Genomic DNA, 144,179 nt, shown 5'->3' on the forward strand with positions numbered 1-144,179 from the left:
GTACTTCCTACTTTGTGGACAAGCTTGTCAAAGACTAGTCCCCAGGTCACAATGTCAAAGGGTGGAATGTAGGTAAATGTTGTACGTGTGCCACTGTGATCTGCGAGGTTTACTACAAAGACATTATTTTATTAAGAATAGTCACATAAACTACCTGACAGGGTGAACCAGACCGGGAAATGAGATGAGTCAAGCGTTATACCATGCTCATGTGCTGATGTGCCCTATTTGGTAATGATCAATATTATGGCCTGGGTCGCCAAGGTCACTGTCAGCTATTTCAAGGTTTCCCAAACTGATACTGCCAAGCAAACAACCTGAACTCAGGCAGGCCATTAAAGGACAGTAGGTGGGCTTGTGTGCTATTCACGCTAGACCAGAAAAAGATTGTTTCCATGTTTGATTGTGGCATGTTCATCTTTTGGGACCTTCGATCTGTAGGGAAAGCATAAAATATCTTGGACAACTGCGCAGAACTCCAGACCTCACCTACGGATGGAAGACATCTTTCCTACCTGTGCCTATGACAAAATGTTTTCCCGCACTCTCTTTTTCGAAGTTAGACAAGCACTGCTTTCAGGAAAAACCAGACTGTACAGGGTCCTTCAAGTATTATATTATTGTGAGTGTTAAGCCAATTTAAAAACAAAAGCTAAGCATAATCTTCCTTTAGCGTTATTGATTCTTTTTACCTTTTAGGTCACTGTCTACCACTACAGAGTGATATCATACTTTATCTCATATATATCGTTATGTATATTTTTGGTATAGTAAAGGCTGCAATCTGTAATTAACCTCGTCCCGGGGATCATGTACCCCCTGCCAGATACATGGTGTCTGCTCGTTTAATTGTGACCTTGGAGTTTATGGCCACATGGAGTTCATGGAGGTCATTTGGGGCTCATGGCAGACGGACCCAGGACTTTTAGAGTCTGTTCCTGATGCTGAAATGATTCCTGGGGAAGGGTTTGAAAGGTCACTTTCTGCTGGTGGACTTTTGAATCATTTCTTGTCAGCCAAATGTAGTGACGGTCCACCATAGTTTGAGACAGAGAAAGATGGAAATGATTTTTAATACTGCAGCAGTGGGTAAGCTATTAAGCCACTGCAACTTGTATGCAGATTCAGTAGTAGTGAAAATTAGCTCCTGACACATCAGTTTTTACTTTTTCTTTCTATTTTTTTGTACTTTTGTGACTTCCTTTGTTTGTACCTTTTATTTAGAAAATCAAGCAGTCAAACTTTAAACACAATTCATGTGTTTAAGAATGATATGCAGCATTTCATCCTTTACATGTAATCAAGTAACAATTAAAAAAAAGGGGATGGAAAGATGCAAAGTATTTCAAATAATCGTCACTTTGCGGAACATCGATTTTCTCTGAGTGCATCTTATAGTATATAATATTTGAAACTGAATGTGTTCTTTCCTTGAGTTATATATAACCTATCAATCAATCCAGTGGTTCTCAACCTGTGGGGTTGGCCCGAAGTAACAAAAAAGGGGGGCCCGAAGATGTGAAAAAAAGAAAACAAGAATCAAAAATATGAAAAGAAATCTGTTGAAAACAAAACAAATTAACTTAAACTACATTCTGATACTAGAACAATAAATATAGAGTTAGATAAATGTCGATAAAAGTTAAGTAGGTATAATAAAATATGCATTGTGAACTGGGACCCGGACACAGGCAGACGGACAACATAGTTCCACCACACACCGTTTATTAAACAATAATATTAACAAATTTGTGCTCACGTGCACCCCCAGTGCCTCCAGCACCGTTCCCCCAAATGTCCAGGCCACACAAGTCTAATGCCTCTCTCCTGGCCGCCTCCCATCCTCTCTCCAGCTCTGTCCTCTTCCACCCGACATCCACTACTGACTGGAGGGAGACGGCCCCTTATATGGGAACCTGGATGGGCTCCAGCTGCTTCCCGGCAATCAGTCCTAGCCACACCTCAGTGTGGCGGAAGTGCCGGCTGCGCACCCGGAAGCCAGGTGTCCCCTGTCGTCTTCCCCCCAGCACTTCCTGGTGTGACGGAAGTGCTGGGCTCCAGGGATATGCAGGCATTGGGGCGGTGGCCACGGGTCCATCAGGGCTTGGCTTCCAAGCCCTTTACCTGAGGCCCCCTACATAACCAGGACGGACGCCCCCTTACGGTCTGGAGGAGGCACAAGCCCTCCTCCGGTCCTCCTGGGCGTCCCGGCCGGGTCCCACACGGGATATTCCGGCACCGGGGCGCTGCCTGGTGGTGGCCACGGGTCCCTACAGGGCTGGGCTTCCAAGCCCTGTACCCGAGGCCCCCAACATAACCAGGACGGACGCCCCCTCGCGGGACCACAGCATCTACATTTCAAAAAAATGTTAGGGGGGATTAAAACTGTTATGAAAACTCGGGTCGCAAATACTTAAAGGTTAAGAAACGCTGAATCAGTCCTTTAAGTCTGAGGAGCTTGTTCTGATCCCTGTTAGGCAAGGGCATAAAACTTGACCTGCCATGCAAATCACAGCAGTCCATTGTAGGGCACATTCAAATATGACACCGTGTCAAATTAGAGTCATCAACTGTGTGTTGTGGTAGGATTTCAGATAATTAAAAGATACCAATAGCACACACACACATCTGTCTCCATACTGCACCATCACCTCAAGACTGCTGCATAGTTAGAATGTAAAGGCCATACTAGATAGCTGTAATTGTTACACTGGAAAGAAAATATTGTCATATTTTTTGCTACCTAAAAATTTTTTGCTGATTATGATAGCTTCAAACTGAACACAAATTAATTACACATTGACTTTATTATGTAGGAATTTGGAGAAATAGTAAATTCACTTTTTTTGAATTTAGCATGTTTTATTGGTTAGTGATGCTGACACATTGAATTAGCTCACTTGAGCTAAAAATGTTTTGCTTTTGGCTATTGTTTGTACTCAGCACCTGATACTTCTTATGTCGGTGTCTAACAACAGTCATCCAGCACTGCTAGAGTCCACTTGTCCTGATACCACCTTTTCATTGTTGAAACCTTTCACCAGGTTCATCTCTGACTTCACCAAGATTAGCATGGAAGAAGTTCAAATTTGAATGCAGAAAATGAAAATTTAGCAAAATGTTACAATCGATGGTTTTTTATGCTTGAAGAAAATTTTCAAAAAGTTGGATGTAATCTGTTGCCCAGTAGTTGCCAAGAAAATTCTCAACATTATCCTTGAATGCCTTCCATGTGATTTTCTCCGGCACCACTAGCAGATATTCAAATCACTTGTCATTGATGGCATGTCTGATTTGTGGCCCAGCAAACATGCCTTCCTTAATCTTGGCATCAGTTATTTGTGGACACATCCATCTCAAATGTCAAAATCCTTCACTTTCCTTGTTCATCGAATTCACAAACTTTTCCATCAGTTCAAATTGTATATTATTACAATCTATCTGAAGAAGGGGCCTCCGTTCCCTGGAAAGCTTGCATATGGCAGTCTGTTCAGTTAGCTAATAAAAAGTGTAATTTTGCTTGACTTCTTACTATGAACAGGAGACAAAAATATCTTTGTTGGGTTTCTGCCCTGGGACCAAAACCTTATGGAGCATCCAGGTCTTTTTAAAGTAATGAGACTCTTTAACACAACTGTCCCATTCACAACTGAAACAACAGTATTTGGAATATCTAAGAATGTGGTACTAGGGTGTTGTACCGTGTTAGCCATTATGAATGTAGTGAAAAGTCAAACAAAATGACACCTTTTATTGGTTAACTAAAAAGATTACAATATGCAAACTTTCGAGGCAATTCAGGCCCCTTCTTCAGGCAAGATGTAATACAGAAACTGGAGTTCCCTGTGTTTATATACAAGAAACAACATTGATAAATCTTTAAGTGAGAAATCTTAAATGTTATAAAATTAATAGACTTCTTCAGACTAGGGTTCATTTAACAAGAGAGAAGAACAAAGTATGGTCAAGAATATCTAAGCAGCATTCCTAGTCACAGCGCCACAACTTTTACATCACCAGTTGTAGTTGTTTTATTGTATACTAGCAAAATACCCGCGCTTCGCAGCGGAGAAGTAGTGTGTTAAGGAAGTTATGAAAAAGAAAAGGAAAGATTTTAAAAATAACGTAACATGATTGTCAATTGTCAGGGATGCCAGGGGCCATGACCCGGCCGGGACGCCAGGAGGGACCGGAAGAGGGTCAGAGCCCGGCCTGGATCACGTGGGGTTCGCCTTCCGGGTTGCTTTGGGGGCCACGGGTCAAGGGCATGGAAGCCTTTCCCTGTAGGGGCCCGTGGTCACCGCCAGGAGGCGCCCCAATGCCTTGGGGACCTGTTAACCCAGCACTTCCGCCACACCAGGAAGTGCTGGGGGGAAGATTTATGATGGCGCCCGGAGAGCAGCCGGGAGGACAGCCGACACTTCCGCCACGCTGGGGCGTGGTCAGAGAAGGAATGCCGGGAACACCAGGTGCTCATCCGGGTCATCTATAAAAGGGGCCGTCTCCATTCATTCGAGGCTGGAGTCGGGTGGAAGGAGGACGAAGCAGTGGAGAGTGGAGGCGGCCCGAAGAAAGGCATTGTGGCCAGGACTTTGAGTGTTTATTGGGGTATTGTGCACTAAACTGGGTCTGAGTGACCAAATAGACTGGGGTCTTTGTGACCATAATTTGTAAATATTGTAAATAAACGTGTGGTGGTTTGTGCAAAACAAGATGTCTGCCTGTCTGTGCCCGGGTGCCATTTACAGTGGCGTAGTCGGCAGGATACTCCGCCTGGTTCAAGGCAGGGACCTGCAGTAAAACAACAAATTTCTGTGAACGGCCCGGCGCAGCAGCGGACCCCACACACTGGCCCGGAGCGCCCGCACTAACCAGCGGAGCGTTCGCCAGAAACCGCCACCGGACAGCGGAATGGCTTTCCCCGGGTGCGGAGGAGGACCCGACATCGCCGGAGCACAGCGGGCTCTGAAAGTCGCGCTGTCGGGACGGACAGCCGGGCCGGCGTCGCTACGCAAAAGGCCACACCGAGGCAGGGGCCTCGGCATGACGGGATCCGGGAGGTGAGTGCCCTGCCCTGCGATAATCGGCCCTCCGGGGTCGGTTGTGCTTTATTTTCCACAGGCAGGGACGCACTCGGAGCAGGGGAGGCAAGATGGCCGCGGGCCGGAGGTCCCGCCCGCTGACAGGCACGGGATTGGCCAGTGTGTCTTGTGTGCCCGCCGATGATTGGATAGAGGCGGGCCCAAGGAATGCCAGTCTCGTGTCAGAGAAGAACCCGATTGGGCCAGAGGGAGTGGCCCAGAGGAGGCAGGCGTCGCGTGGAGCCGATCAGCAGGTAAGCTCACCGACGTCTGTCTCTCTCTATCCACCAGCGGCTCGGCGCGTCTCGGAGGAGTCCCTTCGGCCCATCGAGTCGTCATTTGAGGAGTTGCTGCGTTTTCTAGTCGCTCAGTGTGAGCAGCTGATGGAGAAGGCGGTCGCGTCGGGAGTGACACCGCGTGAGACGGAGGAACGGCGCGGCGCTGGAACCGGAGGCAGGCAGAACACGGCGGGAGTGGTGAGTGTTGCCGTTCCGTAAAGCAAGTGGGGGTTAAGCGAACATGGCGTGACTGTTTACAGGATGACCGGCTCCGAGTAGGCAACTTCCCAACAGCGGATGCGGCGGTGCAGACAGCTAGCGAGGCTGGGAGATCGAACACGCAAGGGCTGGTAGGATCGGGGCTGCTGAGTGCCCTGGGTCCTAGCGCCCTGCGCTTCAAGCCCGCAGCTGTCTCAGACGCAGACGGGGCTGGATTTGAGCTTTTGCTGTGCTCAGACCCAGACCGTCAGCGCGTCCAAGAGAAGAAGGAGGAATCGAAGGGTGAATGCCGATTCCTCCGATAGGAGAGGACGCGGCGCTGGGTGCGCGCGTCCGGAGAAGGGCCGTCCTCTGGATGGACAGAGGAGATTCCCTGGGCGGCTGGACGAGCTGCCTGCAAGAGCGGTGCTGCGGCCGAAGAGCGGATGGGCATGGAACCGGCGGCGAAGGCCTTCAGCAGGCAAGTTGGGGACTGTCGGAGGGGGGCAGGAGCACGGTCGGTACGGAGACCGACGGGGCGCTCGGGGTGAGTGTCCTGGCTGTGCTTCTGGCCCTCTGTTTCCTTTTCCTACAGGCCCGAAGCCCCGACGAGCGCTGAGGCCGACGTCGACAGGGACCTGCCCTCCTGGAACGGGCCGCTCTGCGGGAGAGCTCCACGCCGGGAGGCCTATGGTGACCCAGCTGGGGGGGACAGCGGGGCGAGGCGGTGCAGACCACTGGGGCGCGTTTGCGGGGGTGCCGAAGACAAATGTCCCAGGGTGCCGTGTTGGACCCTGGGGACATAGTAGGACCCTCGCTGGGGGCGTGCTGCCCTTTCGGGTTGTGCCGTTCGGACCCACGTGTCCTCGCTAGCGGTGGGGCACTGTGGTCCCCGGCCGGGACGCCCAGGAGGAGGAGAGGAGGGCTCGTGCCTCCTCCAGACCGCGAGGGGGCGTCCGTCTTGGTTGTGTAGGGGACCACGGGTACAGGGCTTGGAAGCCCAGCCCTGTAGGGACCCGTGGACACCGCCGGGCGGCGCCCCGATGCCGGTTTACCCTGTGTGGTCTTTGGCCGGGGATGGAGCCCGGCCGGGACGCCTTGGAAGACCGGAGGAGGGCGTGTGCCTCCTCCAGACTGAGTGGGGCGTCCGTCCTGGTTAGGCAGGGGGCCTCGGGTACAGGGCTTGGAAGCCCAGCCCTGTAGGGACCCGTGGCCACCGCCAGGCGGCGCCCCGGTGCCTAATTATCCCGGGAGCCCGGCACTTCCGCCACACCAGGAAGTGCCGGGGGGAAGACTTTGTGTGGCGCCCGGAGAGCCGCCAGGAAAGCAGCCGACACTTCCGCCACGCTGGGGCGTGGCTAAGGAGAAGAGGCCAGAAACACCTGGGGCTCATCCGGGGCATTATTTAAGGGGCCGCCTCCCTCCAGTCATTTGGTGGAAGTCGGGAGGAAGCAGACGGAGCTGGAGAGAGGACAGGAGGCGGCCAGAGGAAAGGCACAGTGACTCTGGGCCCTGGACTTTTGGGGGATTCAGTGCCAGCAGCACTGGGGTTGTGTGAGTGCACGTGACTTCTGTACATAATATTAATTGTAAATAAACAGTGTGTTGGGCAAAATATGTCGTCCGTCTGTCTGTGCTGGGGCCAGCGTTCACACAATGTAATTGTTTTGTCACTGTTATGAGTGTTGCTGTCATCAAGGATTCGATTATCATTATTTTTTTCAATCAGGTTCATATTTGGACGACGTGTTGTGTTCAAGTTACATTCCGTGTTTGTCAACCGTTGTAAAGATAACAGGTTTCATTCATCGAAGTGTTCACTACCCATATCGGTACTTGTGAATCTAAGATGTTTAACATGCATTCCCGGTATTAAGTTGTGGATTTGCCTGCGCATATTTAGCGGCAGCGTGACTATGAACTTGTGGAATTGCCTGCGAGTATTTAGCGGCAGCGTCTCTATTAACTTGTGGATTTGCTTGCGAGTATTTAGCGACAGCGTCTCTATGAACTTGTGGATCTGCCTGAGAATATTTAGCGACAGCGTCTCTATAAACTTGTGGATTTGCCTGCGAGTATTTAGCGGCAGCGTCTCTATGAACTTGTGGATTTGCCTGCGAGTATTTAGCGGCAGCGTCTCTATGAACTTGTGGATTTGCCTGCGAGTATTTAGCGGCAGCGTCTCTATGAACTTGTGGATTTAAGAGTTTAGGAGACCTGTTTACCTCAGTCACAGGTCCTGACTGAGCTCCCACTTCTGGTGGCTTATTGGTCTTTATAGTACTAACATGGAAACAGCTGGACTTGGTTGGTGGAATTGGAAACATGGACACTTGTCATCTGGCCAGAGAGCCTTTGAACTGAGCAGTGAAAAGGATGTTAACAACAGTGGTGCTGTTGGCTCGTGGTGATATTTTGTGCCTATCTGGATCCCTGATGGTGTTTCCTAAGCATATCTAACATTTTATTTTGCAGCCTATTACTAGTGCAAAACATATGCACACACCTTAAAACAGGTGGCATGGGAGAAAACACTCAAACATCAGAGAAAACTAGCATTTCATTTTTAATACTAATTTTAAAAATTCAGATTAAGATACAGGAAGGCATATTATGAGGCTTTGGTCCATCAGTAATATGGGTACGTTTTTAGTATATAACTGTGGCCTATTGTCCACTGTGGTGCTTTGTTTTGTATAATAGGTTTAAACTCCTTCCTTGATAGCACAATGAATTCCAGAAACTCAAATATTAAACCATTGGGGTACATAGCCAGTAATCACGCACCAGGTTATAGCTGCTCTTTTATCTTCTTATTCAAATACTTTTTACAAAATAGTCCAATAAACAATACTATTCTATATATACTTCTCCTGTCTGTTTTTTTCAGCAAACAGAATATTTTAGCTAATTCTTGAGTATATAAAAGATACACTCTACCTTCAGCCCTACTTTATAGTTTTTAAAAGTTGTCTCACAATATACAGTATTTAGTTGAAAGGGTCCTATTTTAGCCAGTAGTGCTCACCTGTCCAGCCACTGGTCCAATGGGTACCCTAGAGAGTGTATATTGCGGTGTGCAGCAACCATAACTATCAGCAGAAGCAGAAGTAGATCCACCAAATGTACCCGTAAAGGAAAGTAGGGGATCCTAAGAGCAGTGATGAGGCGAAAATGGAAAAGAGCCTGAGAGCAGAAGGGAGGGTTTTTGAGCCCTCCCTCTTTCTATTAATTTATGTGCTTTGTTTGCGTGCATTTAGGATATTTTACTTTTTTTTGCTTTTAATTTATATTTTTATTCTTTTATTATGCTGTACAGCACTTTGGTTATTTAAAGGTGCTATAAAAACAAATTGACATTGACATTATTAGAAACAACACAGGGTAAGTAACATAAAAATAATTATCATTTAAGTAACATAAAAAGAATTATCATTTTGTGTGGAGTATTCTTTTCATTTATTATTTATCATTGGTTCATTTTAATATTGTATTAAAGATTTCACCTTGACTCCATTTTGTATTGTTTTTGGATGTTCACCGCCATTCTGTGACCATTTTGCAAAGCCTGGGCCATATTTTTTGCGGCTGCTATGCCCATTGCCAGTCAACTGACAAAGTTTTCATGTAGTAGTACTGGTTGGTTGTAGTACAGTCACACATGCACTAAGTACACTGAAATTATTCCATGCAACTCATCATTCCTGAGGTTGTGTCTAGGAGCGTTAATTCAGTCAATGAGTGTAACAATCAGTTATTTGTACTTAAATGTCCTAGCACAACTGGCCAGCTGATAAACATTTTAGGAATAGTTGATGAAATTATTGTAAATGCACCTTATATACAAACTTAAGATTTTTGATAAAATATAAAATGCTATTTATTTGTCTGCACGATAGAATAACTTGAAAGCAACAGAGTGAATGTGTGTGTGTGCGTGTGCTCAATCTTAAGTGAACTGGGGCCTCATGTATAACAGTGTGTATAGAATTGACACTAAAACATGTCATACTGTGGCGGACGGCTGGGACACCCCTGAAATGGAAGGATGGGGGAAGGCAGCTTTTCCAGGACACTGCCTCCTCCAAAACGCTAGATTGTAGCTGCCCTGGAGTGTAATGGTGCCCTGGATTCCCGGGACGTGGAGTGCAGTTTCTCAGCCCTGTTGGGTTCCGTGGATGCTGCCAGGAGGAGCTGCGAGAGGACTGGAGGAGCCATGCCTTATCCATAGCCTGGAAGTACTCCAAAGTCACGAGGACGGGAGCCTCGAAGTACTTCTGGGCTGAAGAAAAGCCAATTCTCCATCTGACTTGGAAGTGCTAGCAAGTAACGTGAGTGGAAGAACAGTAGCACTTCCGGGTCAAGGACTATTTAAGGGACTGTTGGACTGTGTGGCAGGGTTAGATTTAGAGAAATTGTATTGATTAATGTGTATTATTTGCCTGTTCATTGTGGCTGTGGTGCTTTGGGCACTGTTGTGGAGAAGAAAAGTATTAAAAATATGTCTCATTGTTTTTACCCTGTGTCCTGAGTGTCTGTCTGTTGGGTTTAAGGGGCAACATCAACCCCTAGCACCTTACAGTATGAACAAAACTAGAAATGTGCACATGCATAAAACATTTCAGATGCATAAAACTGTGTAAGCAAAGTTCTACACTCTTGTCGTATATAAATCATAACATGACAATGGCAAAAGCTGATTGAAAAAAAAAGAATTTCAGCGAATGCAAAATAGAGGATCCTGCTGAGTGAAGTGGAGGCAAGCAAAAACCTGCTATTTGGTGTCTTAAGCAGTGGTAGAAGCAACGAATGTAAAGCGATAGAGTGGTACAGCATGGTGGAGGCACTCAAAAGTTCAAGTTTAGAAAGTTGCACAGTGCCTGAAATAATAAAGAAGTGGTCATATATCAAAGTCACCATGAAAAGGGGAGTTGCAGCCCACCGTTTGAAAAAAAAAGGACTATGTCAAGATTAAAGTCGAAATGTATCTTGATATTTCCACTCTAATCTCATAGTTTATTTTGTCATTAAAGTAGAGCATTGTAAACTTCATCTTAAAATCAATGTTTAATTTACTAGAGTTAGTCAAACCCCGTTGTAACTAAAGCAGCACATGAAATACTTTGAATTCTAAGTTTTTCCCGACCCAGTTGTTAAGTACTTCTTAAACAGGCTTTCTCTTACGCCAGCAGGACAGTGCAGGCAGTGATCATTACATTCATGATATTACAGCTCACTGAACATTTTAAATACTAATATATGCATTTCATCATAGAAAAGATATCAAGTATACATCCTAGTATTCTAACAGCACACAGCTCCAAGAGGATAGTTTTTGGAAATCTAAATCGACTTAGAAGCCAGTCATTATAAGTGGACAGGAAATCAGTATGATCTGTAAATATGCACTCTCTTCTAATCCGTCCATTTGCGATGTCTTCTAACAACACTAAGGTAGCCACGGTAGTTGGAATAGTTTGGCCATTCCATGAATCATTATATTGTTACAGAATAATTACAATCAAGTGCCTTAAGTTTGTAGACACTATGCAATTAATTTCAGTGTATTTAAAAAAAGTCCACATTATGAATGCAAATCTAAAAAAGAAAGGGAGACCACACAGAAATAGTACCATTGCTCTGACTCTGGGTGCCACCCATTTACAAAACCAAGCAGAAATGTGCGTACACATGGTGTTAGGCTGCCATGAAAATGTGTGTAGTGTGGGGGATAGCTGGGACCCTTGCCCACCCGGGACGCTTCTTCCTTGTATGGTCCAGGGGAACAAGCATGGACAGAGCATTACCTCCTCCGGAAATTTAGATGGCAGCCACCCTGAGTGTCAGCCGTGCCTCGGACTCCTGCAGGCCTTCATCGGAAATGGAGTTCCACACAACCCTGTTGGGATCCAGGAGTGCTGCCAGGGGGCACTAGAGCTGTTCCTGAGCCTGTGTGGGTGGTTCTTCCACCACACCTGGAAATGCTCCCAGAAGTGGGGCAACGAGCACCTGAAGCACTTCCCTTGCCTTACATAAGGGGCCAGCGGACAGTACTCAGGGAGCCAGAGCTGGGAGGATGGAGACAAAGCTTGCCTTGGATGAGTGGAGGAGAAATAAGAGAGATTATAGACGAAGAGTATTGTGTTGAGCGTGAGCTTTGGGATTGTGTTGTGTACTTGTGTGAACAGGGAAGACGTTCTCCACGAGGGAAGAAAAGAAAATAAAATGCTTGTGCTTTTATAAGTGTGCCTCCTGCATCTGTCTGTGTCGGATTAAGCACTGGTATAGTGCCATTTGCTGTCACAGTAGATTTACACCAAGTTTAGTTTTTATACATCTCGATGTGAGCTTGAAAACGGGCAAATGCAACATTTTTGTGCGTACACACTGTTGATACATGAGGCCTCTGGTGAGGGTTGTTTCCTGCCCTGTGCCCTAGAGCTAGGATAGGCATCAGCTTCCAGCAAACCTGACCTGGAACAAATGTAGCATAGTAGTTAAGGCTTTTGACTTTAAACCCCAAGGTTGTGGGTTTAAATTCTGCTGTTAACACTGTTTGTGTGACCATGAACAAGTCACTTCACCTTACCTGTGCTTCAATGGAAAAGCAAAAAAAGAAGTGGAACAAATTGTACTGTTTATCAAATATTGAAAGCTGCCTTGGATAAAGGTGTCAGTAAAATAAGAAAATAATAGTACGCATTATCATTCAATTGTCCCAAGCATCCCTAATCTATTTATTGGAACTAATATTTTGGAACAAAAAAGTAGTAATACATTTATCAGGATTCACTTCTCTTTATTGAATCAGATTAATCCAAGAGGTATAGTAAATGAAGGGCAATTATTAAACATAAAATTAATCAGCAGAAAGCTCAATTATTTTTAATACATATCCTCTGTTGCCAAAGGTTTGTGAAATCCAATATAAGATTATTCATAACATGTATCCAATTAATTCCCTTACAAGTAAAATGTTTTTTCATATCATTTACACATTCTGTAATTCACAATTCGAAGAAGTTCAAAACCAACCGAATTAAAAGCTACTATGTCCTTTTATAAGAACAAATCTATTAATTACACCACGTCATTGGGGTGCAACAAGGGAAACTCTTATCTATCTATCTATCTATCTATCTATCTATCTATCTATCTATCTATCTATCTATTATATAGTGCCTTTCATATCTATCTATCTATCTATCTATCTATCTATCTATCTATCTATCTATCTATCTATCTATCTATAGGCTTAATTAGATCAATATTTGATTATGGAGGTATAGTGTATGGATCAGCAACTCATTCCAATTTAAAAAAACTGGATGTTATTCAGAATCAGGCTTTGAGAGTTTGTTGCGATGAAGTTAAATCTAACTGTGCAATATAAGTAGAGGACAAATGGCATTAAATTTTCACAGATTACAGTTACTTTTAATGTATTGGGTTAATATAAAAGGGCATAAGACTGATCACTCTGTAAGTAATGTATTAAGAGATTGTTGGGAGCGCCATAATTAAATATTGTTAGTTTTGGATGGGTGGATCCAGCAGCACAAGCTGAAAACATGGGATTGATGAATTTTCAGATCAGTCCCAACATTTTCAGTCCTGGTAACCCTCGTTTCCAATGACATTAGTGGACTTTAATGTACATGATCTATTAAAATAAAATGGTCAAGGTGTGTCTGAAAAGGGATTGTGAACACATATGTTAATCAAAATTATTATGGAATATTAAGAATGTTTACTGATGGATCCAAAGATAGTATGACGGGAAGTACAGCATCAATGTTTACTGTTCCAGAATTGCAGGTGTATATTGTCATGCTTGAGTCACAGATTTGCACAGAAACAGAGGAGGTTGTAGAGACAGGAACTTTATTTAAACACTGCAAACAAACATATGTCTCTTTCAAAAGTTTTAACGTGCTCCTTGACAGGACAGAGATGACAGTTCTGTCTCACAATTAAAAGAATGCAAACATATCTTTCCCTTCAAAGGAGTGCGCATCAGGAGCAGGGAGTGTCTGAGAGAGAGAAAGAGAAAGAGAGAGAGAGATAGATAGAGATAGAGATGGGCAGCAAAGGTGACGGCGAACAGGTCAAAAGCGTCAGCTCGGAGGTGACTCGGCGAGAGAGAGAGAGAAGCAATCAATCAGAAACCGACAGGTGCTGTTCAGGCTTTTAAGTATTCCCGAGTACCGCGCAGAAAGCATATAGCGCGACAGAGCAGCCACAAGTAAGCCCAGTAAGTAAGGGAGCAATGTGAAGGTAGTCTGTCAGCGTTTTTAGGAGGGGTTATCTGAGGAGCATCTGTATCCTCCAGGGGTGTGATCAGCCCCCCAGCTCACAATATACAGAAAAGCTTATCAGATTATTTATCAGTATTTACAAATGAATTGATGGCTATTATTTTTTGAACTACGATGGATTGAAGAACTGTGCCCAAACAGGGTAATTATTTGTTCAGATTCCTTTGCTGCCCTACAGAGTTATTAAAACTAGTAATTCTGCATCAAGGCCAGACTTGCTAATGGAAGTAATGCAGATATTATGTCTATTACAGAATATGGGTTTATATGTTAGTTTTCTATGGATCCCGGCACATAAGGAGGTTAAAGCAAATGAAATAGTTGTTGATTTGGCAAAAAAAGCCACTAAACATATTTTATTGACTTAGAAATGACATTCAGTAAATCAGAAATTAAAAGTCTGATATGATTGAAAATCGATAAGAAGTGGCAAAACATGCGGGACACTGATAGTAAGAAAAGACATATGTATAAAATACAAAGTAAAGTTGGTTCCATGGGAAAACGGCGCAAAACAAGAAGAGAAGAAATTATATTAACACACCTCAGGATTGGGCACACTAGGCTAAATTATACACAATTCATTTAGATCATGTAATCAACTAGAAACAGTAGAGTATGTATTGTTAGGGTGTGTGGCGTATAAATTACAACGAGGTCAACATTTTTAAATCCCTGGGAATAGGTAAATTGGCATTAGATCAATTATTAAAGTATGGTGATGGGTGTAAACTGATTCACTGATCCATATTCAGTTGTTTAAAAACTATAAGGTTATTTGAGAGCATTTAATTGAAATACAGGTATACTGTAGGAATTTCGGGTCAGTTTTTTTACCTCCCCTTTCTGCATCACAATCCTGTCCAGTAGGTGGCGGTAAAGCACCTTTAGTTGGTAGCGACACAGCCTATAGACATAAATATGTCTATGTATGGTACAGCCGGCGTATACGTCATCACATATTGCCGGAAGTAAAGCACTCTGGGTATTTTGTCGTCGCATGTGTGCTGCAGTCTTGTTAACGTGAGAGTCACTAATGAAGTGTGGCTGGGACACGCTTTATAATTACGTGGTACTCTTTTTAAAATAATTATTTAGATGATTCTCTTCAAAATCTTAAATTAAACAGGATCAGCTGGTTACATTACATTCATTTCGATTAACGGTCAACACAAACTAATCGCCAGAAAGGCTCCGATGTCTATGCATGTTTTTAAAGTATGGATACGTCGGACAAGAATAAAAGACTCCAGTTCTTGAAAAAAGCTGCTCTTCATGTCCAAGATATTTGTCAAGAGGAAGCTCGTTTTCTAATGTAAGTTTTTGTGTCGCACAAGAAGCGTCACATTTTCGTGAAACGGATTTTTGTTTGTCGTTGTTTAATCATTTGAGACGCTTGGTGGCGACATTTGGCTGTCGCTGATTATGCAGAAAGTCTCTGACTAAACGGTTTGTGCATTTAGATTGCATTGGATTTTTATGTTCAAACCAAGTAGAAGTCTTTGTGTTTACTTACAGAAGTGCTTGTAAATTAAAATGCTTCCTTTAAGGGAAATATTTTTGTCATTTGCTCAGTTGCAGTGTGGTGGAGGTAGAACTGGCATCGCTGTGATTTGCAAACCCGTGAAAACCAGCAACCCCAATAATCCTAAAGGGCTAAATTTGGGAACTGCCACTACTTTAAAGCAAGCCGATTGTCCATGTTGGTGTTTGCAACGCAGAATCTGAAACAGCGTGCATTTCGTTTAAGCAAGGAACTGCACTGATTTAGAAGGAAATGAGAGCAAATCTTTTAGATGTGGGTTAAGACCAAAAGTCAAACAATGAGATACGAAAGTAAACGACAAAAGTGAAAATGGTTTTGTATTTGCAAACTAATTACGTCTAAAGTAGATAAAGAAAATAAGTGGGTCCGCTTTTTGAACTAGACCCGCAATTACAATCAATTTGTCTGGCCTTCTCCACTTTGTGGCCATCTGGAAGTACACCATACACGGCTATTAATGGGTTAGAAGTAAAGGTAGTGTTCAGGCCAGGGTTTGAATCTGGAACTTTGGAATTGTGCGGCAGCCGTGCTAACCACTGTACCAGCTTACCTACTTTTCTATTCCCTTCCATTGTTCATTCACCTGTAATCCTACAGACTGTAAATAATCCATTTTACTTCAAAGCCTAATTTTTGGGATCTGGATGGGATTTTGAGGATCCACACCAATGAATGCATATTTCCTCTTTGAAAAAATGAAAGTACACTTTGTGTGTTTATAGTTGCAAAAATCAGCACATCAATAAATATTTTAGTCAAAAGCAGCACCTGGCTTCATATTAAAAAATAAAGAGGGGAATATGTTATTGACTTTGAGCATTTCTTATGGTAGAATGTGGAACTCCATGGTTTAGTACTTAGTGAATGTTGAAAATATTTTGGTATATTTAATTTGAAAACTACATAAATACCATAAAAATGTCTCACTGACAGACTAATGTCTGTTCAGGGTTGATTCCTCACATGTACTTGGTGCTGCCAGATCAGACACCATCACCCATTGAATTTGATTAAGAGGATTTAAGCATGTAATGGTAGATTCTGTTGTATCAGTTTGTAAAATGACATATTTTATAATGGAAAAAATACACTAAATATAGATTTGTTTTGTTTTATACACACACACACATATAATATATATGAAAATCAAAAATGTCTGTCAAAGACATAACAGGCTTGTTTTAGAATAGTAGAGTATTATTGATTTCTTGCTAAATTCTGAAACATCCTTAAACTGTTCATGAGATTTTTTGTGAGTTTAAGATAATGAAAGACCTCTTTTTTCCATTAAATTATGGAAGTTGGGTTAGTATTCTTCTGGATCAGGGGTTCTCAAACTCAGTCCTGGGGACTCACAGTGGTTGCAGGTTTTTGTTCCAATGAGATTTATAATCATTGACAACACCTGAAAGCACTGACCTCATTTAATTAGCTGGTGTGTGTGTGTGTGTGTGTGTGTTATATATATATATATATATATATATATATATATATATATATATATATATATATATATATATATATATATAATTTAACCAAACTTAGTTTTCTCATTTCTATATTGTTCCCAAAATACAGAGCTTGGGAAATAACAGCTCACTTAATTATCCCAGGAGTCCAATTAAAAACAGAAGCTGGTTGAAACAAAAACCTGCAGCTGCAGGGGGTTCCCAGGACTGAGTTTGAGAACCCCTGTTCTAGATGATCGACATGAGTTATTGTGCGATCAGTGAGATACCTCAGTATATTTTTCATTGCATAATGCTATCCTGTGTGGTTTTTACTTTGAATATTGATTGATTTAAGGTCCAGGACTACATTATTTTAAAGAGATGCACATTTTTAAACCAAAATGGTCTGAATGATAATTGAAGCATAGAGCATCCACTACATATAACTTGGGAAGGCAACAAGGACTCGATGACATCATTCACAACTTGGATCTTGTGCTGAATATGTTTTAAGATGGTTTTAAATGTGGTATATGTGTGTGTTGAGCAATTTCCGTTTGAGTTCTGCCATGCTTTCCATAGACTGAACAATGTATTTTATTGACAGTTGAATTACATTCCTTATCTGAAAATATCACATCACTTTCCCATCATCTCCTAGTAGTTTATATCATCTGTGGGTAAATTCCCTGAAAGTTGTTGGCAGAATCTATAAATACTTCCCATATTTTTTATGTGCTTTTGATGAAATTGGTGGTTTGTATACAGAAAAAGGTGTTTTACTGGAAGATAACATTTATGACATTGTAGCTCAACTGACCTACAAATTATCTGCATAGAGCTCTCTAAGTCCCCAGCTATGTTCTGACTTTGATAAACTGAATACTGTGTATGTCAAAGAAGCCTGGGATACGTAAACCCCACGCATAGGGGCATATCTGCCTTAAAGGATGTACTGCAGTGGTAACTTATCTTAAGTGAGCAGTGAGCCATCGGCTTTCCGGTGAGTTGGATAATTATGTTCGCTCAAGCACACAGCAAAGCATACAGTGGATTTTGAGGAAAGGTTCCTTTCCCATGATTAATTAAAAAGGTGTACTGAACTTTTATTAATTTTTGCCCCCTAGTCCTATCATAATAATTTTCTGTAATTATTTGTTTTCGGTGAGTTACTTGTGATCTTATATTATAATTATTCATGCTACAGAAAATTTTTCTAGTTGCTCAATTATGAAAAGCGTTACACTTTGGAAAATGGAAAACTGTCATATAAAGCATGGTCTTATTCTACATGTAGTGTTGTTGATTGACAAGAAAATATTCCAGGAAGTGATATTTTTTTCTTTTGCCTTTATGCTGACTAAATGAACAAGCACAGGCTGAGATTGTTTGTTTATTATGGAAAACAAAAGATTAATTTGAGATCTGATTTTTATCCTATCACATAACATAAACAGTGCCAAACTGAAAATGTCATTGGTTATTGCATTTTTACCATTTGCTATTTATAGGATAAAAGTATCCCTGATCTATCAGATTACATCTGCTGAAAAAAATAACTTGCAAATTCTACAAATAATGTAAAGTGCATCTTTGTATATACTCCAAGATCTTTTCTTTGAATCTCTATTTCTGCTTGCTTGTTTCAATGACGTGTATCTTTGCTGAAGTGACAGGTGCACTGGCTAATTTGAGAAGATTCTCTTAAGGAATTTTCAGACGTTTGTATTTTTGTGTGTGTATATAAAAAGTAGAGTGCACCCTTTTAAATATAGTATATTATTTCCCAAATTGGCAGATGACTGGTGTTTGAAAAATATTTTTCACTTCTCATAATGCTTGCATGCTGACTAGTTCTTAAAAACAAAGTTGTTTCATATCTTTGGAATGGCATGTCAGCATTTCAACAATGGCTGAAGAATAATGAGAGAAGACAAGTTGCCATGTTGTTTACCTCCGCATTCTTCTTTTACTAAATCCACTGGTACTTGATTGTTAACCATTTTAACCATCTATCACATTGCTACCCTAATTAATTTTCATTGCTGAAGAACAGTACCTTGAGGTATTATGATTTTCTGGGAGACAGTATATCATAAAAATAGGTGGAATATCGTAGACTTGTTCTAGAAATTAAAGAAAGCTTTTAGTTAAATAACAGATCTTAAGAAAAAATGTCGGATGCTGTATATTCAGCATTAGGGATTTTATCAGTGTATATTCCTGTCTGTAATAGCATGTACTTGGCATGTACTTTTGTATTACAAACATTTGTATTTGTTATAACAATTTTTCTTTTAATTATTTTTCAGGTGTATGTACCAGAAATCACCAGGTAACAGCATTTAATTAGTTTCTGAAATTTCTATTATTAAATAAAATGCAATTACACTTAAAGTTCCTTGTGCAGGGCTGTTCCATGAAAACTAAGACAACTGAGATAGGGTTTGGTGACAAGTTTGTTACTCCACTTGTTTGTACACTGCCTGGCCAAAAAAAGTCGCCACCAAAAAAAAAGGTCACACACTCTAATATTTCGTTGGACCGCCTTTAGCTTTGATTACGGCACACATTCACTGTGGCATTGTTTCGATAAGCTTCTGCAATGTCACAAGATTTAGTTCCATCCGGTATTGCATTAATTTTTCACCAAGATCTTGCATTGATGATGGTAGAATCTGACCGCTGCGCAAAGCCTTCTCCAGCACATCCCAAAGAGTCTCAATAGGGTTAAGGTCTGGACTCTGTGGTGGCCAATCCATGTGTGAAAATGATGTTTCTTGCTCCCTGAACCACTCTTTCACAATTTGAGCCCGATGAATCCTGGCATTGTCATCTTGGAATATGCCCGTGCCATCAGGGAAGAAAAAATCGATTGATGGAATAACCTGGTCATTCAGTATAGTCAGCTGACCTCATTCTTGTTGCACATACTGTTGCTGAACCGAGACCTGATCAACTGCAGCAACCCCAGATCATAGCACTGCCCCCACAGGCTTATACAGTAGGCACTAGGCATGATGGGTGCATTACTTCATCTGCCTCTCTTCTTACCCTGATGCGCCCATCACTCTGGAACAGGGTAATTCTGGACTCATCAAACCACATAACCTTCTTCCATTGCTCCAGAGTCCAATCTTTATGCTCCCTAGCAAATTGAAGCCTTTTTTTTCCGGTTTGCCTCACTGATTAGTGGTTTTCTTACGGTTACACAGCTGTTCAGTCCCAATCCCTTGAGTTCCCTTCGCATTGTGCGTGTGGTAATGCTCTTACTTTCACCATTAAACATAGACCTGAGTTCTACTGTTGTTTTTCTTCGATTTGATTTCACCAAACTTTTAAGTGATTGCCGATCACGATCAATCAGGATTTTTTTCCGTCCACATTTCATCCTCGAAGACAATGGGTCCGCACTGTCCTTCCAGTTTTTAATAATGCATTGGACAGTTCTTAACCCAATTTTAGTAGTTTCTGCAATCTCCTTAGATGTTTTCTCTGCTTGATGCATACCAATGATTTGACCCTTCTCAAACAGACTAACATCTTTTCCACGACCACGAGATGTGTCTTTCGACATGGTTGTTTAAGAAATGAGAAGTGACTCATTGCACCAGTTGGGGTTAAATAACGTGTTCCCAGCTGAAAGATAATCGCCCATGCAGTAATTATCCAATAGGAGGCTCATATCTACTGTATTTGCTTAGTTAAATCCAGGTGGTGACTTTTTTTTTGGCCAGGCAGTGTATTTAGTACTGTATTGATTGTTGTTAAATATTACACATTAACCCATTATACAGTTAAAAGCACAAATGCCATTCTTATGTCTTTTTATTTTCCATTTAAAATGGAAATTACTAGGCAGCTTGCAGTTTTAGTTTTTTGTCCTGGGGATAGGTGGAGCTCAAGGCAAGGCAAACTAGCAAGTTTATCAATGAACTTTGAGTTACAAGCTTAAAGCAGGCATAACTCATATTTTAGAATTCAATTTAAAGATATCTCTGGACATATCTGCAACTCTTTGGCCTTCAGGGGAAAAATGAGGATACCCATAAAACTCAACAAACATTTCCTGGGTCCAAGCCTTTGTGTTGGAGGTACAACCTGTCAATTTCGCCTTACAGTGAAAATAATTTTATAATGGTTTTGTGTAACTGAGTTGGTTTTGGCTAGTAAGTATGTACAGAAATAAGAAATAATTTATAGTGGAACTTATTTTGCAGTAATAAGGTATTGCTGATCAAATTAAATTTTTTAGTTGCGGAATAGCTTTGGAAAAATAAATGGCATTTCCATCATTGCAGTAGCTAAAGGATTACCACAAAGAGGAGGACCCTGGATATAATATGCCCTGTATGTTTTGAGGCCTTGATACAATCATAAATGCATTTATTTTGGGCTATCGCAATACGGTAATGATTAACTCTGCTGCTGCTTTACTTATCCTGGGAGGGTATGTAAAGCAGCAGAGTTCTACCCTTTTATGCTGTATTAAGTTGAATTAAGCTGTTCTTTGTTCATGTTAGTGTTCATCTTATTCTTTCTCTCCTAACCAAAAGAGTTGCATGGTAATTAACAAGGAACCCTTAAATTTGCCTTGTAATAACATGAAACCTGTTTGTACTGGCACATACTTGTCTCTTGACAGGAGCTGTGCCAGTTGATTAAATTACTATGGAGGACTTTTGCATCTGTTTGTGTTTTTTAGAATTTTTAATGCAACTGTACATTGCATTGCATAGCGGAAGCAGTTGCTGTATACCTTCGGAATGCTGGCATATTCTCTTGCTAAGGATGTATTACATAAAATGATAAGCAGTGATTGCATTGACTACAAGACATAGTGTGAAATGTATGTGTTTATCTAGGTATTATATTTCTTATGTTAATTTAGTAACATATGCAAACATTTCATACATTACAGTTTAGTAAACAACCTGCAGTAATAAGTAGTGTTGCAAAACCATGCAAAAACATCCAGTTTTCCCTTGTAAATTTACACTAAAAACAGCCTGCTAATTGTTCATCTTTTATTAAAGATATTGAAATCTTTGTACCTTTCAAGTTATTGTTCTGCGCTCTTTCCTGAAATTATTTCTCAAGTATTATTTCTGATGCTTCATTTGGAGATTGCTTTGATCAAATCAAGGACCTTGTTACTCCATTTTGTAGACCTACACTGCCTTAAGGCATGTCAGTAACTGCTTTATATATTTTTTAAAAATAAATATAGTCTGTTTGTATTCCTTCTTATGTAGGTAAAGATGAAGAAGAAAACAATATTTGTCCACACTGTTTTCAATTTCGGCTTCCTGGATCCTTCAGAATGCGTCTCAAACCAAAAAACAAGCTTAATCCAAGAGTGCAGTCTGTATTGAAAAGAGAAGCGGCTCACAAATCACTGAGTCTAAAGCATGTTAAAATCCTGCAGAAGTACAGAAATTCTACTGGTCAGATGGTAAGAACAATGATAATCTTCATAACAAGAGAGTCATTTATATACATATAATCTCTCTGGTTACAATACCTGTCTATGCAGGAAAGGTGCTAAGAAACGGCATTTAAAATTTGCCATTCCAAATTGTCAAATTTTAAAGTAATCCAAAAATCATTACTGTAGGTGTGGTGTGTCAGGTAGAGCAGTCCTTTCTAATCAGTGGAAATGCTGGGTATTTTTAACCGTTTGTGCTTAATCTTGTATCATAAATCTCAGTAAGCTAAATTTCATTGTCTTCACTTGTTCAGTTTTTGCCTTAGCAATGATCTCTAGTCCTATACAAAGCAACCCCTGCTTGTACCGTTTGACTGTAAAAAATCTCCTGCAGATAGTCATGATGTTCTGTTATGTAAAAAGGAATACCCAACTTTTTATATGTTGCTTTCCCTGTGTACTTCATAATGGTAGCCAAGAAAAGTGTAATCTAATTTTTTTTTATGCAGAGTGGAAAGAAAGACGTTTTTCACATAACAGAAGTCAATGGTACCAGTGCTGTACAATGGCAAACAATGTAAAAATGTCTATTGGAAAAAATCTCTCATTAATCAAATAATCCATATGCCTATTATCTAGTCACTTGCTCAAAACATACCATACCATTGATTTTCTTGTTAATATTGTTAAATGAATGCTTTCAGAATTATCGACCCATATATAAACAGGAAACTAAAAGACTCATGAGAGTGACATTTTAAGTTGAAGATCTGCCTCTCTATGTGATTGATTGTTCAAGAGCCTTGTCTTCAATTCTAAAAGTTCTGAAAGTAGTTGTGATTTGATTTTAAAATGTTTTCTGATGCCATTAATATTGTTACCTAACATTGGTGCTTTGAGAGTGTAAGAAAAACCTTGAATGACCATACTAATGTAATAAAAAAATTGAGGCAAAGAAAAAGAACAGCTACCTCAAAATTTAACTTTATTAATTCAGGAGTTAATCATATCGGTGCATAATTCTTCATTTGTGTTGGATTTAAAAAAAGGGTCCATGTTGGTAGTCTTGATTTTTCAAATTGATTATAGGTTTGTTATGTCTATTACATTAAATGTTTATATCTTGTTCTTATTTTGTATACTGCCCTGTCACTGTTTGTGTACTAGCAACTGCCTAACAGTTGTGTGTTAGGAGTAACCTGAGCATATGTGACAAGTTCTGAACCAATATTAAGAGAGGAAATGCCACGGAAAATAAAAATTACGATGATTCAGTCCTGTTTTCCCTATTTGACATTATTATAGGTTATTTCCAGGCAATGACAAGTATTTCTCTTAGAGTTTGCTAGACACATCATTTGAGAGAGTAGACTAATAAATAGTACACACATACCTGTGTATTGCAGCTGCACTTCAGAGAATAGGATATAACTAATATTTTCTATGGCCTCTTAAACTTGAAAACAGAAATATTTAATTTTACTTTACTTTATTATTTTAATTTCTCTGACAAACTAATTTGGTTTATTTTAAAACTGTACTATTAACTTGTTTTGAAGAATTACATTTTAAAAATAAGTTCTTTGTTTTCTGGAATTAGATAATTTACAGAAGAGACATGTTGTTTTAACTATAATGAGTATATAATTGCACAGATGCATAAATACCAAGAAAAACAGAGACACGTGAAGAGACAAACATATTATTTACAGTTGCTTGTTATTGGTGACTTACTCGAACCATTATACTATTGTGCCAATAAAATTGGAAGGCTTTTGTGATTTGAAATTGAATGTACTGTAATACAAACTACACAAATTCAAGGGAAATGTGTAAATTTTACATCTTAACCTATTTAATAGCTTTCCTATCTATTGAATTTTATAAAGCACATAATTAAACCATCTGCCTTATAAAATGTTGGTCCCCCTTATGTTCATGGCACCAACATATTAGCGTCAGATCCTATAAGTCCTCTAAATTGTATGATAGGTTCTCCATGGATCAGACTTATTTTTCCAGCACGTCTCATAGATGCTCAAGCGGATTGAGATCTGGAGAATTCAACCCCTTGAACTCTTTGTCATGTTCCTTAAACCATTCCAGAAAAGATTTTTGCAGTGTGGTAGGACTTGTTATCCTGCTGAAAGAGGCCACTGCCAATATGATCCTCTTCTGGCAGCACTTCCAAGTCTGGCGGAAGTGCTGCAGCCCAGGGCTTCGGAACGTCCAGGTATTTGTGCACATTGAGTAATGAGAATGTTATCTAACCAAAACCTAACTTTTTTAGAGTTTATTTCAAGGAGGTCACGCTTGTATATCTTCTATTATTTTAATTTTACTGGCATTTTGAATTATCTGTACCTTCAGTTGTTAGCCTTCTGCAAATTTCAAAGATTTACTATTTGCTAGTATTTAAACCGGTGTTGAAATACGTTAGAATTAGTTGCAGTCCTAAAATGCATCTGTGAGGAACTACATCAATGATTTTCCTGTAATAGGATTGTTCTCCCCATTTTTATAAGTGGCAATGGCCTTGTTGTTCATCAAATAATTATACTATATGTATATTAATATTATAGATATCTGACAGGTTTAATATTGAAAATTGTCAAATAGACATATTAATTAGAGGAAAACTGTTTTTCTTGTGATATTTTATGGTATTATTTGCCTAGACTTTTCCAGATTTACTTTGGGATTTCTTGACCTGTAAAATGATATATTTTCTTAGTTTAATTATTTTTTAATAATTAAGGTATTTGGCTGAGCACTACATTAAATTAAATTAATCTTGAGGAAATGTCTTTATAGATAACTGCTTGGTCTGTCTTTGTTACACATTTTGTTACTAATTTTGTGCTGTCACGTAAATTAACAGTTTTTAAGTTGGGTGTTATTTTCCAGGTTTCAAGATTTTTCTGTTATCAAACTTACATTATTTAATGTAAAAATTGTTGTCTGACTGGTATGATTAATGCTACCATGAAGATTGTGTGTTTGTGTTTTTAGATGAATAAGCGGTTGTAGTATATTTATATATTAATGCATGAAATTAATGTATTCCTTGTGCCTTGTTACTGTTCATTGACAACATACTCTTTGATGCTGTGTGCTGTGCTGCTCTGCCCTCAATTTCCTTTGATAACTGTGCACATTCAAGGACAGGCGAGACTGGAGGCAGGGAAAATGTACAATGTCATTTGGGTCATATACAACAGTCCCCTCTGGCACATTGTACTGTCTCTAGTGTTATTTTTGATAAGTAGTTTAAAAATAGCTTTACTGTAGCATGGCAGCAGGATCATTTGTAGGAAACTCTGGGTGGCTCTACAAGGGCTATGTAAAGCACAAACTGATTCTTATCTAAAATTTACTGACTGTTTTGATAATGTTCAGACAAATTCTGGTCTCAAACACTTTTCTGCCTTTGTTTATCTTGCATTTTCAACATCTATCATGACATCCATCACATTTTGCTGTTTTGTAGTATCTGTTTCTGAGCATGTATGCTGCTGTTCTTATCAAGGATTTTGAATTGTACATATGTGTGTAGCAGATATTCAAAAGTGAAATACATATGAAGCCTGTGTTGTTTGGACTAGCAGGGATGGAGTATTTTGACACACAAAATATACAAATCCAGGCTTGCTCAATCAAATACAATTGATGCTCGTTATAAAAGGCAATTACATGCCCATGTTAGTTACTGTCATGCATCTATTACAGATTATGGCTTGTTTCTCTCACTCAACTCCAAAAGGCCATTTAAAGCCCAGTTTTTGAAAATTCTTTGTGATAAAGTATGGTAATGTGTTTAAATGACATGGTTTTAGAATGTACTTGGAGCCTATTATGTGATGTATTAGCTGTTGTGCTTTTTGAAGGTCTGAGATGATCTGTGACTTATTGTGCTGGTAGAATATTGCACTGGTTTCAGAGCTTTTAAGCTTTGTATTTTTCCATAGATCTGACCTTTATATACAGTAGAATAAATGAAAATTGATGTTCTAATATTGTTTTATTCTTGGTCTAATTTATCTGCATTTACTACTGGAAAAAGAAGGTTGTCTTTAAATCTTGTGTTTTACATCTGACTTGCACTATTTATCTGTTAATAAAATCGAGCAGTTAGATTGTCCTGTGAAAAAGTAAATACAGTAACACTAACTGCAAGCCTAATATGAATGTTGCCATGATTGGTGTCCTATTCATTATTAATCCATCCATTTTTTGAAGTTGGACTGTATTCAAGCTTAATCCTTCTTATCCTTTTGGCAATTAAACCAGTTTTTAATTTGCATCAAAATCTATGCCAAAATTAGCTTTGCTTTTTTTTTTTTTTTTTTTTTTTTTACAAAGTCAGTAGTCAGCTTTTGATGTTTACCATTCAGCTGACAAAACAGAAAACCACAGTTTGCCTGTGTTTCATATACAATTGTCTGCTCATTCAATTCATAGTATCAAATGTGCAGACAATGTTATTTTACAAACATGGTGAGCATCAGTATAAGGTTTGAATGTGAAGATTAGTTCGACCTTTTTCTCTTCTAGTGGTTGTTAAGCTGCAGTGTGGCAAGGACAATGAAGATATTCAAGATCTGATTAAACAACAACTTGTTTTATGAGTCGTAGTTTCTATTGATTCATACTGTTGGGAGAACCAGAATGTGGCACAAACACTATTTCATTCAGTCCAGGGTGAACAGTGCAGTCATGTGATGACAGTTTGCTGGTGTGTCATGTGTTTTTGTGGCGCACACATAAGTTCTCTTGATGGTGACAGCAGTATAGCTACATTCTGAATGCCACACGATATATGCACATCTTTGAGGACCAGGTGCATCCTTTCATTGCACTAGTTTACATATCTGTAACTAGCCCTTTTCAGCAGAATAATGCTCTGTTCAGTAAAGCTAAGAAAGTCATATAATGGCTCAAGGAACACTACATAGCATTCAGTTTGATAATGTATCTTCGTCAGTAAAAGAATCTGAAACAAATGTTTAAGCTGTTTGGAGTTGAGATTCCTCACTTATTTAATTGCAAAAACTAATAAATGCATTGAAGTCAATATGTGTCTCACTTTTGGTAGCTTTTTGATACCATGTCCAAATTAATGTGTGTATTTAGGAAGGTGTATGAGGAAAAACTTTCTATTATACAACTTATTGTAAGTTTGTCAATTCTTTATTTACTTTTAAACAAGTAGATCAGAAAAATGTGAAATTTTAGTTAAGTTTTGGCCATTGTTGAAAGAACAAATATCTACAGATTCAATGTTTTGTCTAGAAGCACTGGAAAAATAAATTTATAAATAAGAATGAGGTCTTGCAAAAGTAAGTTAACAAGAAATTTCACTAAGTCGGACAAGTACACAAGTATAAACCAAGTGCTATGTAAACCATTTGAGTTTGAACTTAAATTAGTCTACAAGCTGTCCTAGAATAAAGTCTGAGAGGTGTTTACATATATAATAAGAGGACTTGTCAGTCAACTGTTACTCTTTCAGAATAAATTTCTATAAACTAGAGAGACCTCAGAAGTGTCATAAATGTTCACTAGTTTGACACTTTTTAAAGCATGGAACATCTGCATTTGTTTATTGTCCAACAAATACTGTACAAATGTTGAATAAATAAGGTACTCTGAACAATATAATGCCAGCCTATCATGCTTTATATTTAGTATTAGTAACTAACTGATATTCTGCAGTTTCTTTTCTCTGTGCTATAATATATCAGCTATTATAGATAGACATGATACAGCTTCATTTTATGTTTTTATGACTTTCAAAACACTAGAAAAATTTAACAGATTTTCATTTTTAGACTAGTAAAACTAATCCTATAGATTTTTATCATCTAATAATTTTGTATTATCTAGTTTTTATAATCTGGTATTATGTGTTTCCTACATTATTGCCTTAAGCAAATGTCTATTATGAAAAGAGATTTTCAGAGAGATTCTAGCACAGAATGTGGCACTGATCAGAATATGGATCTGGAATACCTTTTGCAGTTCACCCATTGCTAAAACCTGACCACGGCTGCTGTCTGTGGCTGAAAGTACTTAATTTGTAAAAGCTGTGTGAGAAATTATGTTTGCTCCTTGCACTTCATCGAAAAGAAACTATCAGAAAGGAAGTCCTAACTAGAAAAGAGAGTTAATATGATGCCTTGGTTTAAAAATGAAAGATGTAGTCCCATACTGTCTGTGTATTTTAAGTTGTCTCTAGCAGGATATTTTTATATACTGTCATTGAGGTGCTTTTCTAAAAAAGGTCAGTGATCATGCATAAGGTGGTGAAGTGCCTAAAGTATCCCTACATACTGTACATTCGCCAGCCATTTTATCAGGTACACCTGTTCAACCTCTTGTTAATACACATTTCTAATTAGCCAATCACATGGCAGCAACTCAGTGCATTTAGGCATATACTCATTGTCAAGATGGCCTGCCTAGAAATGCCTTCTTGATGTCAGAGGAGAATGGCCAGACTGGTTTCAGCTGATAGAAAGACAACAGTAACTCAAATTGGCACTCATTACAACTGAGGTATGCAGAAGAGCATCTCTGAATGCACAACACATTGAACCTTGAAGCAAATGAGCTACGGCAACAGGAGACCACACTGGGTGGTACTCCTGTCAGCTAAGAACAGGCAACTGAGGCTACTATTCGCACAAATCACCAAAATTGGACAATAAAAAATTTGAAAAATGTTGCCTGGTTTGATGTGTTTCTGCTGCAACATTCAGGTGGTAGGGTCAGAATTTGACATCATCAACATGAAAGCATGGATCCATTGTACCTTGTATCAATAGTTCAGGCTGGTGGTGGTTGTGGTGTAATGGTGTGGGGGATATTTTCTTGGCACACTTTAGGTCCCTTAGTACCAATTGAGCATCGTTTCAGTACCACAGCTTACCTGAGTAGTGTTGCTGACCATGTCCATCCCTTTATGACCGCAGTGTACCCATCTTCTGATGGCTACTTTCAGCAGGATAACTCCCCATGTCACAAAGCTCAAATCATCTCCAACTGATTCCTTGAACATGACAATGAGTTCACTACACTCAAGTAGCCTGCACAGTCACCAGATCTCAATCCAATCGAGCACTTTTGGGATGTGGTGGAACAGGAGAGTCGCATCATGGATATTCAGCCAACTGATCTGCAGCAACTGTGTGAGGCTATCATGTCAATATGATACAAAATCCATGAGGAATGTTTCCAGAACTTTGTTGAATCTATGCCACAAAGAATTATGGTAGTTCTGAAGGCAAAAGTTGGTCCAAGCCAGTACTAGCAAGGTGTACTTAATAAAGTGGTTGGTGAATGTATTTATGAACTGCTAAGAGTATTTATAGTAGTAGTAATATGGAAGTGTTAGCATACAAAGCATTAGCTGAGAAATTTTATGTTTCTGTGGTGACTTCATGTTTGTCATGTTAACAGAGTAGAACTCAGAATTGGTGGATCTTTGTCTCATTTAGGAACTCAAAGTGAGATTGACGATGAGAGAGCCAATCTCAGCATCTTTTTTTATAATATTATTTGTGATATGTCTGGTTGCATGTGAAGTTAAATGTAAGGACAAATGCACATTTACAAATATATCCAGTGTCTGTCTGTTTAAATGTACAGTATATGAAGTGTAAAAATCACAAAAACATAATGCTGCTCATTCATTAAACTTCTTCTTTTTTGTCATCAAATTTTTATTAAGTAAAAAAAAATGCAAACAATAATTACAAACTGCAGTAAACTATGGTATTTCTAGACCAGTGAAATTCCCACTTTATGATACCTAACCTTCCACCTTAACCAGATTGTTTATGAGGCGCAGCTCTAGATGATGAAGTTTGGTTACTGAGCTAGTGCTGTGCATAGAGTTGAGAATAAAGTACATCTTGTTGGCAATATTCAACCTCCAGCAGTTTCCAGCTACCTCACCCCCACCAAAGAATTAACATTCCACCTCCCAAAATCCAGTTTCCTTCACCAAGAACTATTGTCTTGTCCCCAGTTGGCACTGGATCTGAGCCTCATACTTCACCTTGCTGGCGTTAAATCCACACAGAGGCTCCACATAGCTTTTTCTGGGTTGAGCTTATCTCAACTACATGGCGTCCCTGGACACCAGATAATCGCTAGTAAACACCACTCTCTAATAGTGGTCTTGGTTTCCCATAACCAAGCAGTGTTCTCTGTTACTTAATTAGAATGTTCCTGGGGGTCAGTTGAGCAGTATTCTTTATCTAATCTTTCCTCTTAGGGCACATTGCCATCAGTAATGTGGCAGCACTATTGGCAGCACTGGTCTCCAAACAACATACACTGTATTGCCAAAAGTTTTGGGACACCTTCCTTTACACACACATGGACTTTAATGACATCCCATTCTTAATACATAGGCTTTAATGTGGAGTTGGCCCACCCTTTGCAGCTATAACAGCCTCAACTCTTTGGGAAGGCTTTCCACGAGGTTTAGGAGTGTGTCTATGGGAATTTCAGACCATTCTTCCAGGAGAGCATTTGTGAGGTCAGGTACTAGTGTTGATAGAGAAGGCCTGGCTTGCAGTCTCCACTCTAATTCATCCCAAAGGTGCTCTTTTGGGTTGAGGTCAGTCCTCTGTGCAGGCTAGTCAAGTTCCTCCACACCAGACTCGCTCATCCATTTCTTTTTAGACCTTGCTTTGTTCACTGGTACACAGTCATGTTGGAACATGAAGGGGCCAATCCCAAACTGTTCCCACAAAGTTGGGAGCAGAAAATTGTCCAAAATGGCTTCATATTCTGAAGCATTAAGAGTTCTTTTCACTGGAACTAAGAGGCCAAGTCCAACCACTGAAAAACAAGCCCACACTACACTCACCTAATGGTGTAATGGTGTGGGGGATGTTTTCTTGGCACACTTTAGGCCCCTTAGTGCCAATTGGGCATCGTTTAAATGCCACGGGCTACCTGAGCATTGTTTCTGACCATGTCCATCCCTTCATGACCACCATGTACCCATCCTCTGATGGCTACTTCCAGCAGGATAATGCACCATGTCACAAAGCTCGAATCATTTCAAATTGGTTTCTTGAACATGACAATGAGTTCACTGTACTAAAATGGCCCCCACAGTCACCAGATCTCAACCCAATAGAGCATCTTAAGGATGTGGTGGAACGGGAGCTTCGTGCCCTGGATGTGCATCCCACAAATCTCCATCAACTGCAAGATGCTATCCTATCAATATGGGCCAACATTTCTAAAGAATGCTTTCAGCACCTTGTTGATCAATGCCACGTAGAATTAAGGCAGTTCTGAAGGTGAAAGGGGGTCAAACACCGTATTAGTATGGTGTTCCTAATAATCCTTTAGGTGAGTGTATAATCCCCCCTCCACAAAACTTTACACTTGGCACAATGCAGTCAGACAAGTACCGTGGCGGTGTGCTTTACACCACTGCATCCAACGCTTTGCATTGTACTTGGTGATGTTAGGCTTGGATGTAGCTGCTCGGCCATGGAAACCCCTTCCATGAAGCTCTCTATGCACTGTTCTTGAGCTTTTGGAGGTCTGTAGCTATTGACTCTGCAGAAACTTGGCAACTTCTGCCCACTGTGTGCCTCAGCATGTGCTCTCATCACTCTGTGATTTTTACGTGGCCTACCACTTCATGGCTGAGTTGCCGTTGTTCCCAATTGCTTACACTTTGTTTTAATACCACTAACAGTTGACCATGGAATATCAAGTAGTGAGGAAGTTTCACAGATATACTTATTGCACAGGTGGCATCCTATCACGGTACCATGCTTAAATTCACTGAGCTCCTGAGAGTAACCCATTCTTTCACATATGTTTGTAGAGGCAGTCTGCATGCCTAGGTGCTTGAGTTTATTTATACACCTGTGGCCATTGAAGTGATTAGAACACATGAATTCAATGATTTGGAGGGGTGTCCCAATACTTTTGGCAATATATTTAGCTCTAACGATTACTGAGGCAAACAGTCACTCCACAGTCCTAAAGGTACTGGAAGGTCTGCCCCCTTGAAACCATGAATGTATTAGTAAGTAAATTTAGTTAGTAAATAGTGAATTGATTTATCAGTTGTATATTTGTTTATTATAAGTGTTATTTCAGTAAATTCTGTTGTGGTAAAAATTAAGTTTAGACATGGGAAAACATCAAGACCTGCATACCATGCTTTGACATAGCACTTGCATCTGAATATGTACTGCTCTCCATAATGTTTAGGACAAAGATGCATTTTTCCTTGTTTTACACCTATGCTCCACAGTTTAAATTTACAAATCAAACAATTCAGACATGATTAAAATGCACATTGCAGACTTTAAGGGTATTTGCATGCATTTCTCTCATACCATGTAGAGAGGACAACACTTTTTATACATAAACCCCCAGGCCCACCCCACCCCTGATTTCCAGAACACCATATTTTTTGGGATATTTGGTGTCACACGTGTTTGTGATTACTCAGGTGTGTTTCATTGCTTGCATTATTAGTGTAGGAATTAGATACCTAGGATGGTATCTTCCTACAGACTACCCTTTGGAGTCTGTAGTCTTTGGTTGTTCAACTTGAGGACAAGAGTTGTGCCAGTAAAAGCCAAAGAAGCAAGTATGAGGCTGAAAAACAAGAATAAAACAATTAGAGACATTAGTAAAACCTTAAGATTACCTAAATCAACGGTTTAGAATATCATTAAGAAGAAAGAACATACCGGTAATGGTGATCTAAGGAATCACAAAGGGACTGGTGGATAAAGAAAAAGCACTAAACACCTGTCAGACAGATCAGAGAAAACAGTCTTCAGAAGGTAGATGTTCATGTGCTAGAGACTACTATCTGCAGAAGACTTCATGAACAGAAATAAAGAGGCCACACACCAAATTGTAAACAACTAGTTAGCCACAAAATAGAATGGCCAGATTACAGTTTGTGAAAAAGTACTTAGAATAGCCTGCAGAATTCTGGAAAAGGTCTTGCGGAAAGATGAGGCAAAGATTAAACAGGTCATGGCAAGAGTGTCATTGCACGGTGTTTCACCCTATAACAAGGTAATGATTCCAAATATAATGCTAACGCAACACAGGAGCCTTCATTAGAGGCTTGGCAGAGCATCACCAGAAAAGATACTCAACACCTGGTGATGTCTATGAATCACAGACTTCAAGCAGTCATTGCATGCGAGGGGTATGCGACAAAGCACTAAATATAAATGCTTTAATATACTAGCCATTGCTTTGTCCTTTACATTAGGGTGCCCTGAAATGGGGGACCATGTAGAAAAAGTGTAATTTCTTGAGACATTTTCTAATAGTAGTTTTAATACAGACATTTTCATATATAATCGAGACCTGCCTTTTGACAGAAAGAGATTAATAACTCAGTCATTTGAAGATTGAATTTCAGTACATAATTAATGACAATACATGAAATATTTATTTCTGTGTACCAGTAGGATGCAACATCTTGTAATTACATCACTCAAGATTTTTATAAATTAACTACAGTTTGTGTTTTAAATTCATTAGATGTTATTGGCTTCCAGTAAAACAATTAAATGTCTGGAAATAGCTAAACATTTTTGTTTAATGACAGACACGGCCATTTATTTTTTAGTTAGTACATGTAGTTTATTGATCTCTGTTGTGAAATTCACCAAACAAGCTGGATTCTTAGACAAAATCTTCTTTTGGAAACTGAAGTCTCTCAAAAAAAAAGAGTTAATGGCCATTTCAGACAGTTTGGAAAATCTGTGGCCGTATATTTTACTCTTTAATGAAATCAAAAAATGTTTGTTCATATGTTTCTTAATGGCTCGATTTTCTTGCTTTTCCAAACAAGTAACTGTTTCGGTAACATTTACGTGAATGTAAGATATTGCTGAAAAGAACTTGGGGGCCATTATTGTAATTTTTTCAAAAAAGTATGAAGTTTTCATTGTTTTGGGCATTTGTTACTGTTCTGAGTCGTTAGTACTAAGCCATTGTATTGGCTAACAGCTTTATATAAGGTAGGAAATCTTTACAGAATTTTATTCATCTGTCTTTGTTGGTCTCTGTCAGCTAATATTTCAGAGTCCTCAACTGTTCAAATGCCCCGAGCAAATGTCTGAGTGCTCTTTAATTTTATACATTACCTCAGTGTCCTCTTATTTTTATGCTCTATTTTTTGTTGACATTCTATCATCACATGATTGACCATTTAATTTCTTGTCTCCTTATTTTAAGTCATTCTTTTTTCATTTCATTGCAGGAATTGTTTCTTTACATAGTTTTTGTCCCTTATAGACATTATATTATTTAAATCAAAGACAAATGAATATAGTGTTGTAATTTAAATAGGAATGCTATTTTTTTTTCAATTTACCTTTTATAGCAAACTTTAAAAAATCAATCAGGCTTTCTGCGGAATCGTCATCTTATTCTAAGCATATTTTTCTTTCTAAGGAATTTTTACATTAAAATATATTTGTGAATTGTCTATCTTGCCAAATGTACTAGAGCGTAGACATTTTTATAAGTATTAGTTAGAACTGTAAATAACTAAAACAAAAAATATGAATATAGATATGTGACCTCTATCATAAATCATTGGGTTATATTTTTCTAAATGTTCAAGGTTTGTTGATCTTCTGTGCCCTTGATTATGCTCTGCACATAATTGAGCATTTATGATAATATCCCAAGTTGATGCAAAGTCTTTCCAGAGCTAAATCATTGACTGTGATCATTTTAATTGCTGTATCTTTTCAAAGGGTAGTGGAGTGTTGATTCTAAACAAGATTTTTAACATTAAGCTGTTAATCTCTGGTAGAAAGCCATGCTTCCCTTTAGCATGTCATTGATATACTGTATAAACCTGTTTTATAAATAGTTCAGAAATGTGACAGTAATAACTAAGTTATACGAAATATCTCTTACATTGTTATTTTATATACCTGTTTTTTGAATGTCACCTTGAGTAAAGGCACCTGATGAGTATAATATAATGATAGTAATATACACACTGCCGTGGGAAGGAATCCATGCTTCAAATGCTTTGCCTTGAAAAATGACTGGCTTTCTTTCTGCTGACATGCTCATTTGCCTTAGTTGACCATGAATTGATTTTTCTCTGTTTTTAGCTTCACTAGCATGCTTATGAAAAAGATCTTGAGTTTCTCAGAATTTTAAAAAATCATAGCCATCTTATTAAAGCTATGTTATAATCTAAGAGTAAAGTAGATTACCACTTAGAAGAGGTTTAGAAGGAATATGAGAAACTATAGCTAAAATATATTTTTAGCTGTCCAGTGTTTTGTTGAGCATTTGCATTATATTTATGTGTTCTCTCATAAAAGTGCATCAATTTTTTTTTTTTCTTCTTCAGTGTAGGTCTCATTCAATTGATATAAGAAACTGGAAAGCTGATTTTAAAATATGGTCACAGGGTTCTGAAATCTAAATTTCCACCAGTCAATTGCGCGGTGGTTCTTAATGGACATTGTATACTAATTTTCTGAATAAATTCTTTCTAATTATTAAATTAATGTGATCTATAGTATTATGAAGTAAAAAGTTAGTTTCCTGTTTATGTGGTTTATATATATGAGCTGCTGTTTAAGTGAAAATATTAATCAGAAATTAATCACTGTTAATTTTACAAATAAAATTTGTAATCAAACTTAACTGCATTCTAATCAATTTTATGTAATTTCCTTCAAGTATATTAATATTTTTCTATAAAGAAGAAATAACCTATTGCTTATTTCCTAATGAATAACAACTAGCATAGACATATTACAATATTCCTGTTGGTTTATTGATAGTTTTTTATAACAAAAACAACTGTATTCATAGTAAAATACTAATAAACATTAGTCAACAGCAAAAAGTATTTGTATTTTTCACAATGACTAGTCTAGCGTTTTGATTCTATCAATAGTGCTGTCTTTAAAATGGTAGAAAATGAGTATTATCTTTTTTTTTATATATATATATCTATATATATATATATATATATATATATATATATATATATATAGTATTAAAGAAAGTATAGGAATCGTAAAAAAAAACTGACCTCAAGATTTTGAGGAATCTTGACATTTTAGCCCTTTCTGAGTCAGAAAATAAAATTTTTGAAATTATGTCAGTCTTTGTGTAAACACAATAACTCCAAAACACTTTGACCTCAGCCAATGAGATTTTGTATACCTGCTTTATATAAAAAATATGTAATCCTATCAACTTTTGGGCCACTTCCTGCAACCAGAAGTGGTGCTTTAACTGAATACTTTTGTAAATTTTCAAGTAAACTATGGTTATAATTCCAGATAGATAATTCAAATTTCGTATAGATATTGTGGGGAACAGCCCGGACACAGATAAGTAGACATGATGTTTTGCACCACCACACGTTTATTTACAATATTTACGCAATAGTGAACACACACACCCCAGTGCCGCAGCACCAATCACCCCTCAAGTCCTGACCCTCTCACAATGTCTCTCCCTGTCTCTGGTCTGCCTCCACTCTCCTCCGAGCTCTGTCCTCTTCCACCCTACTCCAGCCATTGTATGAAGGGAGGCGGCCCCTTTTATAATCACCCGGATGTGCTCCAAGTGTTTCCCGGCAATCTTCCACCGACACGCCCCAGTATGGCGGAAGTGCCGGCTGCATCCCTGGAAGCACTCCGGGTGTCCCTGCTCCTCTTCCCCCCCAGCACTTCCCGGTGTGGCAGAAGTGTTGAGGTCCAGGGCTCTCCAGGTATTGGGATGGCCCCTGGTGGTGACCATGGGCCCCTACAGGGCTGAGCTTCAATGCTCTCTACCCGTGGTCCCCAAAGCAGCGAGGGCGGTCACCCCCTCGTGGTCTGGAGGAGGCGCAAGCCCTTCTCCGCTCCTCCTGGGAGTCCCAGCTGGGTACCACCCCCAGCCGCATGCCACAATATTTATAATGATAAAAAACAAACAGTTATGAAATTTGATAAAAATTACTCAGCCGGAAGTAGTATTTTATTTAAACAACCATCTGAATTTTTTGTATCATCAAAAACTGTATTCAATATAATGTACAGTATATTTTCTCAATTACTATTGTTAATTTTGTTTTAATTTATACATAATCAGTTTAACAATAAAGTGGACACATTGCATGTTCAATGTAAATATAAAGATGTAATGGGAACAATAAGCTGCTAATTCCCCTTCATGTTCCTTGCAAAATATTTAATTCTATGCCTTTTTTTTCATCATCATTGTAATAATTAAATGTAGCTAAATGCATTTTTACCTATAGCAATTTATTGCAACAAATATTATATAATACTAACCCTTTTTCTATGTTTTTAGGTGACTATAACTCTTTACTTTGCATGTAGTCTAGGTAATACATATGTAATCATGATAAAATTCCACCAACATTTTTGACCTCCCTAAGTGTGAAAATATCATTTTAATATAAAGTTTGATTATAAATAGAGAGAAATGATTGTGTATTGAAATTATCAATTAGTTGTGATGAGAAACAAAGAGATTTGATATTTGAGAAATATTGCGCAACTGGAAGTGGTTCTGATGACCTTTTCCTCTATCTCAGTATATGACAAAGTCAAACGGAGCGCACTCCAGATTTTTTTTTTTTATATATATATTTGTATTTGTTCAGCTATTTGCTTAATCACCCAAGTTTACATTTCTGGGACAGTTCAAGGGACACTCTTGTTTTTAGAATTTGAAAATAAACATTCACAAGGGAGAGTAGTGGCCAGGGATGGTACAAATATTGTAGCTAACTTAGCTAGGACTGGGTATTACCGCTGTAATGGATCCAAGTAAGTGTCAATTTGGTGCTCACTTAGGACACAAACCCCGATCCTTAATGCAAGGCAGCAGTGCTAGTACTGTGCTACCGTGCCTCCCTGCCACCTTATATACAGTCACCTCCAGAATTAGTGGCACCCTTCATGAAACTACCTAAAATTAATATATAAAAAATATCCACACCTGCAATTAGGACTTGGGCTTAAACAAATGGGTAAGCCTCATACTTTTTGGAAGAAAATAACATTTTCCTTTGGTAACACAAATTTTCATAAAAATGCAGATTCCAAAAATGTTGGCACTCCAACATTTGGTCCAGTTTCATCCTAGCAGAGGCAACCAGATTTTCAGCCAAAAATGTTTTGGTATTGAATTGAATTCATTATGCTTCTGACCTTAACTACAGCCCCTTGACAACTGGCAACAAAACATCCCCAAAGCATCAAAGATCCATCACCATATTTTACCTTGAGTATGAGGTGCCATTCTTTGTGCACAGTCCCCTTTTTCGTTAAACGTGACAATGGCATGCATGGTCAAAAAGCTTTTTTTTTTTTGTCTTATCTGACCACAACTCATAATTCCAGTTGTAACTCCAATGTTGCTTCGCAAAGTTCAGACACTAGGATTTGTGTCTTGGTCTTGGGAAGGGCTTCATGTTGTGGAACTTGTCCCAAAAGCTTTCGGTAATGGAGGTTGCATCTCACTGTTGATTTGGAAACCATGAAACCCTTAAATTCAAGTAAGGGTTGTCAGGGTTAATGGTAATGATAAGAAACTTTTGTACCACATGCAGTTTCTCCAACTTTCTATGTGTGAAATTCAGTCAAGTTACCTAGACTTAACAAATTAGATTAGATTTTAGATTAGACAGAACTTTATTTGTCCTCGGGGGAAGGAGCTGGCTTTTTACAGAAGCTCTTTAAATAAATAAATACATTAACACACACACACACACACACACACACACACACACACACACACACACACACACACACACACACACACACACTTACACTTACACTTAATGGTTTGATCATACACTGTAATGACATTAAAGGAAGAGAAAAAAAATACCAGTGAGGCATTGCAGGTGCATTGCTATTGGTATAAAGGTGTGAAGTGTTTCTTGACACACTTTTGCTGAGGTGTTGCATTAAAAAAATGTATTTGTGAAATTTTTAACGAGTTAATCGCACATGTTAATGGCGATTAATCATCAACCTTAATATAAATGTATTTATATATGATATATAAAAGTGCATACAGTATATATGTGTATATTTTAGGTATCTGTAGTGTAGTAGGTGGAGAACACTTACTGGAGAAGGTTTGGGAGAAAAATGAAAGATTTGTGACATTTGTATTGAAGGTTTCAACTTAAAATTAAAAGTTATTTGAACCTGTGACTAATTTTGTGTAGTTGTGTTGAGTTTGGGGTACCAAGACACCACCATTGGTAACTGTAAATATAGTCACTTTTTTTTTTTTTTTACGCAGCTTCATGGAGTGGTTTTTATTGTAATTTTTGGTAATAAAGTAGTGACGGCACTTTTTATACCTATTTCATTGTTTCCCTCTTTGTATAAGCATAAATAATGCATCTTTCTACAAAGCTGGATTGATTCTGAGTTATTACTACATTGTTTGTAGAAGGAAATAATCTCATCTGAAAAATTTTAATCTCCATTTCAGAATCATGATGCCACATAGTCCTCCTCAGCTTTCAGTTTTACAACTGGGTAGTGAATGTTTTATCATTTATACGGTAACACATCCTTCTTAAACAGACCTGGGAAGTAGACCTTGTGTGTGTGTGTGTGTGTGTGTGTATATATATATATATATATATATATATATATATATATATATATATATATATATATATATATATGTGTGTGTGTGTGTGTGTGTGTGTGTGTGTGTGTGTGTGTGTATATATATATATGTTAAATGGAATAGTATCCTCCCTAATTTGTGCCAGATTTGGGCAAATTGATTTCAAAATTGGGAATCACTCATCTCTCCTTATTTAGACAATCAAGAGTTTTACTCAGAGCTAGATTCTGTTTGTGAGAAATTTTATCAAGTGTCTACCAATCTTCAGCACTTAGCTTCCACGTTTCTGGATGTCTATCAGACACAGCTGAGGCTAAAATAGTTTTATCCTTTAACGGCCATTTTTGGAAATATACTGGAGGGAACACTTGTGTGTAATAAACTCTCTATCTAGTGCGATGACTTGTCTTCCGCTGCTGCCTGTCCATTTTGAAAACTCTCATTCCACCTGCTATATCACAATGGAAGTTAAACCTGTAATTAAAAACAAAATACTTAATGGGGCACCTCTTGGAAAGTTCTCAGTAACTGGCAGCCTTTATATTCATTCTGTTTAACTTGCACTCTTAATTAAAACTAGTTCTTAATCATGTACTGCAGACTTTTTTTTTTTGCCTTTTTGCTATTTTTTTTAAACTGTTTAACTAACCGCTTCCCTTTTTCTATTTCGTTTTCTGTTGTTAGAGAAGAAGGTTTAAGAATGACTGACTAATGTGCAGTGTTCACAAGTATAACTTTAATAGTTGTATACAACAAGCTGTTCTGTGGTACGCTATACTGTGACAAATTGTAATGTTTTTGTAATAAAGATACAAAAGTTAGACTTTTAGCTGAGAGTGGGTAGGGCATTTCCCTGCCTAAATGAGTGAACGAACATCTCAAGGTGTACCTGGCAAGTGCAGCTGTAATAATGATTATAAAATCTTTGCTTTTGTTTTTCATTTTGTTACATTTAGTACCAATGAACATCTAGAATTTTGCATGCACAAGAGATTAGAAGCATTATTTTACCACTGCTATATAAAAAATCAGATAGCCTCAAGCATTCGTTCTCATTTGTTGCACACCACTAGACATACTTCACTAAATGCGTTCCTAATTGTTTACTTTTATGGCTCAATTTCCCTGCTAAGCCTGGAGCCCCGTAATATGAACATAAGAAAATATTGTGAGGCATTCAGCTTTTTAGCACCTAATTTTTCCCTCATAATATTTAATTGCATCCTTTAAGTGCAGAAGAGAATTAGAAAAATTATTTATATGTTAAGCAACTTTGTAGTAATATAAAGTTTAGTGTGCCTTCTGCTATATTTTTTGTGTTTTGGTATATCTTCCTTTTAAATCCATTAAACACATTTTTTGTGCCCTAAATTGCAATTTTAAAAGCATATAGCACAATTCATTCTGGGATTTCATTCTGGCAATACCATTTTAAAACTGTTAATTTAGTCCTGGAAAATAGTAGTCATGCCATATAGTTTAAAGTGGCTGAATGAAATTTCCTTCATGCTAAACGATTGGCCAGTAACCATCTGAAGCATTCACCCCTTATAAATAGCCTGTTCTTGCAGGCTGTCAAACACTGGGAAACATATCAGCTGCCAGTCTGAGGCTGCCGCGGCATCATCCTTTCTTCTGCTGGTGATGGCTACTTTTGTGTCTGTGAGTTTGACTTTTGCATTCCACTTGTAAAGGGTATTTATTCTGTGTGGTATGTGCTGTGTTGGTTTGGTGTAGTAAATTAAATCACTTATCGACCTGTTTGATTTATTTAACTAGGCTATAATATATTTATTGTAATTTTAACCAGTATTTTAAATTGTTATATGTAACAAATGGGTCTAAAACCAGAAATTAAAAAACCTACAATAGTTTAAAAAAATAAACATATTCTTTCATTTAAGGATTACATGAGTTTTCTCTTAGCTAAATAACAGTTACAGTACTTTATCATGTATATATGATCCTTCTGACCCTCAGTGGCAGAAATATGACTATTCTCTTTTGCATTCATCTTTTGGCCAATTTTTGGCATGATAAATGTATCTTAGTAATTTATTTTTCATTCAATAGTAATCTGTAAAGTTATTGCTATCTGAATAGCAGACACATAAAAATAGATATTCAGTACTAATAAGAATTGTACATGACAGTGGACTGAATTTGACAAACTGAAGTTAATATATTCAGTTTTCTTGCAAATAAATGTTGAGTCTCCTCTAAGAAAACTGTTTGATAATTAGATATTTTTATTAATTTATTTTCACCAGAGATACAAAATATGTTTGTTCATGTGCATGTTGCTGCATCATGTATATTTTTCAATATGGGAATTAAATATTTTTTGTCATCAAGTGTCCATCCATCCATCCTATCCATCTGTTAACTTCTCCAAACTTCCTTTTTCCACAATGAGCTTGTAGAAAGCTGAAGCCTATACAAGGCTGAAACAAAATATAGCAGACAACACTAATCTGTCGCAGACCTACTCATTTATAGTTGCTGCCATTTAACCTGTAGAATGCTGGTGTAAACTGTTAAACCTGGAGAAGCCCAAAAGGGTAAAGGTAAATTCTGCAAATAGTCCGTGACAAGATCGTATATGTTAAGAGAGAATCATTTCCATTTTGGAGTTTGACCTCTGCTTTAATAAATACATTTCTTAATGTAATGTAATAGTGTATATTTAATAAATATACAGGTAAAATTCCGCTACAACGAATATCTTTACAACAAAGTTTTCATTACAATGAAGTATTTCTATGGTCCCAACAGTTTCCCCATATGATGCGAGTCTACAGAAATCTTGTTACTACAAAGTACATTCAGCAGATACTTTCATTACAACAAAATGCCCAAAAGACCTTGAAATCCCTGAATGAATCACCCACAGAGCAGTTAGTTCTGTGGTCACAGCTCAGTTGTGAACAATGATCCCCAAACAGAAACATTGTAAAAATGAACTTTGCTTGTACTGTTTTTTTGCTGTTTTTGTTTTACATTTTGCTTATTGCTCGTCAGCATTTAAAAAACATCCATTGGAATTTAACTCATTGACACTTTTCTATAGAAACGGCAGACACGAATAAATAACGGTTCATATTAGAAAAAAAAAAACTTTACATTTTTGCAGCTCTCAATTGTGGCAAAAAGAAAAAAGACATTGCCAGTGAATTCAGAATTTTGCCATTGACACTGTCAACTTTCTTGAAAGACCAAGCAAAAAAAAAAGAATAAAAATCTTGGGTTGCAAATGTATACGAACTGCTGAATCTGAAGATGTCGAAAAAGCCGTTGTTATATGGTTAAGTGATGCTCGTTCAAGAAATATTCCTATTAATGCGGCACTCATTCAAGAAAATATGAGGTTTCTACACTCTCTTGGGACCTCCCCAACTGGACAACATGCCGAAGAGCGTCCTGAAGTGCAATCACCACGTCTGTGGAAGACTGTTTATATGTTGCCGAGGCAACAGCAGGCTCACAGATCTGCTGCGTCTCTCCACCAAAGCAAACTCAATGGGTGATGCAAGGAACATTGTAAATGCAGGGAACAGGATTACTTGGCCACTAACCTGGCCATGACCCTGCCTGACTGCTGTGTCTGTTTATAGGGGAGCGACAGATCCCGCTACAATAAATAACTGTGCTGTTCCTGTTCCAAGCTAAATAAAGCTGGTTTTGCTAAAGTACTGAGACTCAGTCTCGTGTTTTGGGGTGTAAGAGAGGGACTTATAGCATGACCCTGATCTTTTAGGATTCGCTTCTGTTGAACCTCACTGCACAGCTGTGAACCTGCTGTTGCCCTGCCCCGGCAATGGACAAACATTCTTACACAGACGTGGCAATCACACTTCGGGGCACTCTTCAGCATGACGTTCCTGTTGGGTGCACAGGGTGGGTGAATTAGGGGGGATCCCTAAAGAGTTCAGAAACCTCACAATATGAAGAAGAAAAAAAAGGAAGATTCGGCTTGCGATTGATAAATGTGCTGCCCACAAAATGCTTCCGCATTTACGTAATGTTCGTGTTGAATTCCTCCCACCCAATTGCACAGCAGTGCTTCAGCCTTGGATTTGGGCATCATTCACACTTTGAAAGTGTATTATCGCAAGGAAATGCTGAGAAAAATTCTTCTCTGCATAACTTGTAGACAGGAGAATATTAAAATTAACGCGAAAGAAGCTATTGAAATGATTGCAGATGCCTGGACGCAAGTTAAAGAAAGCACTATAGTAACAAAATACAGAATCTCATTACAATGAAATAATTTTTAGGTCCCTGGAAGTTCATTGTAATGGAATTTTACCTGTATTCATCAAAAAAAAAGAAGTGCCTAAATGTGTGTTTTTCTTTGACTTGCAAACAGTGACCTTTGCACTTCACTATTATGATGCATTTAGCAAGAGACAACAGTTTGCAATTCATTGTTTTAGGTCATATCTAGATTTGTAGTAATGTATATGTTAACTGGCAATGTGTGAAAATGAAGTTTTGTATAAAATGCCTAGGCTTTCTACAGAATGTGTGATGTTTTTAGGCAAGGCATGAAATGTCTATGTTACTTTAATCTATACTAATAAAAGGCAAAGCCCTCACTGACTGACTCACTCATCACTAATTCTCCAACTTCCCGTGTAGGTAGAAGGCTGAATCTTGGCAGGCTCATTCCTTACAGCTTATTTACAAAAGTTAAGCAGGTGTCATTTCGAAATTCTACGTGTAACGGTCATAACGGTCGACAACGTCCGCCATGTTAAACTTTCTTATTTATGGCCCCATCTTCACGAAATTTGGTAGGCGGCTTCCCTGCGCTAACCGAAACCGATGTATGTACTTATTTCGGTGGTATGACGCCACTGTCGGCCGCCATATTGAACTTTCCAAAGAAAACGATGTGTCATGGTTGAGGGAGAGAGCTATCCTGACACCACAAAATGACATGATTACAACTATAAACCACATTTTACTTCAAGAACTACCTTCACAACCAAAAACGTATCAGTCTGTGGATTCAGTTGCAGAAGTGGAAGACGCGGTGCACCATCCTGTAGATTTTCTCCACACTCTGAATCCTCCAGGCACTCCTGAGCATAATCTAATTTTGAAGGTTGGGGCACCAATAATATTACTGAAAAATTTATAGCCACCGAAACTTTATAATGGCACGAGACTTCAGGTAACGTATCTGCAAAAGAACCTAATTGAGGCAACTATTTTTACTGGCAGTGGCTCAGTGGAGAGAGTTTTTATTCCTCGCATCCCTGTTATACCCTCTGATCTCCCATTTCAATTCAAACGCCTTCAATTTCCAATAAGGCTCTGCTTCGCAATGACAATTAAGTCTCAGGGACAGACCCTACAATAGGTTGGCATTGATTTGAGGCAAGATTGCTTTTCACAAGGCCAACTGGACGTTGCATGCTCAAGAGTAAGCTCAGCGCACAGCTTGGTCATATTACAACCGGAGGGGCGAACTGACAATGTGGTATACAAAGAGATCCTTAACAAATAAGTATTGGTATATTTTCCCTCAGTTTAAAAAGGTTTACTTTTCTTCTTAATAAAAATTTTAAGGCAGTACTTCGCTGCTGTGAAGCGCGGGTATTTTGCTAGTTGTAGATAATACCTAGGCATTATACAGAATGACTTTCTGGTTTGGTTGTTGGTTTTGCCTACAATGCCTAGGAAAAGACAAAAATAGCAAAAAAAGTATTCTTGACAGACTGAGTCCATGACTGAACTGAAATACATGAACCAATATGGCAGTTTTATAGTGGGTTGACAGGAAGGGGTGTGTTTCAAGTGCTGCAACAGGAAGTGAGGTCAGGTGGGATTTCCTTCTGAAGGCCTGCAGAAAAGGAAAGACAGACGGTGTTTCAGTCTGGCAAATGCATACAAGTACACTTATTTAAGCCCATTAACTACCTTCTATTTGCATGTTTGTGGCATTGGTTTAATGAAATATTTAAAAAGGAAACAAAAGTGGAGGACTGAGAATTACTCATCCACTTAAGTCTACAAGTAATTTGGATGATATCCGTAGAAAGGGAAAAAACTACAATATAAGAATAGCCTGATATGGTAGAGTTGAAACAATAAACAAGCCATGAAATTAAATAAGATACACTATCAATATAGATCGATTTCTAATTAAGTGATTGTGTTGGAACAAAAACCTGCAATCACTATGATCCTCCGTGACCGACTTTGCACATAACACCTTTATGCAGTCCCCGATCAAGACTATTGGACCTGAAAACTTGTATACTTTTTAGTAATACTGTAATCTTGCTCTTACAGTTTTCTGAGTGTTTTTTCTTGACTTGTTCTCCTGCCGGTTGTGTTTTTGGGCTTATTTTTAGATGAATTACAGTTTATTCATCCCCAGTTTCGCCTAGCTATAAATTAACATCTGCATTTGATACAACAGACTTTGCGGAAAGTTCAAAGTTGACTGAATATGGTGTTGCTCAATATCAAATCATTATGCAAGATATCTCTTGCTGGTAAAAGTATATATAGTAAGTTAACTTATTAGTTTAGTATAGCATGTTTTTGTCTTGTTAATTATTGCAATTTTAATGTTTCCTGGTTGACAAGATGTTTTTCTTTTTCAAATAGTTGGTTACCTGCTACAACTGTAACAAGATGTCTAGACACTCAGGAGTGACAAGAGATTTCTTAAGCACCTTCTCTAATCCACACACCCCCAGCAATGTACTCAAACGTAGGTCAGGTGTTTCTACACCACACTCCTCTGGGAAAGGGACTAGTTGTAATTTTGTTTCCAAAGGCAAGAGTCCTGCTTCTACACCCAGGTAAGCATTTCCCATTTTAACAATATTATGTATACTCGTATGTTGTCACAATAACAGACTGAAGACATTGAAAAGGTTTGATGCATCCACCCATATATTGTGCCCTGGCTGCAGTTGGGTAATTTTGAAGAGATGTTCATAGGTGCGAGTCCAAAACAGAACTGAACTGAGAGGGAAAATATGGTGGCTTTAATGGCCGGAACAGGAAGTGACGTCATCTGAGCCGAGACCGGAAAAAAAAAATATATACACATACAGTAGAGTCTGAACCTAATAATCATGTTTTACAACAAAACAACAGAATAAATTAACTGAAAAAATGAACTTGCAGTTACAGATTTGTCTGGAGTTAAATACAGTATGTACTGTACTTAGTTCTGTGATGATTTAAAGACATTTTTGATCGTAGTCTGCTTTCCTGACAAGTGCCGTTTCTTCGCTGTGAAGTCTCGCCATCTTTGCAACATCATTATGTCGATTCCTGTAGCTTCTTCTTATTGCTCAATGTAATTAATTGCAGTTTCTAGAGCCTTAACTCCATCACTCATATAGTCAACATCCATACGAGCGTATACTGTTTACTACAGCATTGTGACTGCATGCGTGTGTGTTTGTACTGTGATGTGCGAGTCCCCGTCTTGCACCCGAAAACTCGAAGCTGAGTCTCATTACTTTTAGCAACACCAGCTTTATTCAGCTTGAAACAGCAACAGTGTGGCTATTTATTTTAGTAGAATCTGCCATTCTCCTATACACAGACACTGCAGTCAGGCAGGGTCGGGGGGAAAGTAAGACTGTGCCCTCTACATTTATAATGTTCCTTGTATCACCTATCGATAGCAGGCGCTTATAGCATGTCCGCGATCTTTTCGGATTGGCCTTTATGGCAAACTGCTACAGCACTGGGATTGCTTTGGGACGCTCTTCTGCGTGGCGTCCAGTTGGGTGGAATTCCACAAGAGTTTAGAAACTGAGTTCCATTATTTCTTATGGGGAAATTCGCATTGATATACTGTACGAGTGCTTTGGACTGCGTGCACATTTCCAGAGCGAATTATGCTCGCAAACCGAGGTTCCACTGTAATTGGCTGCGGTAGAGTCGGGAGCAACAAAAAATAGACTACGCACACGCTCACAACTTGCAGTTCTTGTTGCCGATTGATGCATTTTTTTTTTTTGCGGTGGGACATCGGATAATACGGAATGTTGGATAAGCGAAGGTAGGATAACGAGACTCTACTGTGTGTGTGTATATATATATATATATATATATATATATATATGTTGTGGACTTGAACCCGGACACAGACAGACGGACATCGTTGGCTCCACCACACACTTTTTATTTACAATATATTTACAATTAGACACGTGCACCCCCCAGTGCCTCCTGCACCGTTCCCCCAAATGTCCAGGCCTTACAGTCCTTGTGCCTTTCTCCTGGCGCCTCAATCCTCTCTCCAGCTCCGTCTCTCTTCCACCCGACTTCCGCTATCGACTGAAGGGAGGCAGCCCCTTAAATAGAAACCCGGATGGGCTCCAGCTGCTTCCCGGCACTCCTCCATAGACACGCCCCAGTGTGGCAGAAGTGCCGGCTGCGCACCCGGAAGCCGTCCGGGTCTCCCCTGTCGTCTTCCCCCCAGCACTTCCTGGTGTGGCGGAAGTGCTGGGCTCCAGGGATATTCAGGCACCGGGGTGCCGCCTGGCGGGGCCACAGGTCCTTACAGGGCTGGGCTTCCAAGCCCTTTACCTGTGGCCCCCAACATAACCAGGGCGGATGCCCCCTCGCAGTCTGGAGGAGGTACAAGCCCTCCTCCGGTCCTCCTGGGCGTCCCGGCCGGATGCCACAATGTGTATATGTGTATATGTGTGTATGTATATATATATATATATATATATATATATATATATATATATACATATATACATATATATACACACTCACCTAAAGGATTATTAGGAACACCTGTTCAATTTCTCATTAATGCAATTATCTAATCAACCAATCACATGGCAGTTGCTTCAATGCATTTAGGGGTGTGGTCCTGGTCAAGACAATCTCCTGAACTCCAAACTGAATGTCAGAATGGGAAAGAAAGGTGATTTAAGCAATTTTGAGCGTGGCATGGTTGATGGTGCCAGACGGGCCAGTCTGAGTATTTCACAATCTGCTCAGTTACTGGGATTTTCACGCACAACCATTTCTAGGGTTTAGAAAGAATGGTGTGAAAAGGGAAAAAAATCCAGTATGTGGCAGTCCTGTGGGCGAAAATGCCTTGTTGATGCTAGAGGTCAGAGGAGAATGGGCCGACTGATTCAAGCTGATAGAAGAGCAACTTTGACTGAAATAACCACTCGTTACAACCGAGATATGCAGCAAAGCATTTGTGAGGCCACAACACGCACAACCTTGAGGTGGATGGGCTACAACAGCAGAAGACCCCACCGGGTACCACTCATCTCCACTACAAATAGGAAAAAGAGGCTACAATTTGCACGAGCTCACCAAAATTGGACAGTTGAAGACTGGAAAAATGTTGCCTGGTCTGATGAGTCTCGATTTCTGTTGAGACATTCAAATGGTAGAGTCAGAATTTGGCGTAAACAGAATGAGAACATGGATCCATCATGCCTTGTTACCACTGTGCAGTGGTGGTGGTGTAATGGTGTGGGGGATGTTTTCTTGGCACACTTTAGGCCCCTTAGTGCCAATTGGGCACCGTTTAAATGCCACGGGCTACCTGAGCATTGTTTCTGACCATGTCCATTCCTTCATGACCACCATGTACCCATCCTCTGATGGCTACTTCCAGCAGGATAATACACCATGTCACAAAGCTCGAATTATTTCAAATTGGTTTCTTGAACATGACAATGAGTTCACTGTACTAAAATGGCCCCCACAGTCACCAGATCTCAACCCAATAGAGCATCTTTGGGATGTGGTGGAACAGGATCTTCGTGCCCTGGATGTGCATCCCACAAATCTCCATCAACTGCAAGATGCTATCCTATCAATATGGGCCAACATTTCTAAAGAATGCTTTCAGCACCTTGTTGAATCAATGCCACGTAGAATTAAGGCAGTTCTGAAGGCGAAAGGGGGTCAAACACCGTATTAGTATGGTGGTCCTAATAATCCTTTAGGTGAGTGTGTGTGTGTATGTGTATATATACATTTTTATGCAATCTTTTTGTTCAACCCACTGAATTAAAGCTGAAGGTCTGCACTTCAACTACATCTGAGTTGTTTCATTTAAAATTCATTGTGGTAATGTACAGAACCAAACTTAGAAAAAAGTTGTCTCTGTCCAAATATTTATGGACCAAACTGTATGTGTGTGTATATGTATAAAAAGGTAAACTTTAGTTGAGATCTCCTTCCATTTTTCACTGCAACAACACAGACCTGCAGATTATGCACTGCTAGTGCCATATAGCATTCAACTGCAAGCTCTTAACACAGTGCTAGTACAGTTCTGTCTCATGTACTCCATAACTGACTATTGTGTTTCACTCCAAATTAGGTTAAGTATTTAATCAGACCAATTAACTAACTACCTGAATTTTCTTTTTTCAGGTTAGCGAAATCGGCTTCCAGTACACCTTCTCCATCTACCAAATCTGGCAGTGCAAAGAAGTTCCCCTTCTCCCATCTCAAAATGCTCCTGAACCTTGAAGAAAAACAGAAAAGCAAAATAGGAGGACTTCAAGATTTCCTTTCTTCACTTTGATGTTTGATAAAAGTTCTTTTTGAGCTAATCATTTTGTCAGAAAGCAGTAGTCCGGTTTGCTGATGATAACTTGGCTGCTAATAATTAAGATGACATACCAGTATATTAGTGGTGTGGCATTCCTTTGGTTTTGCCCTTTTAGAGTCAAGTCACTTGGACTTGGGTTTTCTGACGTTTGCATTCCTAACAGAAAATATAAAACTATTAAAAACAAATACACACGAAGTTGTAGGGTGGGAAATTAAAACCAGAAGAATATTATTAACTTGATGGTGTCCCCCAACTGTATTGATTTATGTGGAGTTTTATTTTATGAATGAGAGAATAGAGAACTTTAAGAGAACTGAGGTACAGTGTTCCTAATTGTAGTTTAATGGCTTTGAAATGTTGAGCTCATGATGTGCTTTTTTGCATTGTATTTTTTTCTGATTGTTAAATAAAAATAAAGAAGTCGACATTGTTTTATTGTAGAACATGTCACATGTCTGTGTCAGATATGGAGTACAGCTGTTTTTATTTTTTTCTATTAATAATAGTGCTCGTAACTGAAAATCTAAATAAGTGTGCTGTTTATTTATGCATTCTTTTCATTTTTTACATTTTTTGGATTAAATATACCAGAAGAGATTTTTTTTTTTTTTATCTTGGCTAAAGTAACAATTTTAAATATTAATTTTGCTTTTTTTTTTTTTTTATATATATATATATATCTACAGTCCATGCCAGCAAGGGAGCTGGAATGAGACAAAAGGGCATGGATAGGGTGGGGACTAGACCAGGGGTCCACAGTCACGATTCTGGATGGCCGCAGTGGCTACAGGTTTTCATTCCAATCAGTTTCCTAATTAGAAGCCATGCCTTGTTAGCTATATCATTCAGCAAAGACAAATTTTCGTTACATTGTAGAGGTCCTAGAGGTACATTGTAGAGCAGAGGTCCTCAATTACAGTCCTGGAGGTCCGCAGTGGCTGCAGATTTTCACTTCACCTCAAAAGTGATGGATATGCCATGCAGGCTGTTTTAGTGCCCTTTTAAAAGGATCAATGTTTTGCATTTAATCTGAAGAATTTTTTTTTGTTTTTCATTAGTTAATATCAGCCACCTGTTTTCACTCCTCAGGGAATCTGCCAAGTTCAGCTACATCATACTTGCTGTGCTTTAGGCCATTAACCAACTGGTGAGGTGTTACATCTATTTCATATGGTGTGGGTGTACAAACACCCAAAGGCAGTTTGCCTGGGTCAGCCTGTGATTCATTTATTCTAAAGTAAAGTAGCTTTGACAGACATGATTGGTGCTGTACATCACGTGATGGCTTCTTGGTAACTGAGTAAACCCTCAGGGTTTCATATGGCCTGTACTACTCATTGTAACCGCAGTCACATTGTTACATGCACCAGGTGATAACCATTTCCCACTCAGATGCTGGTATCTTACACCTTTCCCATACCCCCATAATGCAGCGTGTCATCTTGTGCTCTTAGTTGTGGAGCACAGCTAGAAACTCTTGAATTCAGGGGGCGGGGTCTGCTCTACCAGCTAATAAAGTTATGCAGCATCATGATTGCATATGTATGAGTTAGATTAGCATGCTCCATATATGGATGTTTCAGGGTTGTAATCGGTGTGCATTCCCATACACACATGGACAAGGTGATAATGTTTTATAAATGGTAAAGTGTGTAGAAATGTACATACAGCACAGTTTTTTAAATCTAGTTTTTGTATTTTTGCAGTTTTCCTGTTTTTTCTGACATGCACATATTTTCACCGAAAAAACACAAAAGTTTTTATCTGAGTAGCCTTGCTGTTTATAATAAGATATAAGAAAAAATAAAGTCACCAGAGTCATTATACTGTTGAGGGTGATCGTTTCAGTGGGGAATTACAGTACAGGGGCACACTCAAGTTATAATTCCCCTTTCTCAGGGTCCGACTTCAAGTGATATCCATACATAGGACTAATAGCACAGAACGCCATGAGTGGCAATGTGCCATAACTCCATGCAAGTTGGCAGGATCCACAACAAGAAATGACAAAAAGAGACTGTAAACAATTGTCAAACTTTTCCATCTCTGCAGCTCAAAGCCATCAAGATGACTCAGTGGCTTGCCCAGTTGTACAAGCTCCAGATGCTGTGCACCAAGCTTGCTTCTTGGGACTTTCATTAGTCAATGTCCAGTGCAGAGTTCTGTACACAGAGATGAGCCCAGCCATATCTATCTGGCACAGTTCTGCTACTAGAATTGGGTCTCCACCAATAAAGTCCATGCTGTCTTGATATGTCACTTGACAGGCACTCAAGTGAGAGATCTTGGCTATTTCAGTGAAACAGTTTAGTCTCTTACATGACGGTGTGTAGTTCTGCTTTCAAAATACATAAAAACAAGCTGAACTGTATCCCTGTAACAATAAACCGCCATGGGCCGGTACTGTGGATTCAAAGAGTTTTCCGACCCCTTTACTGTCTGCACACTTTATTGTGTTGTAGATTTAATTTATAAAGGATACATTTGCCATTTTTACTTATCAATCTACACTCAATTTCCCATAACCGTTAAGTGAAAACATGTTTTCAGAAAGTTTTGTAAATTTATTAATAATCAAAAACTAAAATCTCATTCATAGAAGCATTCTTTGGCAGCAGTTCCAGCTTTGAGTCTTCTTGGCTGAGTCCCTACAAGCTTTGCCCAACTGGATTTGTTTGGTTTATCCCATTTTTCCTGGCTGATCCTCTTATGCTTCAATAGGTTGGTTGGGAAGTGCCAATAAACTGGCATCTTCAGGTCTCTCCACAGACACTCTATAAGGTTAAAATCTGGGCTTTGGCAGGACCACTCAAGCACAGTCAAAGGCTTGTCCAGTGGCTCATATGATTGAAAGATTTCAGTTTTAGATTTTTAAAAATTTGCACACTTTTCTAAAATCACCTCACTTTGTCGTTATGGGTTACTGAGTGTAGATTGATGGGTAAAATTGACAAATGTATCCATTTAAAATGGAATCTATAACACAAATTAACTGTGCCAAAAGTGAAGGGGTCTGAATATTTTCCGAATCCACTGTATTAAGTATAGAAAGGCGCTAAATGAAGCAAATGTTTGCTTGTTTGTTTTGTATGGTTTACCCAGTCAAACAGGCATACCTGCGGGGTTGGCTCCTTAAGTTCTTCTTCTTCAACCCAATAGAGCATCTTTGGGATGTGGTGGAACAGGATCTTCGTGCCCTGGATGTGCATCCCACAAATCTCCATCAACTGCAAGATGCTATCCTATCAATATGGGCCAACATTTCTAAAGAATGCTTTCAGCACCTTGTTGAATCAATGCCACGTAGAATTAAGGCAGTTCTGAAGGCGAAAGGAGGTCAAACACCGTATTAGTATGGTGGTCCTAATAATCCTTTAGGTGAGTGTGTGTGTGTATGTGTATATATACATTTTTATGCAATCTTTTTGTTCAACCCACTGAATTAAAGCTGAAGGTCTGCACTTCAACTACATCTGAGTTGTTTCATTTAAAATTCATTGTGGTAATGTACAGAACCAAACTTAGAAAAAAGTTGTCTCTGTCCAAATATTTATGGACCAAACTGTATGTGTGTGTATATGTATAAAAAGGTAAACTTTAGTTGAGATCTCCTTCCATTTTTCACTGCAACAACACAGACCTGCAGATTATGCACTGCTAGTGCCATATAGCATTCAACTGCAAGCTCTTAACACAGTGCTAGTACAGTTCTGTCTCATGTACTCCATAACTGACTATTGTGTTTCACTCCAAATTAGGTTAAGTATTTAATCAGACCAATTAACTAACTACCTGAATTTTCTTTTTTCAGGTTAGCGAAATCGGCTTCCAGTACACCTTCTCCATCTACCAAATCTGGCAGTGCAAAGAAGTTCCCCTTCTCCCATCTCAAAATGCTCCTGAACCTTGAAGAAAAACAGAAAAGCAAAATAGGAGGACTTCAAGATTTCCTTTCTTCACTTTGATGTTTGATAAAAGTTCTTTTTGAGCTAATCATTTTGTCAGAAAGCAGTAGTCCGGTTTGCTGATGATAACTTGGCTGCTAATAATTAAGATGACATACCAGTATATTAGTGGTGTGGCATTCCTTTGGTTTTGCCCTTTTAGAGTCAAGTCACTTGGACTTGGGTTTTCTGACGTTTGCATTCCTAACAGAAAATATAAAACTATTAAAAACAAATACACACGAATGTTCACCATTTCAATCATCCGGTGTTGTCAGTTTTGCCTTCAACCCCACACTTCTCCCATTTTTCACCAGTTTGTCCTGGGCAGCACTGTAAGAAAATGTAGGCCCTTGAAGCATGACTTTAAAGGTCACTGGCACATGCAGCCCAAATCTGAAACGTAGGAGTTAGCAAATAGAAGGATAATGTGCTTCACAGTATACGAGTGGTAAAACAAGCATAGACTTTTACCTACTTAGTACAAATCAACAGTATCTCGACAATTTAAGGTTTAAAAACTAAAAGTCTTTTATGATAGTTACGACACCGTGATCTGGAAAAAGTTTTAAAAATCGATGGAGAAAGACACAAATAGCTAAACATTAAAACCGTCACCTCGAATATAACAGTGTAGCCTCCCTGACTGTAGGGGGCGCTCGCGTGTTTAAATAAAAGCCGCTGGTCTGCCCTCTTCAGCATTTCCTCCGCAGTGTGCGGTAACGCTTGTATTTACCTGCTTGTTCTGTAAATACAATAAAAACAAGGGGAAAAAAAAACTTTACATACCGCTGGTAATTTTAACCAGGTATGCGCAATGTCTTCTCGGAAAAGGTCGAGGTCAAGAGAACGACAACGGGAGAGGGAACGGGAACGAGGCGAGTCGCGAAAACGCAGAAAGGACAAGGCAGAAAGCAAAGAGCCGTCTCAGCCGAATAAAAAAACGATCCTGAAAGTTAACGAGCAGGTGCAACGAATCAAGCACGTCGAGACCTTGTGAGTAAACCGGAACAGCTTTTTGCTACTCGTTTCATCAGTTCTGCTGTCTCTGATTTGTGTGGTTTAGTAACGTGTGTGATATGGTAGACTTATTCTTGTATTAGGTGTTCTCTCTCGGCATTTCACAGGCATGTGCAGGCTTTCGACTTGACCGTGACGCTATGTTGGTGAGGAGTGATGTCATCTGACGTTAAAAGTGGTGTCAGATCTGCGGCCTCTGCTCTTTTTAACATTTGCAAACGATCAGGATTAAAATATAAATAATAAACTGGTTGAGTTGGAAGGTGCTAAGCCAGGTGCAGTGGCTATCACTCTAGAATCGGAGGAATCGTTTCAGAAGGACGTGGACATAATTCAGACTTTGTGGGGAAAGAAACTTAATATAAGGAAATGTATAGCGTTAGGCTTAGGAAGTAATAATGTGAGATATGAACATACAGTCGGTGCATCAAAACTTGAAAGTGCAAGGCTCGAGGAGTTGTTGTGCTCTGTCAACATTGTACATCCAGAGAATGTGCGCGCCTACGTCGGTGCTTCCCAAGCTCGGTCCCGGGGGCCCATTGTTGCGGCTGCAGGTTTTTGTTCCTACCAGATTCATAATCATTGACAACACCTGATAACACTGATCTCATTTAATTGTTGTATAACGGGAATAGCAAAGGTGACACTTACCTTAAACAAATATTAATTCCAAACTGAAGGTACACGGAAGTAAAAGGCGCTGTTTGAATCCTGATAAATTAATATCGTGTGGTCAGCCTGTTGCACGCAGGTAATCAGAATGGCGCACACTCTAATCCTGCCCTGCACTGTCCATCCTATTAGTGTCCAGCATGGTCCTTGTTGCAGGCCTGATCTTCTGGACACAGATGAACTGCATTTCCGTTTCTAAACTCATCTGATGTTTATATTGGTTATGGCAGCCAGCTGCACCTTTTTCATACAATCAAGTACTTTAGTTTAAACAGGATCTAACGCGAAGAGGTTAAAGAACTTGAAGCTTTTCAGTTTAAGGAAACGGAGATAAAGATGTGTCTTGATTGAAGTTATTCAAATTATTGGGTAATGGATCCCTACTGTTAAATCAGAATAAATTATTTAACAAAAACACAAGGACAGATGGAAACTTAAAAGCAGATTTCATAAAAATGTTAGGTTTTTCTTCCCATAATGAGCCATTAACACATGGCATAAATTACCACCAAGTGTTTTGGACCTTCAAAACTTGACATGATGTTCTTTTACAAAAATTAGGTGATGGGAGTGGGGAGCTTTTCGGAATTAACAGCCTCTTCTTGCCAAAAATTGGCCCACCTTCACCCATTAATGATATAACGTTTTTGATGTTGACCTTTTAAAAACTTGGAATTCTGTAGTGACTCTAGTTACTCTCCACTAATGATGGTGAATGACGTCGGTTTTGAATATATGTGTAATCACGTCATTTGTGTGCTGCTGTTTAGTGAAGTCTTCACCAAGTGAATGCAGCAAAATGTCAAGCTATGTGAGGACGTTTAAGGGGAACACAGAAGGGAACTCTTCTCCAATTCTCATCTCTCCCATATTTGAAGGAAAATAACAGGCTAATTTAACTTGCCAAGTACATGAGAGCTGAAGGCCACCTCCACTGCCTGCACTAATGCACCTAAACTGACCACCTTTGGTTTTGTCTGAATTGATAGTGGAGGCAAGTGATTGCGTTAATTTATGTTTTATTTAAGCTTGCATTTTTATTCTCATTTGCCAGTGTTATTTACGTTTTTCACTGCTTGTTCTCAGACTATTTCACTTTTCTAGCGTGTAAAATAAAACCACTTTTAGTTTAGATTTATTTTTTTAATCAAGCATTTCTTTTCTTTGTTTGTTTGTTTGTTTTGTTAAAATAAACAAACTTATTGACTGACATTTCTTCCTTGCCCGCCCGTGTTGCTCTTTTTGTAATCTCTGTATCCCATACTTGCTGTATAGGCCTGAAACAGAAAATGCCTTTTTTGGTGGTTTGTTTCTGTAAGTACAGAGTCATGCAGACATATTCCAAACTGTTTTCTAGAGTAAATGTTACGTCTTTTAGAAACCTAGCAGCATACAGTTGTGTTATTAGAAGGAAATTTTGCGGATCTCGCAGCCCTAATGAAATCCGAGTATAGTTTTAGACTCCGTAACTGAGCAGAACAGAGCTGATTTGTCTGTACTCATTAATTCTTGTTTCTATGTTTTGTTTGTTTGTTTGTTTGTTTTTTAGTTATGAGAAGCCACCTCCTGGGCTCATTAAGGTTTGTATCCTTGTACATACGGATTACTTCTTCTGTGGCACTTCCATATTAATTCTCTTTTTTTATTTTTCTTGAGAGGATGTGAAAAAAGGGAACCTAACCATAGTTAGCTGGATTTACAAACATTAAATCACCAATTATGGTATTTTTATTGTGTAGAAAATTTAATAATATCATAATTAAAAGGAAATATTTTCTTACATAATGTATAGACTGCAAGTGCTGTCATTTTCTGTTTGGCACCGACTTATATTCTTATATTTAAAAAGATTTTCAAATGATCTAGATATTTCACAGTATTATAGCTTATGTGTACTGATCACAACAGTTGCATTTTGTTAGGCATTATCATCTCACTCTTCTTTCAGTTACATATTTTATTGCTCAGATTAATGTTATTTTTGCTCTCCTTTCCTAGAAATATAGCAAGCAGTTGGGTATTTGTTGCAGCTTTACACTAATCAATACTTCTATCAACCTTCAGACTTTATAATAAGGGACTGATTTTAAACTATCTTATAAAGTAAAAAAAAAAAATAATAATTTTCGAGGGATCTCTGGAGCATTTATTTAATGCAATACTCCATCCAAAAACTAATGTAACAAAATGCTTTTTATATGTTGTTTACCCCATGTACTTTGTAGTGGTCGCTAGAGAAATGTTTAATCTCATGTTTTCATGCAGAATGGAGAGAAAAAAAGTATAATAGTGGTGACCAAATGCTGTATATTGGCAAAACAATATGAAAAACTTCCATGATGGGGGGAAAAATATATATATATATATATATATATATATATACACAATACAATACAATTTATTTTTGTACAGCCCAAAATCACACAGGAAGTGCCGCAATGGGCTTTTACAGGCCCTGCCTCTTGACAGTCCCCCAGCCTTGACTCTCCAAGAAGAAAAGGAAAAACTCCCAAAAAAAACCCTTGTAGGGAAAAAATGGAAGAAACCTTGGGAAAGGCAGTTCAAAGAGAGACCCCTTTCCAGGTAGGTTGGGCGTGCAGTGGGTATGAAAAAGAAAGGAGTCAATACAATACAGTACAATACACAGAACAGAACAAATCCTCAATACAGTATAAAAATTTTAGAATTACGGAGTAGAATTTAACGGTAGATAATATCACATAATATGATGTGGATTTGTTTAGAGTCCTGGAGACCTCATCCATCAAGCTGCCTCCCCCATTTGGCCATTCCACGGCTGAAACAGCACTGCCAATCCAATGAAAGGATCCCTCTACCCGATGATTCCTGCGATCCTCCATATATGTGTTGTTCTTCATTTCACGTAATGTTGCTGTGTCCACATGTCGGTTATCCAGTTGTGTGCTCAAAACATGCAAAACACATGGAGCACATCATGAACAGGAAACTAAAACCTTATGAGAATGTCATTTTGAGTTGAAACCCCACCTCTCCTCCTCATTCATTGGTCAAGGCTCCTGTCTTCAATTCAAAACGTCTCTCCAGTGAGTTTTTGGGCTTCCTGTTTTTGTTCATGGTGATAGATAATTCAGGTAGTAACTATTAAGCAATATTTTAGTAAACACAGCTTTGAGTGTTAGATACTTTATTAATCCCAAGAGGAAATTCACATAATCCAACAGCAGTATACTGATACAAAAAAAATATTAAATTAAAGAGTAATAAAAATGCATGTTAAAAACAGACAATAACTTTGAATAATGTTAGCATTTACTCCTGCGGGTGGAATTGAAGAATCGCATAGTTGGGGTGGGGGGGGGAACGATCACCTCAGTCTGTCGCTGAAGCTGCTCCTCTGTCTGGAGATGATCCTGTTCAGTGGATGCAGTTGATTTTCCATGATTGACAGGAGTTTGCTTAGCGCCCATCGCTCTGCCACAGATGTTAAAACTGTCCAGCTTCATTCCTACAATAGAGCCTGCCGCCTTAACAAGTTTGTCCAGGCGTGAGACGTCGTTTTTCTTTACGCTGCCTCCCCAGCACACCACCAAGTAGAAGAGGCCACTCGCCACAACCGTCTGGTAGAACATCTGCAGCATCTTATTGCAGATGTTGGACGCCAACCTTCTAAAAAAGTATAGTCAGCTCTGTTCTCACACAGCACAGCACAGAGCATCAGTATTGGCAGTTCAGTCCAATTTGTCATCCAGCTGCACTCTAAGGTATTTATAGGTCTGTACTCTCTGCACACAGTCGCCTCTGATGATCACGGGGTCCATGAGGGGCCTGGGCCTCCTAAAATCCACCACCAGCTCCTTAGTTTTGCTGGTGTTCAGGTGTAAATGGTTTGTGTCACACCATTTAACAAAGTCCTTGATTAGCTTCCTGTACTCCTCCTCCTGCCCACTCCTGATGCAGCCCACAATAACAATGTCATCAGCAAACTTTTACACGTGGCAGGACTTTGAATCGTATTTGAAGTCTGATGTATACAGGCTGAACGGGACCGGAGAAAGTGCAGTCCTCTGCGGCACTCCTGTGTTGCTGACCACAATGTCAGACCTGCAGTTCCCAAGACGCACATACTGCGGTCTGTCTGTAAGATAGTCCACGATCCATGCCACCAGGTGTGAGTCTACTCCAATCACAGTCAGCTTGTCCGTAAGGAGCAGAGGTTGGATGGTGTTGAAGGCGCTAGAGAAGTCAAAAAACATAATTCTTACAGCACCACTGCCTCTGTCCAGGTGGGAGAGGGATCGGTGTAGCATACAGATGGTGGCATCCTCTGCTCCCACCTACTCCTGTTTAGCGAACTGTAGAGGGTCGAGAGCGTGGCGGATCTGTGGCCTCAGGTTGTGAAGCAGCAGCCGCTCCATGGTCTTCATCACATGTGACATCGGAGCAACAAGCCGGATGTCATTCAGCTCACTAGGACGTGATGCCTTTGGGACTGGGGTGATACAAGATGTTTTCCAAAGCCTCGGGACTCTCCCTTGTTCCAGACTCAGGTTGAAGATGCGCTGTAGAGGACTCCCCAGTTCCTGCGCACAGGCCTTCAGCAGTCGTGGAGATACACCATCTGGACCCGCTGCTTTGCTGGCACAAAGTCTCCTCAGCTCTCTGCTCACCTGTGCTGCTGCAATTGTGGGTGAGGATGTCTCACCTATGCTGGTATGGGCAGAAGGATGGGTGGAGGATGAAGTACTCCGAGGTGAGAGTGGGTTAGGGTGGTCAAACCTGTTAAAGAAGTTGGATAACAAACATTATGTGACACATTTAATGTGAGATTTTTTTTTTTTTCTTCAGTTTTCCTATGAAAGGTTTTCACATTGTTTCACTGGTCACTATCAACTTGTATATATATCTTAAATTCCTTTCTCTTCGTTCTGCTTGAAAATATAAGATTAAAAACTTTTGAACAGAGACCGCACAATGGAATGGGAATTATATGAATGAATAAGCAAGTTCAGTTTTGGAGCATTCTTTAAAAATAAAAACATTTGTTTTTTAATTGTTTAATTTCTAAAATAGAAAAGAAAATGCAATTATTTGTTAATTTATTCATTCTTGAAGGAAGAAGAAGACAGACCAGAAGACTGTATCCCTGATGCCCCAGGCAATGAAGATGCTAGAGAGTTTTTGGCTCATGCTCCAACTAAAGGGCTTTGGATGCCACTTGGTAAAGAAGTAAAGGTCATGCAATGTAAGTGTTTTGGAATTATTATTTTTAATACGTTTTCCTTTTTGTTATCAAAAACTAATTTTTATGTAAATGTATGTACTGTATGCAATTTTTTTATTGACCTGTTTTCCCAAAGCAAGTATAGTAGCGGTAAACTGTTGACAGATCATTTTATCAACAACATGAACCATATTCAGGCATGTTCACCCGTTTGTTCATTAGCCCCCAAGACAAACCATGATAGACCACAATGAAGGTCCTTTCTCAGTTGCTACCAAACTACTTTGCATTTCTTTGTTCAGTAGCGTGTATATTCAGGGGAATCGAAAGGAAAGCTCAGAGGTGTTCTGCCACTCAATGATTCTAATCCAGGATTATTACCAAATGATTGGGAATATTTTAGATTTCAGGATGAACCTGAGAGGGGAACAAAAATATATATTTTTTGGTGTCACATGTTCTTCAAACAGGACTGTATCAGTTGCTTTAAAGAAATACTCCACCCAAAATATTCTTGTTACTTTTCCCACATAGTTGGTAGTGATGGCTGAGAAAAGTTTTTAATTCCATTTTTTTCCATGTAGAACAGACATAACAACATTTCTGATAGGACAGAAGCCAGTGGTGACCAAAGCTGGACAATAGCCAACAGTTTAAAAAGGTCCATGAAAAGGTAACTTTATTTGTGTTGCATAATACATATGTTAAGTCATCCAATTTTATGCACATAATGCTAAAATATTCCTTAATAAACCCATGTGGAAAATTTAAGCAACCCACAAAAAGGAAGCCTCTTCACGCGGGGGTTGTACTTTTGAATTCAGATGCTATCCACATTTATTTGCAACATGAAATTGCCTATTTTGAAAAAGGCGTTGCTGCAGAGATAGAAGACTTTGGGAGTTTCGTGTTGCTCTTTTATTGGTTAGGAAATGTGTGGCAAATGTAGTTAGTTTGATGTATATTTATTTTTTCACAAAGTGGATATTATGTTCATTTTTTTTTGTCTGTACTTCTATGTTTCACATCATAAGTCTTGGTTTAGATGACCGTATTCTTTAGGAATGTTGAAGGTTTTTGGAGTAGTAAGATGTGTACGCAGTGCAGATATGCAGGAGATAAACTGACTGGATCTGCTTTGAAGGGGTTGTTTTTAACTAACCTTGAGTAACCCTGCACAATTAAAACATGTTTCACCAGGCATTCCACATTGTCTCTTTACAACTGCACAAAACCTCACGTGGTATATAGTACACTGACACTGTGTGTTTTGGGATGTAGAACGTGATGGCATCTCTAATGGCTTTTGGAGTCCATCTTGTATTGCTTACACTGTGAAGTTACTTAAGATTTAAGATTGCTTAAAGGAAAGTTCTGCATTCAAGTTCAAATCATTACTTTGAGAAAATAGTACCAAGAATCTGTGAGGAAATTTATTACTTCCTCTTTACTTTTGTTGTTACATAGATGCCTCAGAAAGGCGAGTAAGGTACATTTTTCCTAAATCTAAGCCTTTGCTGTTTCAAAGTTGTTGTATATGGTAAGTTTTTTAAGGCTTTTTCTCACATATGGTACCCTTCACTTTCATTTTAAAGTGCAAGTGCAGGCTAGGTTTTTTTTTTTAAATTCATAAAAAGTGCTTTGCTTTAGGACAGAATTTCACGTGACTAATTAATATATATCATGATTGTGAACAAATACCTTCGACTTAAACTATCCTTCAAAGGAGTACTCCATCCAAAAAAATATATATATATTCCTTTTCCCCTTGTGTAGTTTAGTGGTGTCGAGAAAGAAAAATTTAATGTCATGTTTTCTTGGAGAAAGTACACAATGAAAATTCAAATTGAACAAGAGCCAACGATGACCTGGACATTGGCAAACAATGTGAAAAATAGTCATGGAAAAAAAAAAACTTACATAATTGGTACTGCATGTCCGTTATTCATTTGTATTCTCAGAAAATACAAAATAGATGCATTTTTTGCTAAAATTATATTAATACTTCCAGTAAATGCAATGCAAAAGATACATAGGAAAGGCACATTCCCATAATACTGTGCATTTGAACTGAAGGCAGCCTCCTTCATTGGTCAAGAGTCCTGTCTTCAATTCCATTTTTTTTGTGATCTCTTAGACACCACTATGCATTAGGTAGTGGTAAGTACTGTTGATTTTGAGTATTGAAAATAATCCTTTCTTGTCCTGCCCTAGCTTTTTAAGATATTTATTTTTGTTATCAAATCTTTTATTCAGTTCTTTCTCCTTATTTGATCTTTGACCTAAACTGAATAGGCTAACCTGTTTTGTAATATACATACAGGTACCGTAGATCCTGGAATATAAGCCGACTCGGTATATTAGCCGACCCCCTTCTCTACCTACTAAATGACATGTATTTGCCAATGACCGGTATTTAAGCCGACCCCCTTCTCCAAGCAAAATTTTCAAAATTTCCTTAAAAGTGTCTCTTCAGGTATATTTATCATGCTTATCAGCGAGAATTTAAAACTGCCGGCATTTTTGGAAGTGATTGCGGAGAAGTTTGGTAAAATGAAACCTTTGTGTTGAAACTATATACGCAAATACGGTACATCGGCGGGTGGATTTCTGGAGACTCGTTATAAATTTGATTAACTTAAATACGCAATACAGTGGACCTTTGACTTATGAACTTAATTCGTTCGCAAAGGCTAACCCATAATGCATTCCGAACCTCCCACTGCAACACTTACGTAACCTTTTCATAATAAAAAAGGGTTGTATAATGTGCATAATTTACCAAAACACCAATAATTTTTCTAATGTACTAACTAAAAAGTTATAAAAAGTGCCTAGCCTACCAGAAGTAGGCTAGATTAAGCTAGGAGCATGGCGGCGCGCATGGTCGCAGTGGCTCAGGGCTCTCCTTTTCAGTGCACTTTTTTGTTGTTTTTGTACTTTTTTTTTTTATTTCCTTGTTTGTGCACGATCGGTTCGGCGAACATCCGCTACACCTGTCAGAATCTTATAGACATCGGTGTCCAGAGCCAGACATCTGTTTCAAGTGTTTTTCATCACACGCTCAACACCCCAGACAACATAGCGAGACCAGCGGGCTCTCCGTGGATTGTTGTCGGGTCTAGGAGACGACGTAGACGGAGGAGGGAAAGAAAGTAGAAACGGGGCCGCAGATCCGGCGTTATGCTAAGGCTAAAAAAACGACCATACAAGCCCTATACAGAACTTTTTTTCTGCACCGAAGGAGCTGCTTTTAATCTCATTGTAGATGTTTATAGTGACAATAAAAGGCATTCTATTCTAGTCTAGAAACAACAATTTCATACTGTACTCACCATTTAATTTGACATCTTTGGGTTGCAGGAAGGGAGGAAGAGGAGAATGAAACAGAAGGTGATTATTGTTTAGAAGGAGCCTCCTTATGCAGATCTTTTCTTTGTAAAATTGTCGAGATGGTGGATTTCATATTAGCGAGATCGGTCACACAAACAGCAGTCTCATATTTCCACACAATTTCCATCTTTGTTTCGATTGTGATCGCTTTCTTTACCTTCTCTTCCTTCCTTAGCAATTATGTGTCTTGCTTGCATGGTCTTAATGAATTATATATATATATATAGGTAAATCACTGCAATGACCGAAATTACATCCACAAACACATGTATCTGGGCTCTGACTGACGCTACTAACACTCTTGGTTGTTTACAATAGCGGAAGCGGATACACGTGACCGCATTCGGGTCATAACGCAAGATGTTGAACAAAAATTTTTATTTTAAACTTCCCGATAATTGATTATAATTTTATTAATAAAATCAACAACTAAAACACTTTTTTGAATAAATTCTTTATTTAATTTAAAGTACCGGCATGCAAAATTACTTCTTCATCTGAAAGATGGCTTTGTGGTTTCGTCATTATTTACTTCCGTATTCATCAGCAAAACCGGCATTACGCTAGAAATCTTGAATCTGAAACGATACTCGTTGTATAAACCGACCCCCAAACTCCAAGCCAAAAATCTAGGACGAAATTCTCGGCTTATATAACGGGATCTACGGTACATGAGTTGCATTATTCCCATTTAAGTTTGTGAACAAAAGAAGATGCTTGCTATTGGTTGGAATTCATCATTTATTCATGTATGTGTCAAGAACTGCAGTATATTAGTGTATATGCTTCTGTGAAGTAATTATTAAGTATTAAAATGCAGAATTGTTAACATTTGCAGTTGTTGTATTGCTCATGTTCATATTGCACTTTAGATGCAGAGAATAATTTTTAGCTTAAATCCCTTCTGTGGATTTTGCAGTGGCTTGTTAAAATTTAGAGGCTTAGACCATTAGTTGGAATTCTGACAGTCTTAAGCAGTGTGTGCTTTGTTAATAAAATGCTAAGTGCTCTGTTTTCATCAGCTCATGATTCTTTAAGGCCATCTGAGACACTCAGATGAGAAAGCTGTTAATCATAATTTGGAAGCAGATAATAGAGACATCTGTTCCTTACTGTAGTCTGTGAATTCGTGTTTTTTGATCAATTTCTTCTTTTGTGGTGTGTTTTTTCCATCCTTTGTTATTTTAGCTGGCATCTCACAGAGATGAAGATATTGCAAACCTGACATTATTTAACACTTTTAAGTGTATGCAGTCAGGAAAGCATTCTTGTAATACTTACTCTTGTATGTTTATGCAGGTGGCACATGCATAGCAGTTATTGCTGCACTCTCACAGGTTCCAGGAAAATAGGCCCAAATTCTGATTTAGTCACCGTATGTAGTGATGTTAACCCTTTCTCTGTGTCAATTTTCTCTATGTCCTTGTTGTTAAACAGTGTCATTGGGAGCTGCGGCATCAGGATCATTCCAGTTCATTACAAGACACATTTATGCAATCACACATAGCCTAAACTCTTTGTAAAATGGCAGGAAAATTAAGTACTTTGAACATTTTCAGTAATTTTTTCCAACTCCATGCCGACAGTGCCCAAGCCTAGATCTGAATTCAGGACTCTGTTATTAAAAAGCAGCAGCAGTAATCACTGAACCACTTTTAAAAACTTGAGTTTAGGTTTTGCTGAATTAAATTTTGATAAATCTATAGTCTCGCTGCAATAGTTGTAACAGTTACATTTTATGTGGCTTCTTAATTGCAAGCATCATATACAGGTCTTGAAATTCTACATAGTCTTTTGTATTCCACTTGCATCTTTTGTTTATAAAGAATTTTTTGTTTTTCTTAAGAGAAGGCAAGATAATTTCACTAAAGAAAATCTACTGAACTAAGGAAAAGAAAAGCTTCTCGATATTGTCTGTTATGAGAAAAAAGCTACTATTTTGCCATCCGGAGGATTATGCCAACTTCGAGTCATATGCCATCAACTGTACTATTTATTGCGTAAACCCTCTGTCCCTTACATCTTTGTATACATTTATTTTTTTCTGTCTATTTTGCAGCAATTTGTATTTTTTTGTAATGATTCATCTCCTGAAGCTGTTTTTGAATGATCAGTTTTGATAGCCACCTTACTATACTTAGTATATTATCATTTTAGTAGTTTCATGGACATGGACTCTGTTCCCGGCCCATATACATTCTGTAGTGTGTTTGCATGTTTTTCCTGTGTTCAAATGGGTTATACCTGGTACTCTGGTTACCTCTCCCCATCCCAAAATATGCAGTTTAGGCTGTCTAGCCACTCCTAATAGGCTAAATGCACACTTTTTTCTGAATTGCACATCCGCCAACTGCCTCACTTCGGCCCCGATATCACAACAGACTAGCTATAGCGTTTTCACCTGATCTCTTCAGGTCATGCCCTGACTTAATGGTAAATGATGCAAGTTGCATTATTCAAGCATTGTGCTAAATGTCAGGAACTAAATAGAAGAAGGGGTTCAAACTACTATGTTTTGGGCTACATCCACAATTGTGAAGGCAACATCCAGATGTATTAACATGTTTGTGTACCAGCCAAAGCTAACATAGTTAAACTTTATTCAGGGACAGGTGAATATGTATGTAAGCTTAATACATAATAACATGAGTCTGCTTGGACATCTTGCCTTACAAAAAAGCGAATGTTTCTGTCTGAGCCAGCTAAATGAATGCCAAACCACTGCTTCATTTTTAAGGGTCTTAATTTGTTTCCTCAGCTGGAGGATCTCCTCCCTGAACGATATGTTTTTATCAAGCACCAGATCGACAACTGCTGGGTGCAGAGCCGAAATGTAGTTGTGGTCCTTGAGGATTTTATCCTCCATCGGTAGCTTTTTCCTCTCCCAATCTCCAGGTCTTGAAAGTGGAACAGAGAAATTGTTCCACTCAAACAACGCAGGAGCCACTCCCTTCTTCGACATTCGCCACCTTGTCTTAGACTCTGGCTCATGAAAAACTTTTTTTTTTAAATGCCAGCTACAAACTCGGATATGAGGACTAACTGTAAAGCTCCCTCTATGGATAGCGATGATCCTTTTAGATCAGGTTTCTGAATCGGAGGGAAATGTGTGAAAACTAAACACCTTGTTGTACGTACTTGAAGCTCGACATAAAGGTACACAACAATGTTCAGCTGCAGCGCTATCTGAATGCTAAATGTTAAACCTTCTTTTCTCAGATATTCTCGCCATTAAACTAAAAATCACAAGTGCAGTATGAACAATGGAAGTGACTGAGCTGGCTGAGATTTCACCAGAAGTATGTCAGCACTACTGTGTATATACAGCCTGTTGGACCTGTTTGAGTGTACAGTATTTAAGTCCATGTGTAAGTGGCATTCTGTCCACATTTAGTTTCTGTCTTGAATCAAAGTGCTACCAAGTTCCCTACTACACATGGCTCAGTATAGAAATAAGGAAGATCATTTTAAAGAACACATGAAACTGAATGATGGTAACTAATGTGTTTTTCCCCAAAATTTTACTGCGCAGTAGTATAGTAATACCACTTGTAAATTTGGCAGTGCTGTTAAAACTTTCCTATTTTTAAAATTGTAGAATTGTTCAAATTTACTAAAGTGTTACTGAGCATATATCCATTGTTTCAATTAATTCTAAGATTTCTCTTGTCATTTTCTGTAGTTAATTTTGTTTAAACACAATGTTTACAACCTACTAACAGGTGAACTTTCAGTAATGTGATCTGCCAGATGTACATTACCTCTATTGTATCATAAAACAGCTATTACTTTGCTATTTATTATTATGCCCCTTTTGTATTTTAAAAACATCTTTATGTATAAGGTGGTTAACATTTTGCACATTTTTTCATATATAATTATTTTTGTGCAGGTTTTTCTGATACTACTCCATTTTTTTGTTGTCTTATGTACATCATGTTCTACATACTTTTAGTTACACTACTAATATCTACCTGTTTTCTTTGTTGTAGGCTGGAGGTGTAAACGCTATGGCCATAGGACTGGAGACAGAGAATGCCCCTTCTTTATAAAAGGAAATCAAAAGTTGGAGCAGTTCAGAGTTGTGAGTATGGGAAAATTAATCTCCTTTTGCTCTTCCTTAATTAATTGAATTTTCTGTGCATTTAGCTCAAGTTACTGAGACACATTAATTTTTAAAGTTTTTCTTTATAATCGAATTCCATCTAATAATTAGACAAACTTTAACTTGCTAGAATTCTGTTCACATTGTATACTTAAGGTTTTATTAGTTGATTTATCTCTTGAACAACGTCCATATCAGGAAAATAGTTTTTTATTTAAGTTCATTATAAGCAAGGACGGCTAATAAAGTTTCAGAACATCTTTTTGGTTTGTAAATTTCCACAATTTAAAGTTATTAGATAATATTTTCTAAATGTTTGTTGTTTGGATTAATGTTCATCATTCATAGACCATCATCAAAAAACAGGCAACATAGCTTGTTGAATATTTTGAGTATCTTTGCACAATCTTAGCCTTAAATCTAATCTTGTGTCTGAACATATTATTTACCAGAAAGAAGGAAATTACTTCAGCCCTTATCTATAATTGTACTCCTTTAAACATTTATTATGTCAAGTTTTAAATTACACACTATTACATTGGTTTAGATATCATAATATTCATTTTGTCGCATAGCTACTTCACAATTCTAGTGTCCTCAGTTGAAAACATTGCCAGTGCCAGTGTCAAATTGGCCTAATTTTCCTGAGTCTTAATGAGTCTTATCTGGGTATTCTGAAAGCCACTCTAATTCCAAAACGGGTGTAGAGCCCGGTGTGAGTAGCTCCTAAGGTGGTCTTGAGCATCTTCTGGGCTGATTCTTGCATCTGATTTCTGCTAAGGAAAGATTCCAAATCCCTTGACCACATAAGTGGAATGTGAGAGAGGATGAAATTTAATACTAACAATAAGAATAACAGGAATCGGATGGTGGGATGAATCATCAAAGTGATAAGGAACCAACATTAGGATGATTGTTTGTTTTTTTTTTTAACACTAGAATTACCAAAGCCTACGAAAAAACTTGTAAATCCAGGCCCACCTTAAATCTGTTCGCACCTCTCCGTCAGCATCTTTTGTCCTGTAAATGTGCCAATTAAAGACAAGCAGCAAGCAGCCTGCTATTCCATCCCCCTACCGCTGCAGAACATGCACAAAGTTCTCCCAGCTCTTGCCTTGATTATCTGAGAGTGCTGGAGTTTTAGAGTGGAAATAATAGGTCGTTATTTGGAACACATGCATTTCATGTGTGTTCCGTTTCTACAGTAATCTGTGTAAACACATTGTTAAAACAGAAAAGTTTTTTGTGTTTTAGTAATAAATTACAAAATGTAGGCATAAACTATATAATGTGTGAAGCCTGAAGTCCAAAGATCAAATAAACACTTTCACAAAAGGTTCAAGGACGATACAACAGCTTCCGTGGTGTAACGGTAAGATTTGCTGACTTGTAATCAAGAGGCCACCAGTATGATCCTCACTGTCTCTTGTATTTACTGTTTTCAGTAGTGAGCTGCTCTTATTATTAATATTATACATTAAACACATACATTTTGGTTTGCATCTGTAACAGCTGGTATACATTTATAGTACTTGTAAAAGTTAGGTTTTTTTTTTTTTTTTAACTTCTCTCAGTCACAATCATGATACATACTACCGCCATATCCGCCCCCAACCCCCCATAGGGATCTGACTCTGTTACTTTTTATCTGAAACTGGGAATAACTGTAGATGTGAGTGGTGTTTTGAGGCAATGGAACTGGACATTCTCTGATCTGGATGGATAAAAGCTGATACACAAACGCTGGTGAATCTGCCTTCTTCATAGCTCACCATCACTTAAATTTTTTTATTTATTTTTTTTTATTCAGTTTTATTGAGTGTTCCTGCTCACGCTGAATTAGTATACACCTTATGATCCATGATGTCAAAGCCGCACTGACAAAAAAAAGACATAGGTATATATGATATTTGGAATAACTCATTTAATGACCTGTATAGTACATTTCAGAAAATTATATATATATATATATTTTTATAGACTCTGTTTGCCATCATGATAACATAGCACATTGTTTCTCCTCCCAACAAATAGAGAGCAATCGTTAGTGTCTGTTTTTCCCCCCCAGGCAAACGGCATGGTTGTCTGTATGGGGGTGATTGTCAGATGGGGGAAGGGTCTCTCTTGGTGAATTGAACACAGTCATTAGAGCCAGATTGGGTGGATGGGTTCCCCTTGGTGAATTCATCATCAGAGCATTGGTCTTCTTTGGGATGATCAATAAAGAGGAAGGGGGATCTAGTGCGATTGTAGGGCTGGCAACCCTCAGAGATTCACTCATGGTACACTACCAATATAAACAATAGCAACCTGTAAAGTAGGTTGTGACCCGGTGATTGAGAAACACTGGCATAGTATACTTAGGCCAGACTATTTATAATATTCCCCTAAGGAGAACTGTGATACACTCTGTGTTTCCCTCCTCCTGCTGTAAACTGGATAAAAGAATACTGAGGCATGTACAACACTTACACATCAGAAGCAAACTTCAACCGACCCATAATGCTTTGAATACACTACCAGTCAAAAGTTTTAGAACACCTCAGTTTTTTCAGGTTTAGTGGAAATGAGTGTAGTATACACTCACCTAAAGGATTATTAGGAACACCTGTTCAATTTCTCATTAATGCAATTATCTAATCAACCAATCACATGGCAGTTGCTTCAATGCATTTAGGGGTGTGGTCCTGGTCAAGACAAACTCCTGAACTCCAAACTGAAAGTCAGAATGGGAAAGAAAGGTGATTTAAGCAATTTTAAGCATGGCATGGTTGTTGGTGCCAGACGGGCCGGTCTGAGTATTTCACAATCTGCTCAGTTACTGGGGTTTTCACGCACAACCATTTCTAGGGTTTACAAAGAATGGTGTGAAAAGTGAAAAACATCCAGTATGCGGCAGTCCTGTGGGCGAAAATGCCTTGTTGATGCTAGAGGTCAGAGGAGAATGGGCCGACTGATTCAAGCTGATAGAAGAGCAACTTTGACTGAAATAAACACTCGTTACAACCGAGGAATGCAGCAAAGCATTTGTGAAGCCACAACACACACAACCTTGAGGCTACAACAGCAGAAGACCCCACCGGGTACCACTCATCTCCACTACAAATAGGAAAAAGAGGCTACAGTTTGCACGAGCTCACCAAAATTGGACAGTTGAAGACTGGAAAAATGTTGCCTGGTCTGATGAGTCTCGATTTCTGTTGAGGCATTCAAATGAGTCAGAATTTGGCGTAAACAGAATGAAAACATGGATCCATCATGCCTTGTTACCACTGTGCAGGCTGGTGGTGGTGGTGTAATGGTGTGGGGGATGTTTTCTTTGCACACTTTAGGCCCCTTAGTGCCAATTGGGCATCGTTTAAATGCCACGGGCTACCTGAGCATTGTTTCTGACCATGTCCATCCCTTCATGGCCACCATGTACCCATCCTCTGATGGCTACTTCCAGCAGGATAATACACCATGTCACAAAGCTCAGAATCATTTCAAATTGGTTTCTTGAACATGACAATGAGTTCACTGTACTAAAATGGCCCCCACAGTCACCAGATCTCAACCCAATAGAACATCTTTGGGATGTGGTGGAACGGGAGCTTCGTGCCCTGGATGTGCATCCCACAAATCTCCATCAACTGCAAGATGCTATCCTATCAATATGGGCCAACATTTCTAAAGAATGCTTTCAGCACCTTGTTGAATCAATGCCACGTAGAATTAAGGCAGTTCTGAAGGCGAAAGGAGGTCAAACACCGTATTAGTATGGTGTTCCTAATGATCCTTTAGGTGAGTGTAATGTCTTTGTCTCATGAAATCCAGGCATAGAATAAATAAACAATGGCAAAAGTCAACAAACCATTAATTGTACAAAATTTTATTCAGATATTTGATTGATCAAACCAGTCACTTTCTGCTTATATAACTGCCTAACTGTGGTAACCCTTTTGATTCAGAATGCCATTCATTTGATGCAAGTCACCAACTCTGCCTCCAGCAAAAGAATTCCGGATCATTAAACTTCCTTCTCCATGTTTGACAGTTGGAGTCGCACACTGAGGAACCATCCTTTTACAAACTAGATTATGTACAAACACCCTGAATGATGAACCGACGATTTCAAATTTTGATTCATCGGTCCATAAGACTTTCTTCCAGCCTGCAGTAGTTCACAGCCGATATTTCAAGGCCCTATTTTGTCCTGTCAAACGTGCAGCACAAAGTCTGCTGCTCACAGTAAAAACTGAGGCTTGTTCTTTTTTACTACTGTTAAGCTGTTCTTGAAGTTGTTCTGTAAAGCTCCTATCACAAGCTGGTGACCCTCAAAAGCTTCTCTTCTGATTGTGTTGTGACTTTGACTCTGCCAGATCGCTTCCTTTTAGAGTTTCTTCCAGTTTATAAATGCCTTTGGAGTGTGTAGGATGCCATACTCACTGACACTTTGATTTTTTTTTTTTTTTTTAAAGCAGTTTCTCTAAATGAAAGGCCTGCACTCCTAAGGGGGGTAATGCTCTGTCTCATTTCATTAGTTAATTGTTGTTTCCTTGCCATTATCACATGAATTTACAACCTTCTACAGTGTAGTATTGGCCAATAAGTACTTCAGAGGGTGTAGTGACACTGTCTATTCTGACCTTACAACAGATAGGGATTTTAAGTTATCAACAGAAGTTGGGACACCTGTGCAAATTGTTTGCTTCAACATGTAAAGCTTAATTTAATTTGCTGCAGAGCATCTGTAGGTTGTAATTAGGATCAATCAATCAATAGGCCGGCGATTGAAATCTATTGATTATTGTTAAAAAGGCAGATCATTAAAAAAAAAAAAAAAAAAAGTTTTTTCATCCCAGGCTTTTCTAAGTTTTATGGTAATTTGGCTGTAGTGTTGCTTTATGCAAGGTATTACGGTAGTTGAGGCAGTGCACACTTTTTTTTTTTTTTCTTTTGCAGTAAACTTCCTCCAGTATAAGCAAAGAACAGTGAATGGAAGTTTGTTTTATCTGTGAACAAGAAAGAAAGTGGAATAATAATAAACTGAATAAAAAGTAATCAGAAAAGTTGTCCTCTGCAACTAGACAAATGGCAAGAAGAGCTACTTTAAGCTATTTAGATCTTTATTTTGTCCTTTAAATTAAAATGGGCACCACTTGAGCTTGGACAGCGTGCTTGATTAAAATCCAGCAGCTTACACTTTTAATTGGAAAAGAAAACTTAAAGATGAATTTGAAATGGCTTCTTAGTAAACAATAAGCTGTTTTAAAGATTTGTACTGTTTTTATATTTGTTGCTGTGTGTCGTACAACATAAGTTATGGTAAGAGGCAAGTACTACATAATTTAAAAATCTATATTTTATATTTATACCTGAACAATTACAAATGTTTAGTTGATACTCTGGGGGGAAAAAAAAACATCTTTGTAAATTAAAGTAAATGTATATTTTGGTAGCAAAAAGCAGTAGTGCAATTAATGATTTAAAATAATTAAAATATATAAATACATGTATGTTCACATTTAAGCAGAGTTTAATTGGCAATTATCAATTAATTGACTGTGAGAGAATAAATAAGTAATTTGTTTTTTGTTAGAGAAATGATGAAAACTATTTTTAATGAAGCCTTGTTTTCAGATAGTTACGTTACAGAAAAAATGAACAATATGATAGTTTGTAATTATGAGAAGCATGTTATTTTCTTTGCCATATGTATTATGGATAAATATTTTTGTACATATTTGTACATATACTGTACATAAATACATATGTATTTTCAGGAAATTTTGTCTATTTTAGTATTCACTGAACAATAAACCTACAGAATTTCATTTTGTTAATAAAAAACAATCGGTTAACACCTATAACACTTCAGTTTGTCTGGTTATGCAGGAAATTAGTTTAAAAAGTTTTTTAAAGGGATGAATAAAAAAAAATCTGAATCGGTATCCCAATCAAGTAACATGAAATTGATGATTGGTATCACTCTTAAAAACCTGATTGGAGCATCTCTAGTTGTAACCTATTAGTTGTTCCCTGAAGAAGGCCCATTTGCAATATTGTGAACTAGCCAACCCGCGGCGTAGCATACGCCGCATAATCAGGCCGCTTTTGAAATGCTTTTTAAGCACCGAGGAAAAAATAAACATTTGAAAAATCCATAATTTAATAAACCACCAAGAAAAGTAACATTGCAACAATGCATGCTACGAACCAACATACAATTGTCCGTGACTGAAAACCGGAGGAGCGCCGTCGCGCTATCTCCTTCCAAAACGAAGGACGGGGTTGATCGGCACTCGTTCAGTATGCACTGCCCGCTTATGTGCCCACCCCCAACTCCCTACCTGAGTCGCTTTCGTCTGTGTACAGTCCACACGCACCTTTGAGTCACGTTGACTGTTAATTTTCCAAACACTGCCTCAGTCGGTTTCCACGTTGATTTTTCATTGTTCTTTGCGGTTCTGGCTGCTTTTTTTTTATATATATATAATCCACCAAGTCACCTAACCATGAGGGGCTTTACAAAGGGCAGGGACGTAATCCGTGCGAGCGTATGACCCGCACGTACTGGGAATTTCTCGTTCGTGGGGAACAATTGGAAGCCACGGTCTCCATCACGAATGGGGTTCAACGGCTTACCCACACCGGGTAGACACACGTTGATCTATTCAGTGTAGCGCGTGTGCAGTACTGGACATACAAGTGCATCACAGACCTGTTAATGCTCAATCTCACATGGCTGAAAGCCACTTGTCCCTCTAAGAATTTGGACGCCGACCGCTGTTGGGTCGTGTAACTATTTAGCAGGCGGAGTCTCGCTCGCTTTCGGAAATAACCAGCCAAATCGCTCCACCAACTAAGAACTGCCATGCACCACCACCCACAGAATCGAGAAAGAGCTATCAATCTGTCAATCCTCTCCATGTCCGGGCCGGGTGAGTTTTCCTGCGTTAAATCAAATGAAGCGAAAGGCTCCACACCTGGTGGTGTCCTTCCGTCACTTCCTTTAAGTTTCAGCTTTGTAACCATACTCCCCCCTGAACCCAAAGACTTTGGTTACCCGGTTGGCTGCCCAGCGGGTCATGGGAATGACGCCGGATCGCTTGTTGCGGGCCTGCATTGGTGAAGCAGGTGATACGGTAATGAAACAGAGGCACAGGGCTTATTGGTTTTTAAAGACTGCTTCCTTCATTGGGTTTTAACCAATGCACGGAACGAACCAACACACAATCGTCCGTGCGGCGCTCAGGCTCCCTCCGTCATGCTAGTCTGCTGGTTTCTCGTTCAGTATACACTGCCTGCTCATGTGCCCACCTCCAACTCGTCACTCGAGTCTTTGTACAGTCCAGATGCACCTGTGACTCACGTAGACTTTTCATTGCTCTGTGTGGTTTTGGCTGCCTTTCTATATATAATCCACCAAGACACCCGACCACGGTGGGAGGGGGGGTGTGTACAAAGTGCAGGAGTATCTAAGAAGACGCATGTTTGTCGCGGATGCGAATTGCTGTATGTAGCGTGTAAAACAGTTTGATATAGTGCACGCGTCGCAAGGCCGTAACCAAAACTCGCTTTTTAAAGACTGCTCACTTCATTGTGTTTTAACCTCAGTTGTAAAGGATTGTTTTAAGGATCCCATGGAATACCGCTCGCAAACAGTTTTACACTCCTCATATGGCGATTCACCTCCGCGAGAAACATGCCTCTATTAAAAGTCAACGTGAGTCGGAGCTGCATGTGACCTCTACGACAGACGAATATAAACGACGCCGGTTTTTCTGTGTCGTCGCGTCCGAGTTGGTGGGCGTGGCTCTGTGAGTTGTCGTCGTATCCAATGGTCTTGGAGTTGGTGGGCGTGGCTCCTTCCTGCGTGCGCCATAGGTGTCTCACTTGTCGGTGGCTTAGTGAATCCACGCCCCTTCCGGCGTGCTTTCCATGGTTGTCTTGCCTTAGTGAATTATATATATATAGATTTTCCTTTTTTGAGTTTTTCCTAACCTGAATGTTATATTTAAACCTCCGGCAGTTTCCTACTTATCTTTTCACCATTTTATGTCCATTACATTTTAACTGATTAAATTAAAAAGTGTTCTGAAACGTTTAACTGGTAGTGTACCTAATACATGCAGAAGTAATTTTTTTCTCAAATAAAATAACTTTTTTATTTAATTAACATATGAACAATGAATCTAGATCATTTAAACTTATAGGACAGAATTACTGGTTTATTTTTCCAGTTTTATGCCGTTTTTAATTTATCTTTAATCCAAAAATTCCATGTTAGAACAGTAAATGTTTACCTTCAGAATGTGGCCAGTCGAGTAGCAATGAAAGGGGTTAATTATTTACTGTTGTGGAAATTCAGTTTTGAAATCCCCTTGGCAGAATATCAGTCTTTTAGCAGGGTATGTTTAATGCTCAGTGCAGTTGGAAAAATGAGAGCTAGGACAAGTAAAGCCTGAAGAAAGATTGAGTGCCAACTTAATAAAAGGGTATGACACTCCATTGTAACATGCATGCTGTACAAAACATTGTTTTAAAAGCTTGAAAATTGCTTTTTCAATTTTAATTTCTTCTGTACATGTTATTTTCTTCCCACCAATGCTGTGATTTAATTTGCTGATGTTATTATGTATTGCACTCTATTTGAATCAAATTTATGTTCAGAATGACAGCATGCTAGTAGTTCGTGCATATACAAATGCTGGTGAAATGAAATTTGAAAGTTCTAGTTTTAGTATGTCATTAGTATGATTTAAGAACTAAAGATATGCAAGTACAGTCAGTTTGGCCTCTAATGAAATACGATGTACCAAACAAATGTGCAGCATCATCCTTGTAGCTGTTACATAACCGATAAAGAAGAAAAGGAGTAATATCCATTACCAACAGTAACCACCCGACTTGAGTTGGAAAGTAACTGCTAGTCTCTTTTCCTCCACAGAACGATCCATCATGCCAGTACCCATGAAATGTCTTAGAAGTGAATTATGCAATCCGACTAACCTAATGATAATAAAGTTTATTCATGTTCCAGCTAGAAATTGTAATTTATTGAAATATAATTTTCATGCAAGTAAAGAACTGATGCATAAGTTTTGTCTTTTAACAATGTGTGAAACTCTAATGGTCTGGTTCCATTACAAGTAAGCACTCTAAAGGAGTAATTACCTATGTTGTATTTTGATTATGTCAGATGTAAGTAATGCATATTTATGTTCATACCTACAGTAGATTCAGAATAAGTTGTTCTTTTTGCTGCTTTTATAATCTTGAGCTTTTCTCTTCACCATCATGTCCTGCACTAGATGTATTTTGTTATAGATTGGAGTTTACCAGTAACTAGTTCTGGATTGCTATTGGATACATGGTAGGGTTACCATATTTGCTGAGTCAAAAAAGAGGGGACAGAAATAAAGTCTTTCTCCTTATGGGGTGGAGATGTCTGGAGTTTCTCTTGATGTTTGTTAGTACTTGGGGGTATTTGGGTGCCCCATGCAAGAGTATTTACTTACTAACTTCTGTAATGTGTGCTGCACACCATTTGAGAACCACTGATCTACAGCATTGCCTTTGTGGGTTCATCGGATGTTTGTAAAGAGTTATATAGTACAGTAGATAAAACTACGGACGTGAAATGAAGAACTTAAGCTAGGTTGTGAACGATGGGCTGCTGTGTGAAGAACCCGGACAAAATGACAGTTTTGTAAAATCTACCTCTTCTGGAATTGCTTTATAGCAATGTCAATGCGTCTGCACAATGCCTCGCTGAAGGCTTCTTTTTAGTTGTTTTGCTATGTGTCCAGACCATTGTGTTTGTTTTTGTTTATCTATTTAATGAGCTTTTATAACAGAGATAATTGGGGATAAATAAAGATCCGTCCGTCTGCCTGCCTGTCTATGTTATGTACACAAGCATGTACTGATATTTATTGAAACAAAAACAAAATTGGAAAATTCATTTGAAAGATTTACTTATTACTATATATGCAGAATACCAGAAAGAGTGAAGTAATAGGAAGATGGCAATGCTTAATTAACAAAACTAGTGTCTGTTTGTTGTATACAAATGTCAAAATATTTATTTGACTCTGTTGCTGCTGAGTTAGTGTTTTGGACCAAATTACTTTTTAAAGATTAATAAAATGTGAAAAAAGTGTTTGCAAATATAATTCAAAAGTATACTGTAAATGCCTCTTGCAACCGAGTATTAACAAACACACACACACACACACACACTCATAAACCTGTTAAGTGATCACATGACACAGAAGGCTATCCTATAACTGAACTGCTTTCCCTTTCAAATATCTATATATATAATTCACTAAGGCAAGACGACCATGGAAAGCACGGCGGAAGGGGCGTGGATTCACTAAGCCGCCGACAAGTGAGACACCTATGGCACACGCAGGAAGGAGCCACGCCCACCAACTACAAGACCATTGGATACGACGACAACTCGCAGAGCCACGGCCACCAACTCGGACGCGACAACACAGAAAAAATGGCGTCATTTATATTCGTCTGTCGTAGAGGCAACATGCAGCTCCGACGCTGACTGTTCATAGAGGCATATTTCTCGCGGAGGTGAATCGCCATATGCAGCGTGTAAAACGGTTTGCGAGGGGTATCCCATGGGATCCTTAAAACATTCCTTTACAACTGAGGTTAGAGCACAATGAAGTAAGCAGTCTTTAAAAAACAAGTTTTCGGTTACGACGCACGACCACATGACCACAGCAAACTGTTTTACATGCTACATACAGCAATTCGCATCCGCGACAGACATGCGTTTTCTTAGATGCTCCTGCACTTTGTTCACACCCCCCTCCCACCTCGCTACTACCGTGGTCGGGTGTCTTGGTGGATTATATATATAGAAAGGCAGCCAAAACCACACAGAGCAATTAAAAGTCTACGTGAGTCACAGGTGCATCTGAACTGTACAAAGACGACAACGACTCGAATGACGAGTTGAAGGTGGCCACATGAGCAGGCAGTGCATACTGAACGAGAAATCAGCAGACTAGCATGACGGAGGGAGCGGAGTGGATGTCCTTCTCCTCTCCTCCCGTTCCCCCTCCGCGCCACACGGACGATTGTGTGTTGGTTCGTTCCGTGCATTGGTTAAAACCCAATGAAGGAAGCAGTCTTTAAAAACCATTAAGCCCTGTGCCTCTGTTTCATTACCGCCTTACCTGCTTCACCAATGCAGGCCCCGCAACAGGGCAGCCAACCGGGTAACCAAAGTCTTTGGGTTCAGGGGGGAGTATGGTTACAAAGCTGAAACTTAAAGGAATTGACGGAAGGGCACCACCAGGTGTGAAGCCTTTCGCTTCATTTGACTCAACACAGGAATCCTCGCCCGGACACGGAGAGGATTGACAGATTGATAGCTCTTTCTCGATTCTGTGGGTGGTGGTGCATGGCAGTTCTTAGTTGGTGGAGCGATTTGGCTGGTTATTTCCGAAAACGAACAAGACTCCCGCCTGCCAAATAGTTACACGACCCAACAGCGGTCAGCGTCCAAATTCTTAGAGGGACAAGTGGCTTTCAGCCATGTGAGATTGAGCATTAACAGGTCTGTGATGCACTTGTATGTCTGGTACTGCACGCGCGCTACACTGAATGGATCAACGTGTGTCTACCCGGCGCGGGGAGGCGTAGGTAAGCCGTTGAACCCCATTCATGATGGAGACCGTGGCTTGCAATTGTTCCCCACGAACGAGAAATTCCCAGTACGTGTGGGTCATACGCTCGCACTGATTACGTCCCTACCCTTTGTAATCCCAACCATGTTCGTGTGACTTGGTGGAGGGAGGGAGTTGGGGGCGGGCACATAAGCGGGCAGTGCGTACTGAACGAGCGCCGGTTTCCAGTCACGGACAATTGTATGTTGGTTTGTAGCGTGCATTGTTGCAATGTTACTTTTCTTGGTGGTTTATTAAATTACGGATTTTTCAAATGTTTATTTTTTCCTCTGTGCTTAAAAATCATTTAAAAAGCGGCCTGATTATGCGGCGTATGCTACGCCGCGGGTTGGCTAGTTTAGAGTAAAAACACTTACAGGTGTTGGTTTAATTATGTAGGCTGGGAATTGGAACAGACTTCTACCTCCTCCTTTTTTTAGAGGGTTATAAATTCATTATTTAGAAAAGTTATATTGATTTCTGTTAAATTTAATGCATGACCAACATAGTTCCCTAAAAACAGTTGCATTGTTTGTGGTAAACGATTCTGGTTTCTTTAGGCTCCTTAAAAGGGGAAGACCAAGCACTGATATACCGTATATATATATATTTTTTTTTCCCCTTTCCTCAGGCTCATGAAGATCCGATGTATGATTTGATAAGAGATAATAAACGACATGAAAAAGAGTTAAGGTATTTTGTTATTGTTAATTTATGTTAACACAACCTTTTGTAAATGTGGTTAAATCTCATTTGAATCATTGATGTTCACTGCTCTAATATATCATGACATATGTTTGAAGTGATAAGGCAAAAAAGGTTTTGATAAAAAGATGTATTAATATACTGGAAATAAGTCAGGATCAGTGTGTGCTGTGGTACTTTTTCTGTGGAACTTTATTTTGTATCTAATTCGGCAAAAGAATATTTTCACAAATTAAACATACATAGGATGGTATGACAAAAGAGTGCCACAAGTACATCTTCCCAAACATATAATGCAAGGAGAAGCATCAGTCACAAAGTTTGACTAAACACAAAACCAAAGCATTAATTAAAAAGAAACCATACTCTATAATGTTTAGCTCCACATCATTTGCATTACCTTGCTGTAAGTCTAAATGTGGCATCTGTCCTTTTGTTGCCGTTATTTGTTGAAGATGATGATTAAGAATGACATATCTTGATATGCACTTTTCTTGCTATGGAGGAAAAGTACTGTAACAAACATGGATATTGTGCAGGGTGAGCAGTTTGAGGCCAGATGTTCTACTTCGTAACAGAACAAGCAAATTACTATGCACTATGGGCCACTTCGAATATCACAAGTACTACAGATACACAAACAAGCACTGAAGTGGTTCACATTCCAGGTTGCCTTTTTCCCTTTCCACACACACACTTGGGGATACTAGTGGGGATTACTCTCTCATGCAGCTGCCAACCTGGGGCCAACTGCTCACAATTTCTTCCCCAACATATATTATCTTAGCATTTTATGAAATCATTATTAGTCAGGTCTTCATTTCAGTTTTTTAATTAATTATATGTAACAGACAACAATGCAAATTAATTTTCTCTTATAAGCAGCATTCCTTCCAAATATTACATCTTTTTTGAAATGTACAAAAACTTAAAACTACAAATAACGTCCAATTTTCTTGAAACGTGTTGCCATTTTTGTGACCCTGGTCTGTCTTGTGCGCATCATGTCATAGTATAGGAGATGGTGTAAACTACTACATTTATTTGCATTAATGTTAAATTGTACAGAGCAACTTAATTAACATCATATTTTAAGACTTAGTGCAGCAGGCTGTCTTATGCTATTGGAAAGATCTATAAATTTTTGTCATCATAAACAGCATTTTTAAATTTTATTTAAAGAAAATAACAGTCAATGTGATTATGTCTAACTTGTACAGCAAAGAAAATAACATTCTGTATGATCAAGTCAAACTTCACAAACTAGAATTCAACCCCCACCCGAGCAAGGAGAGCCAACAGCAAGAGCAAAACTTTAAAGAAAGAAGGGAGAATGTCCCTTTCCCTGATATAAAATGCTTATCGATACTTTACCTTTAAGTAAGAATTTATTTTTTCCAATTTCAAATAAAATGGAACATCAGTTACCCACTAACCAATAACAGGTGGGCTGAGATTCTTCCAGTTGAGCAGGATATGTTTTACGTTCTAGTAGTATGGTAAAGGCAATTACAATCAATTTGTCCTCGTCCACTTTAAACCCATCCAGGATTACACCAAACGCAGCTGTTATATGGTCAGGAGTGATTGTGACACCAAGGCGGTCTGATGGGCATTCAAAGATTTTTGTTCAGAATGATGTTAATTTGGTGCCCGCCCAAAATATGTGAAAGGTCCTTTTCCCACCATACCCTGAGATCTTTGAAAGGAAGGAACTTTTAAGATATTTTTATATATTATTGAGATGCTGTCTGAGTCTTTAAGATTAATCAGTGTTTCTTTCCTTTTAGCAAAGTTTCTGATTTGAAAGTAGTGGGAAAATTATGTTGATGGGAAGTTTAAATTTGAAGTGTAATTGTTCATAAGATACAAAAACATTTATCTGTATACAATTCCCTAACTGTTTGTTTTAATCCTGGACATTTTCTAAACATTAAATACTGTGTAGGTTTGAGAGAGTGGGGGGAAAAAGTGATTATTATATAGAGGTGCAACAGATAAATAACTTCTTTGCCTTGAAGTGCTTCCAGCATTGGTTCTGTATTCTGAGTAATTGAAGAAAAATTGGATTGTTAGTATATTGACGATAATTTGTATTTACTGGAGCACAAAGCAAGGTATATAAAGAAGTACAGCAAAAGTTAATTTCTATTACAGACCAGGCTTGTGTGTATTCATTATGTGTTAATTTCCTGGTCTTTATAGCTTGTATAGTTGCAGCCCATTAAGTAAAATTGGAAGTTAGGTAGTGACATGCCCCCTTCTGCTTTAGGTCGTTGTAGAGTCACCGTTTGGATGTGTGGATGTTTCAAATTCCAAATATATGCTGTTTTTATTTGTTTGTTAATGTAATGTGACTTGACAGCGTTGATGTTCCCTGCTAATTTGAGATGGAGGTAGACCATCTGTTCACGTCTTATTTAATTTTTCCATGCTGATAGCAACATTTTGTTGAAAATGATCTTTAGATTTACTTGTGATGTTTACCCTGAGCTATTTAAACTAATCTGCTAAAATGAATGGGTAGGTGTCCAGTCTAATATTGTGTGCAAGAGAGTTCACTGGAAAAAGCACAGTTTTATTCAAATTAATTTTGAGTCCAGATATCTTTTGAAATTCTGTTAATGCAGTAAGGACTGCTGGTACAGAAGTTCATGGGTTTGATATACACATTACCATGCTATTTGCATAAAGTGTGATACTTTCTGTTCAAGTCCTCCTCTGATGATCCACTTTATCTGTGATGCAGTTCGAAAGTGAATGTCCAATGGCTCAGTGGCAACTACAAAAAGGAATGGTGATAGGGGGCATCCTTGTTGAGTACCACACTGTAGTTGAAAGTGGTTTGAAATAATGTTGTTAATACAAACCGAGGCTTCTGGACTGGAACAGAGTAGTTTTATCCATGCACATGTTTGGGCCAAATCTATATTTGTGTAATGTGGTGAATAAGTAGTTCCATTCAACCATATCGAATGCTTTTTTTGTGTCTAAAGATGATAATGTCCCTGGTGTGTTAGATTTTATGAGTGAGTATATTACATTAAACAAACATCGAAGGTTAGAAGCCAAGTTTCTACCTTTAATAAATTTGGTTTGGTCTTGTGATCTTACAGAAGGAAACACTTTCTTAATCATTCTAGCTAGAACTTAGGAGAGGATTTTAACGTCATTATTCAGAAGTGAGATTGTTCTATATGATGGACATTGTAATAAGTCTTATTTTCTTTGGAAAGACAGTAATTCTTGGCAGAACATTTGAGGTAGACGTTTCTTGTCTCTAACTCATATAAATGTTGCTAACAATTGTGGAGCAAACTTATTTGAAAATCTATACTAATAAAAGGCAAAGCCCTCACTGATTCACTCACTCATCACTAATTCTCCAACGTCCCGTGTAGGTAGAAGGCTGAAATTTGGCAGGCTTATTCCTTACAGCTTACTTACAAAAGTTAAGCAGGTGTCATTTCGAAATTCTACACGTAACGGTCGACAACGTCCGCCATGTTGAACTTTATTTATGGCCCCATCTTCACGAAATTTGGTAGGCGGCTTCCCTGCGCTAACCGAAACCAATGTACGGTGTTCGATGTATGACGCCACTGTCTGCCGCCATATTGAACTTTCCAACTTCCCGTTTAGGTAGAAGGCTGACCCCATCTTCACGAAATTTGGTAGGTGGCTTCCCTGCTATAACCAAAACCAATATACGTACTTATTTCGGTGTTATGACGCCACTGTCGGCCGCCATACTGAATTTTCCAACGTTATTAATTCTCCAACTTCCCGTGTAGGTAGAAGGCTGAAATTTGGCAGGCTCATTCCTTACAGCTTACTTACAAAAGTTAAGCAGGTTTCATTCCGAAATTCTACGCGTAACTGTCAACAACGTCTGCCATGTTGAACTTTCTTATTCATGGCCCCATCTTCACGAAATTTGGAGGGCGGCTTCCCTACGCTAACCGAAACCAATGTACGTACTTATTTTGGTGGTATGACGCCACTGTCGGCCGCCATATTGAACTTTTCAACGGTCTTTGTTACTTATGGGCCCATCTTCAAGAAATTTGGTACGCGAGTTCCCAATGCTAACTGAATCCTACTTACGTACATATATACGCCCATAGCTTGCAGCTCGGTCACCGTGTGAGGCGGCGTTGGGTCCCCCATCCCAACACCTCCCACGTTGTTGGCTGCCTGCCTATATAAGGCCGTCCGTTGCTCCAGTCTCTACATTCCCTTCCTTGCTTCGCCACGGGATTCACGTCTCCCTGCTGATAACTACAGCCTTTTTCTTTAATCCACGGCTTCTCCGCTGTTTTATTGTTCATTTATGACGATTATAGTTATTGTGTAGGTATTTTAGACTTACTTTACATTGTTCAGGTACCCATTTCCTTTATCATTCCAACCGTACCCCCATTAACATGTCTATCGAGGTGATCACCATCGATCAAAGAAATTTCACTTACCGAGTGGTTTCCATGCCCAGAGATGGCACCTGCCTTTTCCATTCTCTTTGTTACATATTGCACGGCCATATCAGGCTCACTCTTGATATCTGGAGGAACATTGTGTCTTATGTATTGAATGACTGGGACAGGTTCAAGGTGTGGACTGATGACGGTACAGGAGATAATTATACTACACAGGAGCACTAGAAGAGTGAAATGCTTAAGCCCTTCACCTATGCATCTGCATGTGAGTTGATGGCTGCCGCTGAATTGTTCGGTTGTCGCTTTCAAGTGTACCGAAATGGCCAAATATTTTACACCTTTCGACAACCGGCAATGCCTCTTAAACATCTTAGATTGACAGGCGACGATTTCAGTAGTGGACACTTTGATGTTTATGAATGTTTAAACTCTCAAAAGCTGGATGTGAAGTTATCGATGAAACCAGTTGTATACTTACAATGCTAGACAGATGCCGAATGTCTCTTCAACAGAAGTCCTACAAATACTGTCGTAATTGAAACAAACCATGAAACTCAAACCGATTATGACAGCAGCAATCCAAGCTGTGAGATTTGAAACAAGATTACTTTTCACAAGGCCAACTGTACGTTGCATGCTCAAGAGTAAGCTCAGCGCACAGCTTGGTCATATTACAACCGGAGGGCCGAACTCACAACGTGGTATACAAAGAGATCCTTAACAAATAATTATTGGTATATTTTCCCTCAGTTTAAAAAGGTTTAATTTTCTTCTTAATAAAAATTTTAAGGCAGTACTTCGCCGCTGCAAAGCGTGGGTATTTTGCTAGTCTTTTATAAAATTCCACTAGGTGATGCATACGTAACATTTCTATTCACTAGTTAAGACAAAATAAATCTATCCAGTATGATGTTTGGTATGAATGTTAGATATGCTTTATGAATGCATTAGTTTTTATCACCTATCGATTACATACAAATACCAGAACCAATGATATACCTGTCTTTTAAAAATAAATGTCCTACATGAAAGACATTCAGCTTTTCTGTTTCCTTAATTTATCCCTGTATTTTTTTACTTTAGGATACAACAACTACAGCAGTTGCTAGAAGATACCACCTCTGAATCAGAGAGCAGCACCGGTTCTTCAGATTCAAGAGACAAAAAACATAAGCATAAGAAGAAAAAAAAGGAAAAGAAGAAAAAGGAAAAGAGAAAAAAGAAACATAAACACAAATCTAAATCTAATAGTTGCTCAGATACTGACTGACTATTCAGTGGCCTTAAGATTCCAACAAAAACTGAAGATAGTAAATGGCTCTGAAAATACGTCTTCAGGATAAATGGAACGGACATAACATGTCACCTGGCAGAGTTTCATTAAAAGACACTGCCCATACTGTGGAGAGGGTCATGGGTTCATGGATTACTATGTCCACGTCCAGACCAGTGGTGCTCCAGTGTGAAGGACTGAATAGTGTTCTGTGTGTCCAGCAAACTTGTAGTTGGTGATAAACATTCTGACAAAATGTGTTATCTAGAATGTATGTACGTCTTTACCTTGTCAAGCTATGTACAAACTTCTTTTTTATTTCTGCCACATGTATAAGGATGTATTAAAGATCAATATTGATCAGCTAATTTTGCTTGCATTAAACATTGCCTTAAACAAATGGAATTTGATTATTAACTTATTACTAGGGGGCTTTGCCCCCTGCTCGCTTCGCTTGCCAGCGCCACCCCCCTCCCCCCGGCCTGCGCTACTCACCAGCCACTTCGTGTCTTGCCACTCGCGTATGTGGATTTCACTTTCACCAAACAGCAAATCTTTTAATTCTCGCGGATACGCCTCTTCATTGGGAACAAACACTACTTTTCCCTGATGGCAACACGAATTAGACGATCTACAAGTCTCTGACTTAAAGTTTAAATCCAAACAATATATTCAATCTCTTTTCACTGTCGCGTTATTTCACCAAGTAATAATTTCCATTTGTTTGCGCTAATGCGATCTTTACTATCATTTTTTGAGACTTAAATTATCTATAACCTGCTCTGTACGTGTATCGTGCCAACGTTTTTGATTTCTTAATGAAGTTCTACTCTTTATCTTTTCTTTTCGGCCCTGGGCAGGGTTAAATCACTTGGCACAAAGTCTCGTCTCACGGAATATGAAAGTATCTCTTTGAAAAAGTCTCATCTTGTCCCAGGCTAAAAAGTGATGTCTCATTCCAGGATTTTTTTTATTATAATAGAAAGATGTTAATGGTTAAAAAAGTTAGCTAAGGCAAAGATTTAAATTCACCTTTTGCAGAGCAAAATATTTATTCTTTGTAATATAAATTCAGACCTAAATGGTAGGAGAACAAAAGTCAAGAAATATAAAAAATTAGAACATACTATCAGTTGCCTATGTGGATGTCATTGAATTGCTGCCAGACTCTTAAGAAGGCATATGGTGGTTTTTAATAGTAATAAAAATTTTAACTGTGAGGGCACTTCAATCCATAAATACAATTTTTAATTTTGTTGGTATAAAGTTATTTTTTGGGGGAGGTAGGGGCAAATATATGCTATAAATTGAATAAATATACTTGTTCCAGGCAGCTACATGTATGATTTGTATATCACATTCCACATTTAAGTTTCAACTGAATTCACATGCACTGTAGGCTAAAGAAATTGCCCAGTTTATAATAATTTTAAAGTTCAAGATTCAAAATTAGCTCTCAGTAATCGATTAGTTCACTTCAGTGACTCCGCCATTAATGAAGATGATGTGTAAGATTTACAGCATTGAAATGTATGTATATGCATTTAATGTATGAACAGAAGGGGTGGAGATGTCATAGGAGGGAAATGCCATACTATTTTATCATATAGATCAGTAGAATTATTTTTAATGCATTTGCATGTATAATTTTTTTTAGTATTAATTATTGTAAGTAATGTCCTCACTAGGTATTAGGACAGTATATGCAGTCAGTTTGAACCTGTTATTACAATTAGTTTCTGAAGCAAAAGCACAAAATGTCACATCTTATTTTTGGGTATGTTTGTGCTAAACATCTTTTACCATTTTTCAGTAATATTTTGTATCCCATCTGTCATTTCAGGGTGGAAGTATTGAGTCAAATTATCTTAAAATAGTGCAAAACTTGGTATTTTCTTGCAAATCCTTCACATGTAGTAACTGTACACCCATAATGTTAGTTTGAGAAGCATTTTTTTCCATTGCTGTCTATATTTATAGTTTCTGACTTCACTCTTTTTTTTTCAGTAAATGAAATGCATGCTGCATTGGATTTAAGGCAGGAGATTAACTACACTGGTCTATGGCTTTGCACTTCTCCCTGATGGCGCTTGTTGAATGCATTGACTTTAGAGTTTTTCAGGCCATTGCCTAACTTCATGATGAAGCTCTGGTAAGTGAGTTGAAAAGTGCTTTCTTATATGTAGGATGACAGAGTGTTTCTGTACACTTCATTATGCTGCTTTAGTCATGAGTTGCTTTATGAGCCAGTTCCAGATGTGGCCATTCGCGTCCAAGCAATGACATTATGGTCGCGTTATTCACAATGGCAGTGATGTGCTTTGGACCATCTGCAGTTTATTACTTTATCTATACTTTTAATAGATCGTAAATGTAGACCAGCAATGTGAAAATTGACTCATTATTTTTGGATATGTTTAAAGCAAAAAAAATTTTTAATGTTTTAAATAATAAAAAATAAGACATTTTAAATAAAGCAAAAAAGAGGCAGAAAAAGTATGAAGCATTCTAATTAGTAACCAGCTGCTGCTGCTGAAGCAATATTTGGTTACTGATTAGAAGGTGACTGAAACTAAAACCTGCAGCCATTGTGGCCTTCCAGATCCTCAATTTCACACCACTGGTCAGATGATACTGGCTCAACTGTATACTCTCAGCCAAAGTATAGTAAGGCCTTTCATTCTCTGGCGTCTTGTGGCTTCTTCTTTTCAGGTTCATCCTCTTCCCTGTGGATGTTGTTGGGAATTTTAGCAGTCCTTATCATGTTGTATAGTACTTTATTCAAATATTTTAATCAATACATGGTCATTTTTACAGTTTAATACAAGTATATGCTTAAATGAAGTTGTAACAATGGGTTATTAAAAGCATAAGGAGATGGACTGAACGTAACTAAAAGGTTAACTAAAGGCTGCTTGACGCTTGGGTCACGTGATTGTTGCCTCATCTTAAGAGGAACTATCAAGGTAATTACGAAGGCTAAAAAGAAGTAAATGAGTAATGAACACCCCCTTAAAAAGCAAAAACAAACTAGTGAAAAAGCCCAACCACACCCCTGTTATGGAGCAGTGATGAGATCGATGGGAAAAACCCGTAGGACACCCCTATTAACGAAGCGATGTTTACAATAATGGAACAATTGATATGTATACATAGTTACTGGTGGCTGTAGTTGATGGGCTAAGATGACAGATTTCTGCATATTAAGAGTCAGATGACGTGATGCGTTAGGTAAGGTAATGGTTGTAAAGTATAAAAGGAATGAATTTTTTTGATGGCTCACTCCATGACCGGAGACATTTGTGCATATCTGTATGCAAATAAAGAATCGTTCTGCATTTTCATCTGGTCTCGGAGAATGACGACTTTGAAAACGGAGGAAAGTCCCCAACCACAACAGTTGCTGTCATCACCTGCAGCTCTTTCCCTCCATTTATGCGGTTCTCACCATTTTCTACGTGTAGCAGTAGGCTCTGTGTTTTTCTGGAAAGTTCAGGATGGCTGATTTTGCAGTGCATATTTTCTGTTGTATGCTTTTGAGTGAATTCTCCTTTTGTTAGTCATTTTGCCTTATTGGGTTACCATACATTTTTTTCAGTGCACACTCTGGGTAACTCCAACTAATGTGTGTGATTGTTTGCTGTTGTTTATTACCTTGTCTTCCAGTTTCCATTTTACACAAGCAAAAACTACCTGCATGGCAAAAGTTAATTGTTCACATCAGCTGTGTAGTAGATGCCTGTGTGGTGGTGTTGACATATTAAAGCAAGCTTTTGTCTCAAAATTGAAATAATGTATTCAAAAATATATGAGCAAAGCAGACCCATAAAATGCATTCATGAGTTAAGCTATTGCTTACTGAATTAATTCCAAAAACAGTAACTTAAATATCTAGTTCATGTTAATTCACTGCTCAGGCTGTCATCACATCATTTGGTCAATTTCTCCTTCAGCTCTGCATTAGTGCCCACTGGTCTTGTGCTCCTGTTTGTATCAGGCATTGGCAGTGTGTGTGTGTGTATTTGTGCTAAACGCCATCCCAGTATTCATCAACTTAGTCAGTTCACTAATGGGGAAGGGAAATAACATCAGCCACAATATGATACTTTATGACTGACCTTTATGCTATAAACATGGGAAAGATTTAGTTCATCCTGACATTTGTTCAATATATTTCCCCCCCCCATAGATCTGCACAGTCCCAAAGGTTTGACTCCTGACTCTATGCTATTTGTGCATTTTCTCTTATGTCTACATGGGATTTTCTACAGGAGCTCTGGTTTTCATCTCGCGTTAGTTGTTGACTCTGATTGGCACCATACGATTGATTGTGGGTTTGTTCCCTCCAGTGGTCTGGCCAACGCTCCAGGGTTGGTTCCTCTTTTCGCTGTTCTGTTATTTCACAAAGTAGTAATTTCCGTTTGTTTGCCCTAATGCGATGCTTAGTATCATTTTTTGAGACTTTCGAATTTTAGTACTTCCATTATCTCTAACCTGTTCTGCATGTGTATCGCGCCAACATTTCTGAATTCTTTACAACGTTCTACTTTGCCTCGCGGGACGTGACATTGTCTCTCTGAGAATGTCACGTCTCGTCCCCAAGATTATATGTATATGTGTGTGTGTGTGTGTGTGTATATATATATATATATATATATATATATATATATATATATATATATATATATATAAACTGCTCAAAAAATTAAAGGAACACTTTGAAAACACATCAGATCTCAATGGGAAAAAGAAATCCTCCTGGATATCTATACTGATATAGACTGGGTAATGTGTTAGGAACGAAAGGATGCCACATCGCTTGATGGAAATGAAAATGATCAACCTACAGAGCCCTGAATTCAAATACGCCCCAAAAATCAGAGTAAAAAAATTATGTGGCAGGCTAGTCCATTTTGCCAAAATTTAATTGCAGCAACTCAAAATTGTACGCAGCACTTTGTATGGCCCCTGTGTTCTTGTATACATGCCTGACAACATCGGTGCATGCTTCTAATGAGATGACAGATGGTATTGTGGGGGATCTCCTCCCAGATCTGGACCAGGGCATCACTGAGCTCCTGGACAGTCTGAGGTGCAACCTGGTGGCATTGGATGGACCAAAACATAATGTCCCAGAGGTGTTCTATTGGATTTAGGTCAGGAAAGTGTGGTGGCCAGTCAATGGTATCAATTCCTTCATCCTCCAGGAACTGCCTGCATACTCTCACCACATGAGGCCAGGAATTATCGTGCACCAGGAGCCACTGTACCAGCATAGGGTCTGACAATGGGTCCAAGGATTTCATCCTGATACCTAATGGCAGCCAAGGTGCCTTTGTCAAGCCTGTAGTGGTCTGTGTGACCCTCCATGGATATGCCTCCCCAGACAATCATTAACCCACCACCAAACTGCTCATGCTGAATGATGTTACAGGCAGCATAATGTTCTCCATGGCTTCTCCAGACCCTTTCACTTCTGTCACGTGCTCAGGGTGAACCTGCTCTCATCTGTAAAGCACAGGGCACCAGTGGTGCATCTGCCAATTCTGGTATTCTATGGCGAATGCCAATCGAGCTGCATGCTGCTGGGCAGTGAGCTCAGGGCCCATTAGAGGACATGGGGCCCTTGGGGCAGCCTCATGAAGTCTTTCTGGTTGTTTGGTCAGAGACATTCACACCAGTGCCCTGCTGGAGGTCATTTTGTATGGCTCTGGCAGTGCTCATCCTGTTCCTCCTTGCCCAAAGGAGCAGATACTGGTCCTGCTGATGGGTTATGGACCTTCTATGGCCCTCTCCAGCTCTCCTAGAGTAACTGCTTGTCTCCTAGAATCTCCTCCATGCCCTAGAGACTGTGCAGGGAGACCAGCAAACCTTCTGGCAATGACACGTATTGATGTGCCATCCTGGAGAAGTTGGACTACCTGTGCAACCTCTGTAGGGTCCAGGTATCGCCTCATGCTACCAGTAGTGACACTGACTGTAGCCAAATGCAAAACTAGTGAAGAAACAGTCAGAAAAGATGAGGAGGGAAAAATGTCAGTGGCCTCCACCTGTTAAACCATTCCTGTTTTGGGGGTCATCTCATTGTTGCCCCTCTAGTGCATCTGTTGTTAATTTCATTAACACCACAGCACCTGAAATTGATTAACAACCCCCTCTGCTACTTAACTGACCAGATTAATATCCCATAAGTTTCATTGACTTTATGCTATACTCTGATTAAAAAGTGTTCCTTTAATTCTTTTGAGCAGTATATATATGTATATGTATATATGTATATGTATATGTATATATATGTATGTATATGTATATGTATATATATGTATGTATATGTATGTGTATGTATATATGTGTATGTATATATGTGTATGTATATATGTGTATGTATATATGTATGTATATATATATGTATGTATATGTATATGTATATATGTATGTATGTATGTATGTATGTATGTATGTATGTATGTGTATATATATATGTATATATGTATATGTATATGTATATGTATATATATGTATATATATATATACTATAAAGCAAGTGTTTTTATTTAAGGTGATTGCCTACAAAACGCTATTCTTAGCACTCTGAAGCGTGTATTGTGTCAGCGCCTTTAACCAAACTTGATTTATAAGAAGGATGACAAGAAAAAAATGCCAACAAAGTGCTGGATAAACAAAATGTTTATCTAGAAAACAAAAAAGAAAAAAGCAAAATCCCTTTGTCATCAGCTGTTAATCACGGGTGGCGCGTTTGAGGGGTTATCAAGAAGGCCTGCACTTGACCTGTGAAGAGGAACGCAGTTAAAGCCAAACAAGTTTTATTTTTTTTTTTTTAATGCCACTCGATTTAGCTGAATGTTCATAAAGCTTTTCTGTGCCTCACAAATCAAATGTTTTGACCTTTGAATGTTTTCACTTTTGTAACGTCCTCCTCGTGTTAAACTGCACCCTGCAGATTGACGATCGGGGGCAGTGACGCTGGGTGGGGGTGACGTCTCTGCAGTTTCGTGTGCAGTGTGAGCAGGGCACTGTCATGTGTTCTAGTAGTTATTTTTGTTTGCTGCAATGGTATCTTCATTCTCGATGAGCGCTGCTATTTTGTGTTATTCGTATCATTGGGAAAATCCCAGCATTTGGTGGGAAACGTATTGGTGATGGGGTTAAAGGTTCTCCAAAACGGTGCCATGGTATCCAACTTCAGGATCTCGCATCTCTTTCTGTGCCTTTTCCTTGTGACCAATTTATTTTTGATCTCCTGGTATTTTACGTTCTGCTTTTTCATGGTTTTAGATTTAGTTGGCTTGATCTCCTGCTTTTGACTTCTGACTACTTGTTACTTTCCTTTTCTGTGCTGTCACAGACAGGACATCATGAAAATCACTTAACTCTATCTGCCTATTTTGGAGAAATGAAGTTAATGGAAACGGTAAGCTTTGTTGTGCTGAATGGCCTGACCTGCTCAGATTTCTATTAATATTCAAATGCTCTAACGTCCAGTTGAAAGGTGATGGCTAACGGCTCACTGCTTATCCTCGACTAACTGACGCAAACTCCAAATCAGATATACGATTTATGTGGGACTTTGGAGTCGTGTGAACTAAACCATCAAAATAATAAATAATTGTGCAAATGATCTTCCCAGTGTTCATTGGGACCTTGAACCTCAGTTGTTCTGATAATCGTGATGGCTCCAGTGATGTATCCATTTTTTATCCTCAGTTATGAAACGCTTTTTAGACCAGTGGTCTCAAACTCCAGTCCTGGAGGGCCGCAGTGGCTGCAGGTTTTCATTCTAACCCTTTTCTTAATGAGTGACCTGTTTTTGCTGCTAATTCTTTTGAATTAATTTTAATCGGCCTGCTCTTGAAGACTCAGACCCCTTAATTGTTTTTTCCTTAATTAGCAGCCAAACAGTAGTGAGATACAAAATGAGTAAAAAAACATGACCAGCAAACTGTGACCTTCATACAATATCTGAAAATAAAAAGGGTGGAGGTCTCGGGAATGTTGATCTGCTCCGGTCCACAAAACATTTTAACAGAGGTCTTAGAAAAGTAAAGAAAAAATCAACAGTTTTGAAAACGTCTGCTATTGCACAATGAGAGCAGCAACAAGCCATGGAATTAAAGAACGAGTTTAATTAACGACAAGAATCGGAGCCTAATTAGTTGGAGTTTGAGGCCCTGATTTAGTTGGTCTTCTGTTGGCTCACTTACTTCACATTTCATTTCTGTTTAACTCTTTCAGGGCTGATTTCGACTTTTGTCATAATTCAGGGGTAGAGGATGGTAATCCGCTGTAAACTGCAACAAAACTCGCCCTTACATCTTAGTTTGATTCTCTTTGCTAGAAGGAAAGTTAAATAGCTCTGTTGATTTGACCTCGATTCCCTACACATGCATGAGTAGTGAAGAGCAAACAACCTCTAAAATGGCATTGACATCTGGCAGAAGACCAAAGAGAATGTGCAAAGCAAAATACTCCATAGACGTTTTATGTAATTTCATTAAATAGGACTCAGAATTGTCAGACTCTGATTTTGATGCAAGTGATCTGGAGATGGATATTGAAAACGAAAGTGAGGTACCGGCATCAGGCTGATCGGTCCCCAGCTGATCATGGTGCTGAACACGTTCGTGTAACTGATGCACCTACAGCAGAGTTCACCTGGGAGGACCACCACTTATGATAACAAAAGGTACAAACCACATTGCGTCAGAGTGCAACCGCCACCCACTTGCTGTGCGAAGACAGCCAAACAGCCAGCCCACCATGCATTCCTGCTGACCACCTAAGTGTCCCCACTGCCGCCAGACATGCCGAACATGCGCCATCAGCAGTGACAACACATAGCACAGACATTTTATGTTGACTTATGTGTGAAACCATCGCTTTGTGTTTTGGAAATAATATTCAGCCCTCAAAGAGTTAAGGAAAGAAGAAGACATTCCGGAAAACAAATCTTAAAAAACGAGTCATTTAAAATGAATTCAAAAGAAGTTAATTAGCAGCAAAAACCAGTCACTGATTAAGAAAAGGGTTAGAATGAAAACTTGCAGCCACTACTGGAGTTTGAGATCCCTGTTTTAGAAGCTAGGATGTGGCGATGTTTCATTTGAGTCAACCTCCTGGACACGCAGCGTGCCCGTGATTAATTGTTTTTGTAGAATCATGAGAGCCGTAACTAATTCTTGCAGTCTCCGTTATCTCATACACTGTCATGTTTTGGTTTCACTTTATGATTTGTTCCACAGTGACATAATATTGAAGGCCAGCCAGATGTTGGGTCATCGCAGAGAGGCATCCTGTCCTGACACAGTTCTCTGTTGACTGTGGCATATTTAGGAGACTGGTCCTGGTATAAGGAGAGAATGTTCTTTAATGTTAGAAATTCAGTGACGACGTGATACATCCACATTCACTTGACACAAAAAACATGGACTTCAGACACCAAATGTAATTCACATATTTCAGTACACAAAAGTGAATGAGTGGCCACTTCTAAAATCAGCACAATAGAATACAGTGTCGGCTTTAGAGCTCTGGTGATTGTAATTCCCCGCCACTCCAGCGGTTGGCGCTGTGTGTTTAATGCCTGTTCTCTTTCTCCCTCTGAAGACCAGATAACTGACAGTCAGTCTGCCTTGACCAGCCTTTTCTCACCCAAAGGACGTTTGACAATTTTGAAATTACTTCACTGCAGAACTCCCGTCTAAAAAGACATCTTTGCAATTATTGCTTATTTTTCTGCTTTTCAATTATTTGGGGACACAAGGTGGTGCCCCAGCTCTTTATCGTGGTTTGTCTCATCTCTTTCAACTGTAAATGTAATGAATTATTATTTCTTATTATTTGATCATGGAAAAGCTTTGGTAGATACCGCTCCTCAAAACATATTCAGTGCCCTCTATAATGTTTGGGACAAAAACACATTTGTCCTTGATTTGCCCTTCTGCTCCTCAGTTTAAAATTACAAATCAAGTAATTCAGACATTGTGATTAAAGTTCACATTGCAGACTTTCATTTAAGGGGATTTGCGTACATTTCATTCACTTCATGCAGAGATGAGAGCACTTTTTCTACATAGTCCCCCATTTCAGAGCACCATAATGTTTGAAACACAGCAATGGCTGCTCTATTAACGCAGTCCTATTTAGATGTTTGTCGCATACCCCTTGCATGCAATGACTGCTTGAAGTCTGTGATTCATCGACATCACCAGGTTTTGAGTATCTTCTGTGGTGATGCTCTGCCAAGCCTCTAATTAAGTCATTTTTAGCTCCTGCTTGTTTCGGGTTCTTGTCCCCTTCAGTTTTCTCTTCAGCATATGCAAGGCCAGCTCAATTGGATTTAAATCGGGTGACTGGCTTGGCCATTCAACAATTTTCCATTTCTTATCTTTGTGTGTTTGGTTCATTATCTTGTTGTAGGGGGATGTGTCGTCCAATGAGTTTTGAGGCATTTACTGGAAGTTGACCTGATAAGATGTTTGTATTGTGGCGGATGGCTGACGGTTATGTCCAGCTGGTACACCTGGAAGGACCGGGAGAGAGACCATACCTCGCCTGGGTCACGAGAGGGCAGCCGCCCTGGTCTTCATGGGGGCCTGGAGGATTGTGGAGCCCTGGATGACAGCACTTCCGCCACACTCGGAAGTGCTGCTGGAAGGAATTCCAGGGACACCCGGAGTGCTTCCGGGTGCTCATGCAGCACTTCCACCACACCGGAAGATCGTCACAGAGCACCTGGAGCACATCCGGGTTGTTAGAGGCCGCCTCCCTCCAGTAGACGAGCCAGAATTGGGAGAAAGAAGATGGAGCTTGGGAGGAGAGGAGTAAAGGTGGCAGAAGTATGGAGAGACTAAAGGAAAGAAGTGACTTAGTTGGCTGATTTGGGCATTGTGTGGTGCTGTGTGATATTGAAGACATTAATAAAGGTGTGTGCTTTGGGCACATTTGGTGTCATGTCTGTTGTGTACGGGGGGCTGGCTTACAATAGTATATAAATCAGAATTTACTGTGCCACTGCCATCAGCAGTTCCATCATCAATGAAGAGAAGTGTGCCAGTACCTGTGGCAGCCATACATGCCCAAGCCATAACACCCCTAACCACCATGTTCAAAAGATGAGGTGTTCTACTTCTGATCTTGACCTGTTTATCTTTGTCTAATCTGTCCACAAGACCTTTTTCACAAACTGTAATCTGGCCCTCCTGTTTTTGTGGTGAAGTGGTGGCTGCATCTTGCCGTGTGGCCTCTGTGTTTCTGCTCATGAAGTTTTCTTTTGATAGTCGTCTCTGACACATCCACATCGGCCTCCTGAAGACTCTTTTCTGATCTGTCGCTCGGGCGTTGGGGGCTTTTTCTTTATCATAGTGAGGATTCTTCTGTCATCAGCAGTAGAGGTCTTACTTGGCCCACCAGTCCCTTAGTGATTCCTTAGATCACCATTATGTTCTTTCTTCTTAATGATCTAGGCAGTTGATTTAGGTAATCTTAAGGTTTTACTAATGTCTCTAATTGTTTTATTCATGTTTTTCAGCCTCATACTTGCTTCTTTGGCTTTTACTGGCACATCTCTTGTCCTCAAGTTGAACAACTGAAGACTACAGACTCCAAAGGGTAGGCTGTAGGAAGATACCATCCTAGGTATCTAATGCCTACACTAATCAAGCAATGAAACACACCTGACTAATCACAAACACGTGTGACGCCAATTGTCTCAAACAATATGGTGCTGTGAAAATCGGGGAGGTGTATAAAAAGTGTTGTCATCTCTACATGGTGTGAGTGAAATGTATGGAAATTAATGTCTGAATTGTTTCATTTGTCATTTTATACCGTGGAGCAGAGGGGTAAATCAAAGTAAAATGTGTCTTTGTCCCAAAAACTATTGAAGAATTTGTTTCTTTTCTTTCCTATGCAGATTTGTATTTAATATGAACCCTCAGTGTAATTGGGGGCGTCATTCCAAAAACCATTGCTGAAATGGGTTTTTTGGGGGGGTGACTACAATTCCCATCAGGCTGCAGGAGTGTGCTGGGGCTGATGGGAAGACATTCTCGACACACACACAGTTTTTACCAGCCAAAGCAGGAGCTCAGCATTTTTTTTCTTAATTAATTTTGGTAACACTTTCACTGCCTCTTCATTTTCATCTCGACCCTTTTCTAATAGATATGCAGGTCCAAAAAATGTAAACAGTGTTACTAAGCCCTCGGGGTGAAATATTCTGTTCTTTCAACATCCCAACAAAATGTCTAAAACTCCAAAACACCCGTTTCAGTGAGTATCATGTTGTGAAATCTCATGAAATTAACTTTGATTTTATGAAACTGCTTCTCTCACTGCTACCTATTATTTTCTGACATGCATTCTACATAACCATCAGAGTGAAATTTGGGCCACCAGACATGGTGAGTGGTGGCTGGCTCCAATTTTGGTCAGACATGTCGATATGAATTTCATTACACAATGCACTGTAGGAATGAGGACTGAGTCCATCTAGGTTACCCCTTTTAAAACATTTTATGAAACGAAATAGGCACTGAACACGACGACACTTGTATTATCGTCTGTTTACCCCTTACACTTGTCAAATTCGTTACGGGATTGGTCTACTCCAGCACCCTAAATAATAACACACACATACACTCAGACCCTAACCACAACAGTGCCCTACGAATGACACACACACAGTGGGCTAACCTTTAGCACTTTAAACCATACAAGTGTTATAGGAATAACACAGCCTGTCACTCTCTCAGCACTTCAAGAGACTTATTTATTATCGGCACGAACATCATACAATGTTTTAAATAAATCTCAAACCTAAATATTACTTTTGGTCTCCAAGAAAATATTCAAACATACAAAGGCTCAGCACTCTTGGCCACAGGCCATTTATCAGTGAAGAATGCCTTACTTTACATATTGCTCCCTACTGTTGAGTGGAGCTCTCACTCGCAGCCTTAATAAACCTTGCAGCACAGAGGTAATGGCAAATCTCCGGCTGCGGGCTGCACCATGTGATCAAAGAAATCTACCTTATTATTTCAATGACTCTAGACATTCAGACAAAGCATAGAAAGGTGAAAATAAGTTAATATTTATTAAAGAACAATAGTAAGCAATAGAAAATAACATCGATAGTAAAGTCGATGGATAAAGCAGTCTTCCAAAAAAAAAAAAAGCTTACTGAAAGGAATCAGTGATGTCAAGGATGAATGTCCCAGGGCGGCTTCTGATTTAGCAATCTATTTTCATGAAAATATTGTTAACTGATGGTCGGATGAAAACTGGTCATACCTGTCTTTGTTTTTTTTTTTCTGATGTTGCTCTTCCGCCGTCGCTGTTTCTCTTCTGACGTTGCTTTCAAATGAAGCATATTTATTATAAAATGTCTTGCCGTGGTTTCACAACACATGATTGTTGCATGCACCTGATTGGCTGGCTGTCTGTTAATTTGATGGATGAATTTTGCTCAAATTCTTTAATCGATCATTTCCCAGATAATAAAGTTTTTTGATGTTGCTTAAAACATCAGCATGTCCTCCTTTCCCAGGCTGCAAACAAAATTAATGTCCCAGATGTCCATCCATAAAGTAATCAATAGCCTGAGGTATCGACTCAGTCTTCCTTTCCAGGCTGTAAAACCAATTTAGCACTATGCTGTGAACAACTGTTATAAAAGTGAGGTGTAAAGGAAGAGGATATGCCTTTTTATTATATTGCCTACACAAGTGTTCTGCATCTGAATTCATCTTGTTGGGATTGAGCAATATATAATAATATAGAGAGTAATTTGTAGACTTTATACACCATAACACACTGAAAAACAAAACTAAAATAATGAAGGCCATCCGGGCTCTCTGGCTCTAGCTCAGTTGAGTGGGTCTGGTTTGGTGGAGCTCCGTCTTGTGGTCGCCTCTCTACTAAACGAGACGCCTCTTTTTGTGGACGTGTGGGCCGGAAGAGGCAGAGTCAGTTGTCCTCATTGGCTGTCTTCTCTGTGCTGTGGATGGAAAAGGAGACAATACTGTTAGCGACAGCGTCCCGTCTTGTCCCGGAGTTGTATTACATCCTTGTGATGAGCCCGGGAGGCGATCCTCCGATGTAAATGCGTCCCAGGACACATGATAATAATTCAGAAATGAACTTATAGCACTGCATTTTTTACGAAACCAAAACTTTACATTTAAAACAACACCCTATTAACACCTGTATATTATTAAATGCAATAGAGGTAAGTCACAATTAAACAACGCAGAGTAAAACATGATTATCAGTACAGGCTGAGTCACAGTTCAGGGCACATCAGAAAGAGAATGACTGACAAAGGCGTCCGTAACTTTTACTCTTTGTTGAAGGCACACGTTTATTCAAGTGCATTGTATAAAAAGGCAGGTATTTTTAGGATGCCAAAGCAGTTTTGCTATTTGCAGTAATTTTAAATCACCATTGAACAACTCAACTTTGAGATCAAATTTATAACATTACCAGAATGCTGCCACTGGTGCTGTCTCCTCTGATAACATGGAAACTCGCAGAGATGAAAGTGAAACCAACCTTCACCGACCTCCCTACTGTAACTGATTACCGCTGTGCATGGATTCAATTAGTCAACTTCGAGGTTTTAATGTGACAACACTAAGCCAGAAAATACTAAGAAGTAGCATTCACCGTTCCAAGTCAGCAAGGAGTTACAGTAACTCTGAGTCCAGTCGTACACAACGCAAACAAATTCGTGACTCATGAGAGCAAAGAAATTGATAGCTGTCAGAGGGATTGTGTACTAATAATAACTTCATTTATATAGCACTTTATCATACATTTACATGCAACTCAAAGTGCTTTCCACTGATTAATCAACAAATAAAAAACATATACCACATTTACATGGGGGCAGCACAGTGGCGCAGTGGGTAGCACTGCTGCCTCGCAATTAGAAGACCCGGGTCCTCCCTACGTGGACTTTGCATGTTCTCCCCGTGTCTGCGTGGGTTTCCTCCCACAGACCAAAGACATGCAGTTTAGGTGGATTGGCGATTCTAAATTGTCCCCAGTGTGTGGGTGTGTTTATGTGTGTCCTGCGGTGGGTTGGCACCCTGCCCGGGATTGGTTCCTGCCTTGCGCCCTGTGTTGGCTGGGATTGGCTCCAGTAGATCCCTGTGTTCAGATTCAACGGGTTGGAAAATGGATGAATGGACAGACATTTACGTGGATTATTATCATTAATTAATACTATGATATTCTAATAAATGTTAGTATCCATCCATCTATTATCCAACCCACTATATCCTAACTACAGGGTCATGGGGATCTGCTGGAGTCAATCCCAGCCAACACAGGGCACAAGGCAGGAAACAAACCCCGGGCAGGGCACACACACCCACCAAGCACACACTAGGGCCAATTTAGAAACGCCAATGCACCTAACCTGCATGTCTTTGGACTCTGGGAGGAAACCCACACAGACACGGAGAGAGCATGCAAACTCCACACAAGGAGGACCCGGGAAGTAAACTAACTGCAAGGCAGCAGCGCTACCCACTGCGCCACTGTGCTGCCCTAAATGTTAGTATACGAAATACAAAACCAATCAGATATTGTTAAGCAAACTTTAACCACAAAAGTGCAAAACAAGCCTTCACTTCCATCAGAAAAAGGTTTTCTAATTAAAATATCTGTACATTAAGGTTGACAATAGAACAACCAGAGCTAATAAATATATATAAAAATAAAAATAAGTATATACAGTATATATCTACATTTTACATTAGCATATGTATATGGCAACCCACTGAGTAGAAATAGTTTGATGTTAATGAAAAGATACAAAAGCAAATCAAATTTCATTCAGGATGTAGATGAGATTTTTGATTCTTGAATGTGATTGTTTAACCAGCTGACATGGAGGAGAGGAAAACCAAAAACTCCTACAATGGGCCACAGGAGACACATAAACCTCTGGAGGGCCACAGTCAGAGGGCAGAAACGAGTACATGAAATAGTTACGTCTGACGGTAATGAAAGTCAGAATGGCCTCGGCCAGCTGGTCACTCACCCTTCATTGGGCACAGCTGATACAGTTGGCACAGTCAATAACAGCGTAGATGACAGGTGACATTTCAGCCAGCAATGACCAAGGGGTGAACATCTAAAAAGCAAATATTTGCTTTCTTACCGTAACCCATTACAAGAATATACCCAGCTAACGACGGGTACTTCTTGTACTGTAAAATCTTATGTGCCAAAGTGAAGCGAGATGTGCCAATCCACATGCTACAACCTGGTAGTGCTAGCTGCTTGGTCTCCCAGGTGGCTCTGGTCTTGCATTGCTGCACCACACGTTTACTTCAGTCATGACGAACCTTTGAAGACCCTCATCAGGTCATTGACTGCCCTCATATAGCTCATCAAAAATGTTGTGTGGTCGTCCTGTCCTGTGGGGCTCAAAAGGCTTGCCTGTCCCTTTGCCTTTTATTTCGGGCCTCGTTAAACTTGAATTTTTCTGTCTCGGGAGATGAGTGGCGCTCTTGTGCTTCTGATGTCACAAACTTGGCACTCCAACCTGGTATTTTGCTGCTCTGTTTTCAGGAGCCAAGCAGCACTCTGCACAGCATCCCCACGACACGAGAATTCTGGGCTTGTCCTGCCATAGAGCCTCTCGACCTAAACTCAATAATAAAATATTCAAGGGGCTCTTCTCTACCTACAAAAGCATTAACAGGTAAGTTAGATTTTGTTGTTATAACCTTTGGAACGGGACCCGGACACAGACAGACGAACATCGTTGTTTCATCACACACACGTTTATTTACACCAACTACATACAATATTTACAAATGCACAACCCAGTGCCTCCAGCACCAACTCCCCAAAAGTCCAGGCCTCTCACAGTCTCTTGCCCTTCTTCCACCCGACTTCCGCTCTCGAATGCAGGGAGGCGGCCCCTTTTATCACACCCCGGATGGGCTCCAGCTGCTTCCCGGCACTCCTCCTTGGACACGCCCCAGTGTGGTGGAAGTGCCGGCTGCGCACCTGGAAGCCCTCCAGGTGTCCCCATTCCTCTTAAACCCCCAGCACTTCCTGGTGTGGCGGAAGTGCTGGGCTCCAGGGTTCTTCAGGCACCGGGGCGCCGCCTGGCGGTGGCCATGGGCCCCTACAGTGTTGGGCTTCCAAGCCCCCTACCCGAGTCCACCAACAAAACCAGGGCGGTCGCCCCCTCGTGGTCGGGAGGAGGCACCAACCCTCCTCCGGTCCCCTCGGGCGTCCCGGCTGGGCTCCACCCCCAGCCGCCTGTGACAAACCTAACAATCTGTTTTAGCATAAGAATAGAATGAAGTGTCTTTATAAAAAAAGTTCTAAAGGAAAGTTTAAGTCACATTGTTAAATGATAAAACAGTCTGACCCCTCCTGAAGGGCTCTGCTCCTTCTTCCCACAAGTGCCCACCTCTGATCATCCTTAGTAATTCCTGAGCTGAGCTGTTTGCCCATTGGCACTTTGAATGAATGAAACCTGTTATATTTACAACGGTTGACAAACAAGGAATATAACTTGAACACAACACATCCTCCAAATACGAACCTGATTGAAAGAAATGATGATAATCAAATCCTTGATGACAGCAACACTCATAACGGTCACAAAACAATTACATTGACAATCATGTTACGTTATTTTTAAAATGTTTCCTTTTCTTAGCACAAGCACAGCTGAGAAGCTTTGATGCATGTACTCCATAACGCGTTAAAAAAAATAACGCATTTAATCACACTGCATTCCAAGCAAAGGGGGACTTCTCTCAATGCATGATTTCCTGGTACATGGATTACATTGATGCACACATCAGAGCTACACAAATGTAAGAGTCGGAAGAAAGCGCATTGCTAGCACTGATCGGAGTCAATTTTCATTTCAAAAGACTACCCGACGGAAGCCTTGATAAAAGCGTGGTTTTGTGCAAACTGTGCAAAAAGGAGTTTGCATACCACCGATGCACTTCAATCTTACGGTACCATCTAAATGCAAAACATGTTACAGCGAGCACAGAAACTGTGTATGATGTTAGCACTAACAGTACGAGTTCGAGTACCAACAAAAGGTGTCGCCAACCCAAACCTGATGAAGTGACTGACTTCAGGACCAAAATTAGTAAGTCAACATCGGTCAAACTTACAAATTCTCTCGCAAAATGGATTGCTTTGGACTGTAGACCACTAACAGTGGTGGAAGATAGGGGGTTAGAAAATGTGCTACAGTTAGCATCAGGTGATCCAACTTTCCAAATGCCGTGCCGAAAGACTTTTTCAAGTAAAATTCAACAGCTTTATGACACTGAAAAGCAAGCAAAATTAGATGCATTACAGAAAGCGGACTTTGTGGCTCTTACTGGAGCTCATTGGACTTCCGTGACCGTTAGTAATTCTAATTACATCTAATTACAAAATGTTCAATGATCACACTGTTTTAGCCTAACGTACTAAATAATTATGGCTAAGGTTACTCGGAGTTTAAAGGTGAAGCTGGTCAAATTACCGTTTATGTTTCTGCCTTATTTTTTTAAGAAGAAAACCTGCACTTTATGTTGAAATTTTTATTATTATTTAAAGACAATGCCATTCTGAACATGTACTTAAAGTACTTAGAATACCACTTTATTTTTAAGTCTGCCCAATTTTAGCCAGGGATGATATTTTTGTTTCTGTTTTGAATTGAAATGCAGTTTAAATGCATTTTTTTTTTCAGAAATTAAAAGAGCTTGAGTTTCCAATATTCCTGTCCATGCGGCGCTTTTGTGAGCGGCTCTGAATTCCACCACAGTCACTGTGTGTGTTCTCCGACTGCTCTTGTGGGTTTTACATTTCCTTTGTGATAGACCAGCCTGGCCACAGACAGACACCGAACGTCCCGAACACACACGCTTTATCTTCTTTAAATGGGACAAACAGCACCACAATACCTAAACTGGCCAACTCAGTCTCTTTCTCTCTCTATCAACAACAACAACATTTATTTATATAGCACATTTTCATACAAACAGTAGCTCAAAGTGCTTTACATATTAAAGAATAGAAAAATGAAAGACACAATTATAAAACAAAATAAATCAACATTAACATCGAATAAGAGTAAGGTTCAATGGCCAGGGGGGACAGAAAAAACAAAAAAACTCCAGACGGCTGGAGACAAAAATAAAATCTGTAGGGATTCCAGACCATGAGACCGCCCAGTCCCCTCTTTTATCCTTTCTCTCTAAGTCTTCCTCCTCCTCCTCCTCAGGCTCCTGTCTTCTCCCTGTGGACTGGGGTGGCCTCCATTATTCAGCACCCGGATCTGCTCCAGGTGTTTCTTGATTAAGATCCGGCAGCACTTCCGGGTGTCGACCACTGTTCTGGAGCTGTCCAGGCGCCCCCTGACGGTGGCCACGTCCTCCCACCGGGTTGAGCGTCCCGGCTCCGTGGTCCCCATGCAACCCAGGAAGGCTGCCCTCTCATGTTCCGGGTAGAATACTGCCCCTCTGCCAGCGTCCCGGTGGGGCATTTGTCACACCTTCTACATCCCATAAACATGCAGCCATTCTAATTTGCCCAGCAGGAGTGTATTTGTTTTGTGAGTTAGTGTGCCTTCTAATGAAGTGGCCCCGTCTTCCAGGGTGTGTCCTCGCTTTACAACAACACCACCATTTATTTCTAGAGCACGTCTTCATACAAAAGAAGCTCAAAGTGCTTTACGAGATGAAGAAAGAAAAAAATATCAAAATACTTAACAATACTAAGTCACAAAAAATAAAGTAACGTCCGACCCTGCAATAGAAGGACATTGACGGATAGCGTTTATGTTTAAATAAAACACGTAGAGTCCCGTTTTTGTTTTGAGCCACATTTCATGCTTGTCTTCCTCCATTTATTTTCAGGGCTCTCTGCTGGTGTCTTTGTTTTGCTCCTTATGTCAGGCCAGTCAGTCCCAACAGGAGTAAACAAGTCCCCCAAAGGACAGCCACAGACAGCATGGTGACAGTGATGAGGTGTACCACTTGGTAAATGTAAAAACTGCAGCGCTGCACTTCATATGTCACACTGTTTACTGCACATGAGCTGGTAAACACAGCAAAGAGAACATTAAATGGCGGCCGTTTTATTCTGACAGCACAAACTGCGCCAGCCGGAATGCAACTGGTTGAAAATTGCAAACCCTTTAACATCTTTCACGTTTATAAATCCATTCATTAACTTTTCTAAAATCACAAATTCCAACTGAGGGCTGTTCTTGCACAGAAGGCTCCCTTTAGATGTGCTAATGTGATCTCCTATGCCAGGTGTTCCTGTACCCCCTGCCTCCAATTAGGGACCCCAATTAGGGGCATCAGTAATGTCACACTAGAGACTGGAAAGGAGACACAAAATGGTGAAAAGGTGTGAATCCTCCAAAGCAATCCAGGACATTGGCCATCTTGGCCAGATGTCATGTCTACAGGGCTCTGAAGAGACAACAAGAAGATAAGTTGTGTTGTCTCATGTAGCCTCACCACTAGGCCGCCAGCCCCCCAAACTCCACAGGCCCAGAAACAGCCAACAAAAGTGCAAAAATAATGTAAATGTTCCAGAAAAACACAAAAGTGCCCTGCAGAAGAAAGGAACCGACCGTCAAAAACCTCTGACTAGATAAAAAAGAATGTCTGTAAATGAAGGATTAATGTTATAATCAGCGATAAAAGAAACGAAAACAGTAAAAGGCATTATAAGGACAAAAAGACTTACCCAAAAAGGGAATCCAAAGCAGTGATTGAAAAGCAAAAATCCAAAAACAGAAGAAAGATTTCCAGAAAATTGAAAGAAAATAAAATTTACAGGCCGGAGATCAACAACCCTCAGTGATCCACATACGAAGGCAGAGGGCGGTCCTTGAGCAATGATGTCACGGTGGCCCCGCCTCTTCAGGGTCCACCCACAAAACACAAGAAATGTAAGAACGTGCCATATGTATAAAATTGGCACTCTTTTATGTTTCATTTAAAAGCTGTGCTTTGGCAGGGCAGCACATCTAGGGCAGTAGGTATCCACTGAGAAAGGGCATTTTAATATAGCAATACAGTATTTAGGGGCAAAAACAACACCTTCAGTAGGAAAACGAAATATCCTATAATCTAAAAAATACTTTGATTGAATAGCTGGTAAAGTTTTTTTTTTATATTATTGTGTCAGGTAAGCCAGGCTAAAGTACTGTGCGTGTGATTGGCGCAGCACTGAGACAGAGCCCAGAGAGAAGCTGTGCCAGGCGGCTGTTTGGGGTTTGCTGTTCTATAAAAATGAATGAAACAATGGAGCAGAAAAAGCAGCACTGGCCTATAGGGTGGGTGGATGGAGGGATAAACAAGAGATGGCCTCCTGGGTAAGAAAAAGAGATCTCGTGTGGCATGGAGAGTGTGCAGTGAAGTGCAAGGAGGGATGTTTGGCAAAGCTTAAGAAGGTACAGTTAGCCAGTGCCCAAATTTTGGGAGTGGGAGAGAGAAGAGAAGAGGAGGTGGTGTCCTCGGGTCCAAGACAAGCCAGGAGTGACGGCAACTCTTCAGTCGAAATGCTTGTGCCGATCAGTTAAGGGGTCCCCGCCAGCCAGAACGGAAAGAGCTTCTCGAAACTATTTCTGTTTGTGCTACCTGTAAACATCATCGCTATTTGTAATAAGTTAAACTAAAACCCAATTTAGTGTTGGAGTAAAACAATATTAATAAAAAAAAAATTAGAACATATAACTGACAGAAAACACAAAAAACAAATGCTTGAGTAAGTGACATAATCAGACGAAAATCATAAATACCTAATAATAATCTTTATATGTAATACGCTACCGTGGCTGTCCGTTTGTCTGTCCAGGATTTTAAATCACCGGTAGCTCACAAACCGTTTGACCCATTGACCTGAAATTCGGTACACATACACTACGTGACGTCTACCATCCGCGTTCAGGGTGATGATTGACCTCTTTTAATTTTAATTTTATTTTATTGTAGAATGAACTCTCGACAGTGCACAGCAGGGCAGCACATGCGTACAGGTGCCGTTCTCATCCCTACCACCCTCCCCTACCTCTTCATATCTTAAATCATTCTTGAGGCAAAGTGAAGACTTGAGTGCCAGCTTAAGTGAAAAATGAAAGAAAACGAACTAAGCAATTGCAACACAAACTTCATCAGAAGAAGCGGGCCACTAGGGTGGAGAAAAGAAGAGCTGCTCAGAAAACTGCGAGCGCATCAACCTCTGAGCAAACGAATGACAAACGTACAGCGAAAGAGGATGAAGACTAGGAATGATCAAGTCAAGTGGATTCACAGCACGTTATCGTGCCGTGCGCCGTTACTGGTAATAATAATAATGCAGTACGGCACCCCCTCCATGCGAACAGACAATTGGCGATAAACTCAAAACCAAACTCTTCACTGAATGAGATAAAAACTCGAATGTGAAGCCGAGTTTAGTTCATTTGGCTTGCTACCGCTGTGCGATACGTACACAAGTACGTACTCCAAGGTGAGATTTGCAGTTTGCTGCACATTTTATTTGACTTTCCATTTTGTAAGTTTATTTCTGGTTTATTTCAGTTCTTGTTGGTTGCAAGTTTTAGTTCCCTACTTTCTCAGAGGTAAACTGTTGCTCTTATACACTAGGCCTGTTTAGGTTTGTGTCCTGCTTTTCGTTTAAATCCTCCAAAACTCCAAGATTACACATCAGATGTGATTGAAGCTACCATTTGTATAAAATGTGCCAGAGGAGAAATTGTATTTATTCTCCAAATTCTCCTTATTTCTACCGACTCCATGTTTCAATTCAAAAGCATGTAGTTTCCTGTGAAAATGTTTCTTCCAGTGACCATTAACAGAGCCCAAGATCAGCCACTAGAAGAAGCCAGAATTACACTATGTTTTACGACTGGTCAAATGTATGTAGCAAGTCCAGGAGGATGGAGCTCCAGCGTGGGGAAAGAAATACAGAAAATGATTCCGTTAGTTACATACATTCGCTCCGGTTTCCCCCCACAGTCCAACGACATGCAGGTTAGGTGCATTGGCGATTGGTGCTTAGTGTGTATGTGTGTGTGCCCTGCGGTGGGCTGGTGCCCTGCCCAGGGATTTGTTCCTGCCTTACACCATGTGCTGGCTGGGATTGGCTCCAGCAGACCCCTGTGACCCTGTAGTTAGGATATAGCGGGTTGGAAGATGACTGACTCACTACATACATTTGATTAACCGTGTAACTGAGGCTCATTGTCTTGGGAAATCTCCTGGGCAAAGCCAAGTAACACAGTGTGACCACTAGAGGGCATTGCAGCACCCCAGACCTCAGACCCAACTGCCAAGGTGTATTTGTCCAAATATCTTACAAAAAGGCTTTGAAACTCACAAATACAACACAATTCTCCTTCTCTTTTTTTCTCCCTACTTCCATTCTTCCAGACGAGCTTTGTCCTTCTTCCATCCAACTCCAGGTCTCTTGGAATAAGGTCTAGGGGCTTCTTTTATGCAGGACCCAAGAGTACCTCCGGTGCTGGGGCATAGCCCAATGGAAGTACTTCCAGGTCAATTGGAAAGTCCATCCATCCATCCATCCTCTTCCGCTTATCCGAGGTCGGGTTGCGGGGGCAGCAGCTTGAGCATCCGACTCCTCTCGATGCGGAGGAGCAGCGGCTCTACTCTGAGCCCCTCCCGGATGACTGAGCTCCTCACCCTATCTTTAAGAAAAAGCCCAGAAACCCTGCGGAGGAAACTCATTTCAGCCGCTTGTATTCGTGATCTCGTTCTTTTGGTCACTACCCATAGCTCATGACCATAGGTGAGGGTAGGAGCGTAGATCGACTGGTAAATTGAGAGCTTTGCCTTATGGCTCAGCTCCTTTTTCACCACGACAGACCGATGCAGAGTCCGCATCACTGCGGATGCCGCACTGATCCGCCTGTCAATCTCACGCTCCATTCTTCCCTCACTCGTGAACAAGACCCCGAGATACTTGAACTCCTCCACTTGGGGCAGGATCTCTCCCCCAACCCTGAGAGGGCACTCCACCCTTTTCCGGCTGAGGACCATGCTCTCGGATTTGGAGGTGCTGATTCTCATCCCAGCCGCTTCACACTCAGCTGCGAACCGATCCAGAGAGAGCTGAAGATCACAGCCTGATGAAGCAAACAGGACAACATCATCTGCAAAAAGCAGTGACCCAATCCTGAGTCCACCAAACCGGACCCCTTCAACACCCTGGCTGCGCCTAGAAATTCTGTCCATAAAAGTTATGAACAGAATCGGTGACAAAGGGCAGCCCTGGCGGAGTCCAACTCTCACTGGAAACGGGCTCGACTTACTGCCGGCAATGCGGACCAAGCTCTGACACCGGTTGTACAGAGACCGACAGCTCTTATCAGGGGTCCGTACCCCATACTCCCGGAGCACCCCACAGGATTCCCCGAGGGACACGGTCGAACGCCTTTTCCAAGTCCACAAAACACATGTAGACCGGTCGGGCAAACTCCCATGCACCCTCCAGGACTCTGCTAAGGGTGAAGAGCTGGTCCACTGTTCCATGACCAGGACGAAAACCACACTGTTCCTCCTGAATCCGAGGTTCAACTATCCGACGGACCCTCCTCTCCAGAACCCCCGAATAGACTTTTCCAGGGAGGCTGAGGAGTGTGATCCCTCTATAGTTGAAACACACCCTCCGGTCCCCTTTTAAAGAGGGGACCACCACCCCGTCTGCCAATCCAGAGGCACTGTCCCGATGTCCATGCGATGTTGCAGAGACGTGTCAACCAAGACAGTCCTACAACATCCAGAGCCTTGAGGAACTCCGGGCATATCTCATCCACCCCCGGGCCCTGCCACCAAGGAGTTTTTTGACCACCTCAGTGACCTCAGTCCCAGAGATGGGAGAGCCCACCTCAGAGTCCCCAGGCTCTGCTTCCTCATTGGAAGGCATGTTAGTGGGATTGAGGAGGTCTTCGAAGTACTCCTCCCACCGACCCACAACGTCCCGAAGTCGAGGTCAGCAGCGCACCATCCCCACCATATACGGTGTTGACACTGCACTGCTTCCCCCTCCTGAGACGCCGGACGGTGGACCAGAATCTCCCCGAAGTCATCCGAAAATCGTTCTCCATGGCCTCTCCAAACTCCTCCCATGCCCGAGTTTTGCCTCAGCAACCACCGAAGCCGCGTTCCGCTTGGCCTGCCAGTACCTATCAGCTGCCTCCAGAGACCCACAGGACAAAAAGGTCGTATAGGACTCCTTCTTCAGTTTGATGGCATCCCTCACCGCCGGTTTCCACCAACTGGTTCGGGGATTGCCGCCACGACAGGCACCAACTACCTTGCAGGCACAGCTCCGGTCAGCCGCCTCAACAATAGAGGCATGGAACATGGCCCATTCGGACTCAATGTCCCCCACCTCCCTCGGGATGTGGTCAAAGTTCTGCTGAAGGTGGGAGTTGAAGCTACTTCTGACAGGGGACTCTGCCAGCCGTTGCCAGCAGACCCTCACGACACATTTGGGCCTACCAGGTGGTGATCAGTTGACAGCTCCGCCCTTCACTTCACCCGAGTGTCCAAGACATATGGCTGCAAGTCCGACGACACGACCAAAAAGTCGATCATCGACCTGAGGCCTAGAGTGTCCTGGTGCCAAGTGCACATATGAACACCCCTATGCTTGAACATGGTGTTCGTTATGGACAATCCGTGACGAGCACAGAAGTCCAATAACAAAACACAGCTCGGGTTCAGATCGGGGGGCCATTCCTCCCAATCATGCCCTTCCAGGTCACGTGAGCATTGAAGCCTCCCTGCAGTACGAGGGAGTCCCCAAAAGGTATGCCCTCTAGCACCCCCTCCAGAGACTCCAAAAAGGGTGGATACTCCAAACTGCTGTTCGTCGCATACGCACAAACAACAGTCAGGACCCGTCCCCCCACCAGAAAGCAGAGGGAGGCTACCCTCTCGTCCACCGGAGTAAACTTCAATGTACAGGCTCCAAGTCGGGGGGCAATAAATATGCCCATACCCGCTCGGCACCTCTCACCAATGGCAAATCCAGAGTGGTAGAGAGTCCAGCCCCTCTCAAGGAGATTGGTTCCAGAGTCCAAGCTGTGCGTCGAGGTGAGCCCGACTATATCTAGCCGGAACCTCTCGACCTCGCGCACTAGCTCAGGCTCCTTCTCCTTCAGAGAGGTGACATTCCATGTCCCAAGAGCCAGTTTCTGTAGCCGAGGATCGGACCACCAAGGTCCCCGCCTTCGGCCACCACCCAACTCACACTGCACCCGACCTCCTTGGCCCCTCCTACAGGTGGTAAGCCCATGGGAAGGAGGACCCACGTTACCTCTTCGGGCTGTGCCCAGCCGAGCCCCATGGGTGTAGGCCCGGCCACCAGGCGCTCGCCATCAAGCCCCACCTCCAGGCCTGGCTCCAGAGGGGGGCCCCTGTGACCCGTGTCCGGGCAAGGGAAAACATCATCCAAGGTTTTTGTTTTTCATAGGAGGTTTGGTTGAACCGCTCTTTGTCTCATCCCTCACCTAAGACCAGTTTGACTTGGGTGACCCTACCAGGGGCATAAAGCAATTGGAAAGTCCCAAAAAGAAAGAATGATGAATCTCTGCAGGATTCCCTGTTGGCACCAATCGAACTTGACAATGCTGCCCTACAGGACTACAATACCCAGTGTGCCTTGCTGGTATCCACAATGGTAAGCGACACCCAGGGAGGCTGCCACCTAGCATGTTGGGGGGGTGGTGGTGGGGGGCATGTAGTTCAGCCAGGTTGTCTCCCCCTGTCCTTGTGCTATACTGGCCAGGAATCACCTTTCATCCCAGTTGGGGTGCCAGTCCATCCCCAGGGACACATACACACAGCCAGTACTAAATAATACACAAAACTAACAGAATTACACAAAGACATGAAAACTAATAATCCAAAAATAACTAAGCAACAATTAAAAGGAAAATGCACATAAAGAGGGGTTCTTGGAGCACAAGGGCCCTTGTTATATGGCCTACTCCTAGCGGTGCCCCTTATTTGGTGAGTGCCCCCTTAAAAGGACAGCATTCATTTTGAGGGGGCTGCTGTGTCTGCTGTGAATTTATTTTATCTGTTTTGTACCCTTACATTTCAAGTCATCCATTTTGATAACCCAGTTAGTGCAATGTGCAGTCATGGACAGTGAAAGCCTATCCCAGTAGCAAAAAGTAAATCTGGACTGGGCACCTGGGCACACTCACATACACAGCCTCAACTGGCAGCAACCTGCAAACAGACAACATCACACAGTCTTTACCTGGGGCAAGATTTGAACCCAAGACTTTGAATCCATGTTGCCACAGCAGTGCTCGCTATTGCTATCATGACTCTGTACAGTAGCCGCATAAAGATGGGCTCCAGGAAACCAGCAGATGGACGTGTCCTTAAATGGCTGACCCCTGAGAGTCTGATGATGCCCTTCACAGTGGACTCTCCAAGTGCGAGGATAAAGCGTATCCCTCAGTGCTGTGATCATACCAATCAGTACTTTAACCTCAAAGCTTTCTTCATTTTCCACTCTTTTGCATTTTGAACTTAAATCACGACCCACAGAGTGCCGGACAAATACTTACAGGTTTATGAATTCAGCAGGGTCACATAAGCTGTTCCACAGTAGCTGAAAGTTACGTGGTTGTTATTGCTTTGAACGGCTGCCAGTAAACGTCTCAGTGAAAATGTCCTCTGTTACTGGCCCCTGGGGTATTTAATGGTATTATTAGAAAGTCGTTTTAGGCGCGTGTGTTTGTAGTGTAATAGGCTGCATTGTACTGGATGTCATTTACTCCCGATGAACACAGGTAGTGCTCGGTAATTCGATCGAATGAGGGCGGACTAATTGAATTGATCTCAACTGCTTGCCAAAGTGTCAATGCGCCACTCATTTCGGGATGACAGTCTGATGCTGCACATCTCCTGTTTTACCAAGGAGAGCTGCGATTGTCAAGGACGGATGCTGAAATGTAAAGACGCAGGAGGGCGTGAGCATCGTCAGTGGTTTGCAGTAGGCAGATGAAAGCCAGGATAATGAGCAGGAGTTGTGAAGTAAGAAAAAGAAGAAGGATATAGTTACACTTATTTTCTGCTAAGGTCACCCTCCTTTAACTTAGAACAGACAGAACAGCCGCATCTACTTACAGAGATTGAGCTTGAAATGACAAACGTCATTCAGTGACACGAAAAGGTCGTCCACCTGAAGCCAAGCATGTTCAGACCTGGCCGCTACTTGGATGGTAAGACCAACCAGGAAAAGCTTGTGGTGGACCAGCAGGGGGCACACACACCCTGTGCTCTGAATGTGGATCCCAATGCCCCAGTGCAGTGACGGGGACACCATGCTGTAAAACAGGGGTTGCCAACTCCGGTCCTGGAGGACCACCGTGGCTGCAGGTTTTCATTCTAACCGTTTTCTTAATGAGTCGCCTGTTTTTGCTGCTAATTAACTCCTTTTCCATTCCTTCTAATTGACTTGTTCTTGAAGACTCGGACCCCTTAATTGTTTCTTTTTCCTTAATTAGCAGCCAAACAGTAGTGAGATACAAAATGAGCCTAAACAACTGTTGTCCATCGCACATTATCTGAAAATAAAGAAAGATGAAGGTCTCAGGAATGTCGATATGCTCACGTCCACAAAACATTTTATCAGTGTTAGAAAAGAGATAATCAACAGTTTTGTAAATGTCTGCTAATGCACCATGAGAGCAGCAACAAGGCACAGAATTAAAGATCGGGTTTAATTAACGACAAGGATTGGCACCTCATTAAGCGGCTGGTTGGAGTGAAATTGGTTGGAGTTTGAGACCCTGACTTAGTTGGTCTTCTGTTGGCTCCCTCACTTCACGTTTCATTTCTCTTTGGGTGCCATTTAAGGAAAGAAATGAAGCAATTCTGAGGAAATCAAGGGAACCAAATCTTAAAAGAGAAGTCAATTAAAATGAATTCACAAGAAGTTAATTAGTAGCACAAACAGGGCACTCATTAAAAAAAAAGGGTTAGAAAGAAAACCTGCAGCCACGGTGGTCCTCCAGGACTGGAGTTGGCGACTCCTGCTGTAATAAATGGCATCGTTCTTCAGATGAGCTCCTCACTCTTTATGGTCATAAAAAATCCCTGGGCATCCCTTGTAAAGAGTTGGATGTATCCTGAGGTCCTGTCTAAACTGCCCCCCGTGGTCTAGTCATTCTAGCCCCCTAATCATCCCCTGTCTCTAACCAGCTATCTCTTCCACCACTTCGCCATTTAATGCTCATGGGTGGTGAGTGTACTGGCACAAAAATGGCTGCCTTTGAATCATCCAGGTGGATGCTACACATTGTGGTACTAACCCACTCAGTATGAAAAAAGCATTGTGAGCAGCGAGAAAAGAAAAAGTAAATGTAAAGAATTATTATTTTTATTGTTATGTTTCACTGTAGGTATTTCATCTTTAAACACACCTACATACTGTATATGCAACCATTTTCACCACTGGCTTTTTACTTTACAGCCAACTGGAGGATAAATAAAAACATTACGGGTAAAGAAAGAGCCAGACCTGCAGTAAGTATGCTCATGCCCGCACCTACACTCCTACCGGGACAGGCGATGTTTACTTGGGATGTGGTCAGGGAATGCTTAGAGATACCTCGTCACCCACACATCCGCTTCGTAAATTGCTTTTACCGTTACAGGGCCATTAAGAGAAAAGCAGGAGTCAAGATCAATTCCAGGATTCATATGTATGATGTTTAAATTGTTGTTTTCCAGCAGCATCAGAATAATGAAAGGAGTCTGCAGTTGTTAAACTAAACAAAATCCAGAGCCATAATTAATAATAAAATGGAATCATTTGATAAATAATGAAAAAGAAAGCACAGAACTGCAAGGCAGAAAGGATTTGCCCAAAAGGTAACTCAAAGCAAACACAGCCTGTCCAAAATCCATCCATCCATCCTCTTCCGCTTATCCGGGGTCGCAGCTTGAGCAGAGAGGCCCAGACTTCCCTCTCTCCAGCCACTTCTTCCAGCTCTTCCGGGGGAATCCCGAGGTGTTCCCAGGCCAGCCAGGAGACCCAGGACACAATGGAGGGACTATGTCTTCCCCGGGGCCTTCTCCCGGTTGGACGTGCCCAGAACACCTCACCAGGGAGGCGTCCAGGAGGCATCCTGATCAGATGCCCGAGCCACCTCATCTGACTTCTCTCGAAACGGAGGAGCAGCGGCTCTACTCTGAGCCCCTCCTGGATGACTGAGCTTCTCACCTTATCTTTAAGGGAAAACCCAGACACCCTGCGGAGGAAACTCATTTCAGCCGCTTGTATTTGCGATCTCGTTCTTTCAGTCACAACCCATAGCTCATGACCATAGGTGAGGGTAGGAATGTAGATTGACTGGTAAATTGAGAGCTTTGCCTTATGGCTCAGCTCCTTTTTCACCACGACAGACCGATGCAGAGCCCACATCACTGCGGACGCCGCACCGATCCGCCTGTCGATCTTCCGCTCCATTCTTCCCTCACTCATGAACAAGACCCCGAGATACTTGATCTCCTCCACTTGGGGCAGGATCTCGCTCCCAACCCTGAGTGGGCACTTCACCCTTTTCCGGCTGAGGACCATGCTCTCGGATTTGGAGGTGCTGATTACCATCCCAGCCGCTTCACACTCAGCTGCGAACCGATCCAGAGAGAGCTGAAGATCACGGCCTGATGAAGCAAACAGGACAAAATCCAAAGACAAAATCCACAAATACCAGAAAATCCTAAGAGTTCTTACAATAATGATCCAAACTCCACCACCAACATGACTCTCTGGAGGACCATTACCCTCAGCCTGAATATAAATAGATGGAGGGCAGCAGATTGAGCAGTGATGTCAAGGTGGACTAGCTTCTCAACCCTCAAATATTATCATCAGGGTAGAGGAGGGACAGTCAGCAGACAGGCCTGAGCAGAGTGAGGGCTCCTTGCTGAGACATTATTAGGGACCTGAGACTGTTGAGGAGCCTACTGGCACCACTAAGTCAAGGCAAGCATTGTGAATTAGATCCTTGCAGAAACTGGAAGCCAGTGGAGAGAGCAAACCAGAAAGAGATAGGGTGGGCAAATCAAGTAAAAGAGACCACCAGTCAAAAAGCGACATTCTGGAGGGGCTGCTAATGTTAGATATCAGTTGATGAAAGCCCTGCCAGGAGACAGCTGCAATAGTCCACATGAGAGAGAGGGACGCAGGCTGAATAGTGAGCTGAGTGGCACTGGTGAGACGGAAGGGTCAAAAGTAAACCTCTGGGGGTCCACAGATCTGTGCAGTATGCAATGATAAAGACTAGTGACTGTGGTCAACTCACTGCCCACCCCAAATGGTCATAGCACACTTCAAGATCTAGGGGCTTTTACAGTCCTTTCTGGCTACATGAAGGTATGTGGTCATGGGGTGTCAAATATACAGCATTTATACTAGCTGCTTGTGGTCTTCGGGACAAAAATACAACCCAAAGACTCCGTAGCAGTTTTACTATATTTGAGAGGCTTCATCTAACTAAGAATTACCCAGAGCAGAGGATGTGGACCCACCCGTGTTTGCTGCCCACTGGCTCTCTTAAGACACTGCTGGCACCATATCTTAGCTGCATCGCTGGCATATGAGTCCTAATAATGTTTATCTTGAGAAAATACCTTCAGACAGACTTAAGTTTTTTGTGAAAACTTCAAGCCTTGTCCTCCGCTGCTGAGGTATTTCACTTACCTGTTGTTGAGCCGCGACGTTTGCTTCATTTCAACATTGTGCCTTTTCATCTGTGTCTTTAGCACACAGCGTTTGCTGCACACGTCTTACATAGTGAGAAGTGAAGTGCATGCAAGTGCCGAAAAAACGTAAAAGTGCACGAATGCGCCATCTAGTGGCTGTGGTTGAGCGTGAGCAGAGCGGACTGCTCCATATACACACAGGTCCTTTGTTTATGTACTGTATGTCTTATACGAAGCTGGGGTGCTATGGTAGCACAGGAGAACCCAACAACACCCAGTTGTGGAACAGATGATCCAGCCATCTTTACATTTCTTAATCTTCTTGTATATAAATCTAATTATAAATCCCTCTGTCTGTCTTTTGAATGTTTTGGCTTCATTTGAGGTTATTTATCCACACTAAGGACCTCATTTTCAACCATGAGATGTGGCAGACAGTAGGACTTTTGGGACTTTCAAAGCTCAATGTTATTTTGCAAGAACTAAGTGGCTAGGACTGGCAAGCTTTATTGTGCTGAATGGCCGGTTCTCCTCTAGATTGTTCTAAAAAAAGATTGTACCTTTTTTGGTTTGTTTGTCATGCAAAAGACAAGTGCAGCAGTTTTCACAAAATTTAGCTTGCAGTTTTCCTTTGGTCCAGTTTATCACATAGGCTATATGGCACTTAACACAGTTCATCGGAAAGGGTGCTTATAATACAAGGATGAGAGAGGAAAATGCATCACTCCAGAGCGGGTGACTCAAAGTTCATGAAACTTTGCACCAAAAACTGTGTTATCACACCACAACAGTTCAGCCAATAGTAATAAATCTTATTATTTTAGGTTTGGTGCTATTTACCGTGCTGGCTACATTCTCCATCAATGATTTTCTGGAAACGATGTGATGGGAGACCAACACAAAAATCATGCTTTTTTGGACATCAGTTATGTCAAGGCTCACAAATTTTCATTTCCATTATTGTTTGTGCAGTTTTAAATATAGGCTCCATGGAGCTTCAAGAATTTCATTGGGAAGTCGTAAATGGGAGGACCAACACCACAAAAAAACGCTAATTATTCCAAAACAACTGAGTAGGTGTTCATGAAATTCTGCATGTATATTATAGTTCAGCCAACTTAACATACAAAAGTTTCCACAAGTCGAGGGGTTCCTTAGAGGAAACACCACACGAAATGGTTGCTTTATCCAACTTACATGCAGTACAAATGATTCAATTATTCAACAAGCCTTTCAGTTTATGACTATGAGATTAAACATCTACGTGTGAAACCATATTAACCAGGAAACACACAGAATAGTTGCCGTGCTGCCCAGCAAGGACTCACCACAGTTATGGAATCCAATTATACAAAAAAGAAGAAGTTCTTGAGATACTGGTAAAGGGGTAGTGCTGATTATGGATGGTCACTTGCATTTCAGCCAGCAATGACATAAAGTTCAACATTTATAAAACACATAAAATATTTTTTTCTTTCTATAACCTTATTATACCAATACTAGCTGTGTAAGCCCGTGCTGTAAAAAGCCTGGGGTCCTAGAAACTATTGAAATTGTCAGAAAAAAAACTGAAATGTAAAGATGTCCAGTAATTGAAAGGAACTACTCTGGGCATCTCTCTCCTAGGAGGATTCATCTTGCCAACGTGCTTTCATCGCTCGTGGATTAGCGGCGGGAGGAAAATAAAAAGATACCGTTTTGCTGATGTTAGCAGCTAAGCGACTTTGTCTTTCTTGTGAGGTTTTGTTTTGCCGACATGCTGGCCTCGTTTGTGTTATTAGCGGCTAAGCGAGTTTTCTGTTTCCTCAGAGGAGGAGACCACACACTTCCACGCGTAGACGTCGTTTATATATAAGATATCTGGGCAACACTGAGCACTTTGGCTAGTATATTGTTCTTTTGGAGCAGAGAGTCCCATGGAAGGACTGACTGGAGGTGGCCCATGAAAGTTATAAGGCCAGTTACGAGGATCTTGTGCTGGTATGCCATAAACAGAGCATGAAGGCAAGGTGTATGCCCTCTGAAGTTGATTGTAGGGCAGTCCCTCTGTAGAGTCTTCATCACGCTTGGCATCCCTGGAGAGAGGACTAGAGCCATCAGGAACATCCTTGAAGGCATCAGCAAGTGCCTCACGATCACTCTGAATGAGGAGAGGAGGCCCATGGGGAGACAGAAGCAAATGCCACCTGAGCACATAAACTGAGGATGGGTTGCCTGGGTGAGGGTGTCTGACGTTGAAAGACGTGAAATGCCCAATAACCGCAGTAACATCCCTGATGATGTGCTCAAGAGCATCGATGGATATATCGACATATCATTATAAATTTTAACAGACGGATGGACATGTGGGTATGCAAGTCCTATACGCACAGTCAGCATGTTGTCTAGAGGTTGCGTGTTGACTCTGTGGCTGCATTCGTTTTCTTTAGAGTACTTTAGTTTCCCTGTCACATTCCCAGTGATGCGCATATTTGGTTAACTGGTGGTTCTGTGTTGGCGACCAATGTGTGTGAATGAGGCCCTGAGATAGACTGATGCCCTGTATGTGGCTGATTCCTGCCTTATTAATGACGTTACTGGCATAGATTTAAGTACATAACCTTGAGTTGGTTAAGTGGGTTATATTAAAAATTGGCAGACTATCACTTCTTTAATACAATTACTGCTACTTTTTATAATTTTCTTCTTTGATTTTAGGTAACTGTGTTTTTTGCATGAAGTGCTTGTTTTTTTATTCAGATTCTAGTTTACAGTCACCTGCATTATATACTAGAAAGTGCTGATGTTAACATTGTTATGGGGACGGTAAGAATTGCTATTTTTGAAGCAGTAGGCTGACTAACAGAATTAATGATGCTGGATTAGCATTACAGGAATCTAATATTATATAAGTGATAGAGAATAGCATCGGCAAGAAGGATTTTAGCAGGGAAAATGGGATGGAAGAAACAGACTTTCACTCTCACACCGCTAAGTCAGTGCAGATAAGTGAAAGAGATCTGGTAAACGAAATTCAAGCTTTTTGTCATCTGTACTTCAGTGTCTCTGGCAGACTAGTGACAGTAGAGGTTATAAGAGCAAGCAAGAGTCATCGAATATAACAGTCGATGGGAGATACGAGAAAACACATCAGTTCTGCTCAAGCACTAATCTGTATGAGTGGCTCTTGAGTAGCCTTATGACCTCAGGATAAAAACTGTGTCTCAGCCTAATGGCGTCAGGGCTGACGGTCCTCAGAAAAAGTAAACAGTGCAGGATGGATATGCTTGGAGTGTGAGACGTCATCTGAGTGTGGAAAAAGGACCCCCAGAATATGTGTAAAGTCAAAAACAACAGAAAGGGACGAGGCTGGTATTTTAACACTAAAGTCCCGTTCCTACCCATATAAGCACAGTGTTTCACATTTTTCTGAGATCGGCCCTCAAATGACACGCAGTGGAAACAGACAGGAGAGTTCTTCACCACAAATGTTGTTGTATTTTAATGTAAAGAGATTTACAGTGCTCTGTGAAAAGTATTTTAACTTCACTCACTTTCTGTATTAATTTCGGTGTTTTTTAGAGGATTTGGTCAGATCTTGTGTATTGTGGGAGAACATAAAACAGAATTGAAGAAAAACTAACATTAATGTGTTGTGTTTAACGTGTTTCGTGTGCAAGGAAGCCAAACATGCAGCCATACCACCTGCACTTCAAAGGTAAGCATATTCAGGCCTGACTAGTACTTGGATGGGAGACTATCTAGGGAAAGCTTGGGTTACTGCTGCAAGAGCTGTTGGTGAGGACATTACCCTGTAGTATGTGTGGGGATCTCAATGTGCCAGGGCAGTGAAGGGGACACTGTGCTGTTAAAATGGCATCCTCTTTCAGATAAGACATAAAACCGAGGTCCTAACTCTCTGTGGTCATAAAAACTCCCTGGGCATCTTTTGAAAAGAGGAGGCTGAATCCCAAAGTTCTGGCTAAATTGCCCACCATTGCCTGGCCATTCTGGCCATCCAGACTTGATGTTATATTTATAGTCTGAGGTGATAAATGGTGACCAAACGATTCCTTGTGATGCTCCAGTGTTGCTCACATCTGTAACGGTGACACAGTCCTTGAGCCTGACAAACTGCTGTCTGCCCGACAGATTGTCCAGGGCACCGTAGGCTCATCCACCTGCATATAGTCTCTAAGTAATGTTTTGTTTTTCATTTACAAATCGGAAAGTACCCCTCATTATTCACCTGGCTACTCCACATGAAGACACAGACAACATCTGAAAACAATTCCAAACAACTTACCTTTTAATGATCTTAGGGAACGATGGGAAAGAGCCATCTTCCATCCATCCATTTTCCAACCCGCTACAGGTATATCCTAACTACAGGGTCACGGGGGTCTGCTGGAGGCAATCCCAGCCAACACAGGGCGCAAGGCAGGAAACAAACCCCGGGCAGGGCGCCAGCCCACCGCAGGGCACACACACACACCAAGCACACACTAGGGACAATTCAGGATCGCCAATGCACCTAACCTGCATGTCTTTGGACTGTGGGAGGAAAACCACGCAGACACGGGGAGAACATGCAAACTCCACGCAGGGAGGACCCACCCGGAAAGAGACGTCTTATTAATAATTTCTGAAAAGAAAATCAGACATTCACAAAATACATTCTAGCTCAGTTATGCAACAAACATGTACATTTAATGTAATAATTCAGGTATACATTGTTAATCATTCACATACTATACATTTTTGCCCAGGGTAAGATCCCACCTATAAGAGATGTCATCAGGTGCCTGCAACCCTACAACTAAACCATGGGGGCAAAAATATTTGTATATCACTCAGATAGATTTATTTCTAAACGAATTCCTAATGCTGTACCAGCAGAGTTCAGAGTACTGTAATACCAGCTGGGATTAAAGTGTTTATATTATCCTATGTCACACTACTTTCATGCCTCGCAGTAAGGAGACCTGGGTTCGCTTCCCGGGTCCTCCCTGTGTGGAGTTTGCATGTTCTCCCCGTGTCTGCGTGGGTTTCCTCCGGGCACTCCGGTTTCCTCCCACAGTCCAAAGACATGCAGGTTAGGTGGATTGGCGATTCTAAATTGGCCCTAGTGTGTGGGTGTGTTTGTGTGTGTCCTGCGGTGGGTTGGCACCCTGCCCAGGATTGGTTCCTGCCTTGTGCCCTGGGATTGGCTGGGATTGGCTCCAGCAGACCCCCGTGACCCTGTATTCGGATTCAGCGGGTTAGATAATGGATGGATGGACACTACTTTCACAAATATTTATTTTGCTTAACTGGAGGAATCCTAATCCACCTTCTCTAACTCAGAGGAAATGTCATGTTCTTAATTGTAAAAAATATCCAATTTTCATTATGAGGGTTTGTTCAGACTTTTTTCAGAATTTGGCAAGAATTCATTATTGTAGTTGCACACGTGACAGTGTGAACCTGAGTGTGAGCTCGAGTTAAATGATGTGCAGTAATTCCATTTTTTAAATTATCTATGCTGCTATCCCTGTGACTGGTTAGATATGGGCATGAAGAACTGCAGAGTTTTTGCTTCAACTGAGTATGTCCTTGCCACATAATATCCAAATAACAGTTTGATAGGCCGGGGCTTTCGATTCACTTTTCATTAACTTTCACTTTAAGCAACCATTAACATCCCAACATAATCAGTTCCTCAACAGAACAGATTAACTGTGAATTGAACTGCAGAGATTTGTTGAATACTTGCATATTTTTAGCAAGATACCCAGTATGCTCTCTTCACCCAAACATCTTTGTTTCTTCATGGTATTTCAGAAAGCTTCAGATGTGGGCCTGAGAGCAGAAAGGGTGGCAGTTTGGCTGGCTGCCTAGTGCCAGCTTTGCCACAGCAAAAACTTATTTTGGTTATTTCAATCATCAGAACTATCAATATATTTCAGTTTGTTTAAATCCGTCCACATTCAATTGTATGATCAGCTAAAGAGCACTTGACAACTTTCCTTTAGGTACAGTGAATGTCTTTTTAACACATCACACATACACATTGGGGATTCCCAGCCCCTTCCTAGTTACACCCACTCTTATTCCCATACAATCTGTAGGCCCCCAGCTTTTCTCTAAGACCTCCTTTTTAGGGTTGCTCTGCTTGAATACCTGCAGCAAACAATGCAGCTCAAACACTCTAACAATTTTTAAATTGTGCTATGTATGAGTAGTTGTTGATAGTCAGCGCTCTTCAAAGCTTATGGGATGGCTTACATAGTTATCAGCGTTCATCCGTTTCATCTTCTGTTTTTTATCTTGTGTTCAAAATATAAAACAGCCACTAGCGGTATAAATCATCAATAGTTCCCTCCAACCTGTCTTTATTGTCTATGAGCGGCATTAATGACTTTGCTGCTCATCTGATGCTGCATTTTTTCAATCACAGTCAAGTATCACCGCTACAGTGCTGTCACATTTCTATTTGCAAATCTACATTACTAGCTACACACTAGATTGCCCATTCCTTTTTTTATCTGCTTTACCTGCTGTCATCTTAACATGAAAATTAAGTGCTTACTCAACATGTTTTTACTGTTTATTAGCACAAGATACAAAAGGTAAACAATGGCGCTATGGTCATTTCGGGTTTGTGTGCCAAAGTAACTCATCAAGCATGCCAACCTTTAAGTTTGCTTCAGACCTCATTAATGGCACGAAACTGCAAGCTCGCCCAGCATGCTTCGGAATGTATGCCACCCATTAGACTGTGGGGGGGCTGGGGGTGTTCGTTTTTGTATTTTACGTCAAGTAAACTTGATTGTCATCCCGTCCACACACAAGTATGGAATGGAATGAAAGATGATTTTTCTTGGACCTCTGTGCTACATACCAGGCAAGGGCTGCACATATAGCAAGAATACTAAAAAAAAAAAAAAACAATGCAGAACATAGGCAAAATTCTCATTACATGAGCTGCAAATTATGATTAATTATGGTTAAACAAATACAACATAAACGCACAGAATATTCTTCTCTGTCGCCTTTTCATTTATCGAGGGAAGGCGTTCCAGTTGGATGACTCGTGCTCCCGGAATCGTTCTCTTGTCCTCATTCTGTCTTTGCAGTGGGGCAATAAATTGTGTTCATATTTTAATCGCTTCGCGCTTAAAACTAGAGAGGACAATAAAGTATAGCATTCAACGGCTGAAACAGTGCATTTAGAGAAACCTTTCAGCAAACGTAACTGTTTTCTAAATATTAAAAACAATGGGTTATACGTGGGTATTTAGTAAAATTAATCCTGACCATGTAACACTTCGTAGAATACGAATGAATAATATGAAAACATCTGTCTCATGTTTTATCATTGAACCAGATTCGGAAAGCGACGTACGCCAGTTGTTTTTAGGGCGGAGCGTGCTCTGTCATTGGTCTTCTTCGTGTTGCCTCGACGATGATTGGTCTGGAATGTTGGCCACACGCATTGCAAGCTTCTGGACCACGCCTACTTGCTCGCCAGTGGCGGCAGCAGGCTGAGCGGCAGGGAGAGGAGGAGGAGAGAGGAAATGGAGGGACACCGCTCGGTGTAGCGTAGCTCTGTTCTCTCTCTCTCTCTCTCTCCGCTTGGAAAGTCTCAACATCAGCACTTTCACTCTAGAGGAGTCGGATAGCGTGCTCAGGTTGGTTACCCTTCCCTTCTACCTTTTCGTCGTTTTAACGGTTGCTCTCCGCGTTTTTTTAAGGAGCTTTGGTTTGCCTCACGTCTTTCGCTAAAGAACGGAACTGCATGGTACAGTCTGTAACACGTTGAAATGTTATTTTATACCCCGGTGCAGCGTGGACGTCTGTGCGAGTAACGGGACTGTCTTCCTGCCTCCCTCTCTCCCCACCCCCCCTCTCTTCTCATCTCTTTCGTTTTACTCTTTCCAACTTTTTAAAACCGTTTTTTGTAACTAAGTAATACAGGAGTTTAGATTGTGTTGTCAGTTCTGAGAATTTTGTTTTTCTCTTGACAGAGGAACAAGCGACTGCACAGTTTCCTAGTAATAGTGAGTATCGTGTAAGTCCTCTTCAAAAATAATAATAAATAGACTATCCATTGTAAGACAACACAGGAAGCTGATCGGGGTGTGCCTGTTTAGAACTCAAGAGATTTGATTGCGGAGCTCATCAAGTAGATGCGCTACTTCAGGTGAGCGCACAATAACCCGAAAGAGGAGCGTCCCGTACGCGCGCTTGAATTTAAGATGGGGTGACTCTAGAGGAGCACAATTACCCTCAGGTGGACTAGGAAAATCATGAGAATGGGCTAAAAGTTAGCGGTACTTCGGCTTAGGTTCAGCATGCCATTTTTGACCCCTTCAGTCCCGTTGCCACTTTGTTGTGTCGTGGTAGCCATCGATCCGTGCGCTCTCTTGTTTTCCATTGCACGATGTTGGGGTTCTGTGCCGGACGGTATGTGGCACCGGCCTTGCCAATCCACAAAACAAGCACCTCATCTGATTGTGAGAATAAACTGGAGTACCTGGGTAAGGCATTTAATAGAACATGTAAGCTCGATCCCCGAAAATCTTAACGGAGATAAGGACGGTGGGTGACGTTGTCTTCTTCGATGTACACTATAATTACTTAAAATTCTGAAATTGCAGCGGTCTTCTGATCTGGCACACTTTAAGTATACAGCTTTTAAAAATATACTGTCAAGTATTATTTTTTACTTTCAGTCAGCCTTTATTCTTTTATAGCTCTATTATTGCAAGAATTGCCTCATACTTGTACACCTTGAATTCCCAGTGTGGAGTTTAGATGATTTGCCCGTGCATGTGTTGATATTCCTGCTGCACCCCTGGGGTGAGTGTTAACTGGCTTGTTGTCAGGTGCCTCATCCAGTGTTGGTTCACTTATATCCAATGTGGCCATGATGGAGACTGGTTTCTTTATTCCTGAGTTTTATACATTTATTTTAAAATGGATGGATCTTTTGTGTGTGTGTGTGTTTTTTTAATATATACACACAGTCCTTTCAGATTAACATAGTTTTATAATCCTAATAGAGAAAATTCAATTTTAATGTTCTCTAATGTCTTAGTTATTGCAAATTATTTCAAATTATTGTGCGACTGCCAAATCACTAGATGGAAGCAAATTCTTCTTCCTGTGATTCCAACAGCTTGGAAAAAGTGAAAGGAAAAGCCTTCTAAAATTACTGTCTGCACAGCCCGATGCAGTTAAAAGTGCTGCGTCAACCTTAGTTCTGAACACATACAGATAAGGTCTTCAGAGAAAGTGTCAAATAAAAATGGAAATGTTGTGTCAATTTTGGCTTTAGATTGTTTGCTTACAAAGTTTGATAAGATAATCAGATGATCAGAAATCGATCCATACCAGAGGTATGCTGGCTTTTGATCAATAAGCTGCAACAGACAAGAGAGTTACCTTGATATTGACATCTAGACACACAGTAAATCTGACACTGATCAGTGTGTTTAGGACTGATTCCCCATCCCTGGAGAACTGTGTAAATGGAGTATGTATATAGCATTAAGGAATTATTGGACAGTAATTGAAGGGCTTACTGTTTGATCAATACATTTGTGGTCACATTTATAGATAATTGCAGTTGTCAATGGTGGAAAAGTGAACAGAAGGAATTTGACAAATGAGAGGAAAGCCACTTAGTCCGTCAAGCTTATTTGTTTAGCTGATAGCTGGCCCAGTATCTCCTTCACATACTTCTTAAAGGTTTTCAAGGTTTCTGCTTCAACTACATGTCTCAATAGTTTGTTCTAGATTCCCATAACTCTTTGAATAAAGAAGTGCTTCCTGGCTAAATGCACTTTAGCTTAATTTCCACTAATGCCCACGTTCATGATTCACAGTTAGTTATTTCTTCACAGACATGGTATACATGCATTTGCCTTGTGAAATTGTGTTCTAAAGTTAAGCGTTTTCTATGAATTTGAAAAAAATACAGAGCCTGTCCTGGCATTTTATAATGCAAGCCAAGGGGCATGGATCCCAATTGGAAAACAAATACCTAAAAACTTAATAAATATGCCCACTTTGCAGTTGAAAACATTTCAGTATAAGAAAGCATGCCTTCCATGTTTCTGATGTTTGTGACAACCAAAGGGATCTGGAAATAACCATTTTATTGCATTTTTCTGGTGCTATTTTTCTTGAGGTAGGGATATGTTTTCTATTTGTTTTTGAGATTGCAGTGACCTTCATGGGAGGAGCTCATACACAAATACAGAAATAGGTCAACATGATACCAAGCACGTTATGAGCACTTTAGTGAATTTTTTTCTCTCTTCTTTTGAAAGGATGAAAGGTTATTGTTGAGGAAGACAAGCACTGAGGTACCACACACAGCTGGGTTTTTCTTAAAGTGGCAAAATCCCACTATATATTTTATTTATTTTTTATTCAAAAATGGGATTTATAAGCTATGTTACAATGTGTGTGTAATCTCAAGATGCAGAATAATTCTCTATAACTTTCTTGGCTTGAAAATTTGACTTTTTCACTAAGTTTTTATGCTTTGACTCCAATTATAAAACACCACGACAGGCTCTAGATTTTTTAAAAATTTATAGAAGACTTTAATTTAGAACACAATTTCACATGGCAAATGCATATATAGCATGTTTGTGAAAAAATAACCTCAACTTGAAAAATATAGAACTTCTCCTTTTAAGTTGAAAAGTATTCTACTGGATCTACTTTATCAATGTTTTTGAGGATTTTGAAAACCTGGATTAGTTACCCATGCAGGCTTCTCTATTCAAGACTAAAGATGTTTAACTCTCTGAGTCTGTCAGAGTAGGCAATGTCCTTAAGTCCTGATATGCGTTTCATCGTTCTCCTCTATACAGCTTCAAGTACTGCTGTGTCTGTTTTGTAACGTGGTGACCAGAACTGCACACAACACTCCAAATGAGGTCTCACTTATAGTGCATTATATATTCTAAACACAACATCCCTTGGTTTATATTCAAAAATTCTTACGATGTAACCCATTATTTTGTTTGCATTTTTTTTTTAGCTTCTGCATTGAGCTTAGATGATGAGAATATTGTGTGAAACATTGCAGTTGCCTGTTCAGAAAAGTCTGAAAGACTGGTTTGGCAAGATCTACCTGTTGGCTGTTATTTAGCATATATTTAGTGATTTTCAGTTTTAGGAAGTTACCAAGGATTCTATAGAAGAGTCACAAGCATTGACTCTAACAAGTGGTTAAAATTACAGTGACAAATATTCTACTACTTAGTAAAATGCTTATGTAATTTTTTTTTCTGAAACCGCTGATTCTAATGCAGGGGCATATAATTTATACATACAGTAAATACATTCTTAAATTTGCTTTAACAAGTTCAGAGGTTTTTAGCACCTAGCATGAGGCAGGTAGGAACCTTGGACAGGGTGCGTGTCCACTGCAGCAGGCACAGTTGAGCACACATCCACGTCCGCCTTGGGCTCAGTTTAGATTTAGCAATTAACCTAACCTGCACATCATTGGGGATGTGGGTGGAAAACCCACACAGACACAGGAAAATGTACAAAATACACATCCAGACAACAACTTAGCATTAAAGCTACTTTGACATGATTAAGTGTGACATGTTACTTAATTATTCATACTGCTTTCTCATTGTTATCCCTGTGTAGGATGAAATTCACAAGTCTCTTCAAATTGCACAAAAAAATCTTTTCAGTACTTAGATCTTTAACTGCACTTTTCCTAATGAGCTTCATCTCTAGTTCTTTACTGTGAAGAAATAAGGAGGCAGGACATCCTGTATTTCTGGGAAGCATCATGTATATCAGCTCTTATTTAGGTGATCCGACTTATTCTTAGAAGAATCTTATTGGTTCTGTATTTTAGACATGACTAATTTCTCATTCCAGTAATGTATGCAGACATTCCTCAGTGCATTTTATCACACACAGATCCTTACTAGCCTTGTTAGCTGCATTTAGTCACCAGTCACGTTGGTTCCTTTTAAAACAGGTCTGACATCTTACCAATAGTATGTTCTGTGATTGTGAAGCACATGCTAGTGTCAAAATGCATGCTGGCCAGTCAGATTAGTTTAGGTTGTGTATGCACCCTAGAAACGATTGCTTTCAGTGTAAAATGCAGTCCTCAGGTATAGCAAGAGTGGCTCAGAAGAACCTTTTAAATCTCCGCTTTTGTAAATAAGGAGTCAGAGACATTGTCAGTTACATTTCTGAGTGCTTTTAATTTCACGTTTTTGTACAATTAGCTGGTCTCCATCTTTTTTGTTTTGTAGTTTACTAGTAATGTACCATATATGATTTGAGTGACTCTGTACAGGAGTGGGTGGTATGGCCTAGAATCCATATTGTGGTATATTTAAAAATTCTGATATGTTGGTACTTATATACAGTAATGTATTTTTATATAATTCTTGGGAAGAAATATCTTTTAACAAAATAAAAAAAATGTATTAATGGTTAATTACAAAGACCTATGCCTCTCTTATCCATCTCTGCACTTATTAATGCTCTGCTGCTCAAATGGATTCAATGGCAAGTATTCACCTCTCCAGCTTAAACCAATAAAAAGAGCAGCTTCTGTTTTACTTGCTTACTCATGCTGCTGGCAAGCAAACACAGTGAAAGACATGGCTTTTTTTGTATTATCTCTCTTTGCATCAAACTGTTGGCTTTAAAATATACATATTGTCTAAAGCCCGTGTTTCATCTTGTGACTTCTGGTTAGAGGGTACTTCAGACATGCTGCCTGCAGTTGCTGATCTTGTCACCAGACCATACCAGTTGGACTGAAAATCGCTAGGCATATTAAATTTAGCGACCGAATGATGACTTTCCAGCACAACTTGACTCTTTTCCTAACAGCCAGTAATGCGCTGCCTGATAGAGTTCATGCTGTATGGAGGTTTAACAGGTATGGTGAGTTTAGCTTCAATCTCAGCTCTTATTTTCCTTTTCCTTTCTGATGTGATATGTAAAACATGAAACAGCACACAGACAAGCCTCTCTTCTGTTTGTAATGTACAGAACACCTGTTTTCCTTATGCATTGTTGCTGCATTATAATGCCTAGTACTTCCAGATGAGCATTCATTGGTTGTATGGTCGTATATATACAAAGATCGGCCCTCCAACTACATTGTCGGGGTGAGTTGTGGACTAGTTGGAGTGAGTCGCTGGGTATGTCAGACTATGTGACTGGCCTTTACAGGAATGCATTGCTGACTGCCTCTGATTTGCTAAGGTTAAGGCACTGAAGGCTAAGGCTGAAAATCATGCAAAGGTTGGTTAATGTGACATGGCTGTAATTTATTGCAGAGTCTTAGCTGAGGTGGTTGTTGATGGAGTCAAAGTGGTTGAACCTCACATCTCACTGGGCAATATTCTTATTCTCAGTCGCTACACTCAGTTCACATAATCCATATGCAAAAGTTTATCTTCATGGTACTAATACACTAACCTAAAATCATATTTCCTTTGGCATACTTATATTTGCATATTTTGAAGTAAAACATGCTTTGCACATTCACAAGTTTATTTTTAGATTCAGAACTTTATTTTTTAAATCCATACTGCAAGATAAAATTCAACTGGTTAATCACTGCTGCACTGCTGATTGTGTAGAACTTAGTGTAACTTCTGTGGACTTATGTGTTAACAGTGTTAACATTAGTTAAAGATACAGTACTGTCATCTGATACTGGCAATGCAGTAGAGAATTTTTCAATATATTTGTTTTTTCTATATGTATGAAGTATATGTTTAAAAAGTGTAATTAATTGTATGAATTATAAACTCACCAACCAAGCACCAATCAGCCTGCTCTCTAGTTATAAACTGTACCTGAATTGTTTGTAAAGAATCCCATCACCATACTTGTAAAGTTAACGACAGTGGGCAATGCGTGAGTAGACAAGAAAGAGCAGTCACTGAAAATTTGTGAAAACCCAGCAGGTCCGAGTTAAAAAGGAAGGCAAATGCAGATTTTGGCATAAAACTAATACATTTGCTGTACTATAAAATGTATATGAATGTTGATTTCTATATGTAGCATGTAAAAAGGCACTTATTTAGCACAGTCGTAAGCTGATAATCACTTCTAAGTTGACTAGTGCAAGTTTGGCTGAGCATGTCTTATTACATGACCAGAAAATGCTGGGGATATCAAATTAGACAACTGTCTTACACCTTTCAGAGTTTCACATTTTCAAAGTTATCATGAGCTTGCTAGCTAAAACAGTGCCAGTTCTGTGCAAAATGTTTACAGGTACAGCAAGGTCAGTTGTGGTCTCTCTCTCTCTCTCTGTCTGTCTGTCTGTCTTTTTTTTTTTACTCACTATTATGGTACATTTTCAATTATAGTACATAAAATACAAGACAACAGATAGATGAATCTCTCACGTTACATATCCTCTGTAGCTGTGTTTTATGCACTGTACTTCCAAATGAGCACTTATTGGTGGTCAGCTCTCACATACACACAAGCCCACCTCTGTGATAAAATCAAGCTTTCTGTGAGAACCATAGCTGCTGCTACGACTGCCTTCAACTCGCTAAGATTGTTTCTTTGACAGAAAATTGCTGGAAAAATTGTTTAGTGTGACAGAGCCTTTAGTGAAGTTATCTTCAGTTCAGGTTCCTGCCTCCTTTCACATTAATATCATGTCTTTTGCCTTGCACGTTATTGGCCTTTATGCTGGTTGATGAGCAATAGTTTTCTGTTTTACCTGAGATGCACCAATCGATTGGCCGCCAATCTAAATTGGCTGATTTTCACTAAAAAAAGAGACTTGATCAGTGATCTTTTCAGACCCTGTTTTTCTAAGCTTTACAGTAAGTTATTTGCAGTGCTGCTTTACATTTAAGCCAGTGCAGGTCTCATTGTTTTTTTTTTTGTGGTAAACTTCCTGCAATGTCAACAGAGCAGTCAAGGCTTGTTTTATCAGAGAGCTTAGCCATTAAGTTAAAGAAGGTGGAGTAATAAACTGAGGAACAAGTGGCAAGAAAAACTATAATAATGAATTTAAGGCTTTTTTTTTTGTCCTTTAAATAAAAATGGACTCAGTTTCAGTTATGAGTGCGAGATTGTTTTAAATGCAGGAGCTTACATTTTTACTTGGGAAAAGATAAAGAAGAATTTGAAATTGTTGCTCAGTAAACAATTGGCATGTTAACAGCAAAATGTATCTTTTACGTTTTATGTTAGTCTTGTTTCTTTTTGATAAACAAATTATGAACATTTAATACATTTGCAGATTTTTGTTTTAAGATTTTTCCTGTGTTTATTAGTTATTTCTGTGTTTCATATAGTATACATTTTGGTAAGAAACAATTACTACATAATTAACATGGTAATCCATATTTTATAATTACACCTTAAGAATTACGACTGTCTAGCTGATACACTGAAAAAAAAAACACACCTTTATACATGTAGTAAATGTGTATTTTAACAGCAAAAAGCTGGAGTGCAATTAATTATCAAAAATGATTAAAACCTATTAGTACATGTATATTTACATTTAAGCTGTGTTTATTGCCAATATTAATTCATTGATTGTGCGAGAAATATTAATTTATTTGTGGTGTATAGTTTAATTATCAAAATACTAAAGGTAATACTTTAATATAGATAAGGCTTAATGCATCTGGTTAGCAGAAAATATTTTCAAATTGATAAAGAATATTAAAAATCGGTATCGGAATCAGAAATTGGACGATCAAGTAAAATGAAATCGGTGGCCAGTATGCTTAAATAAACCTGATCAGACCATTCCTATATTTTAGCTTATACACTGTGTGCACAATTATTAGGCAAGTGAGTATTTTGACCATATCATCATTTTTAATGCGTATATTCCAACTCCAAGCTGTATTAACTTGAATGCTTATTGGATTTAAGCACGTCAGGTGATGTGTATTTGTGTAATGAGGGAGGGTGTGGCCTAAGGAGATCAACACCCTATATCAAGGTGTGCAGAATTATTAGGCAGCTAGTTTTCCTCAGGCAAAATGGGCCAAAAAAGAGATTTAACTGACTCTGAAAAGTCAAAAATTGTAAAAAGTCTTTCAGAGGGATGCAGCACTTTTGGAATTGCTAAGATATTGGTGTGTGATCACAGAACCATCAAACATTTTGTTGCAAATAGTCAACAGGGTCGCAAGAAACGTGTTGAGAACAAAAGACGCAAATTAGCTGCCAAAGATTTGAGAAGAATCAAACGTGAAGCTACCAGGAACCCATTATCCTCCAGTACTTTCATATTCCAGAGCTGCAACCTACCTGGAGTGCCCAGAAGTACAAGGTGTTCAGTGCTCAAAGACATGGCCAAGGTAAGGAGGGCTGAAACCCAACCACCACTGAACAAGAAACATAAGTTGAAACGTCAAAACTGGGCCAAGAAATATCTGAAGACAGATTTTTTCAAAGGTTTTATGGACCGATGAGATGAGAGTGACTCTTGATGGACCAGATGGATGGACCTGTGGATCAGTAATGGGCACAGAGCTCCACTCCAACGTGGAGGTGGGGTACTGGTATGAGCTGGTATTTTTAAAGATGAGCTAGTTGGACCTTTTGCATTGAAGATGAACTCAAAATCAACTCCCAAACCTACTGCCAGTTTTTCAAGACACTTTCTTCAAACAGTGATACAGGAAAAAGACCATGATTTTTATGCAGGCCAATGCTCCATCACTTGCATCGAAGTTCTCCACTGCGTGGCCAGCCAGTAAAGGCCTTAAAGATGAAGGAATAATGACATGGCCCCCCTTCCTCATCTGACCTAAACCCTATCGAGAACTTGTGGGCACTTCTTAAACGCTAGATTTACGGGGGAGAAAAACAATACACCTCTCTGAAGAGTGTCTGGGAGGCTGTAGTCACTGCTCCACAAAAAGCTGATCGTCAACAGATCAAGAAACTGACAGACTCCATGAATGGAAAGGCTTATGACTGTTATTGGAAAGAAGGGTGGCTATATTGGTCATTGATTGATTGATTGATTTTTTTTGAAATGTCAGAGATGTTTCTTTGTAAATTTTGAGGTGTTTGTTTATTATTCTCACTATAACAGATGAAAATAAACAAGTGAGATGGGAAAATTTTCATTTTTCCTTTAGTTGCATAATAAATCTGCACACTAATAGTTGCCTAATAATTTTGTGCACATATGTATTCCCCTGATGATGTTCACACTCACATTTCCGTTGTGAAACATTCAGGTTTCAGGTTTATTAACATTTTGGATTGACTGATAGCACTGTGTTTGTTCCATATTAAAATTAATCCTCAAAAATACAACTTGCCTAATAATTGTGCACACAGTGTATTGACCATTGCCTATTGGAGACTAAATGTTGGCTTGTTCGTAACTGTTTGTAAAAACAGATCTGTATGAAGAAATGCTCCAGTTCATTCCATGTTTGAGGCTTAACAATCAGTGTCTAATGGCAGGTGATTTAGGTAGAACAGCAAGCACTAGAGATAAATGGAAGTTTACCTGACTAATGGAAAAATTGAAATGGCACAAGATTAATCTGCCTGTGATTTGCTGGCTGATCCTAAAACGCTGCTGAGAAGCAGGCTATACAGTTATTGAAAAAAATCCAGAAATGCAGTTGTGAAACGGGAGAGACCAAAAATTGTGTATTATCAAAGGTTATCTGCAACTGGTAAGGCTCTGCAAAAAGGGCAAGAGATTTATAACCATTTGGATGGGCAATAATCCTGTGCTTGGCTTTTTAACTCTAAATGAGAAACTCTTCTGATAGAGGAACTCTGAAATAAAAGCTAACATTGTTAAATAACTGCATTTTGGACTTCTTGATAAGACTATGGGTGTTTGTAGTCTTGGGTTTTTTTTTTAATGAAATGTCAAAAGATGCAAAAAAATCCATCTATTTGTCTTCCAAACATGCTTATCTAGAGCAGTGTTGAAGGGAGCTGGAGCCTGTCCCAGCAAGCCTCGCGAGCAACACAGAAACAACCTTTGGACATGGCGCTAGCCTGCCAAAAATACATATGTTAAGATATGTGAGAAATGTTTATAGTAAGTAGGCTTTTTTCATAATTCCTGTCGTTGTGAAGTTTTGGTAAGTACTTTACAGGACAGTAGTGAGACCAGCTATGTTATATGGGTTGGAGACGGTGGCACTGACCAGAAAGCAGGAGACAGAGCTGGAGGTGGTAGAGTTAAAGATGCTAAGATTTGCACTAGGTGTGATGAGGATGGATAGGATTAGAAATGAGTATATTAGAGGGTTAGCTCAGGTTGGACGGTTGATGGGAGGCAAAGTCAGAGGGGTAATATTGTGTTTGTTAGGACGTGCAGAGGAGAGATGCTGGGTATATTGGGAGAAGGATGTTAAAGATAGAGCTGCCAGGCAAGAGGAAAAGAGGAAGGCGTAATAGGAGGTTTATGGACGTGGTGAGAGAGGACATGCAGATGATGGGTGTACCAGAATAAGATGCAGAGGACAGGAAGATATGGAAAAAGGTGATCCGCTGCGGCAACCCCTAACAGGAGCAGCCGAAAAAAGAAGAAGACTCTACCTTGCTCCAACAATTCTCGAGGATATGGTGGCTACATTAAATGTTGACTGTAGATTGGCCACATGCGTTTGTGAGTACACTCTGTGATGGATGAGTTTCTCATCTTCCAGTTAATTTCTGCCTTGAGCATGACACTGAAGGCTCTCCAGAGAAAGCACTTTCAGAGAACAGTCTCTTTTATTTATAAAGTCAATTCTCATTGTCCACAAGGTTATATTCTGAAACATTGATCCTATGAAAAAATATAGTTAGGCTCTGGCAGACCCTTTTCATTATACAATTCTGCTACTACTTACCGTAAAAAAATTTTGTGTACTGAAAATTAAGTAAACTCATCACACCACGTTTGCACATAGGAACACTTGGCAAAACACTTTCATTAGCACTATGCTTCGCTACCATTGTTAAAATGTAAAACATTTAACAGAAAAACTGAGAACATGTGGAATATTACAATATCAGAATGTGGAGACTTGTTAACACAACAGAAGCTATGAAAACATGACCGCAGCTTGCCTTGGTAGAGCTGGTGCATCTGCTTTATGATGAGCCTCTCATAATGTTTTTGTTTTACAACACATGGCCAACGAATAGGCATGATGAGACTGTGGCTATCTGGAAATGGGTCACACTTTTTACAGAATTTGATGGGCAAATTATTGGGAATGAAATTTGAGGATAGCAAAGATTTACTGTATATGTATAGTACCTTTTCTATTCTTGAATTTAGATTTCTTTGGAGTAGAATTGACATCTCTCAGCTGATCTCTTCTAGTGAGATTACAATAATATTTTTAACCTTGGCACTCAATAGTTTCTGCTTTATCTTGTGTTTTTTGCCTTCATTTAAGTTAGCTACAAAAATGTTTTACCAGTATATTGGAGCAAGTGTGGTATTCTATGCTATGGTCTCCTTAGAAGCAATTTGAGTTCTAGTGATACAAACTGCCTGAACAAACTTCTCAGAATACCCGGCTGTGTCGCAGGTCTGACCCTGGATACTCTGGATAGGCTGTTGCAGAAAAGAGAATGGTGGCAAAATTAGATGCCATTGTGAACAATTCTGCTTTTACCCTTGCCTGGAGAGGTTATACTTTCTTAGGATACTTTTCACCACAGCCTCACTCCCCCATGGTGCAAGAAGCACTTCAGGGACTTTTTCCTGACTCTCGCCATTAGGCAGTTCAACGCTTCATTACAACGTCCCAATTTTCACTCTAGCCAGAAGCTATAAGAAGTTAGTGCAGACTCCTGTCTACCACAGTTTATTTTAACATAATTTTTATTGTATTATTTGTTTGTATTCTGTTGTCTTGCACTGTACTTTAAATTTGTGTATTCTGTTTTTTGCTGAAGTATTGATTTGAATTTCCCCTTGAAGTATATCTAATGTAATATGCTACTGAAAGTTGTCATTTTGAGCACATACAATCACAGATTACATTCTGTTTTGAGTCCATTTACCTGTCATGTTTGGGAGTTGGTTAAAGAAAAACCAAACGGAAAAACCCCCCGCGATAGGTGAAAATCCGCGAAATAGGAACCATATGTTTGTATGATTATTTTTATATATTTTAAGCCCTTAGAAACTCTCCCACACTGTTTATAAATATTCTCTGCACAGTTATACAGTAAACCCTTGTTTATCGCGGTTAATCAGCTCCAGACAGATAAATGAATTTCCACAAAGTAGGATTCTTTATTTATAAATCTAATATTTTCGCAGTTAGAGCATTGAAAACCTGTTTACGACCTTCTAAATACGTTTTTTAACATTATTAGAGCCCTCTAGACATGAAATAACACCCTTTAGTCAAAAGTTTAAACTGTGCTCCATGACAATACAGAGATGAAAGTTCTTTCTCACAATTAAAAGAATGTAAACATATCTTCCTCTTCAAGGTGCGCGTCAGGAGCAGAGAATGTCAGAGAGAGAGAGTAAAGTAAACGATCAAATATCAGTAGGGCTGTGGGGCTTTTATGTATGTGAAGCACCGCGATAAAGCCGCAATGAAGGGATCAATGTGAAGGTAGTCTTTTCAGCATTTTGTAGAGGAGCGTCCGTATCTTCTAAGCAAACAGCCACTATGCAAACAGCCCCTCTGCTCACACCCCCTCCGTCAAGAGCAGAGAATGTCAGAGAGAGTGAGAGAGACAGAGAAAAGCAAACAATCAAAAATCAATACGTGCTGTTAGAGCTTTGAAGTGTGTGAAGCACCACGCGGGAAGCATATCGTATATCATTGAGGAGTTTTATTTAATACGTAATACATGCTCTGATTGGGTAGCTTCTCAGCCATCCGCCAATAGCGTTCCTTGTATGAAATCAACTGGGCAAACAAACTGAGGAAGCATGTACCATAAATTAAAAGATCCATTGTCTGCAGAAATCCGCGAACCAGCGAAAAATCCGTGATATATATTTAGATATGCTTACATTTAAAATCCGCGATGGAGTGAAGCCGCGAAAGTCAAAGCGCGGTATAGCGAGGGATCACTGTACAGTACATCGAGCAGTAGTATCCTTAATCTGATTTCTGGTTTATCGTATTCCAGCTGTACTAGACAACATAGTTTCTGGAACACCATAATGGCTATAGGGGTTTGTTCCAATCAATATCTGTTCACAAAGAGTGATAGCTTTGGTATGCTTTAGTGTTTTTTATTACAGTCTTGATTTTAATTACTGTATAATATCATTAAAAATAAATCCATTGATTGACTGCCTATGGTCTTGGGCAGGTTCAGGTGGGAGTGACATTGCCAGTTATGCAGTTCAGTGCAGAAGCTGAGAGCTTAATCTTTTTTCAGGCAGAGAAGGTCAATGGAATCTGAATGCAATTACATGAGAAGTGTTTGTACAGTATAAGAATATTGTTCGCCTAAATCCATTATTTTATTTTGTATTTGAAACATCATCTGACATTTCATTTAATCAGTTGCATTGGTAAGCAGTATGCATGAGCTAATCCTCGGGGGGTATTTTTGAAAGATTTATAACTTTCTTGGCTGTGCTGTGCTCACTCTCTGTACCCTAACTATCGGCTCATTGTTTAATATGTGGAGATGTTCCCTGTTGAAGTGGTGTTTATGAAGAAAGATAATGCAATTGTTTATGTTAAGATAATGATTTTTTTTTTAGCAGTTATGATTACACTTGATTATACATTCTCATTCCTTGGCATTATACTTGCCTACAGCTATAGCATTTCTTTCTAGGTAAGCTCCCGAGATATGTAAGATGATCCTCTTGCTATGGTGTAAATTGTTAAATTATTTATAAGGTGGCATGGAGATGCAGTAAAATTGTTGACCATGTTGTGCAAAGTCCCAGCTTTAGTTCAAATTTGGATTACCTTTGGTTGTGAAGTTTGCGTGTTCTCCCCCAGTTTAGATGCATTTGCTCCATGAGCTGAGATTTTATGGCACAGCTCAAAGAATTGAAGTAAAGTAGGTCGTCAAGAATAATTTGATTTGGTGTACATGAGAGTCCTCTATGATTAATACCATTATGTCTAGGTTTCATTACTGTTTTCTGCTCTTTGTTTTAAAAGATTTTGGAATGTGATTTTTGGTATCTTCAATGGACTTTTAATTTAAGAGAGTATTGTGAATTCCACTGTTGGTTAATTTGAAGTGTCATTATGACTTGATTTTTGGAATTGCTGAAACCTTTGAACTTTAGTATGTCAGTAGTGCTTATGTGTCTTATTCTAAGGAATTGTGTATCTTGTTGCTAGTGTTTTTCGGCTGAATCTTTCTTACTGTCTTTTTGGAATGCACAGTTAGGATGTCATAGCACAATGTTGAGAAACAGTAGACTGGTACTATGACACATTAAACAGAATATTCCAGATAAGCATCCCCATCACCTCCAGTATGTATATCGCCACAACCAGTCCACAGAGGGATACCGTATCCCTTGCACTCTATACCACCTTCACACATTGGGGTAATAAAAACAGTTATGCCAGAGTCCTGTTTATAGTGTACAGGTCAATTTTTAAAACTGTTGTAACCAGCAAAGCTGGCCACCAAACTTCTCAGATTAGATTAGAATTTAGGACACAGTGCAACCCTGTGCAACTGGACTTTGGACCTCCTGATCAATAGATTCATCCTCCATGCTGACCCTCAATGCAGAGACAGCACAGGTTAATGTTCTCATTCCCTTCTGTACTCTTATCTTCCCACACAGCTCCAACTTCATCATTAAATGTGCTGGTAATGAGACCATCACAGGTCTTTTCCCCACCAATAAGGGGACGACTTCCAGAGAAGAGGTCTACCTGATGACTTGATGGTGCCAGGGAAACAAGTGAACCCTCAGTGTCAGCAAAACTAAAGAGCTGGTCATAGATTTCAGAAAGTAGAAATCAAACCATATTATCATCTTTATTGCAGAGAGTGCTGTGGAGGTTCATCACTGCTGATCTGAGGTGGGATCCAGTAATGAACAATAACTTTTGGTGACGTTGCTTTTTATATTGCCCATAGGGTGAAAGAGATTAGAGCTCCTGGGCTAAACTGGAGATGACATCAATGGTCATCATATATCTCGTCCCCTGTTCTATGGGTAAAAGTACAGAGGCTGTTAGTAACTGTATCCCAGTGAGTGGTGTCGATGTACTTGCCTCAGTAACAAGGTTGTTAAAGTTTTGCCTTTTTATATTAGTTTTTATTTCTATATTTTTTCTGACCATACTTGGAAATTCAATTTAGTTTTAGTTTTCCTTCATTGTGTATTTTTAGTTTTATTTTGCAAATACATTTCTATTTTATTTTTATGCTAGCAAAATACCTGCGCTTTGCAGCGGAGAAGTAGTGTGTTAAAGAAGTTATGAAAAAGAAAAGGAAACATTTTAAAAATAACATAACCTGCTTGTCAATGTAATTGTTTTGTCACTGTTATGAGTATTGCTGTCATTAAGGATTTGATTATCATTATTTCTTTCAATCAGGTTTGTATTTGGAGGACGTGTTGTTTTGAAGTTACATTCCGTGTTTGTCAACCGTTGTAAAGATAACAGGTTTCATTCATTGAAGTGTTCACTACCCAAATCGCTACTCTTCAATGTAAGATGTTTAACAGGCATTCCCGGTATTAACTTGTGCTAAATGTACCATGGTGTGACGTAAGGGGAACCGACTGTAAAAAGGCAAGAAGGCGCGTATTTTGAACGAAAAGGGAGAAGACCTCAAAGGAGCATAAAAGTGAGAAGGAAAACTGTATAAATAAAGAGCTAGGGAGGTGAATGGAAAGAAGCAGCCAGCGGTAAAACAAGGAAGACTCTGTAATAAGGACGGTTGGGTGCACGTAGAAGGTGTTAAGCCTTATGATAATGTTCCTGCACGGAGGGTTTAGAGAGACGCACTGGGAGAAGTATAGAATGGGGAAGCCCGTGTGACTGTTCTGCTGTTCTCCTTCGACAGTTCTGTGGCTCTGCATATTTGTATGCACCTCTCTAAAGTCAGTTTGTCTTCTCTCAGTAATCTTTGTTGCAAACTTGCATCACTGGTTTCGCACACAATTCGGTCACGTATAAGGGAACTTTTAATCTCCCTGAAATTGCATGTGCCTGCTAACACTCTCAGATCTGTGATGTAGTTTTCTATATTTTCTCCCCTTGCCTGATTTCTTGAAAAAAATATGAACCTCTCTACAGTTTTGTTTATTTTCGGGTTGTAATGTTCATCAAATTTATGTATCATCAAGCTCATGGTTAACTCATCAGGTCTTACATCACCGGTCAGCGCCTGACACAATTCTCTGCCGCTCTCTCCAATAAGATAACGGAATAATCTGATCTTAGTGTTTTCCTCTGCCTCCGGCATTGCAAGTTCTGTGTATAATCTGAACTCGTCCTTTCATGTTCTCCATGACTTTGCCAGGTCTTTAGCATCGAGGCTTTATACCCTGCGTCTTCTCATTAAACTTGTATCTCGCGAATATCTCGTACGATCTTGTGATGTCCACGACTTTATTTAATTTTAGCTCAGACCTGGCACTTAAAAGTTTCTCTCGCACTTTCGCTGAGTTTGTGCCAAACACTATTCTATCCCTGACCATCTCATCTTCGTTTGCATAAGCACAGCCCTTCACCAGCAATTTTAACTCCATTACAGCAATTTTAACTCCCTTACAAAGTGATCAAAAGTCTTGTTTATACCCTGCGTCTTCTCATTAAACTTGTATCTTGTGAATATCGTATTCGTCGTAGGCATGACAAACGCCAGTGGCAGCGTGTCTATGAACTTAATTTAAACTTAAGGTTTACACCATGCTTTGTTTCCGTAGTAGCTGCACTTATGAATATGCTTGTATGCGTCACTCACTTCATAATGTTTTGCTGCCTTCTCAATTGTGTAATGCGTTTTTTGAACAGGTTTCATTCATCGAAGTGATCACTACCCAAATCGGTACTCGTGAATCTAAGATGTTTAACAGGCATTTCCGGTATTAAGTTGTGGATTTGCCTGCGAATATTTAGCAGCAGCGTGCCTATGAACGTAATTTAAACTTAAGCTTTACACCTTGCTTTACTATTGATATGTGTACAAAGGCTTGTTCAGTGTCAGAGTGTTTACGCAGTAGCTGCACTTATGAATATGCTAAGCACAGTCCTTAACCCGCGAATATTTACCTTATATGGGCAGGCACTCAATTACATGGGAGGCATGGTGATGCAGGACGCAACTCCACCTCACACGGCGACTGAGCTGCTGGCTATGGCCGTATATACGGACGAAAGTAGGTTCCAGTTATGACCGTTATGCGTAGAATTTCAAAATTAAACCTGCCTAACTTTTGTAAGTAAACTGTAAAAATGAGCCTGCCAAATTTCAGCCTTCCACCTACACA

At 39.9% G+C, this 144,179-nt stretch overlaps 3 protein-coding genes across 6 annotated transcripts in view; all 3 read left to right on the forward strand.

The window, feature by feature from the left end:
* Window positions 1-14,837: 14,837 nt before the first annotated feature.
* On the forward strand, window positions 14,838-51,020 carry c15h18orf21 (chromosome 15 C18orf21 homolog). The gene is made up of 5 exons (XM_039736674.1): window positions 14,838-15,190; window positions 19,185-19,207; window positions 22,128-22,327; window positions 46,595-46,791; window positions 50,372-51,020. Exons 1-5 carry the CDS (start codon window positions 15,096-15,098, stop codon window positions 50,523-50,525), a joined length of 669 nt encoding a protein of 222 aa, XP_039592608.1. The 5' UTR covers window positions 14,838-15,095; the 3' UTR covers window positions 50,526-51,020.
* Window positions 51,021-55,171: 4,151 nt separating this feature from the next.
* Window positions 55,172-87,302, forward strand: rp9 (RP9 pre-mRNA splicing factor). The gene is made up of 6 exons (XM_039736673.1): window positions 55,172-55,495; window positions 57,741-57,771; window positions 61,286-61,415; window positions 68,780-68,871; window positions 81,205-81,266; window positions 86,798-87,302. The coding sequence occupies exons 1-6, from the start codon at window positions 55,317-55,319 to the stop codon at window positions 86,982-86,984; spliced, it is 681 nt and encodes a 226-aa protein (XP_039592607.1). The 5' UTR covers window positions 55,172-55,316; the 3' UTR covers window positions 86,985-87,302.
* A 38,991-nt stretch (window positions 87,303-126,293) lies between these two features.
* Window positions 126,294-144,179, forward strand: part of elmo1 (engulfment and cell motility 1 (ced-12 homolog, C. elegans)) — a 530,141-nt gene continuing 512,255 nt past the window's right edge. For all 4 annotated transcript variants that reach the window (XM_039737602.1, XM_039737605.1, XM_039737604.1 and 1 more), the window contains exon 1: window positions 126,294-126,423. The gene's annotated coding sequence lies outside the window, so the exon portion shown is untranslated. The remainder of the gene's footprint in view (window positions 126,424-144,179) is intronic.

The sequence above is a fragment of the Polypterus senegalus genome, chromosome 15 (assembly GCF_016835505.1).
Source record: "Polypterus senegalus isolate Bchr_013 chromosome 15, ASM1683550v1, whole genome shotgun sequence".
Lineage (NCBI taxonomy): Eukaryota > Metazoa > Chordata > Cladistia > Polypteriformes > Polypteridae > Polypterus > Polypterus senegalus.

What these genes read in the sequence shown, in the direction of transcription:
- c15h18orf21 (XM_039736674.1), top strand. Translation starts at nt 15,096, where the DNA reads ATGGATACGTCGGACAAGAATAAAAGACTCCAGTTCTTGAAAAAAGCT. An exon ending in TATGTACCAGAAATCACCAG is followed by an intron (nt 19,208 to 22,127) that starts GTAACAGCATTT and finishes CTTCTTATGTAG; the next exon opens with GTAAAGATGAAGAAGAAAAC. An exon ending in AGTCCTGCTTCTACACCCAG is followed by an intron (nt 46,792 to 50,371) that starts GTAAGCATTTCC and finishes TTCTTTTTTCAG; the next exon opens with GTTAGCGAAATCGGCTTCCA.
- rp9 (XM_039736673.1), top strand. Translation starts at nt 55,317, where the DNA reads ATGTCTTCTCGGAAAAGGTCGAGGTCAAGAGAACGACAACGGGAGAGG. An exon ending in CACCTCCTGGGCTCATTAAG is followed by an intron (nt 57,772 to 61,285) that starts GTTTGTATCCTT and finishes TCATTCTTGAAG; the next exon opens with GAAGAAGAAGACAGACCAGA. An exon ending in AGTTGGAGCAGTTCAGAGTT is followed by an intron (nt 68,872 to 81,204) that starts GTGAGTATGGGA and finishes CCCTTTCCTCAG; the next exon opens with GCTCATGAAGATCCGATGTA.